The sequence below is a fragment of the Hyperolius riggenbachi genome, chromosome 9 (assembly GCF_040937935.1).
Source record: "Hyperolius riggenbachi isolate aHypRig1 chromosome 9, aHypRig1.pri, whole genome shotgun sequence".
In the NCBI taxonomy this organism is placed as follows: Eukaryota; Metazoa; Chordata; class Amphibia; order Anura; family Hyperoliidae; genus Hyperolius; species Hyperolius riggenbachi.
The window spans coordinates 96,522,668-96,666,846 of NC_090654.1; the positions used below are offsets into that span (position 1 = coordinate 96,522,668).

At 45.8% G+C, this 144,179-nt stretch overlaps 1 protein-coding gene across 1 annotated transcript; it reads right to left on the minus strand.

Annotated features, from left to right (window-relative positions):
* Positions 1-20,570: 20,570 nt before the first annotated feature.
* On the minus strand, positions 20,571-97,876 carry LOC137533493 (NACHT, LRR and PYD domains-containing protein 3-like). The gene is made up of 7 exons (XM_068254872.1): positions 97,759-97,876; positions 95,728-95,888; positions 81,065-81,255; positions 77,734-77,792; positions 52,571-54,293; positions 31,211-31,375; positions 20,571-20,745 (listed from the first exon to the last, which is right to left on the minus strand). Exons 1-7 carry the CDS (start codon positions 97,874-97,876, stop codon positions 20,571-20,573), a joined length of 2,592 nt encoding a protein of 863 aa, XP_068110973.1.
* Between the last annotated feature and the right edge of the window lie 46,303 nt (positions 97,877-144,179).

Sequence of the window (144,179 nt, forward strand, 5' to 3'; positions counted from 1 at the left end):
TTTGGAGACAAAGGTACTGATCCTTTCCCACCTCCCTCTGATTGGCACAGATGGACCAAGCAGGGATGGAGGAAAAAAGCTCTTGTCCCAGGAAACAAATTTCATGGCACAATGTTGGTGAAAGGTCTGAAGGGTGAGGTGTGCTGGAAGTTGGAATTGAACGGCAGTGTAAATCTGCTCTTGAATGTCACACTCCCAGAATCGATGCACCGATCCAAAGTTTTGTTAAAAGGTACATTGCAGTACAATGGGTACATGCAAAAGGTGGAGTGTGTGGTTCAGGAGTATCTTGTCTTGGTTATCCAGAGTGAGATGGTTCCAGATTGGAGAGGAATGAGCAGTAAGCGTCATTTCTCGTACAGGAGAGACACAGGGGACAACATCACACTCTGGAGTTACCAACAGAGGGTGTCTCTGGAACAACTATACGCACATAAAGGCTGGAAAGCCGAGGGTTTGTGGTTCTCGAAACAAGAAGTAAAAATCGATATCAAGCCACATTTCCAGGGGACAAAGAGGGTGGGGAGAGCGATCCCGAGGGAGGGAAAGCCAACACAGGGAACCCCATTCTCACTACACGGGTCACAACAGGGGACAATATTACACAGTCCATATGCAGCCACTTATCCTCATGCTAGTTGGGTAAGTGAAGAGGTACTCTTAATTAAAAGATTGCACAGAGTACAGTCTTCCCGATCTCAGGTATGCATTTTGCCTCAGGACATAAGGGGGGAAGAGGTCCAATCAGAACAGTTGGGGACATATTTTGTCAGGGAGATGCTAAAAGAGCCTGTACAACTGAGATTGGACAAGGGGAGGTATATCGATTTTTCTGGAGAAGGATCTTTTGCATGGAAGCTTCGAGATGTTTGGGTGAACAAATGGAAAGGGTGCAACATTTCTTTATGCACCGCTACTTCCTTAGTTCCCACCTCAACACATGTCTTACACCATGACCTGAGAGGTCAACATTTTTTGGTGCTAGACGGGGAGGTGAAACAAGTAGAGTTGTCCTCATGCGGGCAGGGCCGGGCCGAGGCATAGGCTGGAGAGGCTCCAGCCTCAGGGCGCAGTGTAGGAGGGGGCGCACAATTCATTCAGCTGTCATTCCTAATTGTGTATGAAGCAGAAAGAAATAAGAAAAGGGGATACATAGCAGTGACTGCAAGCCAGATAACTAGATATTAAGGTGATGGGGAGGTTGTGGGCCCTGTGGCCCGCTTAGTCTAATAGCAATCAGTGTGTGGCGGCTGGGTTGGCAGGGATGGAGGGGCGCACTTTGGTGTCTCAGCCTTTGGTGCTGGAGGACCTTGTCCCTGCTCTGCATGCGGGCAATTCTCACAGAGGTACCTGTGTTTGCCGGGGCAAGTCAAATTTAGTGAAGAAGCCTGCTGGCTCAATAACACAGAGTGCGCAGCAGCCATCCAAAAGATCCCTCCTAATGCCAAACCAATATCTCCGGTGGCTGAAGGAAACGTTTGTTTTTTAAACATGAAGTCTAATGACACATTCATTGTACATTTTCATAATTGTTCCGATATGGTTGATCTTTCAAGGGGAACATATTGTGTGAGCAGAGATCCCATACGGATCAAGTCATCCAGGATTGACTACGTTATCCCTCAAATTGTTAGGAAAGCTCTAAAGTTCAAAGCTCCACAGGAAGTGCCCATCCTGAGGGATAACACGGCATGGGACAAATGGCTACAGGTTTTGACACAAGATCACGCTTTGTTAAAACGGTTAAACAAACAGAACACTAAATTAGAGGTGATATTTCATCATGATCAAGGTGATCTTAAAGAGGTTGAACACAAATATAATCAGATGAGTTCCAGTCTGACCTGGTGGAAACGGTTTCTGGCGATATTCCAGGGACACTCGGACTGGGCCTCTACAATTCAGAATTTCTTCCTACATCCACTGGTCGTAGTGATGGGGGTGGCAATCTTGGGAATCATTATACAGGTGAGTTTGTGTGTAAAATTACGCAAACAAATTAACACGGTTAAGAGATTGGTGCCTCATAAACAATCTCATGAACCAATATTTCCAAATTAAGGGACATACAGGGTTACGGGTATAGGTTTAGTAGTACCGGTGATGGAGCTGATTATATAAAGGCGCTCTTTTAGAAGGCACCTGGCACTGCTCCGTCGTGTAACAGACAAACGAGTTTCACTTTTCTGTGATCATGCAAGTTTGTGAGTGATACGCAAGTGACGCAAATGCTGAGAATGTGGTATAGAGGAATTTAGAAGTAGGGCATCCCCAGAGAGCCTGGTTACAGGAAGACCAAGAGGTCTTGCCCTCTCTTCCAGGGATAACCACCTAGAGCAGAGAAGGTGTGTGAGCATGAGCATCGAAAAGTGAAACATAAAGAAAAGAAACCAGTTACTGCTGGGTTCAGAAGCTGGGATCTGCGGAGCAAGCCATTTTAGGGGGGGTTGTTATAATTTAAGTAGGCCTCAGTTATCTGGACTGAGTTTTAGGTAAAAGGCTTGTTCGCAGAGTATACCTTTAAATAGAGTTTTCAAAGATGCAGGCAGAAGCAACTCAGTGTCTGCTTGAAGCAGATGATACAAGCAGATACTGAGAAAATGTTCCTAGTCCAAGGTCTTAGGCCTACACTGCCCCAGACAAATGGACTACGGGAACAATCAACATAGGCCATATTTATAAAACAGAACATTCCTGTATGTAAGTGAAAGGGGTCATGGAATATTAATCGAGTAGGTGGGTATTAAGACACCACGAGGGGTCTAAGCCAATAGTCGGTTCTGGGGGAGGGCTCAGATAAGTTCACATTTAACTCTTTCCTAGTCAGTATTAAAGGGCCGGATGGTCCAACTGGGGTGCATTCTTACTCTTACTTTCACGCTCTCCATCTACTGACTTCTACTGACTGGAACCATAATTATTTCCTTTCTTTATGTAAGCTGATATAATGTATGCTGTATATACCTGTAACTTAGAATAGAAAGAAGATGACCTGATTACCTTCAACAGGAAGGTGATCAAGTGCTTGTAAGGCAAAGGGACTTAAAGGAGAATCTGCTTGGCTAAGATGTGACGAACTGTATCTGTATATCTGTTTCATGAATAAACAATTTGTACTTTGAAGACGACTGAGAACGGTCTATCTCCAATAATGCTTGCTGTGTGAGAGTCAAGTTATCTCACAGTCTGTGAGGTGCAACTCTAAGCAGTTGCTGGTGTCGAAGCAAAAAGGTGAATTATAACAGCTGTTTTTTATTTGTAAAAAAATGTTTGAAATGATGTATGATTTTCGACCCACTTCTCACGTGTACACCACTTTGTATTGGTCTTTCACGTGGAATTCAAATAAAATTGATGCATGTTTGTGGCAGTAATGTGATAAAATGTGGAAAACTTCAAGGGGACCGAATACTTTTGCAACCCACTGTATATATGTGTTGTTTTTTTTCTCAGATAGTATGGCTGACAGCTCCTCGTTAAAGCGAAGGTTGAGATAGAGAAATAGACAATGTGCAGTCATCTTTATGCAGGGAATACACAATTAATTTTTTGGGCAGATTTACCGTCCGATCAATTTTCTGAACGATTTGTATTCACTTCTATGAAAAAATTGTTCAGAAAAATGATAGAAATCAGACCTGTCAGAAATTATCTATGGAGCTATCTATCTGCCAAAAAAATGAATTGTGTATTCCCAGCATTACAGTTGTTTTTATTTTTATGCTTGATCTGATAATCACATATTTTGCTCATCATATGAGATGATCACCATATGTAGGAGGTGATTTTATGATTTTATGTTTTTATTGTGTATATTATCCAATGAATTCATTGAATTAATAATGTATATTTTATTTATACACTGTTATATATTGTATTATAGATATCTTATCTCTTAGTTCTTTTTTTATGCTTTTTTCAGAGAAAAAAAGTGAATGGATTTATGCAGTGATGGACGTTTATGCAAATTATGTATGCATCTTGAAAATGGGCCTATTGAATATGGGCCTATTGAATTACACTTTAGAGGGATTTGATTAGTCCATTTTCAAGCTACATAAATTTACATACAGAATGTGCATAATCCTACATCAACAAGGATTTATTTATATCTCGTTGACCACCCCGACTGGCAACATATCTGTACAGCACCCAACCCTGAACCTCCATAAAGCAGACACGAAAGACTTTCTGTATAATAGTAATCACATTTATTATATAGTACCCCAAAAGTGCAACGCGTTTCGCAGGCCATGCCCGCTTCATCAGGCAATAAACGTGGGGACAAACAGAATTTCAGCAGTAGCAGGAGTAGCGCCTCAGGCTTTATGGAGGTAAGTCCACCGCTTCCTCCAAGCAAATTTGAAAGGTTTTATCCACTTTTACCCTGCTGGCGCCTCTGTTCCCCATTTGCTGTACCGTGTCCACCCCAGGTGGAGGGGTGATCTACCCCTTTTCTGATCTACAGAGAGCGACTTCTTAATCCTGAGTGAGGACAGGTCTGATCTCCTCACCTGCCTATACAGTGGTTGCCTTTGTGGTAACCCACGTTTGTGAATATACTCTTCTCACTAATTATCTTTACTAATTGTATGCTGAACATACTACACTATATTGGGCTCTCGGTTTCTCTAACCTTATACAAATTAGTTAATTGGCTATCCCCTAAATTTGCCCTATATTATGATGGACATATGACTATGGTAGGGATTATATTGTGAGCTTGTCTGTGGGACAGTTAGTGACATGACCATATACTTTGTACAGCACTGAGAAAAATGTCATCACTATATAAATACAGTACTATATAATAACCTGTTTCATATTGTTGATCCTCATCAGTGCATGGCATACCTTCTGTTTTAAAAAGGCAAACTTCTGTTTACACACTCTGTCTACACTTTCCTAGGGGTTCTGGTTCACTCAGTGTTGCCAACACATCCCTTTAAATATTAATGGTTATGAATTATCATGTCGTGTGGCTAGTTAGATGCAGTTTAGGCACTGATTATGTGTGAGTAGCCCCAAAACCTATATAAAACTTAGATGTGGGATGATTTAGCATTGGGTTCACCATGCGCTTGCTGGCTGCTGGGTACTCTGAAACTCTGGGTGTTTCAAGTCCTACCCCATTGAGCCATATTAATCCATGCCATGCACTGATGAGGATCAACCAATCTGAAACTGTCTGTATGCATGTTGGATTAGTGTGGCTCTGTAATATTAACAAGCTGACACATCATTGCATTCCAGCGGTTCTGGGGGTTTGTTTAGCTATCAGGAACAACAAAGAGATGATTTGCAAATTCAGCAGTGATGCATTGTGGGACACTTCAGAGCTCACTCCAACCTCAATAATCGCAAATACCTTCTGATTTAAGAAGGAAAACCTCTGTTTTGCATAGCATTTTAGTAAGGAGGCTTTTTGATCTCTTTCGGTCCCTTACACACTTTTAGGAATTCTGGTTCACCATGATCTTGCTGGGTACTCTGTAACGCTGCAGATTTCTTTACTTTGAAGATGTCCTTCGAAGTAAACAACGCAGCAAATCGCATCTGGTATAAAATAACCCTATCACCTTTTTTTAAAAATTGATTTTCTTTGAATTCCAGAGAGCCAGACCACCATAAGTTGATGTAGGACGTCCTGTTTAGTTGCAATTAGCTCTTCCATTTTTTTTTAAAAGCCACCCAACTGTCTTAAAGTGACTCTGTAACAAAAATTACAACGTTTTTTCTACCATCCTACAAGTTCCTAAACCTATTCTAATGTGATCTGGCTTGCTGCAGCTCTTTCTACTATAACCATCTCTGTAATAAATCAATGTATCTTTCCCTTGTCAGACTTGTCGGCCTGTGTCTGGAAGGCTGCCAAGTTCTTCAGTGTTGAACTGTTCCTCTATGCACACTCCAGTGTGTGTTTTATTTACATAAGCCAGCAGCTTCTCTGCTATCTTATCAGTGATAGAAGAGAGCTGGATAAAAATCCTCCTCTGGAGGCTGTGAAAGGAGCTGGTCTGTCACATACTAAGGAATTAACGACATAGGCAGAGCTGTCTGCAGGAAGCCTGTAATGTTCAGTGCATGAGAGAAGCTGGGGACAGAAGGTAAACACACACAAGTGATCTCTTGAGATTCAGAAGTAAGGCTGTATACAGCCTGCTTGTGTATGGATGTATTTTCTATGTGTGGACATGCTGTACATCAACCTACTTCCTGTTTTGGTGGCCATTTTGTTTGTTTATAAACAAACTTTTTAAAACAGTTTTTGACTACTTTTAATGCGGCGGGGAGCGGTGAAATTGTGACAGAGGGTAATAGGAGATGTCCCCTAACGCACTGGTATGTTTACTTTTGTGCAATTTTAACAATACAGATTCTCTTTAAGCAATATGCTAATTGTAGTGATTCATCCATTAGCATCTTTAAATGAAATATTTTGTTTGCGCAGTACAGCCCGGCGGACGTCCGATGACGTCAGCGCGCCGGCGTGGGACGCAGAAGTGCCGGGCCTTGGAGTGCAGAAGAGCCCGACCTGGCAGCCGGCCTGGCCAGGTCGGGTCGGACACCGGAGACCACCGGGAGCCTGCGGAGCGGCGGCAAGGGCACCTCCTGCCTGCCACGGGCTGGAGGAAGCCCCAGGTAAGTGGCTATTGATTTTTATTTTTTTACCTCCCTCCCTGAACCTTCCCTTTAAAGCTTGTGTGTTCGTCAGGATGTCTAGGAGCAGGGCCGGCCTTAGATTTCGCAGCGCCCTGAGCGAAACTTGATTTTTGTACTACTCCATCCTCTTCCCACGTGCGCGCACACACACAGGCCCATATGCAATCAGTGGGCCAGTTAGCCGCCCCCCCCCCCTCCATTTAGAATGATAGCACAGCACCGACAATTTGCACTACGCGTTATAGCCGCAGTGCGCCCCCTCCAACAAACGCCCTCAGACTCAGTATAGGTAGGTAGCCAGGTATAGGTGCCCCCAGTATAGGATCTCATGTGTAGGTGCCCTCAATATAGGTTGCCAAGCATAGGTGCCCCCAGTATAGGAAGTGAGTTGAAGGTAGCCAGGCGTAGGTGCCTCCAGTATAGGAAGTCAGTTGAAGGTCTCCATCCCCCCTATAGGTAGTCAGGCATAGGTGCCTCCAGTATAGGTAGCCAGGTGTTGGTGCCCTCAGTAAAGGTAGCCAGCTATAGGTTCCCCCAGTATAGGAAATCAGGTGTAGGTGCCCTCAGTATAGGCAACCAGCTATAGGCGCCCCCTTGGAAGCCAGCGCCCTGAGCGACCGCTCAGGTCGCTCAGGTCAAAGGCTGGCTATGTCTAGGAGTAACCTCGGGAGAACAGTTTGCAACTTTGCATTAGGTACAATAGATGTGAAAGAGCATTCATCTCTACACCCATGACAACAAAGGGGTTGTTTTGTTCTGCTGACTGTAACAGATAGCAGGAGGGGGTAGAGCAGGATCAGAGGGTTAGATACAGTTGCCAATTGACAGAAAACATAAGTAGCTAATCATGCTTTGGTGGAGAAAGTACAGATACCTTTTATTTAAAAAAGTCTTTTAGACCTCAGAAACACGTTAAATACGCAATGTCCATTAAAACTACAGTGTTTAAATTCCTTAAACCAGGCATGATGTATGTTGTGTAAACCTTTTATCATTTTCATCCTTCTGTCTTGGCTGTTTTTGCTTAGCTGGGATGAATGATTTACCCTTGACTCTGGTAAGGTTTGTTCATTTCTAAATATCACTGTCTTTTGTAACATGGCCTGGCTCCAATCAAAGTTGTAGAAGAGACTTCTTTGGGTTCACCATTTAATCATCATTTGCAGCCGGTGTTTTGACAATGATTCTAATTGTCTTACTTCTTCATCTGATGAGGGTGTGATGCTAGAAGACACAATATACATTATTAGCAGATAGTAAAAAATCCTTATACATTTTGTCACTTACCTCTAGACCTATATGTTACACTTGTCACCTAATTGTAATTAACAACACTGAAACTACACTAATGGATACCAAGTGACATCAGACAGAACAACACTGTAAACGGTCTGCAAATTTGTAATTTTTTTTATGAATGGTTCTGTGTAGCCATACAATCACTAATCAGATTCATTATTTACTTCTACATTTGGAAGCTATTTGACAAATGTGTGCAGAATAGGGACAAATAGAAATAGTAACATAGTTTGGTTGAAAAAAAAAAAAGTTCAACTAGAAGGGGAAAAAACAAAAAACCTACCATCCTGAATCCGCACATATCCCAGTCGATCCAGGTTAGGCAAAAATCTTCACAAGGCCTGGGCCAATTAGCCTTATTTAGCCATCATTTTGTATCATCTGCAAAGGCTACATTACTCTGTATTTGGTCTACTAAATCATGAATAAATAAATTGTAAAGAATTGGACCAAGTACTGACCCCTGCGGTACCCCACTGCTAACAGTTTCCCATTTGGAGTATGTTCCATTTACCATCACACTTTGCCTTCTATCCCTTAACCAGTTATCTATCCACATACACACATTTTCTCCTAGTCCCTGTATACCTGGCTTGTGCACCAGGTTATTGTGGGTAACAGTGTCAAAAGCCTTTGCAAAGTACAAGTACAAGATCTCTACAGCTTTCCTAAGGTCTACATTTTCATTCACCCCTTCATAAAAGCTGAGTATGTTGGTGAGACAGCAGGCACGTGCACAGGGGGGTGCTCTGGGTGCCCAGGCACCCCCCCCCCCCTTTTGAAAATCTTCAAAAAAGGCCCCTCTCGCCGCGCAAAATAAGCTCCGCCCCCGACCGTGATAAGCCCTGCCCACCCACGGGAAGCTCCGCCCCCGCCTGGGACACTTTCAAGTGAAAAGGCACAGACAGGAATTCTAGTGTGGCATACTGACCTCTCCCTCCACCTAGGACCCATACTGACCTCTACCTCCCCCAGCACCCATAGTGACCTCTCCCTCCACCTAGTACCCCGTGACCACTCCCTACCCAGGCCAGTACCCACAGTGACATCTCCCTTCACCTAGCACCCACAGTGACCTCTCCCTCCACCTAGCACCCACAGTGACCTTTCCCTCCACCTAGCACCCACAGTGACCTCTCCCTCCCCCAGCACCCACAGTGACATCTCCCTCCACCTAGCACCCACAGTGACCTCTCCCTCCACCGGGGACCCATAGTGACCTCTCCCTCCCCAGCACCCACAGTGACCTCTCCCTCCCCCAGCACCCACAGTGACTTCTCCCTCCACCTAGCACCCACAGTGACCTCTCTCTTACCCAGCACCCACAGTGACCTCTCCCTCCACCTGAGACCCATTGTGACCTCTCCCTCCCCAGCACCCACAGTGACCTCTCCCTTCCCCAGCACCCTCAGTGACCTCTCCCTCCCCCAGCACCCACAGTGACCTCTCCCTCCCCCAGCACCCACAGTGACCTTTCCCTCCCCCAGCACCCACAGTGACCTCTCCCACCACCTAGCACCCACAGTGACCTCTCTCTTACCCAGCACCCACGGTGACCTCTCCCTCCACCTGAGACCCATTGTGACCTCTCCCTCCCCAGCACCCACAGTGACCTCTCCCTTCCCCAGCACCCACAGTGACCTCTCCCTCCCCCAGCACCCACAGTGACCTCTCCCTCCCCCGGCACCCACAGTGACCTCTCCCTCCCCCAGCACCCACAGTGACCTCTCCCTCCACCTAGCACCCACAGTGATCTCTACCTCCACCTAGGACCCATAGTGACATCTCCCTCCACCTAGCACCCACAGTGACCTCTCCCTCCCCAGCTCTAGCAGTGATCCTGCCTACCCCAGAACCCACACTGACCTATCACTCCCTCAGCACCCACAGTGATTTTTCCCTCCCCCAGTGGCTACCCTCCTGTCCCCTGCAGCACCCACAGGGACCTCCAATCCCAAAAGCAGCACCTACAGTGACCTCTCCCATTGCCAGCGCCCACAGTGGCTTCTCCCAACACCCAGCATCCACTCCCTCCTCCAGTAACCACACTTCTCCCAGCACCCACAGTGGCCTACCCTTGCCCCAGCACCCACACTGACCTCTACCTCCCTTAGCAGCAACTATGCCATTCATAGCAGCACCCATAGTGACCTCCCACCCCCTGCACCCACAATGACCTCTACCTCCCGAGACCCACAATGATCTCCCCCAAAGGACCCACAGTGACCTCCCTTTCCTCCAGCATCCATACTGACCTCTACCTTCCACAGCACCCACAGTTACTTCTCCCCCCAGCACCCACAGTGACCTACCCTTCCCCATCAACCACACTGACCTCAAGCTCCCCTAGCAGCAACTATGCCATTCATAGCAGTACCCACAGTGACCTCCAACTCCCTGCACCCACAGCAATCCCACCAATATTCAGCACCCGCATTACACTTAACCAGTAACCCCCACTATAGCAAGCACCCAGTACTTGCACCAAGCACCCTGCACCCAATACACAAATGCGGCCTCAATATGGCACTTAGTACTTGCATCAAACAGCCACATGACACCCAATACCTGCACCCCTTTACCCTATAGCTGGCGCCCAGTACTCAAACCTACATGGCACAGTACTTGCACCCAGCTCTGACATGTCACTTACTACTCACACCTGCACACAGCCTCCACATGGCACCCACTCACATAACCAGTACTAGCACCCGAAGTACCTGCACTCAGAACCCACGTGACACACAACACCCACCCAGAGCTAGCACCCAGTACAGGCATGGCACCAAGTATTTGCACCTATGTGATACCCAGTACCTGCACCCAACACCCACATGTTTCATCTGCAGTAGTTCCAGTTGCACTAAGCCTCCACTTTGTGCCCAGCACCCACACCAAGCACTCACATATGACATCCAGTACTTGCACCCAGAACTCAAAAGGGACTGAGTACCTGCAATCAACACCTACATGATGGTTGATACACACCCATACAGCCAGAATCCACATGGCACCTAGAACTCCCATGGCACCCAGCATCTTCCTTTAGCACCCACATGACAACAAATACCCCAGTAGCCAGCACCCATCACCCATATGTCACCATGTACTCACTCCCAGTACCCACTTGGCACTCAGTATTTGCACCTAAGACCCCCATACCCCCATAATCAACACCCACATGGCACAGTACTCACACGTCACCAAGTTCCAAAGCCATTATATGCACCTAGTACCCGTCCATGGCCAGCACCCAAATAGCACCCAGTACCCATCCTTGGTCCGAACCCATATGAGACACAGTACTCTCCCATGGCACACATCCAGACCACGCATGGCACTCCCTACTCACTCATGTCCAACACTCACATGGCTCCCTGTACCAATTAGCACTCACATGGCACCCACTATTGTTTATCACCATCTGCTACTCATTCAGCACCCAATACTGCATAGCACCCACTGCAAATAAACACCCAATACAAACTGGACCTTGGTAACCAAAGCAGCTTGACACAGACTTTACTTTGGCATCTCGGCACCCACTGCAACTTACCACAAAGTGAATCTTTGTGTCTTACCATCTACTGCATCTTGGCACCCACTGCACCTTGGCACTTACTGTAGTTTTGCATCTACTAATGCTTAGCAACCACTGCATATTGGTAAACACTTGTTTGCCTGAAAAGAGACTTGGGTGCTGATCAAGAGGGACAGAGGTCCCAATAATGAAAGGTGAGTCTGTGCCTCCACAGTGGGCTCCACTGTGCCCACTCTAACCCACAGTGGGCACCTATCACTGCTGATTTGAGGGTGGTAGCTCCAAAAGAGTTGGAAGGAGACACAAAGTCTGCCTGATACTGCTATAAAGGTGTGTGTGTGTGGGGGGGGGGGGGTTAAGACTGCCTTATTGCTTTCTGGAGAGGGGATATTACATACACAATTTAACACGATTTATCGTTTTGAAATTTGAGCACGACGCCCTTGAGGATCTTCTGCATGGCCCTGCCCCTTCCTGCAGCACCCACACTGACCTCTACTTTTCCCATCAGCCACCCCTTCCCCTCATAGCTGGCAAACAGTACTCACATTCACATGACACCAAGTATCTGCACCCAGGCCTAAAATTGCACCCAGTACTCACACCTGCACACGGCACCCACTATCTGCACCAAGTATCCACTTAACCCGTACCCAAAGTACCTGCATTCACAACCAATGTGATGCCCAAAGCCCACCCATAGCCAGCACCCAGTACAGGCATGTCACCAAGTATTCACACCCATGTCACACCCGGTACCTGCACCCAGCACCCACATGACATCCAGTACATGCACCCAGACCTTACATGGCACTAAGTTCTTGCGATCAACACCCGCATGACACTCAATATCCAACCATAGCCAGAACCCACATGACACTCAGTACTTACACCCAGAACCCACATGGCACCCATCATCTGCATTCAGCAGCATGACAATGAATATCCCCCTAGCCAGAAACGAGGAAGGGGGGGGGCATGCGGGGGAAGGCATTGACAGGCCCCTTTTTTAAATTTGAGCACCCCCCACTTAAGGACCCTCTGCACGGCCCTGTGAGACAGGACCCGTCTGTCACACGCCCCCCTAGTGGCCAGACCACACAATGTCTTACAATCGGTTCCAGCACACAGACCATGCAATCTGTGGTCGCAATCGGTGCTCAGAAACCACTGGAATTCTGGCAGCAGACAGGCTAGAAGGGAGCTTGTGAGTTACAGTAACACAAATTACACACTATTTCAGTGTATCGAACTGCCATCACTCCTGCAGAAGGGCAGGAGGTCTAACCTAACTGATACGAATACCTGCAAATAAAATGGTTAAGACACACTATTTTATCTAGCTATTAGCAGTAGTAGCGACTCTTCGGAATGCTAGGATTCGTTTTGTGTTGCTGAATAGTAGGCGTAGCCGAAAAATAAATGACTTTTAGAAGTCTTTTATTATAAATGCAATATAAATAATTAATATATACAGAAAATCATTACAATCAACAATTACAGAGACAATAGTAGCGCAGTATAAAAATAAAAAGGGAAGAAAATACAAACGCTTAGTTTCAGGTGAAAATATGTCCTTTCTGGGAAAACACGTGAAGTTCTTTTGTATCCAGAGCAAAGTTCAAACAAAAATAGCCGCTGCTCAGTCCTCAGAGCAACAGCATACCTTCGTGAGATGGAATTTGGAGGATTCAGGAGGAGTCCCTGCCAAGTTCTTTTTAATGACCCACATTTTTGGGTGGGGTCTCAGGTTCAGCCCAGGGGCTGGACAGGGTGCAGTTAACCTTCTAGGTGGGTGTCTTGTGCCCACCAAATATGACATTTTTCATATCTCAGCGTATACTTCCTGCACACACATACCAGTCACAGATTCAGAATCCTCAGAATAGGACAGTACATAGGACATCAAACGTGGTTGGTGTTGCATGTCCTATCATGAAGTAGCGAAATACCTCGGGTTCTGGGTATGTCAGTGGCATCAATTTAATATTAAAATGTTCACCAGATCCGGACCAGCAGAATGATATAATTTTCATACCTTTCATATAAACGGTATTCCTTAAACAGGCTAAAATCATGTACTACATTTATGTTTAATGCTGATGGGAGGCTCTGCCGTGTCTGGGGCCCTGCTGTGTGGAAAGCTCACTTTTGCTAGAATCACCAAATGGTATCCTTTCAAAGGGCATGTTCACACTTGGGTTTCACTGGCCTATGAAGGAACTTCTTTTGATCAAGTTAATTGCACAAACAGTTCTTATCAGAGAGAATACTTGGCTCTCATGAAAAGAACTCTACTAAAGGTGGCCATACACTGGTCGATTTGCCATCAGATCGACCAACAGATAGATCCCTCTCTGATCGAATCTGATCAGAGAGGGATCGTATGGCTGCCTGTACTGCAAACAGATTGTGAATCGATTTCAGCATGAAATCGATTCACCATCTGTGGAGCTGACACCACTTCCCCCCCCCTGCATACATTACCTGATCCGGCCGGCGCGTGTCCCTGCTGTCAACGCTGTCTTCTTCTCCACTCTGGGCTCCGGGTTCTGGCTGTCTTCACTTCCTGTCCGGGGAAGTTTAAACAGTAGAGGGCGCTCTACAGTTTAAACTTCCTGTGGGGACAGGAAGTGAAGCCAGCCAGAACCAGGAGCCCAGCGTGGAGAAGGAACAGCGGTGACAGCAGGGACACGCGCCGGCGGAGCAGGTAATGTATTGCCGCTAGCGTTTGTCGTCGGACATCCAAACGCCGCTATCGACGCACTCCCGACCTGCCGGCTATCGAGCGATATCTTCTGCACGGTCGGATCGACGGGAACGATTGATTTCATACGGAAATTAATCGTTCTGTCAGCGTTTGCGCAACAATTTCACAGCAGATTCAATCACAGTGATAGAATCTGCTGTATATCGGCAGGAAAATCGTTAGGTGTATGGCCCCTTAACAGCTATGAAAGGGCAGATTCCCAACAGAAGACCACCCCCCCCCCCCCAGGGTCGGCAGCCTGCTAAGCCCTAAACATCAGATTTTGATCTGGCACATCCACGACAATTGGTTGCAGAAAACAGATTGCAATGGCGGTTTCTTTTCTCACGGCTCTTTAGTTAAACGACGCTGTCAAACTAAAATAAGATTCTGTGCTACATAATTTTGTATAGCATCTCTTAGGATACCCTCAAACTATTAACACACACAACCAGGGCTGTGGCGTTGGAGTCGGGAGTCAGTGCAATTTTGGGTACCTGGAGTTTGTGTCAGTGGTTTCATAAACAGAGGAGTCGGATGATTTTTGCACCCACTCCTTAGCCATGCAAGGTCGGAGCAATTTTGGGAACATGGAATTAGTGCTTTCATAAACTGATAAGCCCTGAACACAATTGATGTTATGTTTACAGGTCCATAGGTTTCTGGCTCTGATTTTTTTTCCCTTCTTGAATAAGGGGAAACATCAGCTGTACGCCAGTCATAAGAAGCTGACCCACTTTATCTTATTTTCTGTGATTCTCTTTAACCACTTGCCGACCGCGCACTCATACCGCGCGTCGGCAAAGTGGCAGCTGCAGGACCAGCGACGCAGTATTGCGTCACCAGCTGCAGGCTGATTAATCAGGAAGCAGCCGCTCGGGCGAGCGGCTGCTTCCTGTCAATTCACGGCGGGGGGCTCCGTGAATAGCCTGCGGGCCGCCGATGGCGGCTCGCAGGCTAAATGTAAACACAAGCGGAAATAATCCACTTTGTTTACATTTGTACGGCGCTGCTGCGCAGCAGCTCCGTAAGGCAGATCGGCGATCCCCGGCCAATCAGCGGCCGGGGATCGCCGCCATGTGACAGGGGACGTCCCGTCACTGGCTGCACAGGACGGATAGCGTCCTGTGCAGCCCTGATCTCCGGGGGGGGAGCAGGTAGGAGAGGGAGGGGGGAATTTCGCCGCGGAGGGGGGCTTTGAGCTGCCCCCCCCCCCCCGCCAGCCACATGCAGGCATGAGAGATCGGACCCCCCCAGCACATCATCCCCCTAGTGGGGAAAAAAGGGGGGTGATCTGATCTCTCTGCCTGCTACATGATCTGTGCTGGGGGCTGCAGAGCCCACCCAGCACAGATCACTCAGCACAGCGCTGGTCCTTAAGGGGGGGTAAAGGGTGGGTCCTCAAGTGGTTAAAGTGGCTTATCGATGACTGAACTCAACTCCTTTAATACCTGGGAGTGAATCCCTTCTGGGCCAGGTGTCTTGTCTATCTTATATAAAGTGCCCACATACCTTCCTGTGTTGGGCAATTCATGCTGAATGAGGTAGAGTGGGAACAACTTAGGGCCATATTATGAGCTAAAGGCATAACCTTGGTAAAGACAGAAGCAAAGCACACATTTTAAAAAATTTCCGCTTCACAATCAAGTTTCCCACCTGATCTTGTAAAAGTCCTTTTTGAGTTTATATATGTTACAAGCAAAGTTTGAAAGCAGGCATTCTATAGAATGCCTAGGCAATGTATACAATGCCTGAATTTTTTAGGCAAGGTATGAAATAGCTGTGTCATTGCATACATTTCCTAGCAATTCTATGCAATGCCAGAATGTAAACCAGCAGAGTATAGAATACGGTAGTCTCGTTAGTGATTGCCTAGGCATTCTATAGAATTCACGATGAACAAAGCCAAAATGTTGGTGAAGACATGGATATTGAAGAGTCATCCTTTTCTGCCACGTGTTGTGTCTGTTTAAAAGGAGAGCAGCGACAGCGGTGCCTATGCATGCAGAGGGTGTGGGTGGATCATTCACGCTATCTGTGGGCATGCTACTAAAGATGATGGAGGTGAGGAAATGGAAGGTTATGGGGTTCATGTTTTGTTCAACATTGAGAATGCTATCGAAGGTAGAAGACAATCGACATTGAATCTGGAAGTACAGGCCAAAAAAATGAAAATGAACTCTGACAAAAAAAAATCACTCCTGCATGTTTGGGAGACACTGTGCGAGTTCCCATCCCTGACATCAACAAGGGACGCAGCGACTCGCGCTATCTGTTGGCAGTTGTTATGAATGTGACAGAAGACGGCTTTTACCGACTTGGAACAACACAAGGAATTTTAAAGCAGCTGTATGCAAGATCACATTTCACAGTTTGTCCAAAGAGCTTACTGAGATTTGAAGATATTCCTGACCACAAAATACCTCTTCGACTACCGCTCAGTCCACGGGAAGTGGCCAAAGGTTTCTGAGGTGTATAAGTGCCAAAGTATGAGATGCCTTTGTGTAAAGAAGAAAATTAAGTGCAATTCAAAATGCCATTCTAGCCTTCCTTGTTGTAACAAGTAAATAAATAATGGCAGTTATTATGCTTTTGTTCTCCCAGAAAGAAGGTACTGTTACGTACTTCATTTCATTTTTGTTTTCGCTTATTTTGAAGCGCATTCTATTGTAGTTTCCTATTTCATTCTCGTATTTCATTCTCGCAAACATGTTATTTTGAAATGTTCTTTCGTTCTCAGGCATTTCATTCGTAAATAAATAATGGAAATTCATTCTCGCAAACATGTTTTTTTTTAAATGTTCTTTCATTCTCAGGCATTTCATTGGGGGAAAAATACTTCTCCGATATCCCATTTCACACTTTACCAAATGAGTACCTGTCATTCTTTAGAATGTCTAGGCATTGTATAGAATGCCTAGGAAATGTATGTAACAACACAGCTATTTCATACCTTGCCAAAAAAACTCCAGGCATTGTATATATTGCCTAGGCATTCTATAGAATGCCTGTTGTTCACACATTGCCTGTAACATATATTGGTAAAACTTTTTGGGATTTGACTTTATATCATTAGCCACTTTTTTCCCCACTTCCAGTTTCGCAGTCTGATCACTTTTTTGCATTTTTTTTGTTACATTCCCTATAATTCTTTAGTGCAGATGCAGTTCCCTCATTGTTTAGGGCACTAAAGACATACATTTTACACTTAATCATGTCTAAAACAGTATTATTTATCCATGAGGTATGTACATTCTACAATAGTAATTAAAGTGTACCTGAGATAGGAATAAAAAAAAAAATACATACCTGGGGCTTTCTTCAGCCTCCTCCAGGCTTATCGCTCCTTCACTGTACTCCTTCACCGCTTGATTCAGCCACAACTGGCCTTGGAAAATCCTCCAGTTGGACGCAGTCTGGCCATGTGCCCTCCCATCACGCTTTCGTCCCCGGGAGTGTTCTGAACCTGCCCAGCCCAGACGCTTTCTGTTCCCAGTGACGGGAGCTCGCACAGTCGGGCCACGCCTGCGCAGTTGGCCCCAAACTGGAGGACGGACAATTGCAGAAGCTATAAGCTTTAGCTATAAGCCTGGAGGGAGCTGAAGCGATATCCAGGTATGTATATTTTTTTCTTTCCTGTCCCATCTCAGGTTTATTTTAAAAACCTGTTTGGAAGTTTGCCATTTACTTTCAGTGTCCTAGCCCTGTAATTTACTACTCTGTATTTACTACTTATTTTATAGGTTATGCCAATACCTTAGAATACAACTATTTACTGGCAATTAAAGAATGCTAAATCAGTATTTTTTTAAAGTATAAGTGTGGCACATAGAGCATCACACCCTTTAAAAACACAGGAGAAATCACTTAAAATAACTGTTCAAAAGCAACATCTAATGCAAACTTCAAATCATTTTTGAATCTCAGGGAATCCTCTCTATCAAGGTCATACGTTTAGTAAGGGATCTTTCACTCTAGCCAACATGTGCATGAATGCAATTTCATGCATGCTTTATAACACATGGCATGTGTGGTGGGAGGTTGGGCTTCATCCTACTACCAATTACAATCTGAGAGAGCCTAAGCGCTTTGAGTCCTATGGGAGAAAAGCGCTATAGAAATGTTATTGTATTATTGTATTGTATTGTATAGCAGTACTAGCATAAAATTAACCTTGCATCATGCGATAAATTGTTACCCACATGTGGGAATGTGCTGTCTACTGTGAACGGTAGATTGGGGTTGTTAAAGCAGCGCAGCTTAATGTCAAGAGCGCAAGCTCATCGATCGCTATGCTGCGGTGGTGCAGCTAGCGTACGCTGGTTAACTTCCATTCCCTTCTCTGAACTAACGGCCGCTCCACTGAACCCGCCCTGAGCCCCGGCTTTAATTGACCCAATAGGATGCCTGTCACTTGACCCGCTGGGGCTCAAGGCGGGTTCAGTGGAGCTGCCATAAGTTCGGAGGAGTGAGTTAACCAGCGCACACTAGCTGCAGTACCACAGCACAGCGTGCTCTGAGCTTGCTCTCCTGTCAAAGCAGCGCAGCTCAATGAATCTATCCCATAATGTTCTATCATGTTACGATGTGTGTCGCACACAATGGGCTTGATTCACTAAACCATGCTAATTTGCTAATTTGCACCTGTGATAACAAGCAAAACTTTGTGATTGCACGTGAAAATGCGGAAACGCTCGCAAAACGCTAGCGCGGTCTTGCTATTAGTTGGCATGGTTTAGTGTATCAAGCCCAATGTGTGTAGCTGAGACATTGTAAAAATGCCTTCCGGTACCAGAGAATTTATTTTCCAGTAGGCATAGTTTTTATAACTGAGTGTAGGCAAACACTTCTTTTTAATGGTAACAGCCTCCTCCTTTAGCCCCCACTCACTGGTTCTCCATTACAGTGCTCCTTAACCACTTGAGGACCACAGTGGTAAACCCCCCTAAAGACCAGGCGCAAGAATGATGAGCAAGTCTACCATTAACAGGTTGACGGTATATGCCTCTGGCGCAGGGAGAACAGACTAGTCCTCAACACTGTCAAAACTGTTAAGATGATTATCGACTTCAAGAAGCATGCCCCCACCCCACCTCCACTCTGCAGCGGTGCATGATGTTGCCGTTCCTGTGTGGCTAATGCAGGTATTGTGGAGATGCCTCCTGCCATCTTTAAAGCTGTCCCATAGAGGGTCCCCTCTTATGTGGAAATCCTCAATACTTTGTTTGGGGAGTGACCATCTGCATGGATCGAGCTACGTCTTATGCCGGTTTACTCAGTCAGAGCCGTCAGGTTTATGATTTGCACAAGCACACACTTGATTCCTCAGAACCAAAGGTCGCTTTCCTGTTATCATGCTCCCTAATTGTAGTACTCATTTTAGCACCCTTTATTAACATGCTTCCACATCCTCTTAAGAGTGTAGCTTGATCAAGTTGTTTTTATTTACTCGCTTAATTTCTCTATTTTGTCTTCATAAGCTGTACACCTGTCCTCAGTTCTGGCCTCTCGTGTATTAATGTATCACCTCAACATGAAGATAATATCATATCAGTCACATAACCAATGTGCCAGTGGTGAAGAAGAAGGGAGGCTGAAAATTGGGAAAAGCAGACTATACGTGGACGCAGAAACTTTCTTGCCTTGCCAGCTAAACTGACAACCCCCTCCTGCTGAGGCCACTCCTACCAAAAGGAAAAAACTCTAGCAAATTCTCAATGAATACTGGGGTTTCATGCGGCACACTGCTCTTTTATTGAGCTCAATGGTTAGCTATTCAGCTTAATGACAACAGTTTCAGGTGAACCTCACCCAGTAAGATAGATAGATAAATAATATTTTTTAAGAGATGAGACATTAGATTTGATGTAATCATAGAATCTAACAAAAATCTATTAGCACTATAGCATTTACCACTGAATTCTTGATTAATCATTGATTGAACTTGCCCAATATTAGCCCAATTGATATTAGACTAGATTTCTGCTGAAATATTGTCTATTGTCCACTCAGGATCTACCTTAATTATATAGTGCATGGTATGGTGTATGTCTTGCACAACAGTCACAGTAAAGCTGGCCATACACTATACACATTTTTTTTACCAATTAGGCATTTGATTAGAGAAAAACATCTAATTAAGCAAAAATTGTGTTTTCCATTGGCTGTGCAAATTACATTACGGAATCAGCAATTTTGGTTCTCAACGATGTCAATTGTAATGCCAATTGCAGTGTTGGTCAGCGGTGTGGTTGATATAGCTTATGGCCAGCTTAATTCTCCTGTCATGAGTGACAATATTGTGTAGATGTGTTATACTCACTGTACTTCCCTTATCTTGCATCTGGGACTAGACAAAGCTGCCATCAGGTTTGTGAAATGAGGACCCTTCAGATTGTTATTAGACAGATCAAGTTTCCTCAGGGTCTGATTTCCCATTATTCCAGTTGCTAGGTGGACACAGGAGGTTTCCTTTAGTTTAGTATTTTTTAAACTAGAAAAAAAGTAAACAGTTGGCTGTAAGTTCTTTTTAATACAGAATGCAGATAACTTAACAGGTCTAGTGTCATAATTTCCAATATGTCACAGATAAAAGGCACAATAAAGTTAACAATGATTGTTTCATTTTTTATAAGTGCATTTTATTTCACATTTTGTTACGGACATATGAAATATTAAAAATAGTTTCTTATTATATCTCCACCTGCCTGTTTAACTGTAGTAAAGTTTATGAGCAGTAGGGCTGTAATTTACTGCTGCAGTAAACAAATCTGTAGTTTCTATGTGTAATGGCTCATACATAGAGATGAGCGTAATGACCTAATTACGATTTTGCGAAATTTCGCGTAATTAGTGTAATTACGATTATGGCCGTAAGTACATAATCGTAATGAAGAAGGATTTCGCGAAATTTCGCGTAAGCGTAATTTTCGCGTAATTTTCGCATTACAGTCGTATCATGCCGTAATTTCGCATTAAACGCTACCGTAATTTCGCGTTAAACCGTAACGCTCCGTATAATATAAAAAAGCCGCCGACTTTAAGGGTTAATAGCAAAGCCCCCTTAAATGCTAAGAGCCTCAAATTTGGAGAATATATTAAGGAGATCAGGAGGAATAAGAGGAAATTTTTTTTTTTCAAAAAGACCTTATAGTTTTTGAGAAAATCGATGTTAAAGTTTCAAAGGAAAAATGTAAACATTTAAAAACCCGCCGACTTTAACGGTTAATAGCAAAGCCTGCTTAAAGTTTAGGAACACCAAATTCCCAGGGTATATTAAGGGGATCAGTGGGAATAAGAGGAAAAAAATTTTTTTCAAAAAGACCTTATAGTTTTTGAGAAAATCGATTTTTAAGTTTCAAGGGCGAAAATGTCTTTTAAATGCGGAAAATGTCAGTTTTTTTTGCACAGGTAACAATAGTGTATTATTTTCATAGATTCCCCCAAGTGGGAAGAGTTTTACTTACTTCGTTCTGAGTGTGGGAAATATAAAAAAAAACGACGTGGGGTCCCCCCTCCCAGACCTCTTTAACCCCTTGTCCCCCATGCAGGCTGGGATAGCCAGAATGCGGAGCACCGGCCGCGTGGGGCTCCGCACCCTGACTATACCAGCCCGCATGGTCCATGGATTGAGGGGTCTCGGAAGGGGAGGGGCAGCCAAGCTTTCCCCTCCCCCTCCGAGCCCTTGTCCAATCCAAGGACAAGGGGCTCTTCTCCACCTCCGATGGGCGGTGGAGGTGGAGGCCGCGATTTCCTGGGTGGGGGGTTCATGGTGGAATCTGGGAGTCCCCTTTAAAAAGGGGTCCCCCAGATGCCCACCCCCCTCCCAGGAGAAATGAGTATAGAGGTACTTGTAGTACCCCTTACCCATTTCCTTTAAGAGTTAAAAGTAAATAAACACACAAACACATAGAAAAAGTATTTTAATTGAACAAAAAACATAACCACGAAAAAAGTCCTTTAATATTCTTAATTAACCATTAATACTTACCTGTCCCTTTAAATAAATGATCCCACGCAATATCCTCGGAAATGTTCTATCAGTTACAATGTAACAAAGTTATTATGTAACAACTTTGTTACATTGTAACTACGCCGCACCCGACGCCACTCGCCGCTCAGCCGCCGCATACGCGTCCGTGCAGGACGCTAAGTCCCCGCAGCTCCCGCTGTCCACCCCGCCCACATCTGTCACCCACATGTCACCCACATGTGGGTGACATGTGGGTGACATGTGGGAGAGGCGGGGAGGGCAGCGGAGCCGGCGGGGACTTAGCGTCCTGCACGGACCCGACAGAGCTCTGAGCTATATAGCTCAGAGCTCTGAGAAGCATCTTTGTATTTGGGCTCCAAGGAGCCCCATTGGTCCTTAGCAGACCAATGGGGTTCCTTCAAATCAGAAGGAACCCCATTGGTCTGCTAAGGACCAATGGGGCTCCTTGGAGCCCAAATACAAAGATGCTTTTGAGAGCTCTGAGCTATAGCTCAGAGCTCGGGTCCTGCAGCGCAGACGCGGTGGCGGCGGCGGCGGTGAGTGACGTCGGGTGCGGCGTAGTTACAATGTAACAAAGTTGTTACATAATAACTTTGTTACATTGTAACTGATAGAACATTTCCGAGGATATTGCGTGGGATCATTTATTTAAAGGGACAGGTAAGTATTAATGGTTAATTAAGAATATTAAAGGACTTTTTTCGTGGTTATGTTTTTTGTTCAATTAAAATACTTTTTCTATGTGTTTGTGTGTTTATTTACTTTTAACTCTTAAAGGAAATGGGTAAGGGGTACTACAAGTACCTCTATACTCATTTCTCCTGGGAGGGGGGTGGGCATCTGGGGGACCCCTTTTTAAAGGGGACTCCCAGATTCCACCATGAACCCCCCACCCAGGAAATCGCGGCCTCCACCTCCACCGCCCATCGGAGGTGGAGAAGAGCCCCTTGTCCTTGGATTGGACAAGGGCTCGGAGGGGGAGGGGAAAGCTTGGCTGCCCCTCCCCTTCCGAGACCCCCCAATCCATGGACCATGCGGGCTGGTATAGTCAGGGTGCGGAGCCCCACGCGGCCGGTGCTCCGCATTCTGGCTATCCCAGCCTGCATGGGGGACAAGGGGTTAAAGAGGTCTGGGAGGGGGGACCCCACGTCGTTTTTTTTTTATATTTCCCACACTCAGAACGAAGTAAGTAAAACTCTTCCCACTTGGGGGAATCTATGAAAATAATACACTATTGTTACCTGTGCAAAAAAAACTGACATTTTCCGCATTTAAAAGACATTTTCGCCCTTGAAACTTAAAAATCGATTTTCTCAAAAACTATAAGGTCTTTTTGAAAAAAAATTTTTTCCTCTTATTCCCACTGATCCCCTTAATATACCCTGGGAATTTGGTGTTCCTAAACTTTAAGCAGGCTTTGCTATTAACCGTTAAAGTCGGCGGGTTTTTAAATGTTTACATTTTTCCTTTGAAACTTTAACATCGATTTTCTCAAAAACTATAAGGTCTTTTTGAAAAAAAATTTTTTCCTCTTATTCCTCCTGATCTCCTTAATATATTCTCCAAATTTGAGGCTCTTAGCATTTAAGGGGGCTTTGCTATTAACCCTTAAAGTCGGCGGCTTTTTTATATTATACGGAGCGTTACGGTTTAACGCGAAATTACGGTAGCGTTTAATGCGAAATTACGGCATGAACGAAACGCGAAATTTCGCGTTGAAAATTACGCTTACGGTATTTTCAATTACGATTTTAATGGCAATTTCGCTACGCAAATTTCGCATCGTAAACGCAAATTTCGCATGCGTAATTATAGTAATGCGAAATTACGAAAATTTCAGCTCAACTCTACTCATACACACAGGCTACAACTGTTGTCGCAACCATGTGGCACGCGCGTGTTGCAGTGACAGGTCGTCCGTGTGTATGAGGCGCGCACCCTGAACCGTCGCCCGTCAGAGCTGTCGCCAGGTGATTGGCACGGCTGTCGCCGCAACTTCGCCGCAACTGTCGCTAGTCCGCTGTGTGTATGTGGACTAGCAACAGCAACCCACTTACCATGGACGGAGCTTCCGGCGGGGGGAGGAACCTTCGGCGACAGCTTCCGCCGCATCTCTGCCCCTCTGTGCGCCGTGTGTACGGCTGTTGCACAGAGGGACCTGGTGATGAGCTGTCGCTGCTTTTTTTTTTATGTGTCTTGCTACATTTGTACCTCATGTGTACGAGGCTTAATACTCTCCAAAAGTAGTGCCCTGTTGTCAGTGACTGCTTATAATGTCAGGAGGGGCTATCTTTGGGTGTGCACTCATTCATACATTCTACACCATACCACAGACTTGGCACTTTTTATTTTTTTTCTTTGCCTTTAAAGAGAACCTGAACTGAAAATAAAAATTCAAAATACACAGGTCATACTTACATCCTGTGTAGTCTACTCCTCAATCTCTCCTCTCCTGTGTCTCATTTGTCCACTGTGATCAATGGTATTCTCCATCCTCCATTTTAAAAATGGCCATTACCCCATAACAGCTTCCTGGTCAGCACACTGTTAAACTGTAATATCACCCACTTGAGCCATAGGGAAACATGGACATTACCTTGCACATTCAGTTGTAACTGGCAACTGCTGATATATAACTGACAGCAACTGGTATATTTCAGTTCTGACAAAATCTTGTCAGAACTGGAAGGGATTACTGTAAGAAGAAAATGGTGAGCTTCTGAGAGGAACTGAAGGGGAAGTAAGTATGTAATATTCATTTGCAGGTACATCATATGTTTATTTTAAATAATTTTACTCGTTTCAGGTTCCCTTTAACCTCCCTGCCGTTATAAAAATTTGCTGCGCACGGTAGGGAGGGTGTTTTTTGGCAGTATTTTTTTTTTTTTAGCATGTAGCTAGCCTAGCGCTAGCTACATGCTTCCCCCCTCCCTGCGGCATCCCCCCGAATGCGCCGATCGCCGCCGGCGCATATACCCATCCGGAAATCCCGTTCTGAACGGGATTTCCAGGAGGGCTTCCCCCGTCGCCATGGCGACGGGCGCGATGACGTCACCGACGTCGTGACGTCAGAGGGAGTCCCGAACCACCCCTCGACGCTACCTGGCACTGATTGGCCAGGCAGCGCACGGGTCTCGGGGGGGGGGGCACCCTCTGATGCGGCGGGTTGCGGCGAATCGGCGCGGAGCGGCGGCGATCGTAAGTTACATGCAGCTAGCAAAGTGCTAGCTGCGTGTAACAAAAAAAATTATGCAAATCGGCCCAGCAGGGCCTGAGGAATCCTCCGCGGCAGGTTACCCCGAGCTGAGCTTGGGATACCCGGCAGGGAGGTTAAAGCTTGATCAAAGTGTCCTGCCTGTCGCCAACCGTCACTAGTCGCCACTTTGGGCACCACCCATGGCTCCGGCCTGTGGGTCCACCTGTCGCTTGTCCACTGCCTGCCAAGCCACATGCCATACCGCTCCTTCTTCTGTTGGCTCTCTCGGCTCTCTGGCTATACTGTTCCGGGAGCCCTGACAAAGCATCTGTAATGCTTGGGGGGTATACCTTCTGAGTCAGCGCGTGTACTCAAGACTATGGGCTTGATTCACAAAAGAGTGCTAACTGTTAGCATGGCCGTTTTCGTGTGAATTTTCGCGCGATGTGTATGACCCTAGCCGTAGTCGGTAACAGGCTAGGGTCATACACATTAGATCAGATGGCTGCGGTACAATGGACTAGGCAGAATCTGAGTCTGGTAACAGGCTAAGGTCATACACATTAATTCAGAAAAATAACAAATGGCTCAACTAACGGATAAATATATATCGCAGATCTGCATATATATTTATCAAGAAACTAGCTAAAGCACAAGTAATAACAATTAACAAGGCAAACAACAGACAGACGGAATGCTTCGCCAATCTAGTCGCTGCCCCAGCGACGGCAAACATTCACACTGACATAGACAAGACTAACAGGTAGGACCGTAACTAATGGCAACTGCTGCTTTAGTTAGGTCCTCAGGAACAAGGCAAGCAGGAATACTACCCGTCACCAACGTGGTGATGGCAGAATCCAAGCTATCAGGATCAGAAGGACTTCACTGTAACCCAGTGGATACGGCAAACGTACAAGCAAGAAGCAGGATTAACCACTTCAGCCTTCAGTCGTTTTCACTTTATGCATCCGAGCAACGTTCACCTCCCATTCATTAGCCTATAACTTTATCACTACTTATCACAATGAACTGATCTATGTCTCGTTTTTTCCGCCACCAATTAGGCTTTCTTTGGGGGGTACATTTTGCTAAGAGCCACTTTACTGTAAATGCATTTTAACAGGAAGAATAAGGAAAAAACTGAAAAAATGCATTATTTCTCAGTTTTCAGCCATTATAGTTTTAAAATAATACATGGATCCACAATTAAAACTCACGTATTGTATGTGCCCATTTCTCCCGGTTATTACACCATTTAAATTATGTCCCTATCACAATGTATGGCGACAATATTTTACTTGGAAATAAAAGTGCATTTTTTCTGTTTTGCATCCATCACTATTTACAAGCTTATAATAAAAAAAAAAAATAGAAATATTTCATGTTTACATAGATATTTAAAAAGTTTAGATCCTTAGGTAAATATTTATGTTTTTTTTTTTTAATTGAAATGTTTTTTTTTTTAATTATTAAACATTTTATGTGGGTATTTTGGGGAGGGTGGGATGCAAATCAATTTTTTTTTGTACATATAGGTCTATTTTTAAATTTTTTTTTGCATTTTCATGCAGTTAGCTTTTTGGCCACAAGATGGCAGCCATGAGTTTGTTTACAATGACTTCACTCTAAGCATAACACGGACGCTTAGAGTGATGTCGGGGGAAATAGGAACAGAAAAACCTCAGCTTCCGTGCGAAGCTGACGGTTTTTCTCGGGGGGAAAGCAATCAGTGATCGGGCCCCATAGCCCGATTCACTGATTGCATGGCTAGCAAACCGCGGGCCGGGAGTGCGCGTGCACGCGCGCGATTGGCCGCGGGGGCGTGCGGAAGCGCACATGGCCTCCTGGGCGTAGCTAGTACGTCCAGGAGGCCAAAGTAGTTAAACAATGCAATATACAATTCACATGAATGGCCCAGCAACAACTCAGGGAGCTGTACGCTATGTCGGGCCGAGTCTGAAATGGGAGGCAGACTTTTATGTCAACATCAGCCAATGGATGCAGGCATGCAAATTTCCACACAGCTGAATGGTAATTACGCAATCCTGAGCCAGCTTGATTACAAGGTGCTAGCTGAAGGACTCTCATAACAAATACATGCAATATTATGCAACAACATGTACGTAGGAAATCCAGGGCTATCTGGCTGCAGTTCAACTGTAGCAAGCAATAGGCGGAGTCATGACAGCATCCTGAGCTGCTCTGAACTGCAGAGTGATTACAAATGACGATGAGACTTATTGCGTAGGCGCAACCGAATGCAAGCAGATAAGTCAGAACTGCTCGGTTGCAGTTCCGCTCGGTTGCAGTGGAACTGCAACCGACAGACCATGCTACAGGAGAGACCCTGACAGCATCTTTAAAGGATACTAAGGTGAGTAGATAAAACCGATCCAGTCTTCTCCTGTCTCCCGCTGGCAGCCTCTGAAGATCGCGACCCCTGAATGGGTCCGCATCAGGGGTCAGCATCATCGGGAGCATTTGTGCACTGTTGCATGCCTGCGCTTGCGCAGAAGATGCTGACTCATCCAGGGGTCGGCGAACTTCAAAGGCTGCCAGCAGAAGACAGGAGAAGTAAAAAAAAAAAAGCCAATGTACCCTGGATATTAAAGGGACTCCGAGCTCTGTTTAAAAATAAAATTTGAACTTACCCGGGGCTATTTCCATCCCAGCCCTGGTCGGGACGTCCCACGCCGGCCTCCTGGCTCTTCTCCCGGCGGCTGTCCGCATAGCGCGGACAGGCCGGGCCCCCGGGCGACACTGGCGAGTGTCGGGGCTTCTCCTTCCCTATACGTCACGAATGACGTCACACGCCGGCCGCCGCGCGTCATGACGGCGGCCGGCGTGACAGCACGGCGCATGCGCGGTTTAATCACGCATGCGCCGTGCTGTCACGCCGGCCGCCGTCATGACGCGCGGCGGCCGGCGTGTGACGTCATTCGTGACGTATAGGGAAGGAGAAGCCCCGACACTCGCCAGTGTCGCCCGGGGGCCCGGCCTGTTCGCGCTATGCGGACAGCCGCCGGGAGAAGAGCCAGGAGGCCGGCGTGGGACGTCCCGACCAGGGCTGGGATGGAAAAAGCCCCGTGTAAGTTCAAATTTTATTTTTAAACAGAGCTCGGAGTCCCTTTAAAAAGCAGAAACAACATACAGTAGTGGGATTTTTAAACTGTATTCCTTTGGTCAGACTGATTCCGTTATTGGGGTTTACTTGGGAATAGCAGCACTCCTTCTCTAGCATTCTTTTAGCAAAAATGGGAGAAAGAGGCGCCCTAGGTGTGATAAAAGCGTTTAAAAACAGCTTAAATTGAAAAGATAACATGAGGTAACTTACCTCAATGACGAAAAATCTCTGTAAGGGTGGCCATACATGGTACAATTTTTCATTATTTTTTTTATTAGATAATTTAGTTCGATTATTCCATTAGATCGAATATAAAGAATTTTCCAGCATGTCCAATCTGATTTTTCTTGAAAAAACGGGATAATCGTTCGAATTTCTTGATCGAAAAAAAATATATTTTTGTGAAGGATTGCGGAATAGCCGCCGCGTGCCCTGACGGCGTGGCGGCTACTTCCGCGTCCAACCCGGCAGTCTACACGTGGCGACATGTGTCTGATTTGATACAGCCTTCCTGTGCACATAGGCTGAGGAATACACGCGCGCGCGCGGAGAGACAGAAGCTTTATGGGAAGCAGAGAGGGATCAGCTGACTCCCCTGGTCAGCTGATCCCAGGATGGATGCGGATTGGCTGGAAGGGACTGGGCGGCGCTGATCAGCGTTGTCTGCCGTTGCGAATGCTTTATGTGTTAGCACACAGACCTTAGTCAGATCCTACAGTGTGTTAGAACCGGGAAGGACCTGGGAATTCACACTGAGCTAGATTACTGTCTCAATGCTATGTTATGCTTTAGACTAGTTCCAGGGTGTTGTGACTACGGACCTAACAACCAAGCCTAGGATACTGTCTCAATGCTATGTTATGCTTTAGACTAGTTCCAGGGTGTTGTGACTACGGACCTCACACCCAAGCCTAGGATACTGTATCATTCTATGTTATGAGATAGACTGGTTCCAGGGTGTTTTGAATACGGATCTCACACCCAAGACTAGCACTGTGTACTTGCGTTACCTTAGCCCGCCACTAGGGTGTAGAGAGCTAGGATCTCACATCTAGTTAGGGCAAGTTTGTTCATATTAGCAGCAGGGCATCCTGTAACCAGGCTTAGGCCCCTCTCCTAGGGAACCTTTAGCCGATAGGGATTCACCCACAGTCTGGGGTGAATTCCCTTCTTCTACTTACCTCCAGCTCCGCTGGTGGTTTTCACTCAAAGTACTACTGTTACATCAAACACTCATATCTCAGGTGTCCAGAGGTTAGACATACCTGGATTATTGGTGATACTGCAGATCACTCATAATCTGGTGTATATCTGCATTACTGGTGATTCTGCAGATCACTAATAATCAGATTCTCTATGCGTGTTGACACCCATCGTTACAACTTTCAACTTTAATTCAATTTGATCATTTAGATCAAATAAACGGGATAATCGAACGTTTTTATTGTACCATGTATGGCCACCATAACTGTACAAAAGATTTTTTATTTAGCACAGGCAACGCGTTTTGCGGGTCTGAGCCCGCTTCCTCAGGCCAATAAAAGTGCCAAATGAAAAACATATGGCAAAGGGAGGCTCCCTTCGCCATATGTTATTTTTCATTTGGCACTTTTATTAGCCTGAGGAAGCGGGCTCAGACTCGCGAAACGTGTTGCCTGTGCTAAATAAAAAATCTTTTGTACAATTACAGAGATTTTTCGTCATTGAGGTAAGCTACCTCATGTTATCTTTTCATTTTAAGCTGTTTTTAAACGCTTTTATCACACCTAGGGCGCCTCTTTCTCCCATTTGTGCTAAGCATATACCCCCGTATTCCTTCGATCCGAGGGGTGGAAACAGACCACCGTTGGGTCCCACCATGGTGGAAACCTGTTTCTCTTTTTTCTAAGAGAGCGACCGCATCCAAAATTCCTGGCTAGGACCACCCCGAGTGGAGTCAGGTTAATTGTCTCCACCTGCTTCCTGTGGTCGGTTGCCCCTTGCAACCCTCCTTTGTGAGTAGCATTCATATCATTATAATCTAACTTTTTGTCTCAAACATATTGCACTACTGGGCTCCAGTCTTTGTGTCTCCTGTGTTTCTTCTCTAGGGTGCAGAGCCACCCCGACTCCAATTCTTACTTAGTCTTTTAGCAAGATCTTAATGTATTACAGATGGCATGGCGACTGAGCCTTTTGACAGTGTAGTACCGGGGTGTCCAAACTTTTTATGCTAAGGGCCATATTGTCATTCTTAATAGTGCTTGGGGGCCAAACTAGCGAGAACACAATTTTTGCTAATTTCCGTCAGGTACTCTATGCCTGTAAAACATTTCCACAGGAAATAACCCATAAATGATGTGCAGTTAGCACAGTGACAGCTGCTAATCAGTAGCTGTTACTGCTGCTGGCACCTGCATGCGGCACCTCAGCTATGAACTGTGGGAAGAATGGAATTAACAACTGTAGAGAGCTTTGGGGGCCACAAGAAATGGCTATGCGGGCCACTTTTGAACCCCCAATCCAGATTTTGGACATGCCTGGTGAAGTAAGTGTATCTAGTTTGAATTATTTATCAGGGATTGTATAAACATTAGTATAGCAAGGTATAAATGTTATATTTAAATCTTAGTTTAGAAAATAATAAGTTCTGTTACACTTACTATAATTCCTCTAGCCTGCTTGTTGCCAGAGCTTTCATAAGGTCACTGAAATGAGGCCCATCCAAATCGTTGTGTGACAGGTCAAGTGTCCTCAAGGTTCTGTTATTTCTTATTCCCGATGCCAAGTGGATGCAGCAAGTGGGTTTCAACTCATTTCCTCTCAAGCTATGGAGTAAAAGAAAAATGGGAAAAAATGATGAAACTTAAATCAAATTGTAGAAGATAAACACGTGCCCCTCATGCAGTGTTCCCAGGATTGCAGGACTACCACAATGTGTGTCAGCTTGGTAAGTCCCTCTGTAGTGTGAGCAGTTCAGGGTCTACAGCCGGGCCTCAGTCCAGGTGAAAATCAAGGTCAAAGGTCAGCCTAAGGTTTTCACAAGGCAATCCAATAAGCGTACCAAGCACTGTAGCTCACTGGTCGCTAAACGCTATCACTGGCAAGGAAGCACTGGACAGAGGCAGTACTTTATTGGGACAGGTAAAAGAGAGATACCGAGAGCCCGATATGGTGTAGTATGTATTGGAACAAGGAGGAATGGTGATAAGTAAGTAATATACTCACAAACACAGGTTACCGCTCAGGCAACCACTGTATATGCAGGTGGGGAGATTAGACCTGTCCCCACTCAGGAATAAGATGTCGCTCTCTGAAGAAGGAAAAGAGGGTGTATCACCCTTCCACCCAGGGTGGATATCTTGACAAATAGATGTACAGAGGCGCCAAAAGGATAAAATATGCTAAAATGTTTAAAATATTCGGGTGGCGGTGGTGGGTCGACCACTCCCAAATAGACACGATGCTGTCGTTTAAACTCAAGACAATTTATTTACATACTCCAAGAGCAACGCGTTTCACGGGCACAATCCCGCTTCATCAGGCATTAAACAAACGGAGTATCACACTGAAAGATGACAGAGACAAAGGTATATCAGAACGCTGCAGGTGTATGGTAGTATCCAGGTAAAAAAATTCATAGTAATGGATTACATCATATCTTGTAATGTTACAGTGTATTGCAGGTTGAAAGTAATAGTGCAAGGAATAACTTTTGATACATGTGGTAGTAGGCATAAGCATGTATAGAGCGTACAGCAGTGTGGGGGTAAACTGGAGTGGTAGATTGTGCAATGGCGTGTTGATCACATAGTAGAGGGGGTGGTAAAAAATGGAGTGATATGGTAAAAATGACATGGCGATTGGTAAGAGACCCAGTGTTGAGAGGGTATATTCAAAAGTGTAAATATAATCCCATAAGTATTTCCCCCTGTATTTATACATGTATACATGTGTGCATATACATGCACCTATATACACAGTGGGGACACCCGGAGGGTGGGGGGGCGGTTATTTTTGTTTTATTGGGAAGCGGGAAGCAGTGTTGAGAGGGTATATTCAAATGTGTAAATATAATCCCATAAGTATTTCCCCCTGTATATATACATATATACATGACGACAGCTGATATCTGCTGTTTGAGTTTTAGATTTCCATCCAGGATCACCCAAAGGTTTCGCACAGAGTCTTTATACTGTACAGTATCTCCCCCAGTTGCTAGTTTGAGGTGGTGAGCATTTTGAACTTTATCCATCATGTGTGGACCACCTACCACCAACACCTCTGTTTTGTCAGAGTTCAGCCTCAGCCAGCTGGTGTTCATCCAATTTTGTAAATCCACTAGACACGCATTTATGGATGCTGATGGGTCTTGGGTGCCAGGCTTGAAGGACAGATACAGTTGTGTGTCATCTGCATAACAATGGTATCCTAGGCCATAGTTCTGTATTATTTTGCCCAGTGGGAGCATGTAGACTGCAAAGAGTAATGGTGATAGTACAGAACCCTGTGGAACTCCATAGGGAAGTGGCACTGGATTAGAGTAGTGTGTGCCCAGACATACTTGCTGTGTCCTGCCAGATAGGAAGGTCTGAAACCAGCCAAGAACAGTACCCCTTAGGCCACAGTAATTCTTCAGTCGCTGGATTAGTATTTCATGATCCACAGTATCAAATTCTGCGGACAAGTCAAGAAGAATCAGAATTGAGCAATCACCCTTGTCCCTTGCAGTAAGTAGATCATTCATTACTCGGACTAATGCCGTTTCAGTGCTGTGCCTTTTCCTGAATCCTGACTGAAAAGTATCAAAGATGTTGTTATCTGTAAGCCTGGCTTCCAGCTGGTTGGCGACTACTTTCTCGATAACTTTTGATAGGAATGGTAAGTTCGCCACAGGTCTGTAGTTGGTTACAGAATCCGGATCTAGTGATGGTTTCTTCAAGAGGGGTTTTATGATTGCTTTCTGTCGTCAAGTCTTCCTTCTTCCATCTAAGAAATATAGCGAAAATCAAACACCTTATCCCAGCTGAAGACCTACCTGCCCTGGTTCATGCATTTGTATCCTCCCGCCTAGACTACTGCAACGCCCTGTTCATCGGATCTACAGATAAGGTTCTGCGCCCCTTACAGCTAGTACAGAATGCTGCAGCCAGACTCCTAGCCAATGCCCTCCGCAGCTCACACATCACCCCAGTACTGCAAACTCTTCACTGGTTGCCAGTAAAATGGAGAATCAATTTTAAGATCTGCCTGCTGACATTCAAGGCTCTACACCACATGGGACCCAAATACATAGCAGATCTATTGGAACTTTATGCCCCTCCACACACCCTCCGCTCGCCAACAAGATGAAGCTGGTTATTCCCAGGATACACTTAACATTTGGTGCTCGGGCCTTTTCCTATGCAGCCCCTACTCTATGGAACTCACTTCCACAATCAGTACGAGAGGCTCCCTCTCCGGACAGCTTTAAAAAAAGGCTAAAAACTCACCTCTTTTCCCTAGCCTTTGAGACTGCATAATGCAGGGTCACAGCACTTTGAGTCCCCAGGGAGAAAAGTGCTATATAAATATTATTGTTGTTATTGTTATATACATGCACCTATATACACAGTGGGGACACCCGGAGGGTGGGGGGGGGGGTTATTTTTGTTTTATTGGGAAGCGGGGGCTTATTGAGAGGTAACAGTAGTAGAAAGTGAGGGAGGTAGTGAGGTGGGAGGACGAGTAGAAGGAGAGTGAGGGGAGGGACATTGCGCAAGAAATACATAAACAATCAAATATCTTTAACCACTTTACCCCCGCGCGTACGTATTTCTCCGCCCCTTTTTCCATCCTTTAAAAACCAGGGACGGAGAAACACGTACTTTCCGCGTTCCCGACGCTGTCCGCGCTCCCGCTCGTAAACACGCCGCCCGCCGCTAGTAAACACGCCGCCGCCCGCTCGCCCGGAGATCAATGAACGGGAAAATCCATTCCCGTTCGTTGATCTAAGCCCCACAATGACCCGCTGCTCTCCTATGGGCAGCGCGATCATTGTGAGAAGAAACTCACGTGTCCAGCCTCCTTATTCTTCCTCCAAGCTTCCGGAAGGAGGCTTGGAGGTCGCAATAAAGCAAAAAGTTACTGTGGCCATCTTGTGGCCAAATAGTAAACTACACCCTACACATTTTTCACATACAAATAAATGACTTTTACACAAAAAATTAACTCATTACCTCCCACACTCCCCATTTTTTTTTTTTGTAATTAAAAAAAAATTCAAAAATTTACAATTAAAAAAAATACATAATTAGTTACCTTAGGGACTGAACTTTTTAAATATTTAAGTCAAGAGGGTATAACACTGTTACTTTATAAACTATGGGCTTGTAATTAGGGATGGACGCAAAACTGAAAAAAATGCACCTTTATTTCCAAATGAAATATTGGCGCCAAACATTGTGATAGGGACATAATTTAAACGGTTTTATAACCGGGACAAAAGGGCACATAAATTTCATGGGTTTTAATTACAGTAGCATGCATTATTTAAAAACTATAATGGCCGAAAACTGAAAAATAATTTTTTTTTTCCCCACATTTTTCCTATTTTCCCATTAAAACACATTTAGAAAAAAATAATTCTTGGCATAATGTCCCACCTAAAGAAAGCCTAATTGGTGGTGGAAAAAACAAGATATATTTCATTTCATTGCGATAAGTAATGATAAAGTTATAGACGAATGAATGGAAGGAGCGCTGAAAGGTGAAAATTGCTCTGGTGGTCAGGGGGTAAAACCCCTCAGTGGTGAAGTGGTTAAGCACTGAAGGGTAATAAACATTAATAAGACTTACCAGCTAGTGGTCCAGTATACGCTCAGGGCCGGCCCGCTCATGAGGCGGGGTGAAACATTTGCCTCAGGCGGCAAATCTGGGGGGGCGGCACCCGCCTCTGCATGGACGCTGGGGCCGCCCGCCGAGCTGGAGGGGTAGCGGGCAGAAAGGGGGTATTGGGCCTAGCAGCGGGGAGGGGGGTCGGACCCCCCCCTCCCTCGCCTGGGTCCCCTGATCTGCGCTCCTCCTCCAGCGTAAAGTACCAGGCAGCCAGCGTGCATATGACGAAGAGGCAACGGGCGGGGGAATCACTCACCTCTTCCGCGTTCCATCGCGTGCTCCACTGACGTCACTTCCGGCAACGCCGCCCACTGTATTGGACGGCCTTGCAGGAAGTGACGTCAGTGGAGCGCACGATGGAACGCGGAAGAGGTGAGTGATTCCCCCGCCCGCTGCCTCTTAATGATATGCACGCTGGCTGCCTGGTACTTTACGCTGGAGGAGGAGCGCAGATCGGGGGACCCAGGCGAGGGAGGGGGGAGTCCGACCCCCCTCCCCGCCGCTAGGCCCAATACCCCCTTTCTGCCAGCTACCCCTCCAGCTCGGCACTCCCCACCCCACGGCTGGGGGGGGGGGGGGCGATTTTTTCGAATCTTGCCTCAGGCGGCAAAAAGTCTAGGGCCGGCCCTGTATACGCTTGGCACCTCTGTAATCATGTGCCAGTGTGGGACCTCTTTTTTTTAATTCAGTCCTCTCTTTTTAACATTTATTCTGGTTCTTTTTTATTATACTATTATTATGAATTTTTTAATATCATGGACATTATTATTCCTGTTATTAGTATTATTATCATTATTATCCTTTTATACGCCCTTTCTGAAGAAATATCATCCATTTTTATTGTGATGTTTATGTATTTGTCTTCTTATTTATGTCAGTTTTTTTATGTATATATTTATACACACTGTGCATTAATGATATATGTTTGTAACTGTTTATTCCAATATGCATTCTTATTCCTTGCCACCAGATGGCAGCAGTCCACTACAAATATACATTCCCATAACTTAATCCCTTTATCTTCTCTCCTTTTATAGATTAACATTTTTCATTGTCCATATATATCCTATATCTTATTTCCTATATCCTACACCTACAATCTTTGTATATATTTAATTGCTAAACCCCGTCTCTATGGGGTAACCCTTGGCCAGTTTTACCCACAACAAATATGGCCACAGCCGCCCAGGTAAACTGTGCTCATGCGCATATAACACACACCAGCTACCCACCGTCTAAGAGACACGTGGGTACGCTCACTTATTACGCATGCGCTTCATTCACGGACGGCGTCACGCCCCTATTCACATTTGCCGCTCAGTAGCGCGGCTCCCTAGTCGCTCTCCGCGACCTCACTCTAATAACCCCCGCCCCCTTCAGTCACCCATAGGCTATCAGCGCTCCTGGTCCCCACACCCACCACTCGTGACCCAATTGGATTACAGCTATTTAAAGGTCCCACACTGGCACATGATTACAGAGGTGCCAAGCGTATACTGGACCACTAGCTGGTAAGTCTTATTAATGTTTATTACCCTTCAGTGCTATTTGTTTGTTTATGTATTTCTTGCGCAATGACCCTCCCCTCACTCTCCTTCTACTCGTCCTCCCACCTCACTACCTCCCTCACTTTCTACTACTGTTACCTCTCAATAAGCCCCCGCTTCCCAATAAAACAAAAATAACCGCCCCCCCACCCTCCGGGTGTCCCCACTGTGTATATAGGTGCATGTATATGCACACATGTATACATGTATAAATACAGGGGGAAATACTTATGGGATTATATTTACACTTTTGAATATACCCTCTCAACACTGGGTCTCTTACCAATCGCCATGTCATTTTTACCATATCACTCCATTTTTTACCACCCCCTCTACTATGTGATCAACACGCCATTGCACAATCTACCACTCCAGTTTACCCCCACACTGCTGTACGCTCTATACATGCTTATGCCTACTACCACATGTATCAAAAGTTATTCCTTGCACTATTACTTTCAACCTGCAATACACTGTAACATTACAAGATATGATGTAATCCATTACTATGAATTTTTTTACCTGGATACTACCATACACCTGCAGCGTTCTGATATACCTTTGTCTCTGTCATCTTTCAGTGTGATACTCCGTTTGTTTAATGCCTGATGAAGCGGGATTGTGCCCGTGAAACGCATTGCGACATTGTTCTTGGAGTATGTAAATAAATTGTCTTGAGTTTAAACGACAACATCGTGTCTATTTGGGAGTGGTCGGCCCACCACCGCCACCCGAATATTTTAAACATTTTAGCATATTTTATCCTTTTGGCGCCTCTGTACATCTATTTGTTTATTGGGACAGGGACCAATCAGGTAAGACTGAAAGTCTTAGCAGCCTATTGGCTGCCAATGTAAAAGAGTAATCAACTGACGGCTCACTGATTGGCCACACAAGTCCATCTATGCATGCTTGGCCACTGGGGATGCTGTGGTGGCCTGAGAAGGAAGCTGGCACTCTGAACATATGGGTGTAAATCCTGGTATAGTAAACCCTGATATAATAGAACTTCTGTTATTATTATTTATTATTATTATTATTTTTTATTTATATAGCGCCAACATCTTCCATAGCGCTGTACATAGTACAAACAAATAATGGGGAACAAATATACATAAGTAATACAAGACACTGTACAGTCATGACATTGAATAGAATAAATACAGATACATACATAGTTGATGTGTTGTTGGTACATGTACATACTGTATGTTAAAATTACAGCAGTATTATAAACACTAGGAGGAGGTCCCTGCCCTTGCGAGCTTACAATCTAGAGGGTAGTGGGGAGGAAACAAAAGGGAAGGAAACACAAGGATTAGTGGGTGAGCCAGTGTGTCTTCAGTGCTGCCTATAGCAAATTATAGGCTTGTCTGAACAGGTGTGTTTTCAGAGTACGTTTGAAGGTTTCCAGACTCGTGGCATGACGAACCGGCTGAGGGAGAGAGTTCCAAAGCAAAGGCATAGCCCGTGAGAAGTCTTGGATGCGAGAGTGAGAGGAGGTGACTAGGCTGGAGGACAAAAGGGTCTCCTGTGAGGAACGGAGGGTCCGGGCGGGGAGGTATCTGGAGGTTAAAGAGGAAATGTATAGAGGCAATAGCTTGTGTAGAGCTTTGTATGCAAGCATGAGAAGTTTAAACGGGATCCTTTGGGCAACTGGTAACCAATGGAGGGATTGGCAGAGAGGGGCTGCGTCAGAGGATCTAGAAGAGAGGTGGATGAGACAGGCTGCGGAGTTTAGTAGGGATTGGAGAGGTGCCAGTCTGCTTTTTGGTAGACCACAGAGTAGGGTGTTGCAGTAGTCGAGACGGGAGATGATTAGGGCATGCACAAGCATTTTAGTTGCTTCTTGTGAAAGGAAGGGACGGATTCTGGAAATGTTTTTGAGATGGAAGTAGCAGGAGGTAGTTAAAGTGTTAATATGTGGTTTAAAGGAGAGCTCAGAGTCCAGAGTTACCCCTAGGCAACGAGCTTTGGGGGTTGATGCTATTGGGGTGTTATCTACATTGATTGTGACAATGGGAGGTGGAACAGAGAGTGAAGGTGGAAATATCACAATCTCTGTTTTGCTCATATTGAGTTTAAGGAAGCGGGATGACATAAATGTAGATACAGCGGATAGACATTCTGGGACTTTTGATAGTAGTGTGCAGAGGTCTGGGGCAGAGCAATAAATTTGGGTGTCATCAGCATAGAGGTGATATTGAAGCCCAAAAGAGCTTATTATTTGTCCCAGGCCATGGGTGTAAATGGAAAAGAGGAGGGGTCCAAGGACGGACCCTTGTGGTACTCCCACAGACAGTGGGCGCGGAGAGGAGTTGGCATTGGCATAGGAGACCATGAAAGAACGTCCAGACAGGTAAGAGTTGATCCAGGAGTGTGCTGGGCCCTTGATTCCTAGTGTTGAGAGGGTCTGGAGGAGTAGGGTATGAGCAACAACAACAACAACAACAAATAACATTTGTAAAGCGCTTTTCTCCAGTAGGACTCAAAGCGCATAAGCATGGCACCGACCATCGTGGTACAGAGGAAGAATTGTATAAGTCTGGAAATGCCAGGCTAAACAGGTGGCTTTTCAGTCTGGATTTGAATAGCTCCAGGGATGGTGCTGTCTTTACTGGGTGTGGCAGGGAGTTCCAAAGAGTAGGGGCAGCATGACAGAAGGCTCTGTCTCCAGATTTTTTGGGGTGCACGTGCACTCTGGGAGTGACCAAGTTTATAGAACTTGCTGATCTGAGGTTGTGAGAGGTGTGGTGCAGCGTCAGCAAGTCCTTCATGTATCCAGGGCCCAGGTTGTGCAGGGATTTGAATGTCAGTAGTCCAATCTTGAAGAGTATTCTCCATTCTACTGGTAGCCAATGCAGTGAGCGAAGGATCGGTGTAATGTGACAGTGGCGAGGCTGGTTTGTTAGCAATCTGGCAGCAGCATTCTGCACTAATTGCAGGCGACGCAGGTCCTTTTTGGGGAGGCCAGCATAAAGGGCATTGCAGTAGTCCAGCCGTGATGTGGTGAAGGCGTGGACTAGGGTTGGAAGATCCTCTGGGGGAATCAGATGTTTAATCTTTGCAATGTTCTTCAGATAAAAGTAGGAAGATTTAACTACAGATGAAATTTGGTTTCTGAAACTCAATTCCCCATCGATTAGTACGCCAAGGCTGCGTACAAGGTTGGAGCTGTTTATGTCTGAATTCCCAATCCTGATGTTGCTTTAGGATAGAGCTGTTTTGATGGCGAGCACTGGCTTTGGACAAAAAGGACCTCAGTTTTGTCAGCATTCAGTTTCAACCAGTTATCATTCATCCATGCCTGTAGCTCAGCTAAGCAAAAGTCTATTTTTGGAGTAGGGTCTGTTCCACCAGGTTTGAAGGACAGGTATAGCTGTGTGTCATCGGCGTAGCAGTGGTACATCAGGCCATGTCGTTGGATAAGTGTACCGAGTGGCAACATGTAGATTGCAAACAGCAGAGGGGATAGGATTGATCCTTGTGGCACTCCGAATTGTAGAGGTGCAGGTTTGGACATTATAGGACCTAGGCATACTCTCTGTGTTTTGTCAGTCAGGAATGATCTGAACCACTGGAGGACTGATCCACTGATGCCACAGTACTCCTGCAGTCTGTTAAGCAGGATTTCGTGGTCAACTGTATCAAAAGCCGCTGAGAGATCCAACAGGATTAGGATGGAGCATTCCCCTCTGTCCCTTGCCATGAGCAGATCGTTGCAGACTTGGATGAGGGCTGTTTCACAACTGTGGTGTTTCTTAAAGACAGATTGTAGAGGGTCCAGGATGTTGTTTACTGACAGCCTGGTTTCAAGTTGCAGATAGACAGCCTTTTCAACAACTTTACCTAAGAAGGGGAGGTTGGAGACAGGTCTGTAGCTGCTCATAGCATCTGGATCCATGGAAGGTTTTTTAAGAAGGGGCTTGATGATTCCTTCTTTTAGAGAGGTAGGAAACCTCCCTGCTTGCAGAGAGCAATTTACTATTTTGTGAAATGCTGGACCAAGCAGGTCAGGGCATTTCAGCATATGTTTAGTTGGTCCAGATTCCAGGTCGCAGGTTGTCTGGCGGAGGCGACGGAGGATGTCTGAGATCTCTTCCTCACTAATACTTTTGAAGTCAGTCCAGGGTGTTAGGTTGTTTTTGCAACTATTTCCAGGAGTTGAATAAGTCTTAGGTGCTGTGGACTGAATGAGAGACCGAATAGAGGATACTTTGTCAGCAAACTAGCAATAAATTTCTCGCATAGCTCCTTTGAGGGAGTTATAGTAGGTTTTAGACAGGATGGGTTACATAGTCTATCAACTGTGCGAAATAGTTGGGCTGGCCTGTTGGCGGCCTTTGCGATCTCCTGTGATAGGTAGGAGGATTTTTTCTTGGTGATCGCATTTTGGTAGCTTTCCAGGTGAGAGACAAGGGTATGTTTATCTTTTGAATTCTGAGATTTTTGCCACTTCCTTTCTAGTCTGCGCACTTCTTTCTTTAGGTCCTTTAGTGAGCTGTCAAACCACCGTGCATGGTGAAGTGGTGTAGACCGTTTAATGCGAACTGGAGCAAGGGCGTCATAGGCAGATGACACTGCATAGTTGTACTTCAGGACCCTGGAGTCTGGGTCTGCGCAATGATTGGTTAATGCGTCGAAGTTGAGGGTATTCTGAACGTGCTGGGGTGAGACATCTTTCAGAGAACGGTATTTTATGAGTTCTTTCCCTTTGTGTTTGATCGCTGGTGCTGTCAGAGAGAAGTGGATGGTGTGGTGGTCTGACCATACCACTGGGTTTATATCCATGTGTGATATTAAAAGTCAGGAATGAAATATAAGATCCAGGGTGTGCCCTTTCTTGTGGGTAGGGAGGTTGACAGCCTGAGAGAAACCCAGTTCACTCATTATGAGAAGTAGTTCACTTCCTAGGCGTGAGTCGTGATCATCCACCCATGCATTAAAATCTCCCAGGATGATCCAGCTAGGGTGTTCCACTGTAAGGCAGGATAAGAGTTCAGATATTTCCTTAAGAAAGGCTGGACCATTTTCTGTGAGGTGGTATATGAGCAATATGTTGATGTTTGTCTCTGCTGACAGTTGGGCTGCAAGACATTCAAAGGTTTCATTGGGGCCTATGGGCAGGGGCCTTATGTTCAGAGAGGATCTGAAGCATATGGCAACCCCCCCACCCTTGCGGACTTGTCTCTCACAGTGCAAGACTGAATAATTGGTCGGCACAGTTGCTTCAAGAGTTGGGCCTGCATGTTTCCCAAGCCAGGTCTCTGTCAGAAAGGTCAAATCAGAGAGCCCTATTAGGTCATGTATAGTTGCAGTCTTATTATTTATCGATCTGGCATTGCAGAATGTGGCTGTGATTGAGCTTTCCTGGGGACAGCTATGTTTTTTAGACTTGGATCCACTAGCTCTCCTCCCCCTTCTGCTTTTCCTGAGTATCCCAAAGAATTTTAAGAGGAGACCTAGTGAGGTGTTAATTTGTAATTGTTTCTTGGGAGGGCAGGCAGAGAGAAGGTCCTTTGATGAGTATTTGTATGTTGATATTAGAGACAATAGGCTTGTTTAGATAGCTTTTACTTCTGGAATCCTGCTGAGATCAAAGGGGATCTGTGCAAAATCCTTTCATTCCTACACAGAGTTGGATCATAGATTTATTTTAAGTAAAGTTCCTTGTTTTAGAGTTAGATGATAAATGATAAAATAAATGTGGAAAATAGTCACTTGGTGCATATGTCTTGGATAATGGATAAAGGATTACTCACAGGTTGGAGTGAGGGCAATCACGTCTTCAGAGAGGTTGAAGGTCTTGTTTCAGATCAGCTGTTAGAAGGCTTGGTGTGTTCAGCAATGGTAAGCTTCATGGAGGATTTCAATCCAGTTTAAATCTTTGCCATCCAAAGTAATCCGATTGTTCTGGTTGGTTGTAGTTGTAGCCTTAGTCGTGGTGGGTGGAATTCCTCTGTATTTTGGGTCCAGTTTCAGCACAAATAGGTTTAAAGGTGTAGAAATCTGAGACAAGGTCTGGAGCAGCTTAACCACCCTGGCATTCTGATTAAATCGCCAGGGTGGCTGCGGGAGGGTTTTTTTTAAATAAAAAAAAAACTATTCCATGCAGCCAACTAAAAGTTGGCTGCATAAAAGCCCACTAGAGGGCGCTCCGGAGGCGTTCTTCCGATCGCCTCCGGCGGCCAGAAGTAACACGGAAGGCCGCAATAAGCGGCCTTCTGTGTTTCGCTTACCTCGTCGCCATGGCGACGAGCGGAGTGACGTCATGGACGTCAGCCGACGTCCTGACGTCAGCCGCCTCTGATCCAGCCCTTAGCGCTGGCCGGAGCTGTTTGTTCCGGCTACGCTGGGCTCGGGCGGCTGGGGGGACCCTTTTTCGCCGCTGCACACGGCGGATCGCCGCGCTGCAGCGGCGATCAGGCAGCACACGCGGCTGGCAAAGTGCCGGCTGCGTGTGCTGCTTTTTATTTCATTAAAATCGGCCCAGCAGGGCCTGAGCGGCAGCCTCTGGCGGTGTTGGACGAGCTGAGCTCGTCCAGACCGCTCAGCAGGTTAAGAGAGCTGCAGCCCAGCTGGGCGCGCTCAGCTTTCAACAGTGTCGAAGGCGGAGGACAGATCTAGGAGTATTAGTACCGAAAATCTGCCTTTGGCAACTAGGAGGTTATTGGCAACCTTAGTGAGAACAGTTTCCGTAGAGTGTTGAGGGCGGAAGCCAGACTGGAAGGGGTCCAACAGGGAATTAGCAGAGAGAAAGTTAGACAACTCTGAGTAAATGTGGCGTTCCAGCAGTTTGGAGGCAAAAGGAAGGAGGGAGACTGGGCGGTAATTAGAAAGGACAGTAGGGTCTAAAGAGGTTTTTTTTATTAGGGGTGTTATGACAGCTTGTTTAAATGAAGAAGGGAAAATGCCAGTTGAGATGGAATGGTTAAACAGTGTTGTTAAAGCAGGAATGAGGGGGGAGGAGAGCTGGGAAATAAGATGAGAGGGAATAGGGTCCAAGGAGCATGTAGTAAGATGAGCTTTAGAGATTAGTGAAGAAAGACGCCGTTCAATTAAGGCGGAGAAGGTTGTTAGCAGGGAGGGGGTTTGAGTGAGTGAGTGAGTGAGTGGTTATGTGGAGAGGGATAGTTGATAGTAGGGGAGCTGCCAGGCAGAGAGGAAAAAGGAAGAGGTGATTGGACTGGTGAAGAGGGTTGCTTTTGAAAGCTGTTCTGTAATGTTTCAATTTTGCTCACAAAATATGCTGCAAAGTCCTCTGCAGACAAGCATGTGGTCGTAGGGGGAGGCGGGGGTGGAGAAGAGAGTTGAAGGTGTTAAAAAGTTGTTTAGGGTTATGGGATTGTGAAGAAATGAGTGTAGAGAAGTATGACTGCTTTGCAAGTGAGAGAGCGTCCCTGAGCTGGAGCAGCGTGTTTTTATAGTGGACGAAGTCTTCTGCATTGGAGCTTTTCCTCCACTGCCGTTCTGCTGCCCTGGACTGTCTTTTCAGTTGTTTGATGGGTTCAGTCAGCCAGGGCTGTCTGTTGATGTGGCGGGGGCGGAAGTTGGTGAGAGGGGCGGCTGTGTTCATGACAGCGGTGACTGTGGTGGAGTAGTAGATGGATGCTGACTCGGGGTCAGTGTAGGATGACAGGGAGCCCAGGGGTTTCAGAGAATCGGCTAGGGAGCAGAGGCCGAGGTTGCGATAATTCCTGCTTAAGCGTGATTGCTGTACTACAGTAGCTGGAGGAGGCAGGGAGGGGCTGATTGTAAAAGTTATGAGATTGTGATCTGAAAGTGGGAATGAAGAGTTATTAAATGTGGAAACTGGGCAGAGCCGGGTAAAAACTAGGCCCAAAGTGTGGCCATCTTTGTGGGTGGAGGTTGAGGACCACTGGGAGAGGTCATAGGATGAGGTGAGTGAGAGGAATTTTGTGGTAGTGGAACAGTTAGTGTCTATGAGGATGTTAAAATCCCCAATGATGATGGAAGGAATGTCGGTGGATAGAAAGTGGAGGAGTCATGTGGAAAAGTGGTCAATGAAGGTGGATGCTGGTCCAGGAGGCCGGTAGATGACAGCAACCTGGAAGTGGTGAGGGGAGTAGATGCGGACACCATGAGCCTCAAAAGAAGAGAAAGCCAGAGAAGGTGCAGGTGCAAGCGGTGTAAAGGAGCAGTGTTCAGAAAGAAGAATTCCCACCCCACCCCCATGTTTGTCACCCGATCTAGGTGTGTGACTAAACTTGAGGCCACCGTATGAAAGGGCAGCTGGAGACACAGTATCAGATGGGGTTAGCCATGTCTCACTGAGCCCCAGGAAGGTGAAAGCATTAGTGATGAACAGATCATGGACGTGGGCTAGTTTATTGACTACAGAGCGTGCATTCCAGAGGGCCCCAAATATGGGAGGGGGAGAGCTGGGAAGGCAAGGAATGGTGATCAGGTTACTTTGGTTAATGTTTGTGGAGGAATGAGGACGGTCTGTGCGGGATGTGGTATTTACCAGAGTGCAGTGAGGTCTGGGAGAGGGTCCTGGATTGGGTGATATGTCCCCAGCAGCAAGTAGGAGTAGTAGGCAGAGATGAGATAGGTGAGGATGTGATTCGTATGTGACAGAGGGCTGTTTAAGAGACGTGGAGGAAGGTATGTGTGATTTGAGAAATAAGAATAGTTCATGAGTAGAGAGAAGAGAGGATGATAGGAGAGAGGGAGCGATGTAGATGTTATTGCTAGCAGCGGGAGGGGTGAGTGATGTAGGTATTTTAAGTAGTGGGGCTGACAGGATAATGGCTGTAAATAGGATATTAAACATTTTGCAAGTTGGTGTGCGTATAATTAGGGAAAATAAGTGTCAGAGTTAAAGAGTGCAGGGTAGTTTGTGTGAATTTATTGGGTGTATGTGGATGGTTGAAATTAGGGTAGCTCAGGGATTGACAAACTTGAGCTGATGGTGGAAATCAGGGAAACCAAAGAGAAAAGATTATACCGGTGTTAGATCAGCAGATGAGCAGCTGTGGAGAGTTTTGTGTTTGTTCTCATCTGTTCTCTTCTGGTTCAGTTCTGGGCTAATTCTGGGTGTCTTATACACCATTAAAGATATGCCCTTTAAGATTATGCCCTGCTGACCAAAAAGGTCTTGCTGACCTTTTAAGATCTACTGTTATAGTAAACCTGGTTTGTTTTTTTTGTTTTTTGGCCTCTGCGGTATTCTGTATATGGCTATAGTGGAAAGTGGTGGGTGGGGAGGCTGGCAGCAAATTGTACTCCACTGGCATCAAACTTGCATTTGTACTTTATTGAACAAAGACATGTTACGGGTCACCTGACCCTTCCTCTGGTGTAACATGTAGTATGTCTTTGCTCAATAAATTCAAACGCAAGTTTGATGCCAGCGGAGTGCCTTTTTCTATTTTATTGGATTGTCTATGATTGCAGGAGTGGTGTACCTGCAGGAAGAGAGCACTGGCCATTGCTACCTTAACCAGGTAGCGGCATTACTGAGTTACAAGGAGGCTTTTGAAGTGGCTGCAAATTGTATCCTGCTCACTATATGCACACTACTCTGAGCCTGTGTGGATTACCTAAAAAGCACCAGCCGGTAAGCCCTATGCTTCCTGTATAAACTGCTGCTCTATTACTGAGGGAATTGCCTGTCATCTGTGATTTGCTTGTGCATGGCTGCAATGCTACTGTATCATTTAGGCTGCACAGAATTGTGGACAGAGGAGAACACTAAGTACTCTACCTGCTTTAACTGTTAAGATCTATGCTTCCTGTGCAAGCTGTTGCAAGATCATGATCATGAGCTGCCTGGCTCCATTGTCTGTGCAGGTACAGGCCGTGTGGAGTCCTCCACTGCTACCCAGGAGTTCAGGCCTCCACTGAGTTAAGATACAGTACTTTATGTGCTCAGGGCCGGATTTCTGCAAAGGCCGCAAAGGTCACGGCCTAGGGCGGAAAAAAATCAGAAGGATGAAAGGGCGGCAGGACCTGAGAGAGATAAGAGGCTACATGTCAAAATAAATCATTTCTCCTGTTACAAAGCGCCCCGGCTTTGCTGCACACACAGTCAGAATTCCAGAGCTCCGTGTATTTTCCTTACTTCATGGTGTGCGATGAGACAGTGCTATCTACTGAACATACAAGCTTCAGTTTATTGCCAGGGGTGATAGAAACATGGATCACAATGTAGACACAATTTCTGATGCAGTAAAAGTAAACATTTTAACAGAATTATTTCCACTTTACAACTCAAGCTGGGCTAAACAATGTATTGCTGGTCAGACTCTGTTAATGACTTGAGCCATTCCTTCTCCTCTCTCCCCCTGGATTGTAAATCTTAAACAGAAAGAAAAGGTTTGTTTTCCTTAGAGAGATTTATGGCAGCCCCTTCTAAGCTAAATCTTAACCCCTTGCTGGCTCATTTTAAAGGCAGCAGTAGTCTAGTATGAGATAGACAACTTCTCTATAATTATAATTGCAAATGTACTGTTGTATACTTTTGTATTGTTACATTCTGTTTTGTATACCAAAAGTAATAACATACACTAAAAATTAAAAAAATATATATTTGTACCGTGTTGGCAAACAGTAAAAAAACACCTGTGAAAGAGTCAGTACAATAAATACTATAAAATAAATGCAACAGATCTGTGATTACAGAAGAGCAGAGAGGGAGATGAACGCCGCTCTGCTACTTCATGCCTGGTACACACCATGCAATTTGCCATCAGATAGATGGGCTCGAATTGATTATTTCCGACAGGTCTAATCTGATTTCTGATCAGTTTTCTAATCGACTTTGTATAAGTGATCGGAAAATCGATTCAACCCATCTATCTGTTGCGTACCAGGCATTAGGGACTCACTGCTCTAACAGGAAAACAATCATTCATCATTTTTCAGAGAGAAAACATTCATAGGTATCCTGCAAACAAGTGATCGTTAAGGCTCATACACACATCAGACCATAGTCTTTGAAAAATGAAAGATCACAGACCAATCTTGCCACCCTTCATATAGTACGAGAGCCATACCTTCACAGTCTATTCTATGGAGCTGCACTCCCCATCAGATAAAAATCTTTGCAAGATTCTGCACACACAGATGCTGTACAGACACAAAAGATCAGTATCTGCAAAAGATCTGTTCCTGCCACAGATCCGTTCCTGGAAATTGCATTCATAGTCTATGAGATCTGCAGATCATCATACACACCTTGTTTAACTAACATTCATCTGCAGATCAGACAATCATTTGCAGATCTGAAAATCCATCCTGGTGGATCGGATCTGCAGATGAATGTCTGTTAAACAAGGTGTGTATGATGATCTGCAGATATCATAGACTATGAATGCATTTTGCAGGAACAGATCTTTTGCAGATACTGATCTTTTGACTGTGTACAGCATCTTGCAAATATTTCTATCTGATGGGGAGTTCAGCTCAATAGAATAGACTTTGTAGGTGTGGCTCTCATACTACATGGAAGGGGGTAAAATTGGTCTGTGATCCTTCATTTTCCAAAGACTATGGTCTGATGTGTGTATGCACCCTGAGTGTGTGTGTGTGTGTGGGGGGGGGGGGGGGCGGTTGGTGGTACCGGGCCTAGGGCACTGGGAAGTCCAAATCCGGCCCTGTATGTGCTTGAGTATGACAATTTCTGATATAGTAAACTACTTGGCCCAGCCCCTTGGAGTTTACTATAAAGGGATTCTACTGTACTATTACTTTTGTTGATAATAATCAGCAATTAAAGAAAAGTTAACGTATTTATAAAGGGAGGAACATAGAAAGTGTCTGTGTAAATGTCAAAACAAGTCAGACAAACTGAAACAGACTAAAGCTTGCCATACACTGGCAGACTTTCTGCCGACGTGCCCAAAAGATAGATCAGATGTCGATCAGAGGGGGATCTATCATTGCAACACTCTGCACATCGATTTTTACTAGATTTCAGCATGAAATATATTAAAAACTCAGTTACCGCCGTTCCCCTAGGTGTCCTTCCCCTGCTATACTGAACTCCCCGGGGCCCCATGCAGACATAAGCTCAGTGAAGTGCTCTCATTTACCTCTTCCGCTGGTGCACTTACCCCTCTGTGCAGCAGTCATCTTCTTGTTCCTGTACTGACCCCGTGAACCTGCAGTGTATGGGAGTGTGTACACCGCCGATGGGTCACTAAGGGGCACCAGGAGATGATGGCAGCACAGAGGAGGGAGTGGGCCAGTTTGAGAGGTTCGTGTCAGAGCACTTTTCTGCACTAATAGTCTGCATGGATGCCCAGGGAGAGCAGTATAGCAGGGGGACGCCTCACTGACTCTAGTCTCCCTGCATAGATGTACCTCTCCCTTACCCCGATCAACCAGCAAAAAGGGTCCTGCCTGATTGGTAATACTGTTGATTTCTCTTAGAAATTGATTTAAATTACTATTGAGCAGTATGTTGGGGCAACAACCTTCAGAAAATTCGATCACATGAATGTCTCAGTGTATAAAAAACCAGTGTACTATTAAAACAGATTAAATTATAAAACAAGACGAATGTAAGGTTTACAAGTCTGGCAGCTTGTTTCGGCTAACAGCCGAAAGCTTTTCTGCAAGTGTTCATGGAAATTTCAGTCCACCGCAGCCCTTGCCTAAATTATGGTAAACTATGTGGGATGAGCACATCCATTAATTTCAATGACAACCCAATCGTGAGGCGGTGGATCCTGTGTGGAAAACACAGAGGATGAAGGCCATCAGCTGTCAGTCTGAACCGGCCTTAAATTCACAATAGTTGACAGTGCGATAGTTGACAGTTATGTAACCATTGTGTTCCATTCCCAACCTGTTTCACCAAACCTCAGGAGGGTGGTTACCCTCTAAGAAAAAAAACAGTGTAAATTAAAAGGATCTACCACATAGGTGAATAGAATATAGATGCAGCTAAAAAATAAGATTCTAAAAATATTACAAATACTATATATATTATATGCATTTATATACTTCATAATAACAGAAAAGTCAATTAGAATTTAAAGAGAATCTGTATTCTAAAATTCTTACAATAAAAAGCATACCATTCTATTCATTATGTTCTCCTGGGCCCCTCTGTGTTGTTTCTGCCACTCCCTGCTGCAATCCTGGCTTGTAATTGCCAGTTTTAGGCAGTGTTTACAAACAAAAGACATGGCTGTTAACCAGAGTGTGATAGGCTGAGAGGAGAGCTTGGAGAGGGTGTGTAAAGCTTCTGCCTATCACAAGCAGTGCTGCACATTCCACACATTCCAGCCTGAGCCCGACAGAGCCGACAGAGGAAAGAAGATAAGATTTATTACAGAGACAGTGCAACTAGAAAAGGCTGCAGTATGCCAGAGCACATTAGAACAGGTATAGGAATTTATAGGATAGAAGAAATAAGGCTCAAAATTTTGTTACAAAGTCTCTTTAAAAAACATATTTCAAAACATCAACAATACATTTATTGAGCTAAAACTAAAAACTAGGCAGAATTGCTAGCTTTGTGGGAAGACACTAGTGTTTTTGTCAATAATGAAAGTCTATGGGACGCATGTAAAATGCATGTATGTGCGTTTTACAATGTGCGTACAAATACGCACCGAAAAATTAAAAATGCAGAAACCGCATGGTTTTCCGCACTACCTAGTGTGCTCCTAGCCTGATAGTACCTATAATATACCGTATTTTTCAGACTATAAGACGCTCTGGACTATAAGACGCACCTAGTTTAAGAGGACAAAAACTATAGAAAAAAAAATAAGCTGGTGCATCTTTAGTGCTGGAGTGTCTCATGGTCCTTCCCCACCCCTAAGCTGTCTTTATCTAAACTACACTGCCCAGCTAAACTAACCCCTGCTGCCCCACTAGCTACAATACACTAACCCCTGCTGCACCCACAACCTATACTAAGCAACACTGTCCCCACTTCCTACACTGTCCCCACAACCTACACTAAGCTACACTGTCCCCACAACCTACACTAAGCTGCACTGTCCCCACAACCTACACTAAACTGCACTGTCCACACAATCTACACTAAGCTGCACTGTTCCAACAACCTACACTAAACTGCACTGTCCCCACAACCTACACTAAGCTGCACTGTTCCCACAACCTACACTAAACTACACTGTCCCCACCACAACCTACACTAAGCTACACTGTCCCCACAACCTACACTAAGCTACACTGTCCCCACAACCTACACTAAGCTACACTGTCCCCACAACCTACACTAAGCTGCACTGTCCCCACAACCTACACTAAACTGCACTGTCCCCACAACCTACACTAAGCTCCACTGTTCCCACAACCTACACTAAACTACACTGTCCCCACCACAACCTACTGTCCCCACAACTTCACTACATTTACAGTACATTTACCATCTCCTTGGAGTACCTGATGTGGCAGGGCTGCAGTGTGGTCCGGGCAGAGATGGCCTCAGTGAAATTGGTCCAGGTCTCTCATCTGGGCCAGGTGAACTACGGTGGTGGAGTTGGAACCACTGCAGATCAGCTGGAGCTGCCCTCTTAGTGTATCTGGGTGAGAGGCAGTGCCAAAGGAACATCATACAGGTCTCAGTGGAAGGGAACTGAAGCCGCTGCAGAAGTCACATGGGCCATCGGCTGGAGCTGCCCTCATTGCACCCGGGTAAGAGGCAGCTCCACAGACACATCAGCAGTCTCAGCGTCGGGAAACAGAGGCAGGGAGATAGGCCATGCGCTCGCTGGAGATGCCCACGTGGTGCGCGCTTCACACCAACATAAGCGGCAGCAAAAAGTTCAGAATCGGGGAGGTTGAGCCGCTACAGGAACCACATGGGCCATCCGCTCACTGGAGCTGCTCATGTGGTGCGTGCGGACATCAGCAGCAGGGAAACAGTCAGCATTCAGCGGTGGGGAAATGGGCCATGCGCTTACTGGAGATGTCCACGTGGTGCGTGCTTCACACAGACATGAGCGGTGGCTAAACATTCAGCAGCGGGGAAGTTGAGCTGTTACAGGAACCATGTGGGCCATGCCCTCGCTGGAGCTGCTCATGTGGTGCACGCAGACATCAGCGGCGGGGAAATAGCATCTGGGAGATGGAGCCACTGCACCGCCAATTACAAGGCGTCCAGGAGCCCGAGTGCTCTTCAGCCACACGAGAGCCATTAAAGAGCCAAAGCCCAGCGGCAGTGACACCTTGCCAAGGCTTCAGTGGAAGAGCCGGTTAAAATGCCTAAAACCCCATTCATCTCATGCTGGATTACAAAAGCAGGATGCAGGACTCGGGCTGGATCGGTGAGGGCTGCCGCTATGTCATCTGTCTGTGGGGGACACCTGGCCGCACATTCGGACTATAAGACGCAGGGACTTACTCCCCCCCCCTATTTTTAGGGGAGAAAAAGTGTGCTTATAGTCCGAAAAATACGATACATAAAACTTATAATATATTGCAACACATTACACTGTCTTGTCAGCATTTATCTATAACTATGCCACATACATTAGCCCTAGGACTACATAAGTGTGTCATGATCTGAAATAAATATTAGGTTCACTAGGAGAGATCCTGACTGCATCATATTTTCACATAATATGCATTCAAACACTTCATACATGTTACCTCAAATACTTAACGTTGTTCAGAGCTGTTAAAAGTTTCCTTAATCCTTCATCTTGAATAGTACATGTTTCTAGATTTACTTTTTCTGTTTCTTTGGAGGATTCCAGAATAAAAGACAACACAGAGCAATCCAAAGGGGTAAGGTGAAACCCGGAAAAGTAAATTTCTTTGTTTAGGCCAGTACACTTTGAGGCTAGAATCTTATTCCTGCTCTCGTGAAGACAGTAGAATAGATTTAGAAGTTCTGTTTGGCTTATTTTCTGCTTGTCGGGCCCATGCTGTAGTGCAATTTTTTCATTCAGCCAGGTGATGACATGAATGGAAGCCTGAACAGACATTTCTGCTACATGAGACTTGAGCAAAGATCTAGTAGAAATGTCTGAGAGACCACAGAGGAAACGAACAAATATTTCACATCGACCGTCTTCATAAGATTCAGCATGCTGAAGTGATTCCCTTAATTTTTCAGGATTATAGTCAATAAAGTGAACTAAAGCAGCAAAAAACTCCTGAAGCGTGAGATGTAGAAAAGTGTAATCCACATCAGGAGGCTGACCAGATTCCATCAAAAAACAGGAGAACAAATACTGAATAATTCTTATGCTGAAAGTTTTCAAATCACGTTGATCAAATACTGTTATGTGATTCATGATTCCATGTTCTGCCATCACCCCCATAGATTTCAGCAGCTCTCGAGAAGAGTCTTGAGTACCATCTTCACCGTGGTTGTGATTTTTCAGAATGTTGGCAACAAAGGCCACAAAAAGTTGGGTCATGGTTTTGGGCAATGTTGACATCAACTGCTTATGATTTGCTGGTTGAGCTTTGAAGCACATGGAGAGCACTGTGCAGATGATCCAGCAGTATGATGGGATATAACAGAAGGTGTACAGTGAGTCATTCTCTTGCACATACTGAAAAGTCTGTATTGATAATTCCTTGTTGTCAAAAAAGTTATCAAAATACACCTGTCTATCTTCAAATCGAAATCCCATGAGCTCTGTTATTCTCTGAAAAACACCCGTATCTATTAAGTTCAGTCTAGCTGGACGACTGGTTATTAGTACAGAGCAACCCTTAAGTAGACTCTGCCTTACCAAACTAACTACAATCACACCAACTTTTTCACTCCATTTCTGATTGGTGCACAGCTTACTTGATCTGAAATCCATTTGATAGGCACTTTCATCTAAACCATCAAATATAAACAGAAGTTTCTGTGGATGCTGTAAAATATTTTCAAGTTGACTTTCCAAATATGAATATTGTTGAAGGATAACATCTTCCAAGCTGACCTCTGCTAATTTATTAAGATCCCGGAATCTGAAGCAGAAGACAAAAGAAAATCTCTGGTAGAGTTTTCCTGTCACCCAGTCGTAGACAAACTTCTGCATCAGTGTTGTCTTCCCTATTCCTGGCACTCCACTCACCATTACTGCATGGGGTACACATTTTGACTCATGACTCCAGCGGAAAAGTCTGTTTAGGGAAATGCATTCAAATTGAGTTTGTGTTTCTCTAAGGTATTCCTCATGTTTTACTCCAGTTGCGATCAGCTCATTCTGAAGACGTCGTCTGAACTGACTGGTGGAGACAACAATCATGTTCACATAATGCTCATTGATAGGGAAGCTTTGCTTTTTCAAAGTGGATCCAGGAGGTGTGTGTTCCTCTAGAGTCTGGGTTTTCTCCAGAAGATGTTGTTTGTGCTTTCCTTGAATATCTAAAAAACAGAAATACTTAATGATTAACATTGAAGCAGAATCTGAAATTGTGATACTTGATATAAACAATATTTTCTTCTATGTTATCACATGTTAATACAGTCTTAAGGTGGCCCTATACTTATAGATTTGCAGAAGAATCGACCATCAGATAGATTTCTGGCAGATGCCTGTCAAGTCGAATCTAACAGGAATCTATCTGATGTGTGCCACACTCTAGGAACATACTGTATTTCAAATAGTTTTCTGAATGAAAGCTATTGGAAATCGATCTAAATGCATCATTACACCATTAGATCCAATGCAACTCTATGGGCCATCAATCTGCTGCCAGCAGCAGATCGACCTAGATTTTCCATCAAGTCAGATAGATCAAATTGATCTAAATCGATCAAAAGTGGCTGCAAAACGATCGATTTGCTGATTTGAAAGAAACGATTTCTGATCGATCAATCGATTCCACAGAATCGATCGATCGTTTAATGGCTGAAATGGACCAGTGTATGGGCCCCTTTAGAACCATTTTTCTCTATCTCATATACAGAGGTTGTAGTGGACAATGGTACTGATTAAGAAATGCTACTCTAAGCAATCAGATAAGTACCACCTACCCCATCTAATATGTACATAGGTCTCCTGACACCTCTTACACATTGGCTCAAAGGCCTCAATTCACTAAGCATTACCACATTTGGTAATGCTGAAAACAGCTGATTTTACACCTTGCCAAGTTCAAATTCACTAAACCTATTTCTGTACAGAAAATTGGAATTACCAACTAGTGAGGTAAATTACTGACTTGTGCGGTAATTGCCTCAAGAAATGTCAAGAAATTGCAATTCACAAAGATTTATGCATTTGGTAATTTGGGTAAAAGTGTTCGATATTTTTCTCCAGCTCTTACCAGGCGATAACTCCCTGTCTCTGTGCGGTAACTTTGACAGACAGCTAATATAGAGAGCCAGGCAGCCAATAGGGAAAGCCACACAGCCCTGCTTCTCGTCCTGATTTGGTCCAACATGGTGGAAGGCGGGTCTTCATTGTAGCAGTGCAGGGGAAGGTGATCTTTTTTGAGGCTTTTTTTACATCCGTTTAGATGTGAAAATCTGTATACTGATATACAGAAGAGCTCACTCTGGTGGCTGCAGCACATGTAAAGGATGACAAGAATGCACTGGATCAAAAAACTTCGACACACAGCTCCTTGCCTCAGCGCTGACCTGCTCCACAGCTGGCAAGTGAAACTTATCAAGCAGGGCTTAGTGAATTGAAGCATGTTTGTTCGGTCCTCATGCGGAAAGTCTTTAGTGAATTTGGAAAAAAAATATAATACCAAATGCGGTATTTTACTGACCAAAATGATTTTAACAAACTGCCTTTAGTGAATTGAGGCCAAAGTGTGTTGTAATATTTTATGATCCGCAACTTGTGAGAAGATTTAAGTTTTTTCTTTACTTTGCCCCCTCCACTTTGATTGTCTTCTGGCTATTAAATTCTATTAAATTGGAAACATTTTTTTGAAAAAGTGTACATAAACAATAAATAGTACATCTTCTTCCCAGGACCGATTCTAGACTTTTTGCTGCTTGAGGCACACTTGTGAGGATGTGCCCCTCCCACACGAATTGGAATGATCGCACAGCACCCGTAAATTTTCACCCTCAGTATAGGTAGGTAGGTAGCCAGGTATAGGTGCCCCCTGTATAGGGTAGCCAGGTATAGGTGCCCCCAGTATACGGTAGCCAGGTATAGTTGTCCCCAGTATAGGTAGCCAATATTGTTGCCCTTGTATAGGTAGCCAGTATAGTTGCCCCCAGTATAGGTAGCTAGCAAAGTTGCCCTCAGTATAGGTAGGTAGCTAGTATAATTGCCCCAGCTTGGGTAGTATAGTTGCCCCAGTATAGGTAGTATAGTTTCCCCCAGTATAGGTAGCTAGTATAGTTGCTCCCCATATAGGTAGTATAGTTGCCCCAGTATAGTAAGTATAGTTGCCCCAGTATAGGCAAGAAGCTAGTATAGTGGCCCCAGTATAGGTAGGTAGCTAGTACCGTTGTCCCAGTATAGGTAGTATAGATGCCCCAGTATAAGTAGATAATAAAGTTGCCCCCAGTATAGGTAGTGTAGTCATCCTAGTATAGGTAGCGAATATAGTTTCCCCCCAGTATAGGTAGTGTAGGTGCCCCAGTATAGGTAGCTAGTAGTATAGGAAGTATATGGCCCCAGTATAGGTAGTATAGTTGCCCCCAGTGCCTGACTTTTCTCCTGTGTTGCTGTCACTTATAATAAAAATCTCACAGATCTGGCAGGTTTTGGACTAGTCTATAGCATCATGGGGATTCTCTATATAGATCCTTTATTCTTTAGAAATGCATTCCCTGGAAAGGATCTATACAAAGATGTCAGCTGGCTGGCCTACTTGCTGCACACCATTCTGTCAGTTAGACTGCATAACTGCCATTCAGTTAGTAGCTTTAAAAATAAAGGGGACCCTGAAACTCGCCCATGAGGAGATAGCCTAGTCCAAAACCTGTCAGATCTGTCAGTCAAGACTATCTATTTTAAAGAGGGATTGTCAGCCACAAAATCAAATTACATTTACCTACTGCTCTGTGTTTAATCTGCAGCCTGCAATCTTATCCTGCATTACAAGCACTTCAATCTATTCAGAAGTGTTTCTTCTGTAATAAATCTTATCTCAGCCTGGCTCTATTTTTGCCATTGCCAACCAGAAGGAAGCTTGTCATCCCCCCCCCCCACACACACACATTCCTGCTCCTCACTGATTGGCCGAGGGCAGTTTTTCAGTATTTCAGTGAACTGCTGAAATACGATCTCTGCTGTGCTCACATGTGTTTACAAAGCAAGCTAACTACGACAGTGCAGTTTCTAGGAAGAAAAAAAGTAAGGGAGGAAATAACATCAGGGTTGGCTTCAGTCAGAGGGAAACAAGATGGAAAATGCCAGGAATAGAATTCTCTTTATTTACTATATAAAATTCACTGAAATCAAAACATGGACAGTACAATGCATATGTTATGTAAGTAGAAGTACTAGTTATCTACTTATATATTTGTTTTTTTTCCTGGGATAGTGTTGCTGTCCCTGCTGCTTTAGAGGGAACCTTAACCGTCATCTTTTTAAATCTCGGTTAATGTTCCCTTTAAGTAGCAGCAACATAGGAAAAATACGTTTTCAGTGCATTTTAATCAGGGACAAATGTACAGTTTATATGTATGTATACACATGGATTTTTGCAATTTTTCATGATCGTTGTCTTTCAATTCTTTATGTTAAAGGGAAGGTTCAGGGACTATCCGAAAAAAATAAAAATCCCCATCCACTTACCTGGGGCTTCCTCCAGCCCGTGGCAGGCAGGAGGTGCCCTCGGCGCCGCTCCGCAGGCTCCCGGTGGCGCGCCCGACCTCGCCAGGCCGGCGGCCAGGTCGGGCTTCTTCTGCGCTCCAAAATGCACCTCACGGCGGTGCGCTGACGTCATCGGACGTCCTCCGGACTGTACTGCGCAGGCTCAGAACTACTGAGCCTGCGCAGTACAGCCCGGAGGACATCCGATGATGTCAGCGCGCCGCCGTGAGGCGCATTTTGGAGCGCAGAGGAAGCCCGACCTGGCCGCCGGCCTGGCCAGGTCAGGTGCGCCACCAGAGACCACCGGGAGCCTGCGGAGCGGCGCCGAGGGCACCTCCTGCCTGCCACGGGCTGGAGGAAGCCCCAGGTAAGTGGATGGGGATTTTTATTTTTTTCGGATAGTCCCTGAACCTTCCCTTTAAAAGTACTTTTGGCAAGTTTAAACACCAAAAACTTTTTCAACTGCATAGAACTAGATTAATAAGCAATGCATACATACACATACATCTAATGCCAATCACATCTGGATACACAATTAAAGCACACCTGAACTGAGAGGTGTATATATACTGTAGGCTTATATATATTTATTTTAAACAATGCAGATTGCCTGGCTGTCCTACTGTTCCTCTGCCTCTAATAATCTTAGCCATAGACCATGAATAAGCATGCAGATTAGGAGCATGATTCACTAACCGGCGCAAACTCGCTGGTTAGTGAGCCTTAATACCTAGTGGGCACAAACCACAGAGTTAGGTGGTTTGCGCCCACACATCGCGCATAGCAGCGTGCACATCGGTGCGCTGGTAATAGTGTGCGGTGGTAACGTTGCACTCGCTGCCCTGTAAACGTCGCACCAGGTGCGATGAAAACAGCGCATCGGGTGCCCCCGAAGCGGCGCATAGATGCGTCGCTTCGGGGGCAAAAACCCGATGCGCCGTTTTCGGTACACTCGGTGTGACGTTTACAGGGCAGCGGGTGCACTGTTATCATCACACCGCGCACTATTACCGGCGCACCGCAGCTGTTACTGCGCGCAAAGCTACTTTTGGGGCACTAAGTGGCTTTTCACTCTGGCGCTAATACTTAGTGCTGGTTAGTGAATCAAGCCCTAGGTGTTTTGTTTTAAGTCTGAATAGGTTAGCTGCATGCTTGTTTTCGGTGTGTGATTCAGACCACTACTGATGCCAAAGAAGGATTCTGGGTGTATGCCTATTTCAGCAGGGAGTTCACAGGTTGGAAAAGTGCTTGTCACACCCCAACACACATCAAATCTAAAGTCTCCCTAACATTGCTACTGCCTATAGAGCGTGCCCTAGTGGCTGCTGCTCTGGCGCTTTGAGTCCGCCAGGAGAAAAGCGCGATATAAATGTTATTTGTCTTGTCTAAAAAAAACCACTGTAACTGAACTTGACCGTTATGGATCAATTTACAATTTTATTGCTGCATATTGTCAGCGGGTACCTAACAACCAGCACGACATTTCAGGCTACACGCCCTTTATCAAGCACTTGATAAAGGGTGTGTAGCCGGAAACATTGTGCTGGTTGTTTGCTATTTAATTGCTGAGCGTAAAAGCAAAAGACGGAGCCCAAATTACAAAAACAAACAGTGCAATTCAGCCGCCAGCAATAGTTGGCTGGCAGCAAAATTGCATCTTACACCTAAGTCCATGGTGGCCTGGAGGGGGAACAGTAATCTACGCTGCCGGGAAATTTGATATACCAGGGTGAGCCGTTTTTCGGCTTCACCCTGTGCCTAAATTTCCTGGTGCCTTTTTTACATGTATGCTCTAGAGGAGGTCCATCCTCTTCAAGCTTTTCCACTCCACTAATCATCTGATTGCTGGCACTGTCCTCTCTTCATAGAGTCAGCTGGGGCTGGGGACCGATAAGCTGACATGACGTTAGCCACAGTAGGAGATTTATCTAAGCGCCCCACAGCTTATTAGAATTTCACACCGTGATTGAGATGACCAGCCAAATGAGTTTGCTGCAACTCAGGAAAAGTCTACAAGTACAGTAGAGGTAAGCAAGCAGTAGGACGTTAGCTGAGCAGAACAGCACCAAGAGGACAGACCTCTTTCAGATGCTCTTCAATCAACAAAAAAGGATCCAGACTGCAATCATGGTGAGAAGGCTGCAATCAGCAAGAAGGGAACCAGACTGCAATCAAATCAGCAAATTAAAGAAGAACCATAAAAAGTGGGATAAATAATATTTAATAAAAATGTGGTTTCCTACTTTTTATTATCCATACAGTTACCATATTTGCTTTTGTGCACACGTAATATTGTCTTTTTTCAAATTACAAGGTCCCAAATTACAATTGATCTGCTTTGAAAGCTGCCATTGCATTTTATTGCATAGCTACTGTATTTACAGTATATATTAAAATCTATCTAGTGATCACCTCTTAACTGCACACATAATGGAAGCAGAGAGAGCTTTGCTAAGGTTTACCAAATGTATCTGTGTAACGATTGTGGAATTCTTTCCGTGGTCAGCGCACAGGATGCGCGCTGACACTGCGGAAATCCTCCACAAGCGTATAATCTAAAAGAACCCAGCAAAAGGTGCAATGCACCTGTAGAGGGGAATTCCTGCCGGCAGATGGAGCTGTGGAGTGCAGAGGAACAGATCCTCTGCACAGCCACAGATGCCAGATAGGAATTGTACAAGGGGCAGCAATGCCGGGCAAGATACCCCTTAAAGAGAGAGAGCACAGCGACAGGGTGTATGTGTGTCCACCAATCTAGTCGCCATCCAGCGACGATGAACCCACAACCGTGAAGATCAGGTGGGAAAGCAATCGCAAGAGATGGCGATTGCTAACAGCTACACAAGACTGAATAAGCACAGAGAAGGAATGTATGTATGTTCACCAATCTCGTCGCCAACCTGCGACGGTGAACACACAACAGTGGAAACCAAGTGAGAAGACAATCGCAAGAGATGCGATTGCCAATGAGCATGAGCACAGGGACAGAATGTATGTGTGTGCACCAATCTAGTTGCCAACCCGCGACAGTGAACACACAACAGCAGAAACAAAGTAGGAACGCAATCGCGAGAGAGGCAATTGCCAGAGGTGACACAAGACTGAGTAAGACAGAGCACGAGAGTAGCAAAGGCACAGCAAACTACAATGAGAAGACAAGGAAAATACCAAATGCTAGCTAAATGCAAACACCGCACTCATTCGCAACAGCGAACGCGCGATAAGCGCAACAGAGACAAGCATGCCACCCTAACTAACCAACGCCACACAACTAACCAACGCCGCACGATAAGCGCAACAGAGACAAGCATGCCACCCTAACTAACCAACACCACACAACATGAAACAGAGAACGCGAACACTTGCTTCACGGTTACCCCACCGAGCCTACAGCAAGCGTTCGTATCAGACAAGACAGAGAGAAGGAGCAGCCAGCAGCAACCGCAGCTCTGGCCTACACTCCCAGACAGAGTTCAAAAGGAACCACCGCTGCTACCGCTAGAGCGAGTGCGATCCAGACAGACAAACGAACAGAAACAGGAATAGGTCAGATAAGATCCACCACTCTTCCGCCAGAGCGAGTGCAATCTAGGTACAGGGACAGGACAGGAAGGATCCACTGCTCTTTCCGCCAGAGTGAGTGTGAACCAAGTAGGGAAACAGAGTTAGCAGGATCCACTGCTCTTTCCGCCAGAGCAAGTGTGATCCAAGTACAGCAACAGAGCTTAGCAGGATCCACTGCTCTTTCCACCAGAGCAAGTGTGATCCAAGTACAGAAACAGAGCTTAGCAGGATCCACTGCTCTTTCCGCCAGAGCAAGTGTGATCCAGGTTCTGGAGCAAACGATTCACCATCGCCAACCGCTGGCAACAGTGCAATTGCAAGGACAAACAGAAGACAGAACAGGCAATACAAATAATACAAACTGACTGTACTAGAGGGATGCCTAATGCAGTCCCCAGGAATACTCTAAGATAATCTTTAGCAAACAAGGCTGACACTCCAGGAGTGTTTCAACTGTAACAAACCATGACCAGCAAAGGATTGTGGGATCACATGGTATTTATGCTGCAAGCCTTCAAGGGAGGCGACTAGGCAATTTGCATAATCAGTATATGCAAATTCCTCAGCAGCAGAGCAGGTCTGAAGCTTGCAAAGCAAAGACAGGTCTATTATCCAGAGACCTGCATCCCACAGACTCAAGGAATGGTCAAACAGCTATCTGCCTGTGCAGCCAGCTGAGCGGATCATTACAGTACCCCCCCTCCCCCTCTAGAGACGGCTCCCAGATGTCTCTCAAAACTGACCTTAGCAAAAAACTCTGACTGAAGATTCATGAAGGTTGGGACAGCCCGACTAGGCCCACTTCCAGAGTCAATCCTGCCGAAACCGACCTCATCGGAAGCAGAAGCCATCGAAGCATGCCCATCAGTACTACAAGTCTCAGCGTAACACCCATCAGAACTGTGAATGCCAGAGAAGCACCCATCGACACCCTCTGAGCCATGCCCGCCACCTTCCAGGGACCGTCCAAAAATACCAAACCCGCCACAATACCTATTTGAAGTGTCACTTTCCACATAGAAACCACTGTTGATCTCATCCAGGGTACCAGTAAATATTTCTCCCAGAATCTCCCAGAGCACTTTGAAGCTCCACAGAGACCCCAAGAGGGCAGAACGATCACCAGGCTCACATGGAGAACTACCAAGAACCCTTATGGAACCAATGACAATTCCGGATTCAGGATTACCAGGACAAGTATCAAGATCAGGGCTTTCAGGGACCACTTCTGGGCATGCAAGCAGGCAGGCAATATCAGAACATGTCTCCACTGAGGAAGCATCTGAGCATGCTGGCAACCGAGACACACTTGAGCTTTCTGGGTCACAGAGCACATCGGGGTACACTAGCACAAGAGACACCTCAGGACACGTCGAGGAACTGCCAACCTCAGAGTCCATCACGACAAGATCAAAACCAAAACCGGGCAGAGAATCATCACGAGTAGCGGTCACAAGCACTGGTCTTACAAAAGAAGTCTTGGACTCAGACTTAGAAATTTCCGAGACTGTACTGGTATCCAACTAACCCTCATCATTGACTACGCATGACTGAAGCTCCCCAAGAGCAGCAAAAGTAGTCAATATAGCAGCGATGCCTACTGAAGTGGGCAACACCTCAGGTGACCCTGCGGGACAGGAGGCACCTCCTAAAAGTTCTGCACCCTTTGAGAGTAAGTCGGAGACCTCCAGAACAACAGACAAAAGCTCAGAAGCATCGTTTTCCAAGTTCTCTGACAAAGAAATCAAGGATTCTGAACTATCCATGTTACAGGGCAAAACATCAGATACATTTTGCGGACAGAGCAAATGTCCCAGGGATGGTTCTACAATCCGCTGAGACTGAATTTTATCTTCATGAACAGGAATATTTACTGGAACACACACTGACTCCCAAACTCTAATCTCACCGCACACAGAATTCTGCATAACAGTCAAACTGGACTGCAATTCCAAAATGGCAGAAAAACTGGTGAGAATGGTAGCAATACCTAGACAAGCCTCCAGGGTCACTGCAGGAGATTTTATGCAAGGCAATATTGACTCATCCAGAGTACAGGGTGGAGAGTCAGTACTATCTGATGAGCAAGCAAGGAAGGGGCTCACAATGTCAGTGTGAATGGACATCATGTCTTTATTCATGGTACAGGACAGGCTTACAGAGATCCTCTCTGGACAAGGCAAAGATTCTCCAGTATCAAATTCGCAAAACCAAAGCGCTGTCTCACTCTTAGATTCGGCTAACAATGTCGAATCCGAGGAGTCAGAACGCAAAATTTGTGAATCCAAGATCGCTTTAGGTTGTGAAACTGACGCTTCCATAGCGCAAACCTTCGCAATCTGTGGGCCAGCCTGCAAGGCGTTCAGGACAGAAACACTGGAGCAACTGTCATTAGGCAACGGGCCTTTACAGGTGTGAACAGGGTGAGACAAAGATTCATCTGCAGAAGAAGTTGCGACAACAACAGGAGAAACTTTATTAGACATATTAATATTACTTTTGATGCTGCACAGTTTAGGAACTTTCCCCAAAGCAGGATCATAGATGGAAGGTCTGAAAGAATTACTGAGAGGAAAAGATCTGTTTTTAATTGACAAGGGATCCCACATTTCTTGACAAAACTGACACATTCATGTTGATCACAATCTGCAGGAACATCTGGGAAACAGGCATTAGATTGCATAGATTCAAACTCCACACAAGCAGGAGAGAATCTTTCAGGATTCACACAGGAATTAACCACAGTGTTACACCCATTCATTTCAGATCGCACAATGTCTAGACTCACATGCTTTACCCCAGAAAGGCCGGAACAACCATCCGATAACGATGTCTCTTTATTGAAATCAATTGATTGGTGTGTGTGCAATTCATCCAAAATAGTCTGCCACACACACATCACCGGATCCACCAAACACTCGTCACACTCACCAGAATCAATCAAGGCGTACACAGAATTTATACAAGCGTTAAGAGTCTCTTCACTTTCTGCGATGTAGAAGTCACAAAACGCTTTCCAATCAAACTCAAACTCCTCAACCAATGCCCCGACCTCCCACGGAGCGAATGGAGGCTCAAACAACCCTGTATGAAAGAAACATTCATACGGGTTGGGATCAGAAACATGCATAGACTTTCTTACACCTTTAATATACCATAGGCTCCACATATGCTTTAGCCGGGGGCAACAAAATTTAAAACTGAGAAGTCTCTCTGAGTTTGCCACCTTCAAGTGTTTTACACATTTCAGACTTTATGTGATGAATAGCGGAAAAGTGGCCGCATGTTATGACAGTAAGGCGGCTGATTCCGCGTCTGATGCGGCGGTCTGTCCGCATCAGCAAGCGTCTGGGTTATCTGGAACTAATGGTGCACATGGGAAGAAGGGCGTGGGGGCCGCTGCATGTTCTGACGGTAAGGCGGCGGATTCCGCGTTCAGTGCGGCGGTTCCCCTGCAGCAACATGCGTCTGGGTTGTCTGGACCTAGTAGTGCACACAGATGGAGAGCTACGCGCGCGCGCGCTGCAAGACAAGCTCTTTATACTAATAGGAGGAAGATCAGCTGATCATGGCGGTCAGCTGATTCCTGCTCAGCCAGTGATTGGTTGATGGGAGCTGGGCGGCGCTGTGGGGCGCTTTATTATATATATCTCCTGCTGTTCAGTTGCTGGTTGTTTGGCGTTGCGAATGCCTATGTGTTAGCACTCAGACCTTAGTCAGATCCTTCAGTGTGGTGGAACCAGGAGGACCTGGGAATCCACACTTAGCCAGTTACTGTTTATCATCTGTGTTATTCTCTAGCATAGTTCCAGGGTGTTGAGATCACGGCCCTCACACCCCAGACTAGGAATACTGTATATCATCTGCGTTATTCTCTAGCATAGTTCCAGGGTGTTGAGATCACGGCCCTCACACCCCAGACTAGGAATACTGTATATCATCTGTGTTATTCTCTAGCATAGTTCCAGGGTGTTGAGATCACGGCCCTCACACCCCAGACTAGGAATACTGTATATCATCTGTGTTATTCTCTAGCATAGTTCCAGGGTGTTGAGCTCACGGACCTCACACCTCAGACTAGGCCTTCTTCTGATATCTGTTATGACCTGTGGCTTTCCTGACTATTCTTCTGATCTCTGATTTGGTACCTTGCATTTCTGATACACTGTTGCCGACCCGGCCTGTCTGACCTTCTGGCTGTCACTAGTGTTGGGCGAACACCTAGATGTTCGGGTTCGCAAACGTTCGCCGAACATCGCCGCGATGTTCGGGTGTTCGCGCCGAACTCCGAACATAATGGAAGTCAATGGGGACCCGAACTTTCGTGCTTTTTAAAGCTTCCTTACATGCTACATACCCCAAATTTGCAGGGTATGTGCACCTTGGGAGTGGGTACAAGAGGAAAAAAATATTTGAAAAAGAGCTTACAGTTTTTGAGAAAATTGATTGTAAAGTTTCAAAGGAAAAACTGTCTTTTAAATGTGGAAAATGTCATGTTTCTTTGCACAGGTAACATGCTTTTTGTCGCCATGCAGTCATACATGTAATACAGAGAAGAGGTTCCAGGAAAAGGGACCGGTAACGCTAACCCAGCACCAGCAGCAGCACACGTGATGGAACAGGAGGAGGCGCAGGAGGAGAAGGCCACGCTTTTTGAGACACAACAACCCAGGCCTTGCATGAGGACAGGAAGCGTGCGGATAGCATGCTTTGTACCGCCATGCAGTCATAAATGTAATAAAGATAAGAGGTTCCATAAACAGGGACCGGAAACGCTAACCCAGCAGCAGCACACGTGATGTAACAGGAGGAGGCGCAGGAGGAGAAGGCCACGCTTTGAGACACAACAACCCAGGCCTTGCATGAGGACAAGAAGCGTGCGGATAGCATGCTTTGTACCGCCATGCAGTCATAAATGTAATAAAGATAAGAGGTTCCATAAACAGGGACCGGAAACGCTAACCCAGCAGCAGCACACGTGATGTAACAGGAGGAGGCGCAGGAGGAGAAGGCCACGCTTTGAGACACAACAACCCAGGCCTTGCATGAGGACAAAAAGCGTGCGGATATAGCAATGCTTTTTGCCGCCATGCAGTCATAAATGTAATAAAGATAAGAGGTTCAATAAACAGGGACTGGCAACGCTAACCCATCACAGATGGTCATTGTTCATGTTACTTGGTTGGGGTCCGGGAGTGTTGCATAGTCGTTTCCAATCCAGGATTGATTCATTTTAATTTGAGTCAGACGGTCTGCATTTTCTGTGGAGAGGCGGATACGCCGATCTGTGACGATACCTCCGGCAGCACTGAAACAGCGTTCCGACATAACGCTGGCTGCCGGGCAAGCCAGCACCTCTATTGCGTACATTGCCAGTTCGTGCCAGGTGTCTAGCTTCGATACCCAATAGTTGAAGGGTGCAGATGGATTGTTCGACACAGCTACGTCATCTGACATGTAGTCCTTGACCATCTTCTCCAGGCGATCGGTGTTGGAGGTGGATCTGCACGCTTGCTGTTCTGTGGGCTGCTGCTGCATGGGTGTCAGAAAATTTTCCCACTCCAAGGACACTGCCGATACCATTCCCTTTTGGGCACTAGCTGCGGGTTGTGTTGTTTGCTGCCCTCCTGGTCGTCCTGGGTTTGCGGAAGTCAGTCTGTCGGCGTACAACTGGCTAGAGGAGGGGGAGGATGTCAATCTCCTCTCTAAAGTCTCCACAAGGGCCTGCTGGTATTCTTCCATTTTGACCTGTCTGACTCTTTCTTCAAGCAGTTTTGGAACATTGTGTTTGTACCGTGGATCCAGAAGTGTATAAACCCAGTAATTGGTGTTGTCCAGAATGCGCACAATGCGTGGGTCGCGTTCAATGCAGTCTAGCATGAATTGAGCCATGTGTGCCAGAGTCCTGCCAGAATCCTCATCATCCTCTTGTGAGCGTTGTGATAGTTGTTGTGATGCATCATAGTCGTCACCTTCTTCCTGGTCTGCTTCTTCTGACCATTCGCGCTGAATTGTGGAAGTCCAACGTGCACCGCTCTGGCCCTCGTCAGTGGTGGCATGAAATTCCTGCTCCAACTCCAGCTGTTCCTCCTCCTCTTCTTCGTCATAGCTGCTGGGGCCAGCGTTTCCTGAGGCGGATGGCCTGATGTTGGTACCATCACGCTGATCGTTTTCTCCTTCAGATTCCCCCAGTTGCATCATGACAGCTGTTTCCTTGATTTTCAACATTGACCTCTTCAGTAAACACAGCAGTGGTATGGTAATGCTGACTGAAGAGTTGTCACTGCTCACAAGCAACGTGGACTGCTCAAAATTTTGGAGGACTTGGCAGAGGTCCAACATGTTGGCCCAATCGGATCCACAGAAGCTTGGCAGCTGTCCGGATGCGCCTCGGTACTGCGCCGTCATGTACTGGACCACTGCACTCTTCTGCTCGCAAAAGCGGGCTAGCATGTGCAGCATAGAATTCCAGCGCGTAGGGACATCACACAGCAATCGATGGTGGGGGAGATTGAAGCGCTTCTGCATCTTGGCGAGTGCCCCCGAAGCAGTACTGGAATTTCTACAATGTTTGGCCACTCGTCGCACCTTCAACAGAAGATCGGCCACGCCTGGGTATGTCCTCAGGAACCGCTGAACTACTAGGTTCATCACGTGCGCCAGGCAAGGGATGTGTGTCAGCTTAGCCAACCTTAAAGCGCGAATGAGATTACTCCCATTATCACACACAACCATGCCCGGTTTCAGGTCCAGCGGTGCCAGCCACAAATCCGTCTGTTCCTTTATTCCCCTCCAAATTTCCTCCCCTGTGTGCTGCTTATCCCCAAGGCAGATCAGCTTCAGCAACGCTTGCTGACGCATGCCAACAGCTGTGCTGCACTGCTTCCACGATCCTACTGCTGCTGGGTTAGCGTTTCCGGATGAGGTACAGCTTTGAGATGCGTTGGAGGAGAAGGAGTCAGAGAGGTAGGTGCTGCTGTTGTTATCCAGTGGGAGGGACGGCGGTGCAGCTGTTTGCGGCGTGGGCAACACCCGCGCCGTAGCAGGTGAGGAATCACTGCCAGGCTCCACAAGGTTCACCCAGTGCGCGGTAAGGGAGATGTATCGACCCTGGCCGAACGCACTCGTCCAGGTGTCAGTGGTGAGGTGAACCTTGCAGGCAACGGCATTCTTCAAGCTTCGGGTTATTTTGCTGACCACGTGCTCATGCAACTCAGGCACTGCAGAGCGCGCAAAGTGGTAGCAGCTGGGAACCACGTAACGTGGGATGGCCACTGACATCATGCCCTTGAAGCTGTTTGTCTCCACCACTCGATATGGCAGCATTTCGCAGGCCAGGAGCTTGGCTATGCTGGCTGTTACTGCCACGGCCCGGGGGTCATTTGCTGGCAATTTCCTCTTGCGATCAAACATCTCTGAGACAGACAACTGAATCGTAGGGCTGCACACTGAAGGGCTGTTGGTTGTTGTGTTTGATGAACACTGGGAGACCTCAAGAACACTACTCCGGAAAGTGACAGTGTCAGCATCTGATGTTTGTGAATGTTGTGAACCACGCAATGGCTGGGCTACTGCTGCTGCTGAGGCGGGTCTGGTGGTGAGTCTGGAAACCCCAAGGGAGGCAGTGTTGCTGGTACCCTGTCCTGCCGCGTTTGCCCACAGAGTGGAATGTTTGGATAGCATGTGGCGGCTCATGCTGGTGGTGGAGAGGTTGTTAATACTTTTCCCCCTGCTCAGGCGGGTCTTGCACACCTTGCAAATCGCCATAGTACCATCCTCAGTGCAGTCTTCAAAGAAAGCCCAGACTTTGGAGCACCTGCCTTTCTGGCGATTTCTGTTTGCGCCTCTTTTGCCTCTCACTTGAACTTCCACGCTTGTGGTGCCTGAAATTGCGCGCCGCCTACCTTGTGGCACATGGCGAACTCGTGCAGCAGTGGGTTCTTCAACAGACTCATCTGTGCTGCTGCTACGACGGCGATGTTCTCGTTCACAAACAAAATCTGGGTCTCTGTCCACATTGTCCATACCCTCCTCTTCCATCTCCTGAAACTCGTCATATGTCATTGTGGGGGGCCGCCGCCGTGGAGTAGAGCTCCCCAGAACAACCTCTGCGCAGCTCACTCCAACGTCGTCTTCCAGATCTTGTCGGCCGTCCTCCTGCAATTGCAACCCCTCCTGCCCAACTTGCTCTGGGATTTGGGTTTCCGAGTCCTCCTCGGACTCGCCTTGTATTTCAGTGCGCGGTGCATCTCCCACAGTTAATGGTTGTGAATCCGGGCACAACATTTCTGGCTGTTCCTCCATTGACCTTTGAAAGGTGGAAGTTTGTTGGGCTGGGAATAGCTCCTGCGAATACCCCATTGTGTCCTGAGGTAATTCATCGGACTGGTTATCTGGCAGTTGTGTGCGTGGTGTCGCTGCCGGTTGTGTCAGCTTTGTGCCCACTGGCTCCTTGTAACTGGCTGAGGACTCGGACCTCGTGCGTGATGTGCTGGTGCTGCTTAACCCACTGCTGGACGCTTGAGAGGTCATCCAAGTAATTATCTGGTCCTGTTCTTTTGGATTTGTGAGGGTTGTTGTCCTGGACAACATGGGCGGTATTGAGTGGGTTTTCTTGGGTGCTCCCCTGTGGCCTGTACGTGAACCGTCAGGGGAAACACCTCTTCCCTTGCCCCTCCCTCTTTCACCGGATTTCTTCCTCATTTCACTTATCCTTAAAGTACACGCTGACTGGCAGCAGTACAGTGGCAGTACAGAAATGCTATACAGTGGTGGGTGAGCGGTGTACCACTATTCCCAGCAGCGACACAGAGCACAATGCTATACAGTGGCGGGTGAGCGGTGTACTACTGTTCCCAGCAGACACAGAGTGGCAGTAAACACAATGCTATATAGTGTGGCTGAGCAAGGTAGACAGAGTGGCAGTAAACACAATGCTATATAGTGTGGCTGAGCGAGCGGTGTACTACTATTCCCAGCAGACACAGAGTGGCAGTAAACACAATGCTATATAGTGTAGCTGAGCGAGGTACACAGAGTGGCAGTAAACACAATGCTATATAGTGTGGCTGAGCGAGCGGTTTACTACTATTCCCAGCAGACACAGAGTGGCAGTAAACAGAATGCTATATAGTGTGGCTGAGCGAGGTACACAGAGTGGCAGTAAACAGAATGCTATATAGTGTGGCTGAGCGAGCGGTGTACTACTATTCCCAGCAGACACAGAACAGTAAACAGAATGCTATATAGTGTGGCTGAGCGGTGTACCACTATTCCCAGCAGCGACACAGAGCACAATGCTATACAGTGGCGGGTGAGCGGTGTACCACTATTCCCAGCAGCGACACAGAGCACAATGCTATACAGTGGCGGGTGAGCGGTGTACTACTATTCCCAGCAGACACAGAGTGGCAGTAAACAGAATGCTATATAGTGTGGCTGAGCGAGGTACACAGAGTGGCATTAAACAGAATGCTAAATAGTGTGGCTGAGCGAGCGGTGTACTACTATTCCCAGCAGACACAGAGTGGCAGTAAACAGAATGCTATATAGTGTGGCTGAGCGAGGTACACAGAGTGGCAGTAAACAGAATGCTATATAGTGTGGCTGAGCGAGCGGTGTACTACTATTCCCAGCAGACACAGAGTGGCAGTAAACAGAATGCTATATAGTGTGGCTGAGCGAGGTACACAGAGTGGCAGTAAACAGAATGCTATATAGTGTGGCTGAGCGAGCGGTGTACTACTGTTCCCAGCAGCGACACACAATGACTGGGGGGACCCTGGCTAGCGTGGCTGGAGCGCGAACTACCCTGCCTGCCTACCCAAAGCTAAACCCACAGACAAATGGTGGAGATATGACGTGGTTCGGGTATTTATTTATCCGAACCACGTGACAGTTCGGCCAATCAGAGCGCGTCCGGGTACGAACCACGTGACCCGTTCGGCCAATCACAGCGCTAGCCGAACGTTCGGGGAACGTTCGGCCATGCGCTCTTAGTTCGGCCATGTGGCCGAACGGTTTGGCCGAACACCGTCAGGTGTTCGGCCGAACTCGAACATCACCCGAACAGGGTGATTTTCTGCAGAACCCGAACAGTGGCGAACACTGTTCGCCCAACACTAGCTGTCATCCCCCCCCCCCCCAGGGTGTCCAGCCTTCCCGCAGGGGTCCCCTGCTCTACAGAGGGGACACTGCTCCTTATCAGTCAGGGACTCCCTCTCCAGGTGTCCTTGACTGCAGTAGAGTCTTCTCTACTTATTGGACCACCTGCTACCCTGGTGGTCCAAAGATTACTGTTGCACCAAACACTTACACACTCAGGTGTCTAGAGGTTAGACATATTTGATTATTGACGATTCTGCAGATCCTCAATAATCAGGTATATCTGTATTCTTGGAGATACTGCAGATCGCCAAGAATCAGATTCTCTCTCTGGTTGCTGACACCTATCGTTACACTTTACAGAAATAAATTCTTTATTTGTAGTTGCTATAGGCAACGGATTTTTCCGCTGGGAAGTTTTCCTAGATTTTCTTTGGTTTGTTTCAGCCACTACAAGTGGCTGCTGTCTGGATACCAGGGAGCTGTTACTGCATTTATTATCACACTGAATGGTTTTGCACGAAAGGGATAGAACAGCTGACTGATTAGCAGATACATACTCATCAAGCATGGGCGGTAAGCAAGGCAACTCAAACCAGTGGGAAAAAATCAATGTAAGAAACTGATAAAGATTATCCTCCCAGGAATTACTTTTCAATACCTCATAAGCCCACACAAACAGATCTCCTTGCAATAGCATATAAGCGAATTGGAGAGCTGACGTGGATGGGTCAGTAATTTGAAAGGTAGGATTCAGCAAAAATCTTACACATTCAGCAAGGAAGTTTTCCTTGGTCTCAGAGTCTAGTCTCTTGAAGCTCTTAAAGATATAAGAACCAAATTCGACAAAAACGTACAAATCGGAAATTCCCTCTACACTGGGAATTTCGGTTTGGCTGGTCATACTGTAACGATTGTGGAATTCTTTCCGTGGTCAGTGCACAGGATGCGCGCTGACACTGCGGAAATCCTCCACAAGCGTATAATCTGAGAGAACCCAGCAAAAGGTGCAATGCACCTGTAGAGGGGAATTCCTGCCGGCAGATGGAGCCGTGGAGTGCAGAGGAACAGATCCTCTGCACAGCCACAGATGCCAGTTAGGAATTGTACAAGGGGAAGCAATGCCGGGCAAGATAGCCCTTAACCACTTGCCGACCGCGCACTCATAACGCGCGTCGGCAAAGTGGCAGCTGCAGGACCAGCGACACACATCTGCATAGCCGGCTGCAGGCTAATTAATCAGGAAACAGCCACTCGCGCGAGCGGCTGCTTCCTGTCAATTCACGGCGGGGGGCTCCGTGAATAGCCTGCGGGCCACCGATCGCGGCTTGCAGGCTAAATGTAAACACAAGCGGAAATAATCCGCTTTGTTTACATTTGTACAACGCTGCTAACAGTAGCAGCGTTGTACTAGATCAGCGATCCCCGGCCAATCAGCAGCCGGGGATCGCTGTCACATGACAGGCAGGAGCCTGTTAGAGGCTGCACAGGACAGATCCGTTACTGTGCAGCCTCCGATCTCCGGGGAAGGGAGAGGGAGAGGGGGAATCCTGCGGTGGAGGGGGCTTTGAGGTGCCCCCCCCCGCCAGCCACACGCAGGTAGGAGCGATCAGACCCCCCCAGCATATCATCCCCCTAGTGGGGAAAAAAGGAGGGCAATCTGGTCGCTCTGCCTGGTGTTTGATCTGTGCTGGGGGCTGTAGAGCCCACCCAGCACAGATCAGCGAAATCAGCGCTGGTCCTTAAGGGGGGGGTAAGGGCTGGGTCATCAAGTGGTTAAAGAGAGAGAGCACAGCGACAGGGTGTATGTGTGTCCACCAATCTAGTCGCCATCCAGCGACGATGAACCCACAACCGTGAAGATCAATTGGGAAAGCAATCGCAAGAGATGGCGATTGCTAACAGCGACACAAGACTGAATAAGCACAGAAAAGGAATGTATGTATGTTCACCAATCTCGTCGCCCACCTGCGACGGTGAACACACAACAGTGGAAACCAAGTGAGAACACAATCGCAAGAGATGCGATTGCCAATGAGAATGAGCACAGGGACAGAATGTATGTGTGTGCACCAATCTAGTCGCCAACCCGCGACGGTGAACACACAACAGCAGAAACAAAGTAGGATCGCAATCGCGAGAGAGGCGATTGCCAGAGGTGACACAAGACTGAGTAAGACAGAGCACGAGAGTAGCAAAGGCACAGCAAACTACCATAAGACAAGGAAAATAACAAACGCTAGCTAAATGCGAACACCGCACTCATTCGCAAGAGCGAACACGTTTACGGCGCGGTCTCCGCACGATAAGCGCAACAAAGACAAGCACACCACCCTAACTAACCAACGCCACACAACACGAAACAGAGAACGCGAACGCTTGCTTCACGGTTAACCCCCCGAGCCTACAGCAAGCGTTCGTATGAGACAAGACAGAGAGAAGGAGCAGCCAGCAGCAACCGCAGTTCTGGCCTACACTCTCAGACAGAGTTCAAAAGGAACCACCGCTGCTACTGCTAGAGCGAGTGCGATCCAGACAGACAAACGAACAGAAACAGGAATAGGTCAGATAAGATCCACCGCTCTTCCGCCAGAGCGAGTGCGATCTAGGTACAGGGACAGGACAGGAAGGATCCACTGCTCTTTCCGCCAGAGCGAGTGTGAACCAAGTAGGGAAACAGAGTTAGCAGGATCCACTGCTCTTTTCGCCAGAGCAAGTGTGATCCAAGTACAGCAACAGAGCTTAGCAGGATCCACTGCTCTTTCCACCAGAGCAAGTGTGATCCAAGTACAGAAACAGAGCTTAGCAGGATCCACTGCTCTTTCCGCCAGAGCAAGTGTGATCCAGGTTCTGGAGCAAACGATACACCATCGCCAACCGCTGGTGACAGTGCAATTGCAAGGACAAACAGAAGACAGAACAGGCAATACAAATAATACACACTGACTATACTAGAGGGATGCCTAATGCAGTCCCCAGGAATACTCTAAGATAATCTTTAGCAAACAATAGCAAGGCTGACACTCCAGGAGTGTTTCAACAGTAACAAACCATGACCAGCAAAGGATTGTGGGATCACATGGTATTTATGATGCAAGCCTTCAAGGGAGGCGACTAGGCAATTTGCATAATCAGTATATGCAAATTCCTCAGCAGCAGAGTAGGTCTGAAGCTTGCAAAGCAGATCTATTATCCAGAGACCTGCATCCCACAGACTCAAGGAATGGTCAAACAGCTGTCTGCCTGTGCGGATCATTACAATCTGACAAAGGAATGAAAACAAAAGATAATTTTTATCACCTCTCCGGATGTGGCCAGAAGTTGCCCACTGAAGCAATGGGCTTTCCACTGAAGAACAAAGTGCTGTGTTGAACTGAATGCTGTTCTGCTATAAATTGTTTTTGTGGTAGTAGGTTAATGCTATAAATACTCTTTTAGAGCAAAGAAGAAATGCTAAGTTTCAAACCACTTCTAGACTCCCAAGCTAAATGTAATACAATATTACAACATTCTGTGGTTCTATTGAATTATTTACAAACTTTGAGCCAATGTGTATGGGGAAACCCCAGCTCACATTATGTTCGGCAGAGGTGCTTATCTGATTACTCCAAATATTGAAGAGATTGAAAAGCACCAAAAACCATTACCCCTTTTAACCGAACACCACTCTGGGGTAGGTGCAAGTGCTACAATGTCCAAAGTGGGTGTGGGTCTTTGCTAGATGAAACCCTCCTGGCAAGGTGCTACTACCCACTGAAGACAGCTACAGCGAACTGGTATAAAAGTTCAGGGAATCCCCAGACTTGTTCCCTTTGCTCAATACTAGTTTTAATGGCCAAGGGGGTGGTCTGATTTTTGGAATATTTATTTAGCATACAAAAAGGTGGAGGTGGAGACATTGGAGCTGTGACACAATTGTCAGTAAACACCTGCTGTGTCATACCAAATTAGGTAATTTATGTAGATATATTATAAATGTGTTGAATTTTGCATTTAATTAAACAATAAACACAACACTTTGTTTATGGCTGTTCAATTTAAATGTTTTTGAATTTGGTGTGTACACCTGTGTTAGAACAGTAATATTTTTTTATCTCATATTTTATCTTTTGCCAAATGTCCCAGTTGGGTCTTCTATCTACCTAATGCTTTACGGGGGGGGGGGGGGGGGGGGGGGGGGAAGGGGGAGCCAAACAAGGATAATACAGCTATCTGTGGTCTAACAGGCTACCTAATACTGCCAAGGGCCCATTCATGCATAAAAGTAGCAAAACGGTTTTGAGTGGGTGATTTTTACCACCATTAGCACTGTAAAATCACTGTAAACTCTCACGATTTAGAAAGATAGCGACCAGCACTTTTATAAGCACTCTATTGCGATCACTCCTGAATTGTGGCAAAATGTTACAGGGAACACGTTTTGCGATTGAGGCTAATCGCGAAACACCCACAACCCGTGGAAACCGCGGCAGTGTGATCACTGCCATAGGTTAACATTGCGCCAGCGCTTCAACGATTAGCGGGAATCACCCGCTAAGCAACTAAGTGAGAAAGGTGACTAAGTGGCAGGCTGGGGCACACTACCTAATACTGACATCTAGGGCCATATTTTATCTGTAGGGAATACTGTATGAGTACTTTATCTGCAAGCTAGTGACTACTTATTTCTTTTATCTGGAGACATGCGATTACTCAGTTCCACAATTCTTTTATCTGGAGGCAGATGGCTACGTAATTCTTGTATTTAGGGGAGACATGGCACCTTAGTTTATGTATGGGGTATAGTGGCTATTAAATTCTGTCATCTGGGGTTGATAATGCTGTCTGATGACATTGATGAGAAAAGCCAGACTGCCTTGTGGCAGTATAATAAAATGCAGTCTATGCAGTCTCCCATTGCCAGTTGGACTGAGATCTTCCAACTTGCCTGAGCATCCTTTCCACTGATTAATTGGTAGGCCAGAAAGTGTGTGTGTGTGTGTGTGGGGGGGGGGGTAAATTATTTGCTGTGTCTAGTGCCCTGTTTGGTGTTAAAGTAAATCTGAAGTAAGGTCAAATAAACAAACAAAAAAAAAACAGATACTCACTTATGTATGGAGAGGTAAAGCTCTGGGTCCCATAGAGCCTTTCCGTTACTCTCACAGTCCCCTTGCTCCAGCGCCGGTATTCGACTCATCGGTTAAATAATGTTCTGTGTGACTTCAGAAGCCTGAGTGTTCCCAAAAACAGGCTGACATGTACTGCGAATTGATGCATAGGATAATATGTAATGTAAGGGGGAGGGCTGTCTGCCCCTCCAGTACATGTAAGTGTAGTTAATATTTGGACCTGCCAGATGCAGATTGGTAAGTAATGCTGCATAAAATGTATCTTTACCCTTTATTCTAGGTTTTACTATCTGGCATACTTTATGTAAGAAAGAAGTTAGCCTTTGAAATGGGTGATATAGTTGTATAATGGATTAAAAATGACATTATGTGTTTAGATACAATTTTTTAACTCATCAGATTATTCCCAGTTCAGGCTTGTTTTAATTCACATAGGAACAGGCTATAATAAACTGGCTTGATCAGACTGCCACTTTGCCTTTTGTTTGAACAGTAGTAAGCAGACATTTTTACACCCTTGTCGCTGCCTCTGGCCACTGCACTGCATGTTGCGTTCCATCTCTTCGATACGTCCTCCTTCACAGACAGAAGTAGGAAGTATCGGAGACCTGGAACGTGATTGTGAAGTGCCTGCATATGTAAAGGATCTGGTTCCATGCAGAAACATTCTAGACGACATTCCGAATTCGCAATCTTATCCCTAATCTCAATGCTAGCAGTAGAAAAAAAAAGTCTGCCCTAATTTGCCCTGGATGCAACAAATTGGCTATTTTATTCAACATAATTGCTAATAAAAAAAATGAGCATCCGAGGTGTCACTTCTATCTAATTTCTGGTAGTTAAAGGATAGATAAAGCCTATACTATTACTATACAGATGCAATGATGTTCACCTGTACAAAATATTTTTTTATGAAATATGCAAAATTCTGTAACTAGGGAAAAAGTTACCATTTTCAGTATACTCAGTTTTTTCAGATTATTTTTAAAATCACTTTTTATTATATTTATAAAAGCATTAGAGTATTTTTTTATTTAAGACATTACTCTGGAAAAGACTAAAAAAAAAAATGATCAACATGCCCTTTGAATATCGCCAACAATCCACAAAATGCAGAAAATCCCAGCCACTGGAAAATGGCCCTAAAAGCTACACTCTCTTTATGATGCCTACTGTACATTGTATGACCTGAATCCAAAAAGTCCTGTACAAATGTCCACACAATATGATAAAGGTCCAACACTATGTCATCCCTATTGGCAAAACTGATATTCTTTATCAATGTATTTACTTTATTTACCTGTGAGCTCTGGAGTAAGGGAGTGACCATGTTCATCCAGCAATATCTGCACTTCCAGACTTTCAGCTTCAAAAATAAAGATGTCACATTTTAATCTTGTTCATTTTAAGTTGAAATTTCACATATTCAAAGTTACACACAGGATATCTATACAAAAAGCATATTGTAGCTAAATTTGTAGTTGCATGTGTAGCTAAATATATAACTTGTATTTAATCTGGTATTGCTACCATATGTACCCAGTTGGATGAAACACAAGATCATTGTTCAAACTGTCCAATTAAAATGGGTGATTATACAGGTTATATCTATGGGTTCCTTGGGTGAACTGCCAAATTGCTGAGGAAAAAAAATATTACACACAGAATGTCACTTCATGAGACACACTAATAATGTTCATTAGAAAGTGATATACACTGTATATATATATATATACACACACACACACACACACACACACACACACACACACACACATACATACATACATACATACATACATACATACATACATACATACATACATACATACATACATACATACATACGTGCTGTCCATAATTATTCATACTCCTGACAAGTTTACTTTTATTCAACCAGCAAGTAATTTTTTGATGGGAAGTGACAAAGGGGTCTCCCAAAAGATAATAAGACGAAGTACAAGAGGAATTATTGTGGGAAAAAAAACATTTCTCAGCTTTGATTTACATTTGAGCAAAAAGTGTCCAGTACAAAATTATTCATACCCTTCTCAATAATCAATAGAAAAGCTATCACAGCAATGAAACGCTTCCTATAATTGCAGACCAGCTTTTTGCTTGTCTCAATGGGTATTTTTGCCCATTCATCTTTAGCAATGAGCTCCAAATCTTTCAGGTTGGAGGGTCTTCTTGCCATCACTCTGATCTTTAGCTCCCTCCACAGATTCTCAATCGTATTCAAATCAGGACTCTGGCGGGGCCACTCCAAAACATTAATGTTGTCTGCTTACCATTTCTTCATCACTTTTGCTGTATGTTTTGGCTCATAGTCATGCTGAAATGTCCATTGGCGGCCAAGGCCAAGTTTCTCTGCAGCCTACCTGATGTTGTCATTGAGAATCCTCATGCATTACTCTTTTTTCATGGTGCCGTGTACTGTGATTAGGTTCCCTGGTCCATGGCTAAAAAATAACCCCAAAGCATTAGGTTCCTACTACCAGGTTTGACAGTGGAGATGGTGTTCTTTGGGTTGAAGGCTTTTCTTTTTTTTTACGCCAAATGAAGGAAACATCATTGTGACCAAACAATTCCATTTTTGTTTCACAGAAGACCAGAAGTCTTCTTATTTGTCCAGATGAGCATTTGCAAAGGCCAAGCGAGCTTTTATGCTGGATAAGTGGTGTCCTCCTTGTTTTGCATCAGTGGAACCCAGCAGTGTGCAGTGTCCGTTGGATTGTCTGCCTTGGGACATTGCCACCAGCAGAGCCCAGATTCACCAGGATGGCCTTGGTGGTGATCCTTGGATTCTTTATCACCTCTCTCACTATCCTCCTGGCCAGCACAGGTGTCACTTTTGGCTTCTGACCATGTCCTCTGAGATTTTCCACAGTGCAGAACATCTTGTATTTTTTAATAATACTTTGCACTGCAGCCATTGGAACTGGAAAACATTTAGAAATGGCCTTGTAGCCCTTTCCTGACTTGTGAGCAGCCACAATGTGCAGCCGAAGGTCCTCACTGAGCTCCTTTGTCTTAGCCATGACAGTCCACAAACCAACTGCAGAGAGGTGCTGTTTTTCACCTGTTGAATTGATTAAAACAGATGTTCCCAATTAATCAGGGTAATTAGGATGCTTTAGAACAGCTTGGACTATTTGGAATGGTATAGAACTTTGGATTTTCCCACAGACTTTGACCGTTTATGAAGGGTATGAATGATTTGGGACTGGATTTTGGACTGGGCCTGTTTTGCTCAAATTTAAATAAACACCAAGATTTTTTTTTCCACAATAATGCCTTTTGTACATCTTCTTATTATCTTTTGGGAGATACCTATGATATTTCCCATTATATATATATATATATATATATATATATATATATTTATATACTGTATACTATGTTTTTTATTTATTTTCTACTGCAATGATTGCCGCTATAGTAGTGCTGCCCATAGTATTTTTATTTTTTTCTTACACGTACAAATTTTTATATTGTATTCAATACAGATTATTGTATTGATGCCAATACAAAAAATAGAATTTGCCCTCTAGATCTGATTACTGCGTGGGCCTAACACCAGGGGGCGCATGCATGGTGACATGTCATCACTGAGGGACCACCATGGAAGAAAGGAGATCGCCGCTGGGAAATTAGCAAATGATGCGTGGAAGCGATGAAGATGAAGCCTAGAGGTCCACGAGGGGCATCACATATGCCAGTGACACCGTAAAGGCTGCCATACACTTGTCGATTGCCACCAGATCGACCAGCAGATAGAGCCCTCTGTGATCGAATGTGATCAAAGAGGGATCTATTGGCTGCCTACACTGCAAACAGATTTTGAATCGATTTCACTATGAAACCGATTCACAACCTGTGGAGCTGCCACTGCGCCCCCCTGCATACATTACCTGATCCGGCCGGCGCGAGTCCCCCGGTCTCCGATGTCTCTTCTTTGCTCTGGGCTCCAGCTTCACTTTACTTCCTGTCGGGAGAAGTTTAAACAGTAGAGGGAGATCTACTGTTTAAACTTCCTGTCTGGACAGGAAGTAAGTGAAGCCAGCTGGAGCCCAGTGAGGAGAAGGGACAGCGGGGACACTCGTCGGCGGAACAGGTAATGTATTGCCGCTATCGTTGGTCTTCGGACATTCGAACGCCGCTATCGACACACTCCCGACCCGCCGGCGATCGAGCGAAATCTTCCACGTGGACAGATCGATTTCGCATTTGCGCAATGATTTTACAGCAGATTCGATCACAGTGATCAAATCTGCTGTATATCGGTGGGAAATCGTGTATGTGTATGGGCCCCTTAAGTGAGTAAGGTGAATTGCTGGACGAGCATGACTTGCCCATACTGATAGCAGCATGTTTTTTATGGAATGGTCAGGCTTGTCCATAGCGCCCAGGAGGTTCAATAACTAAATGCAAACCCTCAGCTGAAAGGCAGGATTTCTATGTTGACAAGCAAAAAGGGATAACAAGGTAAACTTTTCAGCAGGGAAAAAAGGGAAAGCATAAACTGGTGGAATAGTATTTGTACTACATATACAGTAATCAAATACTTATTGAAAGTGTGGTGTTGTACATAAATAATTTGAAAATGTATAACAAATGACTGTAGCCACAAAGTCCTGTTACCTGTCTGGGTGATTTCCTCCACAGTCGCTGAAAAATTCGGATGAGGACAATCATTTTGTAGCCAACAGAGACATTCCCAGAATCCAATCACAGCTTCTCTGCCCAGCTCCATAAGATCTTCTAAAATCATTTTTGTAAAGAAAGAATACCCCAATTTCATCTTTATTGGCTGATATTTCTGAAACAGACATTTTTTTCCAGTAAATAATGATTTGCATTCATAATTAGATTTTATGCAAATTTAAAAATTTAGCATTAGTAGTGAAATTTTCTGTATCTGCAAAATCAGGGAACATGATTAGTTAGCAGAAGTAAAAAATTGCAGGTCCTTAAATCGAAAATAATAAAATTCGATTAACAAAAAAAACTACCTCTGCAAGGTGTGATAAAGCCTTAATCAGTGCACTGCATAATCTGGAAGAGGAAAGACACACATAGGTGTAGGCAATAAACTGCGTTAAGCAGAATTACCGTATTTGCCGCCGCATTAGATGCATTAATATATAATATATACTAAACCTCTCCCCCAATTGGTATTCTCCTATGTCCACTTCTGTCCCCAGATGTCCCCTTCTGTCCTCACTTCTGTTCCCTGTGTGTCCCCTTCGCCCCCTGGTTCCCCCCTCTGTTTTTCCTTCTTACCCCAGGTGACCCCTTCTGTCCCCTGTATGGCTGCTCTGTCCTGCTCCCTCGCCTGTGTCTCCGCTCCCCGTGCATGTTAAGTGTAGCGGCAGGCAGCGTGTCTTAACTTATCCATGCTGCACGGGGATCGCCGACCTTCTCACTTCGGCATTTCTCCCCCTAGTGACCAGCGCTTGTGCTGATGACGTGATCAGCACAAGCGCCGGTAGCTAGGGGTAGAAGTGCGGAAGTAAGGAGGTCGCGATCCCCTGGCAGCATGGATTAGGTAAGACTCACTGACTGCCACTACACTTAAAATACATGGGGAGTGGAGACACAGGTGAGGGATCAGGACAGAGCGGTCACACAGGGGTCGGAAGGGGGGACACCCAACATACCCAGGTAGTGGAGACACAAGCGAGAGAGTGTGCGCCTGTTGCCGGGAGCGCTATGTGTATGACGTCACTACGTCATGCGCATGACATCATATTCTCAGAGCACTCACAGCCACAGCGCATGCTGTAGGATGCACAGCCTGTCCAGCGCCTGCGCAGTAGTGCCCGACTGGTGACCCGGAAGAGGCTGCCAGAGGAGCATTTAGGTAGGAAGGAGACAGAAAGGAGAAAGTGGGGAGCGTTTCTCTAGGTTATTTCGGCTTTAGTATGCTTTAAATAAAATACAATTCACATACAGTAGCAGTAAAAATTATATGAACCCTTTGAAATTATATGGATTTCTGCACAAATTAGTCAAAATGTGATCTTATCTACATCTTGTAAGGCTTGGTGGTGTATTCTCCACAGTCAGCATGCAACGCATGAGCTGGCGTGGAGGAGGTACACACACTAGCACCAGGAAACAGGCTATCCCTAGTATAGTGGAGGGGAGGACTGACTCCAATAGGAGATTGTGGCGCACAGAGCCGGTGCAGATCTGACAGCCACAAACAATGCTTTCGTTATAACGTCTCAGCGCAAAGTAGCGCTGAGCGCACAAACCAGAACTAAGGAGATCAGGACAGGTAGACAGAATGAACGCTTGCTAGCTAGCGGCTACTTAGCGACAGCAAGCGTCCAAAACCAGACAGACTGGAATGAGGCAGCCAATGCGATGCGGCGATGGCGTGCCTCACAAAGACAGGACAGGACAGTCAGAAAATAGCAGGATTAAGATAGATGAACGTAACACAGATAAATATACAATAAGTATGTTTTCCTAGCGTATTACAATTACAGCTATCAATGAAACTATTTGTTACGTCTGACTAACATATGTATATATCGGCAATGAACCGATATATGACATAAGCAGGAACGCTGACTAGGAATGGAGTAACACAGGGAACAGGACTCAGAAGGATTCGCTATCTCTTCGCAGAGATGAACGCAATCCACAAACAGTAACAGAACAGGACTCAGAAGGACTCGTTATCTCTTCGCAGAGACGAACGCAATCCACAAACAGAACCAGGAGCAGGGTAACTACCTCAGCACGGGTGGTCACGGTACGCGCAACCTACCAAAACGTGCTGGAAAGCTGACTAACTGCACACAGGATACAAACAGTTCGTGTACGTATACATCAGCGACACTGATGTATCACGTAACACAAATACAAGGAAAATAATAAACGTGCTGGTATGCATATATATTGGCAATGAACCAATATATGATGCAAAGACCAGCAAAGTATCTTTATAACAAGAAACACGATCGGGGGCTAAAGCGACAGCAAGACAGGCTTAGGCTGAAGCTACGAAAACCCAAGGAAACCCTGCAGGAAGCAGATCCCTATACTGAGGTCATCCAATGGGAGCAGACATGCAGACTCCCACACAGGTGAATGACAATCAGTCACAAGCTGACAGCAGGGAAAGACAGACAAAGCTATGCAACTTGCATGGAAATAGATCAGAACTGCCTGAGCTGCAGCACTACTACTTCCAGTAATAGCTGCTGCAGCAGCGATCATTACACATCTAAGTCTCAACAAAAGACAATCAGACTGCTTAAACTAATACCACACAAATAATTAAATGTTTCCATGTTTTAATTGAACACACCATGTAAACATTCACAGTGCAGGTGGAAAAAAAGTATGTGAACCCCAAGACTAATGACATCTCCAAGAGCTAATTGAACTGAAGTGTTATCCAGCTGGAGTACAATCAATGACCTGAGTTGAAGGTGTTGGTTACAGCCGCATTGCCCTATAAAAACACACACACCAGTTTTGGGTTTGCTTTTCCCAAGAAGCATTGCCTGATGTGAATGATGCCTCGGACAAAAGAGCTCTCAGAAGACCTACGATTAAGAATTGTTGACTTGCATAAAGCTGAAAAGGGTTAAAAAAGTAACTCCAAAAGCCTTGCTGTTCATCAGTCCATAGTAAGACAAATCTATATATATAAAATCGGATGTGTGTATGTATGTGTGTGTGTGTGTGTGTGTGTGTGTGTGTGTGTGTGTGTGTGTGTGTGTGTGTGTGTGTGTGTGTGTGTGTGTGTGTGTGTGTGTGTGTGTGTGTATGTGCCGCAATCACTCAAAAACGGCTTGACCGATTTGAACGAAACTTGGTATGCAGATCCCTTACTACCTGGGATAATATGTTCTGGGTGTCTCACGGCCCCCCTGCACACCTGGGCGGAGCTACAAACAGCAAATCAGATTTCACCAATTCAAGTCAATGAAAAAAAATGGAAGAGGCTGCTATTCTCACAGTAATCAAGCCAGAGTCCCCACACTTGGCACAGTTGGTCACTTGGTGACCGAGGTTACAAATCCAGGAAAAGTGGGCCGAGGATAAAACAGCCAATCAAATTTCAGCCATTAATTTTAAATGGGAAAATGTAAACTGCAACCATTCTTAGACTGTTAATCTCAGGATTCTCAAACTTGGCACACTTGGTCACTGGGTGAATGAGATTAAGATTCAAGAAAGTGGGTGGAGCCTTCAACAGCCAATCAAAATTCACCTATTGATTTTCAAGGGGAATATTTAAACTGCTGCTATTCTTACACTTTTAATGGCAGAGGCTTCAAACTTGCTACAGTCGGTCATTGGGTGACTGGGGCCCAAATTCACAAAAGGGGCAGAGCCACAAACAGCCAATCAGATTTCCTTTGTGGATAAACTGCTTCCATTCCCACATTTTTGATGCCAGGAACCTAACAGCTCAGACACTTGGTCATTGAGTGTGTTCAGTTTACAAAAAGCGGGCGGAGCCAAAAACAAATTTTACTGGGAAAATATAAACTGCAGCCATTCTTACACCGTTAATGGCAGGGATCTCAAGCTTTGCACAGTTGGTCACTGGGTGGATGAGATTAAGATTTTGGAAGGTGAGTGGAGCCTACAACAGCCAATAAAATTTCACCTTTTGATTTTCAAAGGGAATATTTAGGCTGCTACCATTCTTATACTGTTAATAGCAGATGCCTCAAACCTGGTACAGTTGGTCACTGGGTGACTAGGGTTCAAATTAAGAAAGGGGCGGAGCCACAAACAGCCAATCAGATTTGTTTATTTTTCAATTGATACCATTAGGACCCCAAAGCTGATAAATTTGATAACTGAGTGACTGTATATCAAGGTTAGAAAAAGTGGGCGGTGCCACCAACTTAATTTTTTACATGGCAGGGTTCCCACACTTGACACATTCAGAAATGTGGGTGGAGCCTACAACAGCCACTCAAAATTCACCAATTGATTTTCAAGGAGAATATTTACATTGCTACCATTCTTACACTGTTAATGGCAGAGGCCTCAAACCCGATACAGTCAGTCACTGGGTGACTGGGGTCCAAATTCACTAAAGGGGGTGGAGCCACAAACAGCCAATGAGATTTTTTAGATTGATTTAAGCCATTCTGTTATTGGCAGGGTTCTCAAACTTGACACAGTTGGCCACTGGGTGACTGTGACTAATATTCAGGAAAGTGGGTGGAGCCTACAGCAGCCAATCAAAATTCACCTTTTGTTTTTCAAGGGGAATATTTACATTGCTGCCATTCATACACTCTTAATGGCAGAGGCCTTAAATCTGGTACAGTCAGTCACTGGGAGACTGGGGTTTAAATTCTGAAAAGGGAGCGGGCAAAAAAACAGACAATCATATTTCTTTAATTTCAATGGTAAAATGCAACGTATTGATGCCAAAGACCCCAAAGCTCATAAACTTGGTCATTGAGTGACTGTAGGTCAAAGTTAGAAATAGTGGGCGGAGCCAAAAAACAACTTTTTACATGGGAAAATATAAACTGCAGCTATTCTTACACTGTTAATGTCAGGGTTCTCAAACTTGTCACAGTTGGTCACTGGGTGACTGGGATTAATATTTGGAAAAGTAAGTGGAGCCTACAAGAGCCAATCAAAATTCACTTATTGATTTTCAAGGGGAATATTGTAACTGCTGTCATTCTTACACGGTGAATGGTAGAGGCCTCAAACCTGCTACAGTCGGTCATTAAGTGAATTAACTAAAGGGGAGGATCCACAAACAGCCAGATTTCTGAACTGGATAAACTGCTTTCATTAGCACGATTTTGATGCCAGGAATCCGAAAGCTCACAAACTTAGTCATTGAGTAGTGACTGTGTGTCAAGGTTACAAAAAGAGGGTGGAGTCAAAAACTGATTTTTTTTTGTGGGGGAAATTGTAAACTGCAGCCCTTCTTCACTGTTAATGGCAGGGTTCTCAAACTTTGCACAGTTGGTTACTGGGTGACTGGGATTAATATTTAGAAAAGTGTGTGGAGCCTAAAAAAGCCAATCAAAATTCACCTGTTGATTTTCAAGGGTCATAATAAAAGAGCTGCCATTCTTGCACTGTTAATGGCACAAGCCTCAAACCTGGTACAGTTGCTCATTGGGTCACTGGGGTTCAAATTCAGAAAAGGGGACAGAGCCACAAACAGTCAATCAGATTTGTTTCATTTAATGGGAAAATACAAATTATTGATGCCAAGGACCTCAAAACTCACAAACTTGGTCATTGAGTAATTGAGTGTTAGGGTTAGAAAAAGTGGGCGGAGCCAACACCAGTCAAACACATACATGGACAACACCCGGTCATCAGTGGGTGGAGACAAATACAAATTTCACTGGGAAAATGCAGCCATTCTTACACTGTTAATGGCAGGGTTCTTAAACTTTGCACAGTTCCTCGCTGAGTGACTGGGATTTTTATTTAGAAAAGTGGGTGAAGCCTACAAAAGTGAATCAAACTTCACCTATTGCTTTACAAAGGCAATATTTAATTACTACCATTCTTGCACTGTTAATGGCACAGGCCTCAAACCTGGTACAGTTGGTCATTGGGTGACTGTGGTTAAAATTCAGAAAAGGGGGTGGAGCCACAAACAGCCAATCAGATTTTTTTCATTTCAATGCAAATTATTGATGGCAAAGCTCACAAACTTGGTCATTGAGCAATTGTGTGTTAGGGTTAGAAAAAGTGGGCAGAGCCAACACCAGCCAAATACATACCCGGGCAACGCCGGGCAATCAGCTAGTTTTCTATAAATGGAGAAAGTTCTGCACTGCTGCTACTCTCCCTTGGAGTGGCTGTCCTGTAAAGATGACTGCCAGAGCACTGCGCAGAATGCTCAATGAGGTGAAGAAGAATCCTAGGGTGTCAGCTATAGACTTACAAAAGTCTCTGGCATATGCTAACATCCATGTTAGCGAATTTACAATACGTAAAACACAAAACAAGTTCATGTGAGGATACCACAGAGAAAGCCACTGCTGTCCATAAAAAAACAAACTTTGCTGCATGTGTAAAGTTTGCAAAAGAGCATCTGGATGTTCCACAGTAGTACTGGCAAAATATTCTGTGGACAAATGAAACCAACTTTGAGTTGTTTGGAAGAAACACACAACACTTCGGGCCTGATTCACAAAGCAGTGCTAACAGTTAGCACGCTGGTGAAAAGCCCTTTATCGCGCCTAAACTCAGTTTAGGCATGATAAGTTTAGGTGTGATAAGTTTAGGTGTGATAAGTTTAGGCATGATAAGTTTAGGTGTGATAAGTTTAGGCGTGATAAGTTTAAGCACCAACTGGGTTAGCACCGCAGTGCACAGCTGATCAAAAAAGTTTTGCGCTAGCAAAGTCTGGAGCACTCCGCATAGAGTTTAATGGCTCTGCTTTGCATGCGAGACTTTGTGCGCGATCTAAACTTATCTAAACTTATCATGCCTAAACTTTTCACTCCTAAACTTATCATGCCTAAACTGGCATTTCACCAGCGTGGTGCAATGGTTATCATGCCTAAAGTCTCTGACTGGGTTAGCACCGCTTTGTGAATCGAGCCCTATGTGTGGAGAAAACAAGGTACAGCACACCAACATCAAAACCTCATCCCAACTGTGAAGTATGGTGGTGGGGGCATCATGATTTGTGGCTGCTTTTCTGCGTCAGGGCATGGACAGGTTGTTATCATAAAAGGAAAAAATGAATTCCCAAGTTTATAAAGATATTTTGCAGGAGAATCTGTCCACCAGCTGAAGCTCAGCAGAAGATGGGTGTTGCAACAGGAAAACGGCTCAAAGCATAGAAGTAAATCAACAACAGAACAGCTTAAACAGAAGAAAATACACCTTCTGGAGTGGCCCAGTCAGAGTCTTCATGACCTCAAGAAAGTGATTTACACCAGACATCCCAAGAATATTGCTGAACTGAACCTGAAAAATTCTATAAAGAGGAATGGTCAAAAATTACTCCTGACCATTGTGCACGTCTGATCTGCAACTACAGGAAATGTTTGGTTGAAGTTATTGCTGCCAAATGAGGTTCAACCAGTTCTTAAATACAAGGGTTCACATACATTCTCCACCTGCACTGTGAATGTTTACATGGTATGTTCAATAATAACATGGAGTCATTTAACCACTTCCCCACGAGAGGATTTACCCCTGAAACACCAGAGCAATTTTCACCTTTCAGCGCTCCTTCCATTCATTCGTCTATAACTTTATTATTACTTATCGCAATGAAATGAACTATATCTTGTTTTTTTCGCCACCAATTAGGTTTTCTTTAGGTGGGACATTATGCCAAGAATTATTTTATTGTAAATGTGTTGGTTTTTTTTTAAACGTGTTTTTATTAAATTTCCAAAGAGAACAATTTTTACACAATTGGTTGAATTATTACAGTCAATTGTTAAACGTGCAACAAGCACCAGCATAACTAATGAGGCAATAATTCCCATCCCTACCCGCCCACATCCTCCCCCTTCCCTCTCCCAACGCCCTTATCCCACCCTCTCCCCCCCAACCACTCTCTGATCATTTTAGTTTTAAACTAAAATTTTGTTTAACTCTTTCCAATTTTAACATTCGTTCGTCCCATATGCTTATTTGTATGTCATACACCAAAGTCCAGGCGGCCTAGAGTGCCGGATATATGTGCCTTTAAGTACCATGTGGTGTATTTAAATGGGGTTATTATATTGCATAGGTCCGTATCCGACAAAGAATCCAACATGAAGGGTTTCCATTTCTTGAAAAATTTCTTGGTGCTTTTTTTATTTGTGGAGGATAGCGTCCAGCTTTTCCAGTGCCATTAAATGTCTTAGTTCCTCTTGCAGGTCCCAAATGGTTGGACTGGTAGGATAGATCCATCTATTGTATATTACTTTTCTTGCTGCTATGAATATCACATGCAATAGTATGGAGTAAAGTATTCTATTTTGCAGTAGAAATAAATAATAAAATCATAGGATCTTTTGATATTTTGGTTTTATCTATTCTGTTGGCATATTCTAGAACCGCATCCCAATACTTTTGAATTACTGGACAGTTCCAGATACAATGAAACATGTCAGCTTGGTGTAATTTACATTTCGGACAATGATCTATATAGCCTGGTCTGGGGATGTGGTATCTAATGTTAAATGCGTATTTAGCATGAAAGATCATTAATAGATGCGATTCTCTCCATTTTTCGCTGACAATTGCCTGTCTGATACAGTTATTACCGTCCAGTATTCTCTGCTCTAAATTCTGGACCGTAAGAAATTTATTCCATTTTGACATGTTTCTGATGGCTAGTTTTTGTGCCCCTAAAGTTGCTAGTTCTTTTTGTATGTCTGACAACGATTTCCTTCCTCCCTCTGGTCTCAGAAACGTGTCAAAAGGGTGTATGCAGGCAATAGTAGATATTTCCCTCAGCTAAATGTGTTTTAATGGGAAAATAGGAAAAAATGTGGGAAAAAAATCATTATTTTTCAGTTTTCGGCCATTATAGTTTTTAAATAATGCATGCTACTGTAATTAAAACCCATGAAATGTATGCCCATTTGTCCCGGTTATAAAACCGTTTGAATTATGTCCCTATCACAATGTTTGGCGCCAATATTTTATTTGGAAATAAAGGTGCATTTTTTTCAGTTTTGCATCCATCCCTAATAACAAGCCCATAGTTTATAAAGTAACAGCGTTATACCCTCTTGACATAAATATTTAAAAAGTTCAGTCCCTAAGGTAACGATTTATTTATTTTTTTTATTGTATTTTTTTTTTTTAATTACCCAAAAAAAAAAAAATGGGGAGTGTGGGAGGTAATGAGTTAATTTTATTGTGTAAAACTAATGTATTTGTATATGTAAAATGCTTTAGGGTGTAGTTTTACTATTTGGCCACAAGATGGCCACAGTGAGTCTTTGTTCATGCGACCTGTAAGCATCCGGAAGGACGCTTACAGGAAGCACTATGGAGCTGGGAAAATCACAATGATCGCGCTGTTTCTCATAAAAGCAGCAGATCATTGCGGGGGCTTAGATCAACGAACGGGAATGTATTTTCACGTTCATTGATCTCTGGGCGAGTGGGCAGCGGCGTGAACGAGCGGCGGGACCGCGGACAGCGGCGGTAGCACGGTAGGTACGGAATTCTCCGTCCCTTGGTTTAATAAGGATGGAAAAAGGGACGGAGGTATCCGTACCGCGGGGGGTAAAGTGGTTAATTATTTGTGTGGTATTAGTTTAACCTATTTTGGTTCCTGGACGTAGTTTCTACGTCCAGGAACCATGCGCGCTACCGCGCGCCCCCGCGGCCGATCGTGCGGAAGCACGCGCACTCCCGGCCGCGGATTCGGTAGCCAAGGAATCAATGTATCGGGCTATGGAGCCCGATCACTGATTCCTCTCCCCCGCTGAAAAAGCGACAGCTTCTCTGGGAAGCTGAGCTTTTTCTGGCCGTCTCCTTCCCGATGCGTCACTCTAAGCGCGTGCTACGCTTAGAGTGACGTCATGTAAACAAACTCATGGCCGCCATCTTGTGGCCAAAAAGTAATACTACACCTGAAAAAAAAAATAAAGAATTAACACACATTTACATTATAAATCTATTGTTTACCTCCCACCCTCCCAAAAGTACCCCAAAAAAATGTTTAGTATAAAAAAAAAACCATTACAAAAAAAAAAAAAAAAAACATGTAAATATTTACCTAAGGGTCTAAACTTTTTAAATATCAATGTAAAGATGAAATATTTCTATATTTTTTTTATTTTAAACTTGTAAATAGTGATAGATGCAAAATGGAAAAAAATGCACCTTTATTTCCAAATAAAATATTGTCGCCATACATTGTGATAGGGACATAATTTTAATGGTGTAATAACCGGGACATATGGACAAATACAATACGCGAGTTTTAATTATGGAGGCATGTATTATTTTAAAACTATAATGGCTGAAAACTGAGAAATAATGAATTTTTCCATTTTTTTCTTATTCTTCCTGTTAAAATGCATTTACAGTAAAGTGGCTCTTAGCAAAATGTAACCCCCAAAGAAAGCCTATTTGGTGGCGGAAAAAAACAAGATATAGATCAGTGCATTGTGATAAGTAGTGATAAAGTTATAGGATAATGAATGGGAGGTGAACATTTCTCACGTGAAAACGACGGAACCTGCATGGGTTAAGCAGACTGTGATTGTCTATTGTTTTGACTTAGATGAAGATCACATTTTAAGACCAATTTGTGCAGAAATCCATATACAGTAATTCCAAAGGGTCCACATACTTTTTACTGCTACTGTATAAATGAGCTTGAATAAAGTGTGTATTTTCTCATCAATTATTAGTTTCTATGGAAAAATGCATTTATTTAAAGGGAATCTGAAGCAAGAAGTATATGGAGGCTGTCATAGTTATTTCCTTTTAAATAATACCAGTTGCCTGGCAGTCCTGCTGATCTTTTTGGTTGTAGTAGTGTCTGAATCACACCAGAAACAAGCAGGCAGTTAATCTTGTCAGATCTGATAATATTGTCAAAAACATTGATCTGCTGCATGCTTGTTCAGGGTCTGTGGCTAAAAGTGTTAGAGGCAGAGGATCAGCAGCACAGCCAGGCAATGTGTATTGTATAAAAGGAAATAAATATAGCAGCCGCCATATACCTCTCACTTCAGGAGTTCTTTGAATACAGACAAATGGATATAGGCCCCAATCCAATAAATTTTTTCTCTAGGGAGACAATTTTTCATCTTCTGTTTTCATTGTCTGTTTAAAATAACTTTTCAGCACCCTACAATAGAAAAACAGTATTATCTTCCTTGCTTTTGGCTTAAAGGGCATTCTATCTGTAATGTGAAAATATCACCTAGGAAAAAACATATGAGAAAAAGTGAATTGGATTGGGTCCATAGTGTCCGAAAATTTGCATGCAAAAATTGTGCGCGTCCATTCTGCTTGCTTTCAGCAAAATGTTTGTGGGCCTTTTTGCGCTTCATCTTTGCAAGAGGGTTCCTTCTGGGTCAACAGCCAAGCAGACCAATTTGATGCAGGGCTGAATGATTTTTGGTTTTAAACAGAAAATCGTGATCAGGGCAGGGGCAAGACGATGTTGAGATTGTCACAGCCCCGATTTTGCGGTGGTTTTTGCCACCGCTGGTACCTGCTCTGCTCCCGCCCCCCAAAGTATCTATAGTAGTTCTGCTGCTTCCAGCCACCAACCTCCCTCCAAAACTGATTGGTAGAGCAGGACTCCACAGCTCTGCCCTGGAATGGAGATCATTCTGGGCATGCGCGGTAAGACGCAACAGCATGTTTGAACATCACTGCCATTTCTCTCAGCGTCTCATCCCCAACGGCTGTTCCTTCCCCGCAGTACTATTCATGAGCAAAACAACCAGCCAAGCGCATGCCTTGTGACTCCACCTGCCGTCTGTCAGACTCGCCGGTGCAACGTCTGATCCGCAAAGCTCCTGCATGGGCACACCGGGGTGGGAGCAGGTGAGCGTCACTATGGTTACTACCGATATCGGCGGGCCTTGGGTACAGCGTGGTGCGATAAGAGGTTATACTTGGGGGCTCTGCTATGTTTCTGACATGGAAGGGGTGAGCTGGAGACCCCCCCATCAGCATTTTCTGAGCTCACATTGACCCCTTTATTAATCTTGTGTCCCCCCCTCCCCCCCCCATCACCCCTAAAATATATACCAACATGCCAGTGCCTTTACAGCACATATATATGGCGGATGTAAGTCCTGTACAGCCCCTATAGAGAGCCTTGACTACTGGGGGGCCCCACACTAAAATATTAGTATTAATGATTGGCTGCAGGAGGGAGAATTGGGTGCTAAAAAAAATTGATGCTGGACTAATGCTAGCTGCACACCATTTGATTGATGGATCAAAACGATTATTTCCAATATGTCTGATCAGCTCCCAATTGATAACCGGATCGATTTTGTGCAGTAGTGATTGGAAAATCGATCCAGTTATCGATCGAGAGCTGATCACATGTTGGAAATAAACATTCTGACCAATCAGCTAGAAAATTGAATAATAACCTCTAATAAGATTAGTAATATCAGAGGCATCTGGATCAGGCTATGGTGGTTCTCTGGTTAGGAATTATGAGGGAGTTAACGTGAGTGAGCTAGGTAGTTGGGGCAGGCATTAAATATTGGTCAAACAACAAAAAGTCACACAACTGGCACCAAAAATTCCAAGTTTAGTCTACAATCAAAAAGTGTGAGTGCATGGTAGCTTTTTCAGCATATACTAGATATATTCAGTAATGCATTACTAGCCTATGTGGAACATACAATATACTGGTGAAACTATTATGCACTTGACCTTTTTGAATGTATACTAGTTTTGGAATTTTTTGTTTTCTGACTTTTTTGTGGTTTACCTAATATTGTACTGTATGCATGTGAAGTAGGTTATTACCTTGGTGTTATTCCACCATTCTCAATACATTTTATAACAAGGGTTAAGCTGGCCGTACACTGGCCAGATTTGCCGCCGTTTCGACAGCAGATTCGATCACTGGGATCGAATCTGCTGCCAATTCGTTCGCGCTACACGCCGAATTTCGATCCATTTCGTCCGATCCCGTCGATCGCTCCGTGCGGAAAATTACCGTCGATCGCCCGCGGGTAGGGAGCGCGTCGCTAGCGGTGTTCGAGTGCCGGACGTCCGACGCAATAGAGCGGCAATACATTACCTGCTCCGCCGGCGCGAGCCCCCGGTCATCGCTGCTCCGTCTCCGCTCTGGTCTCCGGCATGCTTCAGTTCCTCCTGCCCGGCAGGAAGTTTAAACAGTAGAGGGCACTCTACTGTTTAAACTTCCTGCCGGGCAGGAAGAAGTAAAGCATGCCGGACCTGGAGACCAGAGCGGAGAGGGAGCAGCGGTGACCGGGGGCAGTCACGCCGGCGGAGCAGGTAATGTATGCGGCGGGGGAGGGGAGCGGCGGCAGCAGCACCACCACCACAACAGATTGTGAACGGTTTCAGGCTGAAATCAGTTCACAATCTGTTTGCAGTAAAGGTAGCCATACGATCCCTCTCTGATCAGATTCGATCAGAGAGGGATCTATCTGTTGGTCGAATCTGATGGCAAATCGACCAGTGTATGGCTACCTTTAGGTGACAGGAAGGTGTCACAGATTAAAACTATAAAAATGCAATGGTGACTAACCTGTACTGTGGCACCTATACTGGCTAACCTGTACTGCGGCGCCTATACTGGCTAACCTGTACTGCGGCGCCTATACTGGCTAACCTGTACTTCGACACCTATAGCTGGTTAAACTATACTAGGGCATCTATACTTGGCTACCTATACTGGGGGCACGCATACTCGCCATTGGTGTGCTGATCCATTGTGTAATATAAAAAAAAATCGTGAATCGAATCGAAATCGCGATTTCTGACAGAAATCGTGCAATTCAATCTTTTCCTAAAATCATTCAGGCCTACTTTGTGGCTTATGGTCTGAGCACAGACAGGGTAACATTCCACCATCAGCACCATCTCTTTGATCTCTGCAAAATCACTTTACAGCCCCATGGAATATGTTGGCGCTTTATAAACCAACAATAATCCTATATAATAATTACCCTGTGCTGTGTCTCCGTGCATCGTGCCTGGCTCACATGCACGGCATGTGAACGGATTTGGGCCAGCACAGGAGGAAGGGAGCAGGGGGTGGGCTTGTGCACATGCATCGCGGGGGTTGTGGGGGAGGGATCCGAGGCCTAGCGCCCACTTTATAATGGGCGGGCCTTTACACTAGTAATAGTAATCACTGTCAGCGCTCATATTTATTTGCAAAATCAACCTCTGGATAAGATGCAGAGCATGTGCACTTAACTCCTTTGGTCAATCATGGTGAGGCCTGTTCTGAGTTGGCAATCTTCTTATAGTATAGGTCATCTATGGGTAAAGCAACCATTATTTTTTTTTAAGAACCCCAGAAAGTTCTCTGCCATGAGGTGCCACGCAGAACTTCCAGTGACCAAATGTCTAATTGGGCAGAATTTTGACATCCTTCACTTAGGGGTGTACTCACTTTTGTTGACAGCAGTTTAGACAATCATGGCTGTGTGCTGATGTTATTATAATGTGACAGCAATTTTACACAGTTATGCAAACTGTACACTGACTACTCCACATTGAATCAAAGTGTCATACCTTCAGCGTTGTCTGTAGATACACAATATCATATGAACACAGCATCAAAGCATTGGATGATCACTGTGAAAATGTAACAAAAATATATTTATCTTACATCTGTGTTTAAGACGTTTTGAGATTGTAGTTCATTCAGGAAGTTCTCAGTATCCATGTTCTCCAGAATGTAATTCAGGTCATCTCTGACATACTCCCATATTAACCTGAGCGATGCATCACTATATGCAGACAGCTGCTGGAGAAACCTAGAAGTCTTCTCTGGAAAAAGGTACAGAAAAACATAACAGGTTTGTAGATGGAGTTAATATCCTAAACTGTTTTGTTTTTTATAAAATTGCATATACTGTACTTGAAATAAAGATCACATTTATTTCAGACTTCAGTGTTATTAAATTGCGCTACACATGAATCATTTTTGCATTATTATTTTTTTTTATTTCATGGCTGGCTTTGTGTGCAGTGCTGACTTCCTGTTGTAATGTCATACAGCTTGCAACCCCCCCCCCCCCCCCCCCACCACCACCACCACACAGGAGGTATTTTGGCCACTTGAAAACCCCTAAAAAGGAGGACATCACACCCTGAAAAGGAGTACATCGTATCGAGGACAGTGGCGCATAATAGTCCACATGGTGGAGGGCCTGCTGACCCCAAAATGCAATCAGATTCGCACATCAGATTTCCCCACAAAATGCAATGAGATTAGCAGCAGATTTCCCCACAAATGCTATGAGATTGGCAGCACATTTCCCCATAAATGTAATGAGATTGGCACATCAGATTTCCCCACAAATGCAATGAGATTGGCAGCAGATTTCCCTATAAATGTAATGAGATTGGCACATCAGATTTCCCCACAAATGCAATGAGATTGGCAGCAGATTTCCCCACAAATGCAATGAGATTGGCAGCAGATTTCCCCACAAATGCAATCTTGTTGGCAGCAGATTTCCCCACAAATGCAATCTTATTGGCAGCAGATTTCCCCACAAATGCAATCTTATTGGCAGCAAATTTCCCCACAAATGCAATGAGATTGGCAGCAGATTTCTCCATAAATGCAACAAGATTGGCAGCAGATTTCCCCACAAATGCAATCTTATTGGCAGCCAATTTCCTCACAAATGCAATGAGATTGGCAGCAGATTTCCCCACAAACGCAATCTTATTGGCAGCAAATTTCCCCACAAATGCAATAAGTTTGGCAGCAGATTTCCCCATAAATGCAATGAGATTGGCAGCAGATTTCCCCACAAATGCAATGAGATTGGCAGCAGATTTCCCCACAAATGCAGTGAGATTGGCAGCAGATTTTCCCACAAATGCTATGAGATTGGCAGCAGATTTCCCCACAAATGCAATGAGATTGGCAGCAGATTTCCCCACAAACGCAATGAGATTGGCAGCAGATTTCCCCACAAATGCAATGAGATTGGCAGCAGATTTCCCCACAAATGCAATGATATTGGCAGCAGATTTCCCCACAAATGCAATCTTATTGGCAGCAGATTTCCCCACAAATGCAATGAGATTGGTAGCACATTCCCCCACAAATGCTATGAGATTGGCAGCAGATTTCCCCACAAATGCAATCTTATTGGCAGCAGATTTCCCCACAAATGCAATCTTATTGGCAGCAGATTTCCCAACAAATGCAATGAGATTGGCGGCAGATTTCCCCACAAATGCAATCTTATTGGCAGCAGATTTCCCCACAAATGCAATCTTATTGGCAGCAGATTTCTCCACAAATGCAATGAGATTGGCAGCATATTTCCCCACAAATGCAATCTTATTGGCAGCAGATTTCCCCACAAATGCAATCTTATTGGCAGCAGATTTCCCCACAAATGCAATCTTATTGGCAGGAGATTTCCCCACAAATGCAATGAGATTGGCAGCAGATTTCCCCACAAATGCAATGAGATTGGCAGCAGATTTCCCCACAAATGCATTGAGATTGGCAGCAGATTTCCCCACAAATGCTATGAGATTGGCACACATGGGTGAAGCTTGATTGATCCGAGCCGTGATTCGGAAGGGAGGAGGAAGGGGGCGGGACGGAGGTCGCAGGTTCACAGGAGTGTGGGAGTGCTGGCGTGTGCAGGCATGACGCTCTGATCCGTACCGGTGAGATGTTTCAAGAGGTCGCCCCGGCTGCCGCTTGCCGCCTGCTTGGTGCTCTGCCTTGGTGCTCTGCTCTGCCTTGGTGCCCCGCCCCCAAGCCGCTCTATGAGTCGCTCCATGAGCCGCGAGCGGCCGAGCCAGAAGAGCAGATGCTTAACCTCCCTGGCGTTCTGATTCCCCAGGATTTCCGTGCAAAAAGTGGTTCAATTAATTTCCAATAATTTTCAACCTTTTTTTTTTCCAATCAATTTTTTAAAAATATTGAATTCAATACAGGTTATTGTATTGAATTCAACTTAAAAAAAATGTTTGCAGTGAGATGTTGACGCTGTGTGACCCTGATGTCATCAACGCCGATCGGCGGGGGACATGTCCTCGCTGAGGGAGAAGCAAAATCCGTACACGGACATGGAAGACGGCACTGGGGAAGCTATCAGAGGTACGTGACGAGGGATCAGCACGCCAATGGTGAGTATAAGACTCAGATGTGAAGGCAGGTGTATAGGGAGCCACATGTAGCCAGGTGTCAGGGTAGCCAGGAGTGTAGCCAGATGTCAGGGTAGCCAGATGTCAGGGTAGCCAGGAGTGTAGCCAGATGTCAGGGTAGCCAGATGTCAGGGTAGCCAGATGTCAGGGTAGCCAGGAGTGTAGCCAGATGTCAGGGTAGCCAGATGTCAGGGTAGTCAGGAGTGTAGCCAGATGTCAGTGTAGCCAGATGTCAGGGTAGCCAGGAGTGTAGCCAGATGTCAGGGTAGCCAGATGTCAGGGTAGTCAGGAGTGTAGCCAGATGTCAGGGTAGTCAGGAGTGTAGCCAGATGTCAGTGTAGCCAGATGTCAGGGTAGCCAGATGTCAGGGTAGCCAGGAGTGTAGCCAGATGTCAGGGTAGCCAGATGTCAGGATAGTCAGGAGTGTAGCCAGATGTCAGGGTAGTCAGGAGTGTAGCCAGATGTCAGTGTAGCCAGATGTCAGGGTAGCCAGGAGTGTAGCCAGATGTCAGGGTAGCCAGATGTCAGGGTAGCCAGATGTCAGGGTAGCCAGGAGTGTAGCCAGATGTCAGGGTAGCCAGGAGTGTAGCCAGATGTCAGGGTAGCCAGATGTCAGGGTAGCCAGGAGTGTAGCCAGATGTCAGGGTAGCCAGATGTCAGGGTAGTCAGGAGTGTAGCCAGATGTCAGTGTAGCCAGATGTCAGGGTAGCCAGATGTCAGGGTAGACAGGAGTGTAGCCAGATGTCAGTGTAGCCAGATGTCAGGGTAGCCAGATGTCAGGGTAGCCAGGAGTGTAGCCAGATGTCAGGGTAGCCAGATGTCAGGATAGTCAGGAGTGTAGCCAGATGTCAGGGTAGCCAGATGTCAGGATAGTCAGGAGTGTAGCCAGATGTCAGGGTAGTCAGGAGTGTAGCCAGATGTCAGTGTAGCCAGATGTCAGGGTAGCCAGGAGTGTAGCCAGATGTCAGGGTAGCCAGATGTCAGGGTAGTCAGGAGTGTAGCCAGATGTCAGGGTAGCCAGATGTCAGGATAGTCAGGAGTGTAGCCAGATGTCAGGGTAGTCAGGAGTGTAGCCAGATGTCAGTGTAGCCAGATGTCAGGGTAGCCAGATGTCAGGGTAGCCAGGAGTGTAGCCAGATGTCAGTGTAGCCAGATGTCAGGGTAGCCAGATGTCAGGGTAGCCAGGAGTGTAGCCAGATGTCAGGGTAGCCAGGAGTGTAGCCAGATGTCAGGGTAGCCAGATGTCAGGATAGTCAGGAGTGTAGCCAGATGTCAGGGTAGCCAGATGTCAGGATAGTCAGGAGTGTAGCCAGATGTCAGGGTAGCCAGGAGTGTAGCCAGATGTCAGTGTAGCCAGATGTCAGGGTAGCCAGATGTCAGGGTAGCCAGGAGTGTAGCCAGATGTCAGGGTAGCCAGATGTCAGGAGTGTAGCCAGATGTCAGGGTAGCTAGATGTCAGGAGTGTAGCCAGATGTCAGGGTAGCCAGGAGTGTAGCCAGTTATGGGTAGACAAGTGTGTAGCCAGGTATATAGGGTGCCAGGTTTAGCCAGTTATAGGGAGGTAGGTGTAGCCAGTTATAGGGTGCCAGGTGTAGCCAGGTATATAGGGGAGCCAGGTATATAGGGTGCCAGGTGTAGCCAGGAGTATAAGGTGCCAGATGTCCCCTCCCTCCCGATCTCCCCCCCTCGATCCTCACTTTTGGGCTGGGGGATCCCCCTCTGCGGGTGGGGGATCCCCCTTCTGTGCGGGGTATTTTGGGCTGGGGGATCCCCCTCTGCGGGTGGGGGGATCCCCCTTCTGTGCGGCGTGCAGGTGGCCTCTACCCCTCCCCCCCCCATCCTCGCTTCCCCCCCCCCTTCCCTGTCTAAGCCCTTTGAGCAAATAGAACTACTCACCCAGGGGCCCTCTCCAGCGCAGCACTTCTTCCTCCATCGCAAAGTCCCGTCTGTTTACAGTTACATTACGAGACTTGGTGACGTCACCAAGTCTCGTAATGTAACTGTAAACAGACGGGACTTTGCGATGGAGGAAGAAGTGCTGCGCTGGAGAGGGCCCCTGGGTGAGTAGTTCTATTTGCTCAAAGGGCTTAGACAGGGAAGGGGGGGGAGCGAGGATGGGGGGGGAGGGGTAGAGGCCACCCGCACGCCACACAGAAGGGGGATCCCCCCACCCGCAGAGTTTTCTTTGGACGACCTCAGCTCGTCCAGAACGCTAGGCAGGTTAAAGAGCCGGAATTCCCATCACTAGACTGAGTCTCAGTCTAGTGATCGGAATTCCGGCTCTTTAAGCATCGGCTCTTCTGGCTCGACCGCTCAGCTCCCAAAGAGACGGCTTGTGTTCGCCCTAGTTAAACAAAAAAAATAAATGTAAAAAAGCGGTCCAAAAAGGAGGACTTCTGGCCATCCGTCCTGGCCTTGCCCCGAACGGAGGACCAGAGGTCCAAAAACCAGACTGTCCGGCCGAAATCCGGACATATGGCCACCCTTGCTGGGAGGTGACACCAACCAGTCTTTTTCTCTGAGCAGAGCTGCCCCTGCCCCCGTGGGAGCAGATGGGTGGGGGAAGGTGACATTCTCTGTGCAGAAAGAAAAACTCCAACTCTGCTGGCAGTTCCATACTCTCGAACAGCTGCATCAAATATGAAAAATGTGTAAATAATGGCACAATACATCTATGACTTATACTAACAAAAATTCCAGGAAGGTGAACTTATGTTTTAAAGTAAATCTAGGAGAAATGAAAGGCAAGCATTTCGATACTTGCCTCAGGAGAGGGAAACCTCTAGATCCTCTCCGTTCCTCTGTTCCAGCACTGGGACCCCCGAAGTTCCACAGAGCTCGCCCACACTGTGCATGTTGGGAAAAAAGTTGAGTCCTATTTTGGTTTTAGCATGATTGCGTTTTTGGATGGGATGGAGAATCTGCTGTTGCAGTGCAATTACGTGAATTGTGGATAACACTGGTGCAGCTTCTTGGACTCAGTGGAATGTATAGAGACAAAAAGGAAGAAACCTGCTTAACCTTAACACCCCCCCCCCCCACACACACACACACACACACACGCAAACCATCTTCCTAATGCCTAACAGTAACCATATCCCCCCACACCCCACACAAACCCCCAACCAGTGCAGAATTGCTGAAAAAATGTTAAGAAAACCTGCAAAGAAAAATAGGGCCATCTAATTCCTCCTTTGGCACTGGTAATTTGTATTGCACTGGATAGTGGCGCCCGATTTGTCCAGGAGCCGCATGCGCATTCATTTAATGATACCGCATAGAACGTGTGACTGCCAGGAAGAACAGAGAAGACCTAGGGGTCTGTGTGTTTTACTAGCCACTCACACCTAGGACTTTGGATTCCCAGGGTGGGGGCCCCATGCTAATTCCACTGGGGGCCCCTGTGGATGGTTGTTACCCCCCTGGTGCAGAGGACATTAGAATTTCTGCTCTCACCCAGGATACCCCTATAGTGAGATGAATATAGAGGTCACCATATTTATTTACTTTTAATCAGTTGTTGGTTTTACGACAGTATAAACTACACCCCTAAAAACTTCATTTTAGCCTCAAGGGCATAGATATACAGGTTGCACCGCGATCGCTGCTGTGTGCGCTCCAGCTCGCTTGTGTGCTCCCACTTCCTCCAGCCAGGAAGTGGAGGAGACACGATTGCTGGGAGCAGGTAATGTATGATAATGCTTCTCAGAGGTGGCCTTTGGGGGGGGCGAGTGGGGCGATCGCCTCAGGCCCCGCACCTGAAGAGGGCCCCGCAGTCATGCCGGATATGCCATGCTTATTTTGGTGGTGGTGAAGGAAAGGTCTACAGAAGTCTAGCTGTTTGTGTTTTAGAGCAGTGTGTCATTAACAAATACACAGATCTTCCTATTTTGTTTTACACACTTTATATTTTGCACCAACCTCCCTTTTATTGCTCAAGTTTTTGTCTTCAGCATACTTTACTGTACTATGCTGTTTATACTAAGCTTGCCAAATGTCAGATTAAGGTAACGTGCAAGAGCCTCAGCCTGAGGGGCCCAGGGGAATTTATGTCAGTCAAGCATACACTGGAGCCGGAGGGGCTCAGGCTGGAGACTCCAGAATAGCTGGAGATTGGTGCTAGGTTTGAGTGAGAGCTAGGGATAGGTAGAGGCTGGGTGAGGAGCTTGGGGTGTGTACTCAGTCTGGCTGGGAATGGGTGTTAGGCTGGCTGGGGTGCTGGAGATGGGTGCTAGTCTACCTTGGAGAGCTGGAGATTGGTGCTAGGCTGGCTGGGGAGCTGGGGATGGGTACTAGGCTGACTGGGGAGCTGGGGATGAGTGCCAGGCCGCCTTGGAGAGCTGGGGACTGATGATAGGCTGGTTAGGGAGCAAGGAATATGTTCTAAGCTTGCTGAGGAGCTGGGAATGGGTACAAGGCTGGTTGAGGAGTTGGGGATGGGTGCTAGGCTGGCTGGGAACGTATCTGAATAGAAATACAAACTTTGGACTTCCCATTTTGCCTAGCACCCACCATCCCCAGCCAGCCTAGAACCCATCAGTTGGTTAAAGGCCACTAAACCAATAAAATATATTAATAATTACAATGCGTAATGTAATCAAACGGCGAATGGTAGTACTATTGGCTGTTTGATTTGATACGTATTGTAATTATTCCTATATTGGTTGGCTTAGTGGCCTTTAACAATTTTCTGAACAACAATAAGGCATCCTGCATTAGAGGTGGACAAGCCTGTGAGCATGGTGGTACGGTATATGGCCTACACTTATGGCTCTAGGCCCCTCATATGACACTCTCCCCAGGCCCCGCGTACTCCCCCGCGATGCTTCTGCTGTGCTTTCTGCATAATTACTTTATTAGGTACAGGACTTACCTACCAGAGTAGGGTTGGGATAAGTCAGTAAAATATTGGTAAAGATTTCCAATATTTTTTTAACATCTTTTATTGTTTGATAAACAGAACAAGTCAGTACAGATAGTAGAAAAGATAAAGCAGAATCTCGTAAAAGGGTATATATCCGTTACAATATACAGTATAGAAAATGTTGAATCGGAAGCATAACAAATCATTCAGGTGCAATATTGGTTCATTCCAGATCGCTAAAATATTATTACAAGGAGTAGAAAATCATAATAAATTCCATATCGTGGGATTAGATGATGAGTGTTATGTCCACATAGTTTCTTTTGTTGCTGAAATACTATGTAATGCTCATTTTATGAGAAGGTGAGATTTGAAGAGAAAGGAAAGTGTCCCCTTCCCCCGGCCCTCCTGTTGTTGCTGTTTCAAGCCCATATTTTGTCGATTTTCGGGGGGCAGTTGCGTGCCTTATAGGTGAGGTTGTATAGGGGCAGGGCAACATTTACTGAATGAAGTCAACTTTTGAAAGTTTGAGCTCAGAGGTCTTTCCACTGAAGAGCGATTTTTCGCATCTGGCATAATAACAAATGTCTCACTAAAGTTTGTTGGTGAGTTTGTGCCGGATTGCCGTCTAATAACGCTAGCAGGACAACTCAAGCGGAAATTAGTATGTGTAATTTCAGTACTTTATTGATAATACGGAAAGTTTATTTCCAGAAGATAATTATAGCTGGACAATCCCAAAAGATGTGCAGAAATTATCCCAAAACGCAGTTGCACCTCCAAAAGGGTTCACTTTGTGTGGGGATAATTCTGTGCAGTTTCTCTGGGGTGTGATATGTTCTATGCAAAAATGTAAATTGAATTAGGGCTGGTGCACACTACAATAGCTTTTTAAACGCTGGTGATTTTAAAAGCTCTTGCTAATGCAATGCTATGGTAAATTTTTTACAAAATCACCATCACCTCTCTGGCTCTACTCTTAAAATCCTTTGGGATACTCAGGAAATGCAGAAGGGGGCGGAGAGGTAGTGGATCCAAGTATAAAAAACATATTTGCCCTCAGAAAAGCTTAATCACAGCTACACTCTGCAATGCCAGATCGATAAATAATAAGACTGCAACTATACATGACCTAATAGAGCTCTCTGATTTGACCTTTTTGACAGAGACCTGGCTTGGGAAGCATGCAGGCCCAACTCTTGAACCAACCGTGCCGGCCAATTATTCAATCTTGCACTGTGAGAGACAAGTCGGCAAGGGTGGGGGGGTTGCCATATGCTTCAGATCCTCCTTGAACATAAGGCCCCTGCCCATAGGCCCCACTGAAACCTTTGAATGTATTGCAGCTCAACTGTCAGCAGAAGTAAACATCAACATATTGCTCATATACCGCCCCCCAAAAAATGGTCCAGCCTTTCTTAAGGAAATATCTGAACTCTTATCCTGCGTAACAGTGGAACACCCTAGATGGATCATCCTGGGAGACTTCAATGCATGGGTGGATGATCACGACTCCCAGCTAGGAAGTGAACTACTTCTCATAATGAATGAACTGGGTTTCTCTCAGGCTATCAACCTCCCCACCCATACGAAAGGGCACACCCTGAATCTTATATTTCATTCCGGACTTTTAATATCACACATGGATATAAACCCAGTGGTATGGTCAGACCACCACACCATCCACTTCTCTCTGACAGCACCAGCGATAAAACACAGAGGGAAAGAACTCATAAAATACCGTTCACTGAAAGATGTCTCACCCCAGCACGTTCAGAATATCCTCAACTTCGACGCATTAACCAATCATTGCGCAGACCCAGACTCCATGGTCCTGATTTACAACCATGCAGTGTCATCTGCCTATGACGCCCTCGCTCCAGTTCGCATCAAACGATCTACACCACTTCACCATGCACGGTGGTTTGACAGCTCACTAAAGGACCTAAAGAAAGAAGTGCGCAGACTAGAAAGGAAGTGGCGAAAATCTCAGAATTCAAAAGATAAACACACCCTTGTCTCTCACCGCGAAAGCTACCAAAATGCGATCACCAAGAAAAAATCCTCCTACCTATCACAGGAGATCGCAAAGGCCGCCAACAGACCAGCCCAACTATTCCGCACAGTTGATAGACTATGTAATCCATCCTGTCTAAAACCCACTATAACTCCCTCAAAGGAGCTATGTGAGAAATTTGCCTGCTACTTTGCTGACAAAGTATCTTCTATTCGGTCTCTCATTCAGTCCACAGCACCCAAGACTCATGCAACTAATGGAAATAGCTGCAAAAACAACCTAACACCCTGGACTGATTTCAAAAGTATTAGTGAGGAAGAGATCTCAGACACCCTCTGTCGTCTCCGCCAGACAACCTGCGACCTGGACCCTGGACCAACTAAACATATGCTGAAATGCCCTGACCTGCTTGGTCCAGCATTTCACAAAATAGTAAATTGCTCTCTGCAAGCAGGGAGGTTTCCTACCTCTCTAAAAGAAGGAATCATCAAGCCCCTTCTCAAAAAACCTTCCATGGATCCAGATGCTATGAGCAGCTACAGACCTGTCTCCAACCTCCCCTTCTTAGGTAAAGTTATTGAAAAGGCTGTCTATCTGCAACTTGAAACCAGGCTGTCAGTAAACAACATCCTGGACCCTCTACAATCTGGCTTTAAGAAACACCACAGCTGTGAAACAGCCCTCATCCAAGTCTGCAACGATCTGCTCATGGCAAGGGACAGAGGGGAATGCTCCATCCTAATCCTGTTGGATCTCTCAGCTGCTTTTGATACAGTTGACCATGAAATCCTGCTTAACAGACTGCAGGAGTACTGTGGCATCAGTGGATCAGTCCTCCAGTGGTTCAGATCATTCCTGACTGACAGAACACAGAGAGTATCCCTAGGACCTATAATGTCCAAACCTGCACCTCTACAATTCGGAGTGCCACAAGGATCAATCCTATCCCCTCTGCTGTTTGCAATCTACATGTTGCCACTCGGTACACTTATCCAACGACATGGCCTGACGTACCACTGCTACGCCGATGACACACAGCTATACCTGTCCTTCAAACCTGGTGGAACAGACCCTACCCCAAAAATAAACTCTTGCTTAGCTGAGCTTCAGGCATGGATGAATGATAACTGGTTGAAACTGAATGCTGACAAAACTGAGGTCCTGTTTGTCCAAAGCCAGTGCTCGCCATCAAAACAGCTCTATCCTAAAGCAACACCAATCAGGATTGGGAATTCAGACATAAACAGCTCCAACCTTGTGCGTAGCCTTGGCGTACTAATCGATGGGGAATTGAGTTTCAGAAACCAAATTTCATCTGTAGTCAAATCTTCCTTCTTTCATCTGAAGAACATTGCAAAGATTAAACATCTGATTCCCCCAGAGGATCTTCAAACCCTAGTCCACGCCTTCATCACATCACGGCTGGACTACTGCAATGCCCTTTATGCTGGCCTCCCCAAAAAAGACCTGCGTCGCCTGCAATTAGTGCAGAATGCTGCTGCCAGATTGCTAACAAACCAGCCTCGCCACTGTCACATTACACCGATCCTTCGCTCACTGCACTGGCTACCAGTAGAATGGAGAATACTCTTCAAGATTGGACTGCTGACATTCAAATCCCTGCACAATCTGGGCCCTGGATACATGAAGGACTTGCTGAAGCTGCACCACACCTCTCACAACCTCAGATCAGCAAGTTCTATAAACTTGGTCACTCCCAGAGTGCACCTCAAAAAATCTGGAGACAGAGCCTTCTGTCATGCTGCCCCTACTCTTTGGAACTCCCTACCACACCCAGTAAAGACAGCACCATCCCTGGAGCTATTCAAATCCAGACTGAAAAGCCACCTGTTTAGCCTGGCATTTCCAGATTTATAAAATTCTTCCCCTGTACCACGATGGTCGGAGCCATGCTTATGCGCTTTGAGTCCCACGGGAGAAAAGCGCTTTACAAATGTTATTTGTTGTTTGTTGTTGTTGTTCAAGTGGGATCACACCCATAGCATTACATTAGCAGGGGCTTTTAAAGTAAACCTAAACTGAGAGGGATATGGATGTTTCCTTTTAACCTGCTGAGCGGTCTGGACGAGCTCAGCTCGTCCAACACCGCCAGAGGCTGCCGCTCAGGCCCTGCTGGGCCGATTTTTGTCAAATAAAAAGCAGCACACGCAGCCGGCACTTTGCCAGCCGCGTGTGCTGCCTGATCGCCGCCGCTCTGCGGCGATCCGCCGCGAGTAGCGGCGAAAGAGGGTCCCCCCAGCCGCCTGAGCCCAGCGTAGCCGGAACAAAAAGTTCCGGCCAGCGCTAAGGGCTGGATCGGAGGCGGCTGACGTCAGGACGTCGGCTGACGTCGATGACGTCACTCCGCTCGTCGCTATGGCGACGATATAAGCAAAACAAGGAAGGCCGCTCATTGCGGCCTTCCTTGTTTATTCTGGGCGCCGGAGGCGATCGGAAGATCGCCTCCGGAGCGCCCTCTAGTGGGCTTTCATGCAGCCAACTTTCAGTTGGCTGCATGAAATAGTTTTTTTTTTATTTAAAAAAAACCCTCCCGCAGCCACCCTGGCGATTTAATCAGAACGCCAGGGTGGTTAAACAAAACCAGTTGCCTGACTCTCCTGCTGATCAATTTGCTGCAGTAGTATCTGGAACTCACACCTGAAACAGGCATGCAGCTAATCCAGTCTGACTTCAGTCAGAGCACCTGATCTGCATGCTTGTTGTGGGGCTAAAAGTGTTATGCTGGGCATATACGAGTCGATCCGGCGGCTCGATTAGCCGCCGGATCGACTCCCGCTGCATCCCCGCTCGTCCGCACGTGCGCCCAGATCGATTCCCGCTCGTCCCCGCCAGCGCTTCTTATCTTCCGCTCGATTCGCTGCTATTGTCCGCCCGCGGGTATCGAGCACAGAATCGATCCCCGTGGTGATCGGACACGTCAGATATTATCAATCGAGCCATCAGGCTTATTATGCTGGGGATACACGGTACGTTGTTTTTTATCAATCGAGCCGCTGATGGCTCGATTGATAATTTCCAACGTGTCCGATACCCCACCGGATCGATTCCGCGCTCGATACCGGCGGGCAGGACAATAGAAGAAATGAGCGGAAGATAAGAAGCCGCCCGCGGGGATGAGCGGGAATCGATCCAGGCGCCTGCGGGGACGAGCGGGTACGCGCCGGAATCTATCGCGCGGCTCGATACACGGTACAAAACGTACCGTGTATCCCCAGCATTAGAGACACAGAATCAGCAGAACAGTCGGGCAACTGGTACTATTTTAAAAGGAAAAATCCATATCCATATCCATATCCTTCTCAGTTTAGGTTCCCTTTAAAATCACAAAGCGCTCAGAAAAGCTGGTGTGCACCAGCCCTAAGCCTGTCCTTTGCGGAAATGGGTTGTTTCTTCCTAGTATTTCTTCCTGATCTTACCAATATTTACTATAGGAATTAAGTAGTAGCCGTGGCCCCTGCGACACTTTGGTCCACCGTAACCAGGCCACCCACGTGGCCCCTGGCTCTCCATCTCCAGGATCTGCTCCATGCTCCGCTCCAGCCTCTCCACTGCTCAGGGCGCTGATTCTGCCTCCTACACTGCAGCCCCGTTCCTACCTCTCTGCAGCGCCGACCCAGCCTCTCCACCTCGGCTACACACCTGGATGGGCTCAAGCTTCCCAGTAAGCAAGCACATCTGCCACCCTTGCACCATTGCCTGCACCCTTGCTCGCCCTATCTGTTTTTCATTGGGATCTGAACTCTGTGCCCTAGCACCCTTGCTTGCCCTATCTGCACTCCGGATCTGAACTCTGGGCCCCCCCCCCCCCCCTACCCTGCCATCTCCACTCTAATCCAAGATCTCTGTGCCATCTGGCCCCACCTGTTACCTGGCACCATCTGCTCTATACACCTTGCTGGTCCTGCTTTTCCAGCTGCCTGCCACAGCGACAGCTCGAGCTGTTATTGCCTGTTACCTGCAGTTGTCATCTCACTGCCCCGCATACCATCGCAGCTCCATGGCTCCGAAGCGACCGCACCCCCCAAGCATGACGCGCATCACCACGTACACCAGGGAGGAACTCTGGCTATGGGAGACCTGCAGTGTAGCGTACTATGCATCCCTGTGGGACACAGTCTGGGCACACATCGAGCTACTTTCCAGGAGGGTCAGGTGGACCAGCAGGACACACCGCCCCAGGGGTAAGAGAGCAGGAGTCCAAGTGAGGTTTAAAAGAAAAGGCCTGCATTCACCCATCCCAGCTATTCTCCTGGCTAACGTCTGCTCCCTCCCGAACAAGCTTGACGAACTGCTCATACTACTAGGACGAAATCGATCAATGGGCGCAAACACCCCAGTCCTTTGCTTCACTGAAACGTGGCTGAACGACACCATCCCGGACAACTCCCTCCAACTACCTAGCTTTAACCTCTTCCGTGCAGACCGTGCCAGCGCACTCTCCGGGAAACAGAGGGGTGGTGGCTTCTGCTTCTATATTAAGGCCACTTGGTGCACGAACACATCCATCATGGACAGACGCTGCTCTCCAGACATCGAGCTCATACTCATAAATTGCAAACCTCAGTACTCACCAAGAGAATTCTCCTCCTACGTTCTTGTAGGAGTATATATCCCCCCCCAGTGCCAAAACCAAGATTGCTCAGCGTACACTCGGTGACACCATCTCGCGGTGGGAGACATCCCTCCCAGACTCCCTCTTCACCGTCTGTGGGGACTTCAACAGCGCGAACCTCCACATGGAGATGCCTCGCTACAAACAGCACATTACTTGCCTCACCAGGAATCAGAACACCCTGGACCACTGCTACACGGTCCTCAAGGATGCATACAAACCTACTCGACAGGCTCCCCTAGGCAACTCCGACCACTGCCTAATCCATCTAATACCCACCTACAGAAGGCACCTTGAATCATCTAAGACAGTCCTCAGGACTGTGAGAAAGTGGACGGAAGAAGCTAAGCTACATCTACAGGCCTGCTTTGACAGCACCGACTGGGCGACCCTCGAGTCAGCCTGCCTGGAGGAATGGACAGAGAACGTCATCTCCTACTTCACCTTCTGCGAGGAGCTGTGCATCCCCACAAAAACGTTCAAGGTCTACCCTAACAACAAGCCCTGGTTTAACTGCAGGCTACGCCGGCTCCGGAAAATCAAGGAAGAAGCGCACAAGACCGGTACACCAGCGGAGTTCAAGGCAGCCAGATATACCCTCAAGCACGAACTTAGCGCTGCAAAGAGAGCCTACTCCAACAAGCTGAGACTCCGCTTTCGTTCAAACAACCCACGGGAAGTCTGGCAAGGTCTTAGGGCAGCCACAAATTTCAAACTCTCTCCTCAACATGCACCCTCGAGCCTCGAACTAGCAGAAAAACTCCAACGAATTCTACTGCAGTTTTGAACATCAACCAACGCATGTAGGAGACCTGAGGGCCACCCACTAGGCACCCCCCACATCCATTTCTCCTAGTACTGGCAGTGCCCTCACAGCACCAGCAGAAGTCCAGGTGACTGAGGTACTGAGGCACCTCCGGAAACTAAACCCCAGGAAAGCCTCTGGCCCAGATGGTGTGTCATCTATGTGCCTGAGATCCTGCCCAAGCCAGCTAGCCCCCGTACTGACCGCCATTTTTCAGAATTCCCTGTCGGCTGGCAATGTACCCTCCTGCCTCAAAAGGTCCACTATCATACCAGTTCCCAAAAAAACAGGTGTCATGGATCTCAACAATTACAGACCCGTGGCCCTTACCTCAACTGTCATGAAGATCCTTGAAAAACTGGTCCTCGCTCATCTGAAAAACTCCACCGATGCTCTCCTAGATCCACTTCAATTCGCATACAGGGCAAACAGGTCCATAGAGGATGCCATCAACATCAGTCTGGAATTCATCATGGAACATCTGGACAGACCCAACACCTACGCCAGGACCCTCTTCCTAGACTTCAGCTCTCCTTTTAATACGATCTGCCCGAACATCCTGTATAACAACCTAGCGCAACTCGGGCTTGATGAAAATCTCTGCACCTGGATCAAGGACTTCCTCACAAACAGGACGCAACAGGTTAAACTTGGCAGCTGCCTCTCCCAAATGAAGACCACAAATACTGGCGCCCCCCAAGGCTGTGTACTGTCTCCGATCCTGTTTTCCCTGTATACTAACAGATGTGTCTCAACTGCTGACTGCGTTAAGGTAATTAAATTTGCGGACGACACCACCATCCTCGGTCTCATCAGTGGTGAGGACGAATGCACCTACCGCAGCGAGATTGAGCGAATCTGCAACTGGTGTAAGGATAACATGCTTGTCCTAAACGCTGCAAAGACTGTCGAGTTGGTTGTAGACGTCAGAAAACGCCCACCCCCACTCAGCTCAGTATTCATCGAAGGTACTGAAGTCACCAGAGTATCAAGTGTTCGGTTCCTGGGCACCACCATCACCAATGACTTGAGGTGGAGCGAAAACACCATTAAATGCCAAAAGAAGGCGCAGCAATGGCTGTTCTTCCTAAGACAACTAAGGAAGTTTGGCATGCCACAGGAGCTGATGTCAAGCTTCTACACTGCCACCATCGAGTCAGTCCTGTGCTCATCTATCATCGTTTGGTATGGTGGCGCCACCACGAGTGACAGGTACAGACTACAAAGAGTAATCAATGCAGCTGAAAGAATCATTGGTACACCCCTGCCACCACTGGACCTCCTCCACGCATCCAGACTGAGAGCAAGGGCAAACAGGATCACGCAAGATCCGCACCATCCCGGCAGCCGCTTCTTCAACCGCATGCGCTCAGTCCACCGGTACCGGGCTATTTCCACCAAAACCTCCAGGCACAGGAACTCCTTTTTCCCTCAAGCAGTGCGCCTTCTGAACTCAAGTCACACACAGCACAACTAAATAGCATGTCCCAGGCCTAAACAGGCCGTATGTACTTCTTCTGTGTATGCCCCTCATTTCAAGGGGTACTGCGCCTAAGCCTAAATAGCGGGTATAGCTTTTATGTATCCACTCTATTCTATGTCCGTTCATTTTCGCATGTAGATTTGCACTACAATACTTTAATGCCTTTGTCTGCTCCTCATCGCACATGTTTTTACACTACCTTGTCTCTTATGTCTTGTCTGATATCGCATGCATTTTTTTTAATGCTGTATTTGTACTATGTTTCTCTATGCCGATGTGTACCACAAACAATTCCGAGTGTGGCAACTGCTGCACTTGGTAAAATAAATCTGATTCTGATTCTGATATAGGCAGGGCCGGATTTGTACTTTTCACCGCCCAAGGCCAACTATACCTATCTGTTTGGTTGTTATCTCTGTGTGCCACAATGAGAATTCTACTTACTTTCCCTCAGTTGTCACAGATTACTATTTTAGTAATATGCGTATAGATTATAAGTTATGTTTTCCTTAAGAACTTTTATGTTATGTTTGTTATCTCATTAATGATGGAACCATTGTGTCACCATGAGAGCTAGGCTGAAGTGTACCTGCAGGATAGAGTTTACAGGTCTTGCAGGGACGACACAAGTACAGGACAAGGAGTTTGAAGGTTAAATCTGTTATTGTATTTATGGATGGCTGCATAGAATAGCTTTACTGCCCCTCACTGAGCCGCCCCTAAATTTCTGGTGCCCTAGGCCATGGCCTATGTGGCCTTGCCAGAAATCCGGCCCTGGATATAGGGTATTTTCATTTTGCATTAGTCTACTTTAGGGGTCCCAGCAAGAAACCTCATAGCGAAATTCAGCTAACGTGATTGGGTGGACAGCACCCGCTCAAACTGCCTGGTTTCCAATATGTTGTAATAAACTACGCCCACACTAGTATTTGGTCAACCACAACGCTTTGTGCTGTAGAGGATGCTGTGATTGGAGAACTGTTTCCTATGAGGTGTCCTACTGGATCCACTAAACGAGACTAGCGCCAGTACCAATACTCTACTATCTGCAGTCTCTGACGCTATTTTTTTTAGGGGGGGGGGCATTTGTATAGGTATGCAATGCATCGCACAAATGGACGCTTAGCCTTAGTCCAAGAAATTAGGTGCTGGAAGACTCTGAACTTTCAGGCTTTCTGGTAGTGAGGCAGTTAGGATATCGCCACCATTCTTCACATTCTTTGTGTGGCCCACAGCATAGTTACTTATCAATGTGCATCTATCTCAGATTTGTGCACAAAAGAGGGTTCAAATCACTATAAAAATTGACACTTATTGCTATTTCACCTGCTAGGCGTATCATGTTGCTCTGCAATAAATCTATAAACAGAAACAACCTTCAGTCAGGTTACTATAGCTACAAATTATGGAGACATAAAGTATGCCATAAATAAAGTGATCCTTTAACTTGTGCAGATACATCTTATAGTGTACAAATGCATGTCAGTATTCCCAACAAACTATGCTGGCTCTTAATCAGAGGACCACTCCAGCGAAAAAAGTAAGCAGTTACTATCTGAAAGAACTGACAGGTTTTGGACTAGTTCATCTCTTCACGGGGTATTCCCGGGGTTCTCTTTGATTTCAAAAGCATTTCCTGAACGACAGTTGCTAAGTTTAACTGCCAAAATAGTGTGTAAATGAGTAAGGAAACTGGCTGGTATATTACTGTTTTGGCAGTTAAACTACAGTTCAGGAATCCCCCATGAGGAGATGGACTAGTCCAAATGTTGTCGGTTCTGTCAGATTTTAACGGCTTACTTTTTTCGCTGGAGAGGTCCTTTTAAGATCTAGGCTCCCAAGACCAGGCTCTCTAGCAAATAAGCCCCATCTGGCACCAAAATGAAAAATGTTCATCCACACTAGCCTAGCTACTTGAGGGGGATACATATTCTCAAATTGAATTCACACTTACACTGCATTGAAGGATACTTGAATCAAGTGGTAAATAAAAAACAGATGGTAGGTGAGGTGTGCCGACTCTTACCGCATCATGTGCCAGCGTCCTCCACCGTTTCTAAAAGCCTCAGTTTTGGTCCCATAGGTCGGCACCTTTTGGCACATAGGAGCTGCGGTAAGTCTGCACACCTCCCCACACACTAATATATCCACTTTCTATTTACCATTCAATTCAGGTATACTTCACTTTAAAGGACATTATCCCCGCACTTTGGTCCAATAGGCTGCCTATCACTTGACAGGAAACCTGACAGGCAGCCTATTGGGCCAATTAAAGTGCGGGGATAATGTCCTTTAAAGTGATTGGACCCCCAGGGGCTCAGGGCAGGACGAGTGGAGCTCTCGTCATTGCCAATTAGCAGGCATAAGTTCGTAGCGCTCACTATGCTTCTCTGACAGGGCGTGTTAATTTTTATAAGGTGTGTTAACTCTGATAAGGCATGCTATTTGTCTTCGTGAATCAAGCCCTATGCCTCTAGAAGTAAATACTAACCCACCTCTTGTATCCTCCCTATTCCTTCAGATTCTAATCTCGCAAGGGCATAGCTTTCTCATGCTTTTGTGTCTTAGAATTTGCTGTATATTTTGTCCATTATGTTACAATTGTAACTGTAATAACTATGTCTAGTAATTCTGTATTATATACCAGTGTCTATATGTTGTGTATACCACTGTATGTATTACTACCATGTACCCCATGTTTTGTTTTTACTCTGTACAGCTCCATGGAATATGTTGGCGCTCCAAAAATCAATAATAATAATAATAATGATGTTCCAGTTGTTTTAGGAGAAAGATCCTCATAACACATGGTAACAAATTACAAGGGACTTAGCCTTGTGGCTCGTGCATTGTATGTCCATAAAGGACACCGCAAAATGAGATTTGGAATACCAGGCATATAAAAAAAATCCTTGCTCAACAATATATTAACATTGAAAATGAGCGTAATATATGGATTGTCATGCCCTTCCTTATAATTATTATCAGCCAGTATACTCCCTTACCACTTCTATGTAATATGATTCAGTGGTCTTGAAAAAGCCCCAATTGTCAGGTGAAACGTTTACTTCCTCCGCACCTCCCATCGATCCATCCTGGCACTTGCCCAAATGGTTATGCTGCTATTCATGCTGTACTAACTGAGGAATACATGTATGTCTATTTTAAGTCGGACAAATGAAAACTGAGTTTTATACCACCTTACATGTGATGCACCCAGAAGTGATCTTATAGAAAAAACGTAATATGTGGGACTACCTAAACTATCCAAAGTATATTTACTCAAATTAACCTTTTACTACACTCATTTGGTAAGATTAACAATCAAGATTATATCATTAGCTTTATACTCCTCAAGAGCCCATTATACTACTTACGAACTCCTAGAATATTTAGGTACTGTAAATACTTCTGCTCTATCCCAAATAGATAGGAATCTACTTGATCAAGATATTACGGTAGAGGAAGTACAAAATGCTATAGCAGGTCTCAAACCACATAAATCTCCGGGACCCGACGGGCTCCCCTCAGAATTCTACCATGCGTACAGCGGTATACTAGCCCCTAAACTGACTAATATTTTTAATAACATTTTCCAGGGCGATTCTCTCCCTACCTCCTTCTCTGATGCAATAATAATAATACTACTAAAACCGGGAAAGGACCCCTATCAATGTGGCTCCTACAGACCAATCTCACTTCTAAATGTAGATGCTAAGATATTGGCAAAAATACTTGCTAATCGGCTACAACCGATTATTACCTCCCTTATCCACTGTGACCAATCTGGGTTCATGCCACATAAAGGAACGGACATCAATATACGTTGACTATATACTAGCATTTGTATCCCAGATACTACCTCTGGACGTAGGGTAGTGGCTTCTCTTGACACCGAAAAAGCCTTCGATTCTATGGAGTGGCCCTACCTTTGGCACTTATTAGAGCAATATGGCTTTGGCCCTAAATTTATATCGTTAATCAGGGCCCTTAACTCTTCACCCGCAGCACGTATAAAAACAGGAGATGTAATTTCCAGCCCATTCAGGCTCCACAGAGGCACTCGACAGGGATGCCCTCTGTCGCCATATTTATTTGCCCTGGCTATAGAACCAATGGCCATACTGATCAGAGAGTCTGAGAGACTATCGGGTATACAAGTCGGCTCCATTGAGGAACGGATTTCGTTGTATGCTGACGATACTCTCTTGTATCTTGGTGACCCAGATTCTTCCTTAGTGGAAGCACTGGAGATAATAAGGGTCTTTGGGATATACTCAGGTCTACGAATTAACCGTGAAAAATCAGTAATAATGCAGATAGACGAATTTCCCATAAATACCTCCAACTCACCTCTTACATGGGTAAAAACATTTAAATATCTCGGGGTAAATATTACTGCCTCGGCAGCCGATTTCTTTGAACTGAATGTTCTTCCTATTTTGCAAAGTTTCAAACGGAAAATTGGTGTGTGGAAGGGCCTCCCACTCTCCCTAATTGGCCGTATTAATTTATTCAAAATGATCTTTCTTCCCAAATTCCTATATATCTTTCGTCAAGCACCCGTTATAATCCCAAAAAAGTTTTTCGCACTCTTAATTCCCTTATAATTATGTTTATATGGCATGACCAACCCCCTAGGATAGCATTATCTACACTCCAATTACCGAGTAATCATGGCGGGCTAGCCCTTCCGAACTTATACTTATATTACTGTGCTGCAGTATTGGTATCCGTTCGTTGGTGGTTTGCGCAAGACACATATAACCCGGCGGTCACAGTGGAAGCTGCCAGATTAGGATCATATGAGAGACTCACCCTGTTAGTGTTTAGAGGATCAAGCAATGATGCAAGAGTTACAACCCCAATGAAGACAACAACTAAAGTCTGGCAGGACATGATCAAGCTGAGCGGCGGGAATAACACACTGTCGCCACACTCTCCACTTTGGGATAACCCCAACCTTTCACACTTTGAAGACATACCTGATCCCTTGCTTTGGGCTCAGTACGGCATTAAAGCAATACATCATATAGTAGAGGATGGGAAACTCCTGTCATTTAATCAACTTAAACAGCTCTACTCCCTTAAAAATAATATGTTTTTCCGTTATCTCCAGGTCAGTCATGCCTTTCGCTCACAATTTCCCGGAGGCAGAATACTCAACCTAGGTTCATGCCACTTAGAAAGTACACTAATGACGCGAATCATAGATAAAACACTATCCACATTATATTATGAGCTACTGCATACTGAAACTAAAGGGTGGGATAGATGTAAACGTAAGTGGAACGAGGATATTGCGGGAATCGATAGCCAAGACTGGGAGGATATCTTGGAAAACTTTATCAAGCTCCCAATATGTTCTAGAGATAGACTGATTCAAGTTAAGTTCCTGCATAGGACTTACATGACCCCAGTACGGTTGAACAGCATTTCCTGTGAAAACAGTGCTACTTGCCCTAAATGCAACCAACAAGACGGTACCTTTTTTCATGTATTTTGGCAATGCCATGTCATCGCTACGTTTTGGACCGAAGTTTTTCAGATAATTAATGCTATTTTAACCGTTCAACTTGTTCTTGATCCTAAGTTGGCGCTCCTGGGGATACTGGGCGAAACCTCCGTCAATAAGCATGCTCAGTATCTAATTCAACTACTTACCTTCTATGGCCGCAAAGAAATACTAAGAGTATGGAAGGGCGCTGGGGGCCCCTCGATTAATCATTGGAAAAAAACAGTGAACCAATCTTTGACATTATATAAACTGACCTATTTAAGTAGAAATTGTCCAAATAAATTTGAAAAAATTTGGTCTCCATGGATTGGTAATCCAGATATTACCTCTGACACTCCTTCCTAAGCTAAAGGTATAATCTTTAATATTAATAACTTTGATCTGGGTATAGTACCTGATGGTGTGGTGCTGGGGGGCTGGGGTGGAGGCGACCTAACTAACCTGTTCTTCCCTTCCTCTGTTTATTTTCTTTTTCTCTTCTCTCTCTTTTTAAGCTATATACCCTGCATTAATACAGAGGTATAATTTGATGTACTATAATTAACCACTTCGCATCCAGACCTTGTTTTCCCCTTATTGACCAGAGCAGTTTTGACGCTTTTGCGGTGTCCCTGTTTAATCACCAATAACTTCATCTGTACTCGTGCCACATAAATGATCTATATATCTTTTTTTTCAAGACAAACTAAGCTTTCATTGGGGGGTATTTGGTCCCAAGTAAAATGTTCCTCTCTATGCATGTTAATGGGAAAAAGGGGGGGGGGAATAAAAAAATGTCACCATTTCTCAATGTTGACCAATTTCTGTTTAACTACTTCCCGACCGCCGTATAGACAAATGGCGGCCGGGAAGCAGACGCCGCAAGGACCGCCGTATTGACAAAATGCGGCGGTCCTTGTTTGGGCATGGGCGGAGCGATCGCGTCATCCGTGACGCGATCCTCCGCCTCCGCCTGTCGCCGCTCACTCGCCGCAACATCCCGCCGGCCATACGGAAGCGCCGGCGGGATGTTAACCCGACGATCGCCGCATACAAAGTGTATAATACACTTTGTAATGTTTACAAAGTGTATTATACAGGCTGCCTCCTGCCCTGGTGGTCCCAGTGTCCGAGGGACCACCAGGGCAGGCTGCAGCCACCCTAGTCTGCACCAAGCACACTGATTTTCTCCCCCCCCGCCCCAGATCGCCCACAGCACCCATCAGACCCCCCCCCTGCCCACCCCCCAGACCCCTGTTTGCACCCAATCACCCCCCTAATCACCCATCAATCACTCCCTGTCACTATCTGTCAACGCTATTTTTTTTTAATACCCCCCCCCCTGCCCCCTGCTCCCTCCTGATCACCCCCCAACCCCCCAGATTCTCCCCAGACCCCCCCCAGACCACCCCCCCCCCCCAATGTACTGTATGCATCTATCCCCCCTGATCACCTGTCAATCACCTGTCAATCACCTGTCAATCACCCGTCAATCACCCATCAATCACCCCCTGTCACTGCCACCCATCAATCAGCCCCTAACCTGCCCCTTGCGGGCAATCTGATCACCCCCCCACACCAATAGATCGCCCGCAGATCCGACATCAGATCACCTCCCAAATCCATTGTTTACATCTATTCTCTCCTCTAAACACACACTAATTACCCATCAATCACCCATCAATCACCCCCTATCACCACCTGTCACTTTTACCTATCAGATCAGACCCTAATCTGCCCCTTGCGGGCACCCAAACACCCGCCCACACGCTCAGATTGCCCTCAGACCCCCCCTTATCAATTCACCAGTGCATTCATTACATCTGTTCTTCCCTGTAATAACCCACTGATCACCTGTCAATCACCTGCCAATCACCTATCACCCATCAATCACCCCCTGTCACCCCCTGTCACTGCCACCCATCAATCAGCCCCTAACCTGCCCCTTGCGGGCAATCTGATCACCCACCCACACCATTAGATCGCCCGCAAACCCGCCGTCAGATTACCTCCCAAATGTATTGTTTACATCTGTTATCTTCTCTAAACACCCACTAATTACCCATCAATCACCCCCTATCACTGTTACCTATCAGATCAGACCCTAATCTGCCCCTTGCGGGCACCCAATCACCCGCCTACACGCTCAGATTACCCTCAGACCCCCCCTTATCAATTCGCCAGGGCATTATTTACATCTATCCTTCCCTGTAATAACCCACTGATCACCTGTCAATCACCTGCCAATCACCTATCACCCATCAATCACCCCCTGTCACCCCCTGTCACTGCCACCCAACAATCAGCCCCTAACCTGCCCCTTGCGGGCAATCTGATTACCCACCCACACCAATAGATCGCCCGCAGATGCGACATCAGATCACCACCCAAGCGCAGCGTTTACTCTCCTCTAAACACCCACTAATTACCCATCAATCACCCATAAATCACCCCCTATCACCACCTGTCACTGTTACCCATCAGATCAGACCCTAATCTGCCCCTTGCGGGCACCCAATCACCCGCCTACTCGCTCAGATTACCCTCAGACCACCCCTTATCTATTCGCCAGTGCAATATTTACATCTGTTCTCCCCTGTAATAACCCACTGATTACCTGTCAATCACCTATCAATCACCCATCAATCACCCCCTGTCACTGCCACCCATCAATCACCCCCTGTCACTGCCACCCATCAATCACCCGCTGTCACTGCCACCCATCAATCAGCCCCTAACCTGCCCCTTGCGAGCAATCTGATCACCCACCCACACCAATAGATCGCTCGCAGATCCGACGTCCGATCACCTCCCAAGTGCAGTGTTTACATCTGTTCTCTACCCTAAACACCCACTAATTACCCATCAATCACCCCCTGTCACTGCTACCTATCAGATTAGACCCCTATCTACCCCTAGGGCACTCAATCACCCGCCCACACCCTCAGAATGCCCTCAGACCCCAGCCCTGATCACCTCGCCAGTGCATTGCTTGCATCTATTCCCCCCTCTAATCACACCTTGAGACACCCATCAATCACCACCTGTCACCCCCTAGCACACCTACCCATCAGATCAGGCCCTAATTTGCCCCGTGTGGGCTCCTGATCACTCGGCCAAACCCTCAGATCCCCCTCAGACCCCCTTCCGATCACCTCCCCAGTGCATTGATTGCATCTATTTTCCCCTCTAACCACCCCCTGAGACACCCATCAATCACCTCCTGTCACCCCCCTAGCACTCCTATCCATCAGATCAGGCCCAATACAACCTGTCATCTAAAAGGCCACCCTGCTTATGACCGGTTCCACAAAATTCGCCCCCTCATAGACCACCTGTCATCAAAATTTGCAGATGCTTATACCCCTGAACAGTCATTTTGAGACATTTGGTTTCCAGACTACTCACGGTTTTGGGCCCGTAAAATGCCAGGGCGGTATAGGAACCCCACAAGTGTCCCCATTTTAGAAAAAAAGACACCCTAAGGTATTCTGTTAGGTGTATGACGAGTTCATAGAAGATTTTATTTTTTGTCAAAAGTTAGCGGAAATTGATTTTTATTGGTTTTTTTCCACAAAGTGTCACTTTCCGCTAACTTTTGACAAAAAATAAAATCTTCTATGAACTCACCATACTCCTAACAGAATACCTTGGGGTGTCTTCTTTCTAAAATGGGGTCACTTGTGGGGTTCCTATACTGCCCTGGCATTTTAGGGGCCCTAAACCGCGAGGAGTAGTCTAGAAAACAAATGCCTCAAAATGACCTGTGAATAGGACGTTGGGCCCCTTAGCGCACCTAGGCTGCAAAAAAGTGTCACACATGTGGTACCGCCGTACTCAGGAAAAGTAGTATAATGTGTTTTGGGGTGTATTTTTACACATACCCATGCTGGGTGGGAGAAATTTCTATGTAAATGGACAATTGTGTGTAAAAAAATCAAACAATTGTCATTTACAGAGATATTTCTCCCACTTAGCATGGGTATGTGTAAAAATACACCCCAAAACGCATTATACTACTTCTCCTGAGTACGGCGGTACCACATGTGTGGCACTTTTTTACACCCTAAGTACGCTAAGGGGCCCAAAGTCCAATGAGTACCTTTAGGATTTCACAGGTCATTTTGCGACATTTGGTTTCAAGACTACTCCTCACGGTTTAGGGCCCCTAAAATGCCAGGGCAGTATAGGAACCCCACAAATGACCCCATTCTAGAAAGAAGACACCCCAAGGTATTCCGTACGGAGTATGGTGAGTTCATAGAAGATTGTATTTTTTGTCACAAGTTAGCGGAAAAAGACACTTTGTGAAAAAAAACTATTAAAATCAATTTCCGCTAACTTGTGACAAAAAAATAAAAACTTCTATGAACTCACCATACTCCTAACGGAATACCTTGGGGTGTCTTCTTTCTAAAATGGGGTCATTAGTGGGGTTCCTATACTGCCCTGGCATTTTAGGGGCCCTAAACCGCGAGGAGTAGTCTTGAAACAAAAATGACCTGTGAAATCCTAAAGGTACTCATTGGACTTTGGGCCCCTTAGTGCAGTTAGGGTGCAAAAAAGTGCCACACATGTGGTATCGCCGTACTCGGGAGAAGTAGTATAATGTGTTTTGGGGTGTATTTTTACACATACCCATGCTGGGTGGGAGAAATACCTCTGTAAATGACAATCTTTTGATTTTTTTACACACAATTGTCCATTTACAGAGGTATTTCTCCCACCCAGCATGGGTATGTGTAAAAATACACCCCAAAACACATTGTACTACTTCTCCCGAGTATGGCGATACCACATGTGTGGCACTTTTTTGCACCCTAACTGCGCTAAAGGGCCCAAAGTCCAATGAGTACCTTTAGGATTTTACAGGTCATTTTGAGAAATTTTGTTTCAAGACTACTCCTCACGGTTTAGGGCCCCTAAAATGCCAGGGCAGTATAGGAACCCCACAAATGACCCCATTTTAGAAAGAAGACACCCCAAGGTATTCCGTTAGTAGTATGGCGAGTTCATAGAAGATTTTATTTTTTGTCACAAGTTAGCGGAAATTGATTTTAATTGTGTTTTTTCACAAAGTGTCATTTTCCGCTAACTTTTGACAAAAAATAAAATCTTCTATGAACTCACCATACTCCTAACGGAATACCTTGGGGTGTCTTCTTTCTAAAATAGGGTCATTTGTGCGGTTCCTATACTGCCCTGGCATTTTAGGGGCCCTAAACCGTGAGGAGTAGTCTTGAGACGAAATTTCTCAAAATGACCTGTGAAATCCTAAAGGTACTCATTGGACTTTGGATCCTTTAGCGCAGTTAGGGTGCAAAAAAGTGCCACACATGTGGTATCGCCGTACTCAGGAGAAGTAGTATAATGTGTTTTGTGGTGTATTTTTACACATACCCATGCTGAGTGGGAGAAAGATCTCTGTAAATGGACAATTGTGTGTAAAAAAATCAAAAGATTGTCATTTACAGAGGTATTTCTCCCACCCAGCATGGGTATGTGTAAAAATACACCCCAAAACACATTATACTACTTCTCCTGAGTACGGCAATACCACATGTGTGGCACTTTTTTGCAGCCTAACTGCGCTAAGGGGTCCAAAGTCCAATGAGCACCTTTAGGCTTTACAGGGGTGCTTACAATTTAGCACCCCCCAAAATGTCAGGACAGTAAACACACCCCACAAATGACCCATTTTGGAAAGTAGACCCTTCAAGGTATTCAGAGAGGGGCATGGTGAGTCCGTGGCAGATTTCATTTTTTTTTGTCGCAAGTTAGAAGAAATGGAAACTTTTTTTTTTTTTTTTTTTTCTCACAAAGTGTCATTTTCCGCTTACTTGTGACAAAAAATAATATCTTCTATGAACTCACTATGCCTCTCAGTGAATACTTTGGGATGTCTTCTTTCCAAAATGGGGTCATTTGGGGGGTATTTATACTATCCTGGAATTCTAGCCCCTCATGAAACATGACAGGGGGTCAGAAAAGTCAGAGATGCTTAGTGATGCTCAAATACCCCTTTTTAAAATTCGAGTTTGGTCGAATTCGAATAGTAAATTATTCGAGGTCAGTCGAATATTCGAGTCGAATAATTTTTACTATTCGATTCGACCTCGGACTTCGAGCTCACTATTCGAGTCGGTATTCGAGCTCACTATTCGAGCTGACTATTCGAATTGGCCTTAAATAGCTTCCAACACTTGTTTTGAGGGTGAATGATGCAAGAAACATCTTTTTTTCCAAGTAACAACAGCAAGTGATTATGTGGGGATGTTCCTTTAAAAAAAAATGTGGAAAGAGAAGTTGTGTCCTAAATTTTGTTCAGTAGTGTTACTGTATATACTTGTTCTTCTTCTTCTTTATCTTTCTTCTTCTTCTAGATCTTCTTCTTCTATATCTTCTTCTTCTTCTTCTTCATCATCTTCTTCTTCTTCTTCTTCTTCTTCATCATCTTCTTCTTCATCTTCTTCATCTTCTTCTTCATCTTCATCTTCATCTTCTTCTTCATCTTCATCTTCTTCATCTTCTTCTTCTTCATCTTCTTCTTCTTCTTCTTCTTCATCTTCTTCTTCTTCATCTTCTTCTTCTTCATCTTCTTCTTCTTCATCTTCTTCATCTTCTTCTTCTTCATCTTCTTCATCTTCTTCTTCTTCTTCTTCATCTTCTTCTTCTTCATCTTCTTCTTCTTCATCTTCTTCATCTTCTTCTTCTTTTTCATCTTCTTTTTCATCTTCTTCTTCATCTTCTTCTTCATCTTCTTCTTCTTCATCTTCTTCATCTTCTTCTTCTTTATCATCTTCTTCTTCTTTTTCATCTTCTTCTTCATCATCTTCACGTATTTCTCTTTTCAATTTTTTTTAAAGAAATGCAGCTATTTTTGAGCGTAACAAATAGCTGGTGGGCGCACGCATGTTGGAAGCGCCATTGTATGTGCTCCCTGGCAGTGGAAACACAAAGACAGCAGGAGGTAAATTCAGCAGCAGGAGGAGGAGGATGAGTGTGTGGCAGCAGGCAGTCAATGAGGCAGGCAGCTCGCCGTGACATAATAGCCCTGGTACCTAGCGGTGATACCAGGGCTGTAAATAAACACAACAGGAGGTCCCAGACAGCGGTCGTGCAGCCCACATTGTGTCCAATACACAACTGGGACAACACAGTTTTCAACCCGGGCACCTCAGAAAAATTAAACCTTTTTTTTTTTTTAATGGTTTTTTGGTTTTTGGTTTTACAACCAATATAGCTATTGTTTGACGTAATAGCTGGTGGCAGAGTGGCAGCAGAAGAAGGTAATGCTGTGTACCCTGGCAGTGGGAAACACAGACAGACAGCAGCAGCAGGAGGAGGAATGGAGGAGTAGGCGAGCAGCTATTGTTTGACGTAATAGCTGGTGGCAGAGTGGCAGCAGAAGGTAAATCATCTGTGTACCCTGGCAGTGGGAAACACAGACAGACAGCAGCAGCAGCAGCAGGAGGAGGTGTGGAGGAGCAGTGTGAGTGTGGCAGCAGGTAGGCAGCGTGACATAATAGCCCTGGTACCTAGCGGTGATACCAGGGCTGTAAATAAACACAACAGGAGGTCCCAGACAGCGGTCGTGCAGCCCACATTGTGTCCAATACACAACTGGGACAACACAGTTTTCAACCCGGGCACCTCAGAAAAATTAAACCTTTTTTTTTTTTTAATGGTTTTTTGGTTTTTGGTTTTACAACCAATATAGCTATTGTTTGACGTAATAGCTGGTGGCAGAGTGGCAGCAGAAGAAGGTAATTCTGTGTACCCTGGCAGTGGGAAACACAGACAGACAGCAGCAGCAGGAGGAGGAATGGAGGAGTAGGCGAGCAGCTATTGTTTGACGTAATAGCTGGTGGCAGAGTGGCAGCAGAAGGTAAATCATCTGTGTACCCTGGCAGTGGGAAACACAGACAGACAGCAGCAGCAGCAGCAGGAGGAGGTGTGGAGGAGCAGTGTGAGTGTGGCAGCAGGTAGGCAGCGTGACATAATAGCCCTGGTACCTAGCGGTGATACCAGGGCTGTAAATAAACACAACAGGAGGTCCCAGACAGCGGTCGTGCAGCCCACATTGTGTCCAATACACAACTGGGACAACACAGTTTTCAACCCGGGCACCTCCGAAAAATTAAACCTTTTATTTTTTTTAATGGTTTGTTTGGTTTTGGTTTTGCAACCAATATAGCTATTGTTTGACGTAATAGCTGGTGGCAGAGTGGCAGCAGAAGAAGGTAATTCTGTGTACCCTGGCAGTGGGAAACACAGACAGACAGCAGAAGGGCAGTACACAGCAGCCCACTGTAGGTGTAAAATGTGTGGCTGCAGGCGACGTAATAGTCAAAGTGAACCAGGCTGGCTTAGTGAGCAGGAGCCAGGAGGTGGTAAAGGGTGGTAAGGCACATTAACGATGGTTCCGGCAGCCCGTTCATGTCCCCCTCTCGCCGACAACAGGGGCCAGGAACTCGCCTTCCACCCACGCCTGGTTCATCTTGAGAAACGTCAGTCTGTCCACAGACTTGTGAGACAGACGTGAGCGTTTCTCGGTGACCACGCCACCAGCTGCACTGAAGCAGCGCTCGGACAGGGGGGCAGGACAGCACTTCCAGGGCGTACTGCGCCAGCTCGCTCCAGATCTCCATGCGCTTGACCCAATACTCCATGGGATCAACAGGGGCATCGCTGTCAAGCCCGCTGTACGACCCCATGTAGTCAGCCACCATGCGGGTCAGGCGCTGGCTGTGACCGGAGGAGGATGCTGCTGCATGCTGCTGCATGCATCTCCTCTCTAGTCACTGCTGCCGGAGCCTCTACAGTCCTGTAGAGCTCGTGGCTGAGAGACAGCAGGTCTGTGGGGCGCTTGCTGCTGCTGGATGCAGGCACCTGCTGCTGCCTCTGTGCTGGCTGCTGGACAGTGGGGGTGGAAGGCTGGGGGAAGGCTTCCTCCAAGCGCTCAACAAGGGCCTGCTGCAAGCTCCTTATTTGTTGCGCTGGGTCTCCTCCTGCAGGCGGCAGGAACTGGCTCAACTTCCCCTTGAGGCGTGGGTCCAACATCATGCTGATCCAGATGTCCTCCCTCTGCTTCATCTGGATCACCCTGGGGTCCCTGCGCAGGCACGTCAGCATGTGCGCTGCCATTGGGAAGAGGCGGGCCACGTCTGCTGGCACATCGACGTCAGTGCTGTCCTCATCCTCCTCCTCTGCTGCCTCATCCTCTCTCCACCCCCGCACCAACTCAGCTGCGCTGTGCTGATCCCCCTCATCAGCAGCCAGGTCAGGGACCTCCACCATGTCCTCCTCCTCCTCCCCCTCAGAGGTGGACTGCGCAGCTGGTTGCCGCTCCTGCTGGTCCAAGGCTGCCGCTCCCTGCTCCAGCAAAGCATCGAGGGCCCTGTTCAGCAGAGAAACCAGGGGCACCCACTCGCAGACCATAGCATGGTCCCTGCTCACCATGTTTGTGGCCTGCAGGAAGGGAGCCAGCACAAAGCACACCTGCTGCATGTGCCTCCAGTCATCATCGGGGACGATGGACGGGATGTTGCTGGTCTTGTCCCTTCTCTGAGCTGCGGAAACAGTGGCCAGGGCAAGGTACTGGTTGACAGCGTGCCTCTGTTCAACCAGACGCTCCAACATCGCCAGGGTGGAGTTCCAGCGAGTCGGAACGTCAAGGATCAGCCGATGGCGTGGCAGATCCAGCTCCTTTTGCACGTCTTCCAGGCTCGCACAGGCTGCAGCCTAGCGCCGGAAGTGACGCACAACATTCCTTGCCGTTTCCAGCAGTTCGCCCATCCCCTGGTAGGTGCGCAGGAACTTCTGCACCACCAGGTTCAGCACGTGGGCAAGACAGGGGATGTGGGTCAGGTTTCCCCTGTCTATTGCGGCAACCAGATTGGCCCCATTGTCGGCCACCACCTCTCCGACTCTGAGGCCTCTGGGGGTCAGCCAAATCCTCTCCTGCTCCTGGAGTTTGGCCAACACATGGGTTGCCGTCAGCTTGGTCTTCCCAAGGCTGACCAAGTGCAGCAGCGCTTGGCAGTGGCGGGCCTTCACGCTGCTGCTGAGGCGGGGGGTTTGGCCAGGTGTGCCGGAGGATGGCAGAGGATCGGAGGAACCTGCTGCAGTTCCCCTGACCCTGCGGGGTGGCACCACCCATCCTCACCCCCTTCCACCAAGCTGACCCAGTGGACAGTGAAGGACAGGTAGCGGCCTGTCCCGAAGCGGCTGCTCCAGGAGTCCATGGTGACGTGGACCCTTTCACCAACCGCGTGCTCCAGCCCTCGCTCCACATTGGCCATCACAAAGCGGTGCAGTGCAGGAATGGCCTTGCGGGAGAAAAAGTGTCTGCTGGGGAGCTGCCAGTCTGGGGCTGCGCAAGCAAGCAGCGCACGAATGTCGCTCCCCTCCTGCACGAGCGTGTACGGCAGGAGTTGGGAGCACATGGCCCGTGCCAGCAAGCCGTTCAGCTGCCGCACGCGACGGCTGCTGGGAGGCAGAGCCCTAACCACCCCCTGGAAGGACTCGCTCAAAAGGCTCTGACGTGGCCTTTTGCTGGCACGGGAATCAGCAGACACAGCGGAGGAGGCCACTGAGGACTGGCTGCCAGAACAGGCCTCAGTGTCGGCGGCAGGAGTTGCAGAGGGGGGAGGAGCAGTGCGTTTCCGCACTCCTGCTGGTGCTGCTGGAGGAGCAGGAGGGCGGGTGGCTGCTGTTGCTGCTGCTGCTGCTGAAGGCTGTGCAGTGATGGGTGTGGTGCCACTGCCAGCACCAGATGCCTTCAGCCTCTGGAACTCCTCATGCTGGTGGAAATGTTTAGCCGCAAGGTGGTTGATGAGCGAGCTGGTGCAGAACTTTAAGGGGTCTGCACCTCTGCTCAACTTCCGCTGACAGTGGTTGCAAGTGGCGTACTTGCTGTACACAGTGGGCATGGTGAAATATCGCCAGATTGGTGACTTAAACATCCCCCTACGGCATGGAAGCGCTGCTGCCTGTCTCCCTGTGGTGGTTGGGGGGGGGGCTTGGGGGGCTTGGGTGCGGCTGGTGGTGGTACTGGCAGATGCTGCTGCTGCTGCTGCTGAGCCTGAGACACCAGCAGGCTGTGGGACCTGCCTACTGCTGCTGCCAATGCTTGCAATGATGCGCCTCCTTGCAAGGCCCACAAGAGCATCCTCCTCCTCAGAGCTGCTGAGGACGACATCCCCTGGAGGTGGTGGCACCCAGTCTCTGTCTGTCACCGGGTCATCATCATCCTCCCCCTCCTGAAACATGTCCTGCTGGGATGAGGACCCCCCAAACTCCTCTCCTGATGCATGGATGGGCTGCTTGACTGTCGCCACAGTCTTGCTGTCCAATCCCTCATCCCCCAAAGTGCCCATCAGCATCTCCTCCTCAAGATCGCCAACAACAGCAGACAATTTACTCATGATGCCTGGGGTCAAAAGACTGCTGAATGACAGGTCGGCGAGTGACGGTGAACTGGCCTCCTCCCCAGACCCTGCTGGGCGGCTGCTGCGAACAGGGGTGGTGGTGGTGGTGGTGGTGGTGAGGGTGGAGGCCTCGGATGCAGAGCTGATGGCGGGCTGCTCATCCTCCGTCATGAGTTGCACCACAGTGTATGCATCCTTTTCCTCAATGGGACGTTTCCGACCCGGCTGGAGGAAAATGGGAGCAGGTGCTACACGCTGCTGCTGCTGTGTCTCTGCAGCGTGAGTTGCAGATGCTCCTGCTGGGCGGCGCCCAAGGCGTCCACGGCCAGTGGCTATGGGAGGAATGTTAGCCACTGACGCTGCTGCTGCTGCTGCGGAACTGTGCATGGTGGCGCGCCCGCGGCCGCGGCTTGCCACAATGCTGCTCCCTCTCCTCCTGATTCCCTTGCTGCCCTTCCCCTTGCCCAAACCGCGCTGGCTGCCACTTCCAGACATCTTCAATGTTTTGGGCGTATAGAGAAAAGTTTTTTAAAAGGGCGGCTGAAAAGTGGGGTACTTTAATGGAGTGGGTTGGTTGGTGAGGTGACTGAGTGAGTGTCCCCTAGTACAGTAAGTAAGTAGTAACAGTCAGGAAGTACAACTAGCAGTTACAATAATCAGTAGTAATCACAAGTAAATTTAGTGTGTGTACACTCAGACAGTGAGTGACCGCACGCAGGAGCTAGTAGCCTATGGACAGTGACTGAGTGTCCTAGACTCCTAGTACAGTAAGAGTAAGTAGTAACAGTAAGTAGAACTAACTAATTACGATAATCAATCAGCGATCAGAAGGAAATAGAGTGTGTGTTGTGTGTGTACACTCAGACAGTGAGTGCACGCACGCAGGAGCTAGTAGCCTATGAACACAGTGACTGAGTGTCCTAGACTCCTAGTACAGTAAGAGTAAGTAGTAACAGTAAGTAGAACTAACTAATTACAATAATCAATCAGCGATCAGAAGGAAATGGAGTGTGGGTGTGTGTACACTCAGACAGTGAGTGCACGCACGCAGGAGCTAGTAGCCTATGAACACAGTGACTGAGTGTCCTAGACTCCTAGTACAGTAAGAGTAAGTAGTAACAGTAAGTAGAACTAACTAATTACAATAATCAATCAGCGATCAGAAGGAAATGGAGTGTGGGTGTGTGTACACTCAGACAGTGAGTGCACGCACGCAGGAGCTAGTAGCCTATGAACACAGTGACTGAGTGTCCTAGACTCCTAGTACAGTAAGAGTAAGTAGTAACAGTAAGTAGAACTAACTAATTACAATAATCAATCAGCGATCAGAAGGAAATGGAGTGTGGGTGTGTGTACACTCAGACAGTGAGTGACCGCACGCAGGAGCTAGTAGCCTATGGACAGTGACTGAGTGTCCTAGACTCCTAGTACAGTAAGAGTAAGTAGTAACAGTAAGTAGAACTAACTAATTACAATAATCAATCAGCGATCAGAAGGAAATGGAGTGTGGGTGTGTGTACACTCAGACAGTGAGTGCACGCACGCAGGAGCTAGTAGCCTATGAACACAGTGACTGAGTGTCCTAGACTCCTAGTACAGTAAGAGTAAGTAGTAACAGTAAGTAGAACTAACTAATTACAATAATCAATCAGCGATCAGAAGGAAATGGAGTGTGGGTGTGTGTACACTCAGACAGTGAGTGCACGCACGCAGGAGCTAGTAGCCTATGAACACAGTGACTGAGTGTCCTAGACTCCTAGTACAGTAAGAGTAAGTAGTAACAGTAAGTAGAACTAACTAATTACAATAATCAATCAGCGATCAGAAGGAAATGGAGTGTGGGTGTGTGTACACTCAGACAGTGAGTGACCGCACGCAGGAGCTAGTAGCCTATGGACAGTGACTGAGTGTCCTAGACTCCTAGTACAGTAAGAGTAACTAGTAACAGTAAGTAGAACTAACTAATTACAATAATCAATCAGCGATCAGAAGGAAATGGAGTGTGGGTGTGTGTACACTCAGACAGTGAGTGCACGCACGCAGGAGCTAGTAGCCTATGAACACAGTGACTGAGTGTCCTAGACTCCTAGTACAGTAAGAGTAAGTAGTAACAGTAAGAAGAACTAACTAATTACAATAATCAATCAGCGATCAGAAGGAAATGGAGTGTGGGTGTGTGTACACTCAGACAGTGAGTGCACGCACGCAGGAGCTAGTAGCCTATGAACACAGTGACTGAGTGTCCTAGACTCCTAGTACAGTAAGAGTAAGTAGTAACAGTAAGTAGAACTAACTAATTACAATAATCAATCAGCGATCAGAAGGGTGTGTGTACACTCAGACAGTGAGTGCACGCACGCAGGAGCTAGTAGCCTATGAACACAGTGACTGAGTGTCCTAGACTCCTAGTACAGTAAGAGTAAGTAGTAACAGTAAGTAGAACTAACTAATTACAATAATCAATCAGCGATCAGAAGGAAATGGAGTGTGGGTGTGTGTACACTCAGACAGTGAGTGCACGCACGCAGGAGCTAGTAGCCTATGAACACAGTGACTGAGTGTCCTAGACTCCTAGTACAGTAAGAGTAAGTAGTAACAGTAAGTAGAACTAACTAATTACAATAATCAATCAGCGATCAGAAGGAAATGGAGTGTGGGTGTGTGTACACTCAGACAGTGAGTGACCGCACGCAGGAGCTAGTAGCCTATGGACAGTGACTGAGTGTCCTAGACTCTTAGTACAGTAAGAGTAACTAGTAACAGTAAGTAGAACTAACTAATTACAATAATCAATCAGCGATCAGAAGGAAATGGAGTGTGGGTGTGTGTACACTCAGACAGTGAGTGCACGCACGCAGGAGCTAGTAGCCTATGAACACAGTGACTGAGTGTCCTAGACTCCTAGTACAGTAAGAGTAAGTAGTAACAGTAAGAAGAACTAACTAATTACAATAATCAATCAGCGATCAGAAGGAAATGGAGTGTGGGTGTGTGTACACTCAGACAGTGAGTGCACGCACGCAGGAGCTAGTAGCCTATCAACACAGTGACTGAGTGTCCTAGACTCCTAGTACAGTAAGAGTAAGTAGTAACAGTAAGTAGAACTAACTAATTACAATAATCAATCAGCGATCAGAAGGGTGTGTGTACACTCAGACAGTGAGTGCACGCACGCAGGAGCTAGTAGCCTATGAACACAGTGACTGAGTGTCCTAGACTCCTAGTACAGTAAGAGTAAGTAGTAACAGTAAGTAGAACTAACTAATTACAATAATCAATCAGCGATCAGAAGGAAATGGAGTGTGGGTGTGTGTACACTCAGACAGTGAGTGCACGCACGCAGGAGCTAGTAGCCTATGAACACAGTGACTGAGTGTCCTAGACTCCTAGTACAGTAAGAGTAAGTAGTAACAGTAAGTAGAACTAACTAATTACAATAATCAATCAGCGATCAGAAGGAAATGGAGTGTGGGTGTGTGTACACTCAGACAGTGAGTGACCGCACGCAGGAGCTAGTAGCCTATGGACAGTGACTGAGTGTCCTAGACTCCTAGTACAGTAAGAGTAACTAGTAACAGTAAGTAGAACTAACTAATTACAATAATCAATCAGCGATCAGAAGGAAATGGAGTGTGGGTGTGTGTACACTCAGACAGTGAGTGCACGCACGCAGGAGCTAGTAGCCTATGAACACAGTGACTGAGTGTCCTAGACTCCTAGTACAGTAAGAGTAAGTAGTAACAGTAAGAAGAACTAACTAATTACAATAATCAATCAGCGATCAGAAGGAAATGGAGTGTGGGTGTGTGTACACTCAGACAGTGAGTGCACGCACGCAGGAGCTAGTAGCCTATCAACACAGTGACTGAGTGTCCTAGACTCCTAGTACAGTAAGAGTAAGTAGTAACAGTAAGTAGAACTAACTAATTACAATAATCAATCAGCGATCAGAAGGAAATGGAGTGTGGGTGTGTGTACACTCAGACAGTGAGTGACCGCACGCAGGAGCTAGTAGCCTATGGACAGTGACTGAGTGTCCTAGACTCCTAGTACAGTAAGAGTAAGTAGTAACAGTAAGTAGAACTAACTAATTACAATAATCAATCAGCGATCAGAAGGAAATGGAGTGTGGGTGTGTGTACACTCAGACAGTGAGTGCACGCACGCAGGAGCTAGTAGCCTATGAACACAGTGACTGAGTGTCCTAGACTCCTAGTACAGTAAGAGTAAGTAGTAACAGTAAGTAGAACTAACTAATTACAATAATCAATCAGCGATCAGAAGGAAATGGAGTGTGGGTGTGTGTACACTCAGACAGTGAGTGCACGCACGCAGGAGCTAGTAGCCTATGAACACAGTGACTGAGTGTCCTAGACTCCTAGTACAGTAAGAGTAAGTAGTAACAGTAAGTAGAACTAACTAATTACAATAATCAATCAGCGATCAGAAGGAAATAGAGTGTGGGTGGTGTGTGTACACTCAGACAGTGAGTGACCGCACGCAGGAGCTAGTAGCCTATGAACACAGTGACTGAGTGTCCTAGACTCCTAGTACAGTAAGAGTAAGTAGTAACAGTAAGTAGAACTAACTAATTACGATAATCAATCAGCGATCAGAAGGAAATGGAGTGTGGGTGTGTGTACACTCAGACAGTGAGTGCACGCACGCAGGAGCTAGTAGCCTATGGACAGTGACCGAGTGTCCTAGACTCCTAGTACAGTAAGAGTAAGTAGTAACAGTAAGTACAACTAACTAATTACGATAATCAATCAGCGATCAGAAGGAAATAGAGTGTGTGTTGTGTGTGTACACTCAGACAGTGAGTGCAGTGCGCACACGCAGGAGCTAGTAGCCTATATGAACAGTGACAGTGAGTGTCCCTACGGGTACAGTAAGAGTAAGTAGTAAGTAAGTACAACTAAATAACAATAATCTATCAGTAATCAGAAGGAAATAGAGTGTGTGTACACACAGACAGTGAGTGAGTGCACACACGCAGGAGCTAGCTAGTAGCCTATAAACAGTGACAGTCAGTGAGTGTCCTACTCCTAGTACAGTATAACTACAATACTATTAGTAAAGGACAGCAGAAATACTGGTATAGATGAGAGAAATAAACAGAGGACAGCTGCCCACAGAGGCAAGGCCCCCCTGAGGCCTAAACCTGTAAGCTTGCAGCAGCTGCCTGTCTCTAATGTAACACACAAGCTACTAACTAAAATACAATGTCTATCTAACTAACAACAATATAGGTGTATATGGCAGGTGTAGGTGAGCAAAAACGCTAGGTAAATGATCACAATAGAGCACTTGCTAAGCCAAAGCACAAAGGAGCAACTCTCTCTCTGTACAAGTCTCAGGCAAGCATGGAGAAACGGAACATGGCGGCCGCTATTTATAGGGTAGGGGCTGGCCAGGGTCCCCCTCTGTGATTGGCTGCCGTCAGAGGGCCTGGGAGCCCTCTGATTGGCTCTAAGGACATCAATCTGGGCTATGACGCTATTCGAGCTCGGTACCGAGCTCGAATAGCGCCGGGTTGCTCGAATAGCTCGAATAGTGAATGGGCTATTCGAGTGTACTCGGATAGCCCATTCGAATAGCTCCAGCTATTCGGAGCTCGAATACCGAGCTCGAATAGCTGGAAAAGAGCTCGAATATTCGAGCTACTCGAATATTCGAGCTCTGCTGAGCACCACTGGAGATGCTTGAAAATGGGAAAATTTACTTTTTGCACCATAGTTTGTAAACGCTATAACTTTTACCCAAACCAATAAATATACACTGAATGGGTTTTTTTTTATCAAAAACATGTTTGTCCACATTTTTCGCGCTGCATGTATACAGAAATTTTACTTTATTTGAAAAATGTCAGCACAGAAAGTTAAAAAAATCATTTTTTTGCCAAAATTCATGTCTTTTTTGATGAATATAATAAAAAGTAAAAATCGCAGGAGCAATCAAATAGCATCAAAAGAAAGCTTTATTAGTGACAAGAAAAGGAGCCAAAATTCATTTACGTGGTAGGTTGTATGAGCGAGCAATAAACCGTGAAAGCTGCAGTGGTCTGAATGGAAAAAAAGTGGCCGGTCCTTAAGGGGTAGAAAGCCCTAGGTCCTCAAGTGGTTAAAAATAAAAAGTGCGATTGACATAAAAACTGTGCCACCAGTTAAAGTCGCCCCAGTATAGATATCCAGATGTGTCCCCAGTATCGCCCCATCCCCCCCAGTATAGCCAGATGTGTCCCCAATATTAGCCCCCCCAGCATAGCCAGATGTGTCCCGTGTTTGCCACCCCCAGAAGAGATTAACAGATGCACCCCCTGGAATAGTGCCCCTCTTTATAGCCAGATGTGTCCCCCGATCAGGATTACCCCCATTATGGCCAGATGTACCCCCAGGATTAGCGATGCCCCCCATTATAGCCAAACATGCCCCCAGTATTAAGTTATGGGCCCCCCCAGGTGCCCAGATGTGCAAAATTTGTAACCCCCCCTCCCCTTGGTTCCTCAGATGCCCCCCAGTAAACATGTATACCCCCTTTGCATATTTCCTCCCCTCCCCCCAAGAAACTATAGCCAGATGTCCCCCCCCCCCCATCAGGCAGCCCCCTCCGTGCACATAGAGTTAGTAAAAATGCACAAGCAAGCAGCGACACTCACCTACCTCGGTCCTGCGACGAGCCTGAAGTCTGATCCTCCGATCCCCACTCTGCAGTCAGCCGCATATTGCCGGTAACCCGGGTCCCGGCTTGATGACGTCATCAAGCCGGGACCCGGGTTACCGGCAATATGCGGCTGACTGCAGAGCGGGGATCGGAGGATCAGACTTCAGGCTCGTCGCAGGACCGAGGTAGGTGAGTGTCGCTGCTTGCTTGTGCATTTTTATTAACTCTATGTGCGCCGAGGGGGACAGGTGAAGGATCGCTGCAGTTCACTACTGCAGCGATCATTCATGGGAGGAGGGTATACTAATTGGCCAAAAGGGAACATGTTCCCTTCCACCAATTAGTATTGCAGCTGACAGTGCCGGAGGGTGCACTCTAAAGAGCACCCGACCGTGCACAGCAGGGCTGCAGCCAGGTCAGTATATCTACGTGGCTGTGGCTTGGAGGGTGCCACAGCTGACGTAGATATACTGTAGTGGAGGGGAAAGTGGTTAAGTTAGGACGACGTATCTAATGCTCCTGAAACAATTTGGGCTCCCTGGACGCTATGAACAATTCTTAAAAGAATCTCTAGGAAGGAGCCACTATGTACTAGAGTATCCTGTACTATGATTTATGATATTGTTGACCTCTGATTGTATATAAGCTTAATTCTGTCCTGTTGTGGCCTCATGGCAATGTTTTGTTGTATTAAAATCAATATAATGATTTGTTAAAAAAAAAAAAAAAAAGATTATATCATTAGTGAATGTCTGAAAGTGTACCTGAAAGAAAAAAAAAAGTTCCCCTCGAGGGTACTTACCTGGGGAGGGGGAAGTCTCTGGATCCTAAAGAGGCTTCCCCTGTCCATCTCACCAGAGGGTATCCAGCTCTGGGACCCCAGAAGATAAACAGCCAAGGGCTTGGCAGCAGTGTGCACAGGCACAGTAGAGGCTTTCCGATGGGCTTTGGCGGAAATAGCCAAGCCCAATTGGGTCCAGACGCCTCGCACCTGTACATAGAGTGGACCCAATCAGGCTTGGCTTTTTTTTCCAGAGCCCGAGAGGAAAGCTGCTACTGTAGGATTGTTTTTGTTTACTTTTGTCAATGGGGCGCAGAAGTGGAAGGGGTTTCCGGAGGATGGCAGGGGAAGCCTCTTTAGGATCCAGAGGCTTCCCCCTGCCGAGGGGAGTACCCCTTAGGGGAGATTTGTTTCCTTAAAGTTTTACTTTAAGGCTACTTTCCCACCAGGACGTTGCGTTTTAGGGGACGTTATGGTCGCATAACGTGTCCCTAACGCAACGCCTGGTCGTGTTGGATGTGGACGTCAGAGCGAGCCGCGCTGTGCAGCTCACTCTGGCGTCCGTGATGCCGTGATGCGTACTTTGTGACGCATGCGGCATCACGTGGTCCCGCCAGCCAATCGCAGCACAAAGAGGCCGCTCCAGGAAGTAAACACTGCACGTCACAAAGTGCAGTGAATATTAATTAGCCATGTGCCTGGCCGCAATAGCAGACTCTCCCCTCCTCCGACGACATTACTGAGCATGTGCAAACAGTCTAACGCGGCTTAGCCAAGTATAACGTACTGCATGCAGTACTTTCTCTTGACGTCTAGCGTTACAATGTAACGCAACGTGGGCACTGTGAACAGCCCATTGATTTTTTATTACTGTGAGTTGGGATGCGTTACAGGCTGTTCTAACGTGCGCCTGTAACGTCCCACTGTGAAAGCAGCCTAAAGGACAACTGACGTGAGAGGGATATGAAGGCTGCCATATTTATTTCCTTTTAAACAATGCACATTGCCTGGCTGTCCTGCTCATCCAATGCTTCTAATACTTTTAGCCATAGACCCTGAACTAGCATGCAGATAAGATGTTTCTGACAAAAATCTCACAAGATTAGCTGCATGCTTGTTACAGGTGTCTTGTGATTCAGACACTACTGTAGCCAAAGATCAGTCGGACTGCCAGGCAACTCGTATTGTTTAAAAGGAAATAGAAATGGCAGACTCCATATCCCTCTTACTTCAGCTGTTCTTTCTGTTTCAATATTTTTATTGAGTTTTCAAAAATAGATACATACAACAATGGTCATGGACCAATATAGTAAGAAGACATTGCTCAAGTATAGTAGAGTCTTTCAATTAAAAATAAAAGCCTCGTTAGGTTAGCCCTAGGCAACTCATCCAACAATAACGTAATATGTTACAGCAAGGCACAGCTTAACCCACTTGTCCTGTCTTCTTATACTGTTTGGAGGGCAGATGCCCTAAAAATTAAGATAGAGGTAGAAAATAGAAGAAAAGAGTGAAAATTAAAGTGAGGAAAGAAGAAAGGGAGGAGGAGGGGGAAAGCTGGGGGAGAGGGAAAGGGGGGAAAGGTGTTGGGGGTCCACAGACTCCATCCTGGTTCAGAAGGTGAGAATGAGCGCATGCCATGGTTCCCAGATTTTGTTGAATTTATCTACCTTGTCCTCAAGGATCGCAGCCATCCTTTCCTGAGTCATAAAAGACGTCACCCTGCTCTTGACTTCCTCAAGTGAGGCGAATTGAGTTCTCCAGGCCCTGGCTATACTTTGTTTAGCTGCGACTATAACAAAGTGGGCCAGCACTTGCTGGGATCTATTCAGGGAGACTTCAGCTGTTCTTTAACCTCTTAGCAGCCCTGCACGCATTATCTCAAGATAGATAATGTGTGCCAGGGCGTCTTGAAACACTATATGCCATTTAGCTGCCTAATTCAGCTATGCAGAGCGGTGCAGGGAGCTTCTTTATATTTACCTGTTCTGGGCGCTGGATCGGCTTCTTCTCTTCATCCACCTGCGGCGCTGCAATGCCGACATCCTCTTCAGAGTTCCGATCACATGATATGACATGTGATCGTAACCCAGGGGATGATGTCAGCATTGCAGTGCCGCCCAGTGGTAGAAGAAGGGTAATGGAAGAGTCTCTTCCATCACTCCTCTTCCACCACCAGACATCGCTGACACCATCCTCTAGGTTTTGATCACATGTCATATCATGTGATCGGAACTCTGAATAGGATGTCGGCATTGCAGCGCCGCAGGTGGATGAAGAGAAGAAGCCGATCCAGCGCCCAGAACAGGTAAATAAAAAGAAGCTCCCTGCACTTTCCCTTACAGTCAGACCACAATTTCCTTACTCTTCAGCTTTTTGGCAGTAAACGTGCAGTTTTCCCACATGGAGATGCAGGTTTCCAGAGCATGCAAAAATTTGTATACGTATGTGAATTTTAATTCAAAAAATACAAGTGAAAACAGAACCCTGCCTTAGAACTGCTGGACAAGACTGACTCGTTCATACCATTTTCAGCCATTTCATACCGCCAGGGAGGCTATTTTGCCTAAAATATTCATCGGTACATAGAAGTAGGAATGTATTGTTGTTTACCAGATTTATTTGGACAGAATGGACTTTCAAGGTTCTCCATGTTTTTTTCTGGGTGTCCTCTTCAGCAGACATCAGGCCATCACATTGCACACCTGGGCACAGTGACATCACATTATTATGTTTCTAAATGCATCAAAACTATATTTCACAGTACAGTAATCTGTCACCACTTAAATATGCAACTGTTAATCCATGAGATAAAATAGCATAATGTATTCACATTGACTCTATTAGTGTCAGCATCTGATTTTCTAAGGGTCTCTGAGTCTGGATATCATTTTACAACATGAGGAATCCTAAAATTGGACTTCTACAAAATGGAGACAAACACACGCACACACACACACACACACACACACACACACACACACACACACACACACACACACACACACACACACACACACACACACACACACACACACACACACACACACACACACACACACACACACACACACACACACACACACACACACACACACGTGTACCGTCTCCATTTTGTTGAAGTCTACTGGTTATAGTGCGGGAGTGGTGTACATGCAGGAGTCTAGCACAGGCATCCAGGTCTCAAGCTATAGACCTGAAGTGGTAAGAGGAGTGTTTCTGTCCAGAATCCTAAAACTGGAGCCTGGATTTATGATTTTAAAAATATGCTGATCAAGATTATAGGCTCAGCCCAGTATAATAACAGTTTCAGGATATGAATAGGGCTGGCAGTGATATGTGAAAATAAAAAGTTAGTAAAGGACTATATAACAAAGTAGGAGTTGGTACAGTTATAAACAATGATGCAGGATGGAGGTGGCCCAGGTGTTAATGTAGGTACAGGGTGAAGGCAACACAGAAGTAGGTACAGGTAAAGGATGGAGCGAGTACAAGGTACAGGTGTAGATATGGATACAGGCTACAGCCAGAACCATGTTGGAGACAGACACAAAAATAGAGATGGCTTGAAACTCCGATTTTAGGTTCGCGAACCTCGAACGCAAACTTCCGCAAAAGTTCGCATTCGTGCGAACCGCAATAGACTTCAATGGGCAGGCGGATTTTCAAAACTTCAAACACTGTTTCTGGCCACAAAAGTGATGGAAAAGATGTTTCAAGGGGTCTAACACCTGGAGGGGGGCATGGCAGAGTGGGATACACGCCAAAAGTCCCGGGGAAAATTACGGATTTGACGCACAGCAGGGTTTTAAGAGCAGAAATCACATTACATGCTATATCCAGTTCGGCCTATCTGGACGAGTTTCCTCGTCCAGATAGGCACTGGTGCTGCCGCCGGCTCGTGCGCGCGATTGGGCGCGCCCCCGCGCGCGCTCCCGCTGCCCGCCGCTAGCCCCCCGATCAGTGAATGGGAATATAATTCCCATTCACCGATCTAACTTCCCCGCAGAAATACCGACGCTTTCTCTCCAGAGAGCGCAGTATTTCTGCCCCCAGGAAACAACTCCTCAGCATTTTAGTTCCTAGATGCGAGCTGGTTCGCATCTAGGACTTTTTTCACTGTGGCCATCTTGTGGCCAAATAGTAAACTGCACCCACATACATTTTTGATTAAAAAAAAACATTATTTTACATTTAAAATTAGCAGTTTCCCTCCCACACCAAAAATTACCCACATACACTTTTTTTATAAAAAAAAAAAAAAAAAAAAAAACATAAATAGTTACCCAAGGGTCTGAACTTTTTAAATATGCATGTCAAGAGAATATGTTATTATATTATTTAAAGTTATAAGCTTATAAATAGTGATGGACGCAAATTGAAAAAATGCACCTTTATTTCTAAATGAAATATCGGCACCATAAATTGTGATAGGGACATCGTTTAAATGGTGTAATAACCGGGACAGATGGGCAAATAAAATACATGCATTTTAATTACGGTAGCATATATTAATTTCAAACTATAATGGCCAAAAACTGAGAAATAATGAATTTTTTCAGTTTTTTTCTTATTCTTCCTGTTAAAATGCATTTACAGTAAAGTGGCTCTTAGCAAAATGTATCACCCACAGAAAGCCTAATTGGTGGCGGAAAAAACAAGCTATAGATCAATTCATTGTGATAAGTAGCAATAAAGTTATAGGTGAATGAATGGGAGGTGAACGTTGCTCGGATGCATGAGATTTTCGGCACTGCGGCACTGAACCGGATATTGGAAGCATAAAGTGCTTTTTTTTTTTTTTCAAAATCTTTTTATTGTTTTTTTTAACAACAAAACAAACAACAACGAGAGAACCTCGTGTTCAACTGACAGTGTGAATTATAAATGTGAACATAAAATGTTTAAATACATGACGGTTATAGCAAATAGTAGTGCAAGAGTACAGTCACTAGTATAATATATTATAAAGCAATCTGACCAACTGAGTATATGGCTTTTTTTTTTATTGTTTAGAAACTCCTGGAAAGAAGAGAACGAATGGCAGTCATAATCCTCTTATAGTGCGTAGAGAGGACCTATAGAAAATCTATGATATTTGGCGTTATCTCCAAATTATCAATAGCTGACTGAAAATTCTGTGTCCATAGATCCCAGACCTTTGAAAATTTAGAGTTGGCTCCTCTTGCCATCCAAGTCAGCTGGTAGAATGGAAGAGAAGAGTTAACAATTCTTAACCATACAGTTAAAGAGGGTTCAGAGGTTCCCCTCCATTCCAATGCAACGGTCTGTTAGCATAGAACAGTAAAAGTCTAAGCAAAAGTTTTTTGTGGGTGCCAAGAGGCATATCTTCAATCATGCCCAATAGGCATATCTTGTATGAGGAGACTACATATAGACCTATGTTCTCATTTAGAAATGCTAAGACTTTTTCCCAGAATGCTTGGATTAGAGGACAGTCCCATGCCATATGTTTAAAAGAACCTGGGCTGTACCCGCATTTCCAACAGGCATCACTAATGCCTTTAGAGAATTTTGAAATTCTTTGGGGAGTGTAGTAAATTTGATGAAACCACCGGATCTGTATTAACTTATCACGAGAACTGATTACAGTCTTCATATATGACTCCTCAAAGTCTGCCCATTCTGAGTTAGTAATTTCCTCGCCCCAGTCTGCCCATCTACCCCTGGCTTTGGTCAGTCTCTGATCATAGTTATGCTGGATTAAGTTTAAATAATATCTAGATATAAGCTTCTCTGGATTTTTATCTAAAAGCCACCTTTCTACTATACCTGGGGACAGGGATACCATTAGGCTACCAAATTGTACAGAAGCAGCATGGCGTAACTGGAAGTATCTAAAACGAAACCGTGCAGGGATACCGTATTCCGAGACCAATTGAGGCCAGGTTTTGAATTTATCTCCGATAAACAGGTGAGTGATATATTTAACTCCATATCCAATCCAAAAGCTCGGCTCATTAAGAGATAGAAATTCAGGCAATTTCGGGTTGCTCCATATGGGGGCACTGGGAGAGATATGTGTACCCGCCTCTCCTACTAAAGTTTGACATTTATAGAAGATCCACAGAGAGTATTTTAGAATATCGATACCCTCTGAGGTAAATACTTCTCCTCTGTAAATCATATTACATAAGGATTCAAATGAATGCGCCATGTCTGCTTCTGCATCTAAAGCTGCGTCATCTCTAATATTGCGCAACCATCTAAAAATATATGTAAGTTGTGCGGCGTAGTAGTATAATTGAAAATGAGGGAGGGCTAAACCTCCTTTATTTATCGGCAGCCGTAATGTGTCCATAGAAAGTCTAGGGTTGCGATTAGACCACAGGAAACTTTGAATCATACTATTTAGTTTAATGAAATATGAGTTTGGGACCCATATAGGGGACATCAGCAATACATATAGCAGTATTAACACGGCCCATAAGGTCCAAAGGCAAAGATACCCATTTTTTAAGTTTCTCTTCTACTTTATTAAGGACAGGGAGCAAATTATTTTGTAGGTAAGATGTATTATTTTTAGAGACTACAATGCCCAGATATCGGAATGACTGACTGATTTGAAGCGGGGATTTCAGGGAAAGTGTATCTAAAGACTCTTGATCAATGGGACAAAGGACAGATTTGGTATTGTCATGAAACTGTGTCAAATGCTTTCTTTGTGTCGAGAGCCAGGAGGACCCTGGAGCCAGTGTTGCTATGAGTGTGCTGCAGGTTTGCAAAGAGTCTTCTAATGTTCAATTTAGTAGAGCGAGAGGGAACAAAACCAGTTTGGTCCTGGAAAATTAATTTTTCAATTACTTGATTTAATCTGCCAGCTAATATTTTGGCAAGAACCTTAATGTCCGAGTTTAACAAGGAAATGGGGCGGTAAGAATCGCAGGAATCTGGACTCTTTCCGGGCTTCAAAAGAAGAGTGATATGAGCTTCCCGCATTGAATCCGGTAAAATACCAGAGTCTAGGGCCTTATTAAATGTTTGAAGGAGTTCAGGTGAGGTGAGGACTCTACTCTTCACATACCACTCGGAGGGGATACCATCCGGTCCAGGGGCTTTATTTGGTTTAAGGCTCTTTATGGCGTCCGAAATTTCACTTACAGATAAAGGTGCATCAAGTAGTTGTCTATCCGAGTCATCAAGTTCAGGCAATTGACATTGATTAAAGAAATCAGTTAGTAAGGACTGGTCACACGGAGGATTTTTGGTATATAAATTACTATAAAAATTCCTAAATTCTTCCAGAATGCTTTCTGAGGTGTTACATTCATTACCAGATGCGGAGACAAGTCTAGGGATTGCTATTGGCGAGTGACTGTCACGTAGCAAGCACGCTAAAATTTTACTCGACTTGTTTCCACATTCAAACATGCGTTGATGCGCAATGAATTCTTTTCGCTTGGCCCTATTTAGTAGCCTAAGTTCATGATCACGTCTGGTTTTCAGCCAGATTTGATAGTTTTCAGATGTAGAAACAGATTCAAATTCCTGTTTTGCCTTAATCATATCATTCTCCGTGCGACCAATGTATGCTTCATCATTTTTGAGTGTGATACCTTTAATGTGACTGAAATGACCCCGGAGAGCTGCTTTTGATGCATCCCATACAACGTTGGCAGGTGCTGTGCCACTATTAATTCGCCAATATTCTGCCATTTGGTTTGTGCAGTGATTTAAAACCACTTCATCCTGTAACCACAACTGGCCCATTTTCCAGCCCCCAAAACCCGAGCGAGAGCC

Excerpts from the sequence above, each read along its gene's own strand:
- LOC137533493 (XM_068254872.1), bottom strand. The coding sequence starts at position 97,876 with ATGGAGCGACTCATAGAGCGGCTTGGGGGCGGGGCACCAAGGCAGAGC. Across the intron at positions 95,889-97,758 it reads CCTCTTGAAACATCTCACCG|AGAAGACTTCTAGGTTTCTC; the intron begins GTACGGATCAGA and ends ACCTTTTTCCAG. Across the intron at positions 81,256-95,727 it reads AAAACGTCTTAAACACAGAT|AAATATCAGCCAATAAAGAT; the intron begins GTAAGATAAATA and ends TGTCTGTTTCAG.